Source organism: Canis aureus, chromosome 19 (genome assembly GCF_053574225.1).
Source record: "Canis aureus isolate CA01 chromosome 19, VMU_Caureus_v.1.0, whole genome shotgun sequence".
NCBI lineage: Eukaryota > Metazoa > Chordata > Mammalia > Carnivora > Canidae > Canis > Canis aureus.
In genome coordinates, this window is record NC_135629.1 from 87,833 (window position 1) to 231,224 (window position 143,392).

A 143,392-nucleotide genomic window follows, 5' to 3' on the forward strand; every position below is an offset into this window, starting at 1 on the left:
AATGCACACCTGGACGGTATCTCCAGGTGCAGTAGAGTGGTAATCTGGGAACCTCCTTACTCAGAATACTGCTACCTTCACACTGTCATAAGAATGCAGCTAGTTGAGAGCTGGCTTCTAGGCAAGCTTCCCTGTGAGAGCTGAGGACAGGGCAGAACCCTCCCGCATCCTGCCTGACTCTAGACGTACCTGCTAACCTCCTTATGTTAGTGGCTGGGATGGGTTGTGGGAAAAGCATGTGTAAGCATTGGGCCTGAACTCCCGTGTATCTGAGTTGAATACAGCGATTTCCAACATCCTTCTTCCATAGGAGTGTAGCTAGGTTCCAACTCCCATGTCCGAGTGGGTAGCAGACATCTGCCTCCCATGCATACACACTTCTGAGAGTTGAACTTATGGCCTGTAACCCTACATCCTGCCTGCCGCTACCTTTCGCTTCCAAAAGGCCTAGGCTCGCTGCTTGACGCAAGTGTTGGGAGAGGTAACTGGAATCTCCCGGCACACAAGACGAGTGCCTCCAAGCTCAATCAAGCGATTTCCTAGTAATTCCTGGGGTAGACTGGTGCTACATACTAAGTTCCATACATGAGTATGTAGTTGAACGCCTTGTCCAAAAACATCTTACTTCTGAGAGTTGAGCTCACCCTCAGTTCCTCACAGTTCCACACTGCCTGCAGAGTGAGTTTCTCACGTCTTCACCAGAGACGTTTGCCAGAGGCTTCTGAGACGCAAGTTAACAATGCAGACCTGGAGGGTATCTCCAGGTCCAGTAGAGTGGTAACCTGGGAACCTCCTGTCTCAGAATCCTGCTACCTTCACCCTGCCATAAGAATGCAGCTAGTTGACAGCTGGCTTCAAGGCCTGCTTCCCTGTGAGAGCTAAGGACAGGGCACAACCCTCCCGCATCCTGCTTGACTGTAGAAGGAGCTGCTAACGTCCTCATGTTAGTGGCAGGGAAAGGTTGTGAGAAAAGCATGTGGAATCGTTGTGCCTGAACCCACGTGTATCTGAGTTGAATACAGCGATTTCCAAAGTCCTTCTTCATCAGAGTGTAGCTAGGTTCCCACTCGCATGTCTGAGTGGGTAGCAGACATCTGCCTCCCATGTATACACACTTCTGAGAGTTGAGCTTATGGCCTGTAAGCCTACCTCCTGCCTGCAGCTACCTTTCGCTTCCAAAAGGCCTAGGCTCGCTGCTTCACCGAAGTGTTGGGAGAGGTAACTGGAATCTCCCGGCACACAAGACTAGTGCCACCAAGCTCAATCCAGCGATTTCCCAGTAATTCCTGGGGTAGACTGGTGCTACATACTAAGTTCCATATGTGAGAAGGTAGCTGAACGCCTTCTCCAAAATCATCTTACTGCTGAGAGTTGAGCTCACCCTCAGTCCCTCACAGTTCCACACTGCCTGCAGAGTGAGTTTCCCACGTCTTCACCAGAGACTTTTGCCAGAGGCTTCTGAGACGCAAGTTAACAATGCACACCTGGACGGTATCTCCAGGTGCAGTAGAGTGGTAATCTGGGAACCTCCTTACTCAGAATACTGCTACCTTCACACTGTCATAAGAATGCAGCTAGTTGAGAGCTGGCTTCTAGGCATGCTTCCCTGTGAGAGCTGAGGACAGGGCAGAACCCTCCCGCATCCTGCCTGACTGTAGACGTACCTGCTAACCTCCTTATGTTAGTGGCTGGGATGGGTTGTGGGAAAAGCATGTGTAAGCATTGGGCCTGAACTCCCGTGTATCTGAGTTGAATACAGCGATTTCCAACATCCTTCTTCCATAGGAGTGTAGCTAGGTTCCAACTCCCATGTCCGAGTGGGTAGCAGACATCTGCCTCCTATGCATACACACTTCTGAGAGTTGAGCTTATGGCCTGTAACCCTACATCCTGCCTGCCGCTACCTTTCGCTTCCAAAAGGCCTAGGCTCGCTGCTTGACGCAAGTGTTGGGAGAGGTAACTGGAATCTCCCGGCACACAAGACGAGTGCCTCCAAGCTCAATCAAGCGATTTCCTAGTAATTCCTGGGGTAGACTGGTGCTACATACTAAGTTCCATACGTGAGTATGTAGTTGAACGCCTTGTCCAAAAACATCTTACTTCTGAGAGTTGAGCTCACCCTCAGTCCCTCACAGTTCCACACTGCCTGCAGAGTGAGTTTCGCACGTCTTCACCAGAGACGTTTGCCAGAGGCTTCTGAGACGCAAGTTAACAATGCAGACCTGGAGGGTATCTCCAGGTCCAGTAGAGTGGTAACCTGGGAACCTCCTGTCTCAGAATCCTGCTACCTTCACCCTGCCATAAGAATGCAGCTAGTTGACAGCTGGCTTCAAGGCCTGCTTCCCTGTGAGAGCTAAGGACAGGGCACAACCCTCCCGCATCCTGCTTGACTGTAGAAGGAGCTGCTAACGTCCTCATGTTAGTGGCAGGGAAACGTTGTGAGAAAAGCATGTGGAATCGTTGTGCCTGAACCCACGTGTATCTGAGTTGAATACAGCGATTTCCAAAGTCCTTCTTCATCAGAGTGTAGCTAGGTTCCCACTCGCATGTCTGAGTGGGTAGCAGACATCTGCCTCCCATGTATACACACTTCTGAGAGTTGAGCTTATGGCCTGTAAGCCTACCTCCTGCCTGCAGCTACCTTTCGCTTCCAAAAGGCCTAGGCTCGCTGCTTCACCGAAGTGTTGGGAGAGGTAACTGGAATCTCCCGGCACACAAGACTAGTGCCACCAAGCTCAATCCAGCGATTTCCCAGTAATTCCTGGGGTAGACTGGTGCTACATACTAAGTTCCATATGTGAGAAGGTAGCTGAACGCCTTGTCCAAAATCATCTTACTGCTGAGAGTTGAGCTCACCCTCAGTCCCTCACAGTTCCACACTGCCTGCAGAGTGAGTTTCCCACGTCTTCACCAGAGACTTTTGCCAGAGGCTTCTGAGACGCAAGTTAACAATGCACACCTGGACGGTATCTCCAGGTGCAGTAGAGTGGTAATCTGGGAACCTCCTTACTCAGAATACTGCTACCTTCACACTGTCATAAGAATGCAGCTAGTTGAGAGCTGGCTTCTAGGCATGCTTCCCTGTGAGAGCTGAGGACAGGGCAGAACCCTCCCGCATCCTGCCTGACTCTAGACGTACCTGCTAACCTCCTTATGTTAGTGGCTGGGATAGGTTGTGGGAAAAGCATGTGTAAGCATTGGGCCTGAACTCCCGTGTATCTGAGTTGAATACAGCGATTTCCAACATCCTTCTTCCATAGGAGTGTAGCTAGGTTCCAACTCCCATGTCCGAGTGGGTAGCAGACATCTGCCTCCTATGCATACACACTTCTGAGAGTTGAGCTTATGGCCTGTAACCCTACATCCTGCCTGCCGCTACCTTTCGCTTCCAAAAGGCCTAGGCTCGCTGCTTGACGCAAGTGTTGGGAGAGGTAACTGGAATCTCCCGGCACACAAGACGAGTGCCTCCAAGCTCAATCAAGCGATTTCCTAGTAATTCCTGGGGTAGACTGGTGCTACATACTAAGTTCCATACGTGAGTATGTAGTTGAACGCCTTGTCCAAAAACATCTTACTTCTGAGAGTTGAGCTCACCCTCAGTCCCTCACAGTTCCACACTGCCTGCAGAGTGAGTTTCGCACGTCTTCACCAGAGACGTTTGCCAGAGGCTTCTGAGACGCAAGTTAACAATGCAGACCTGGAGGGTATCTTCAGGTCCAGTAGAGTGGTAACCTGGGAACCTCCTGTCTCAGAATCCTGCTACCTTCACCCTGCCATAAGAATGCAGCTAGTTGACAGCTGGCTTCAAGGCCTGCTTCCCTGTGAGAGCTAAGGACAGGGCACAACCCTCCTGCATCCTGCTTGACTGTAGAAGGAGCTGCTAACGTCCTCATGTTAGTGGCAGGGAAACGTTGTGAGAAAAGCATGTGGAATCGTTGTGCCTGAACCCACGTGTATCTGAGTTGAATACAGCGATTTCCAAAGTCCTTCTTCATCAGAGAGTAGCTAGGTTCCCACTCGCATGTCCGAGTGGGTAGCAGACATCTGCCTCCCATGTATACACACTTCTGAGAGTTGAGCTTATGGCCTGTAAGCCTACCTCCTGCCTGCAGCTACCTTTCGCTTCCAAAAGGCCTAGGCTCGCTGCTTCACCGAAGTGTTGGGAGAGGTAACTGGAATCTCCCGGCACACAAGACTAGTGCCACCAAGCTCAATCCAGCGATTTCCCAGTAATTCCTGGGGTAGACTGGTGCTACATACTAAGTTCCATATGTGAGAAGGTAGCTGAACGCCTTGTCCAAAATCATCTTACTGCTGAGAGTTGAGCTCACCCTCAGTCCCTCACAGTTCCACACTGCCTGCAGAGTGAGTTTCCCACGTCTTCACCAGAGACTTTTGCCAGAGGCTTCTGAGACGCAAGTTAACAATGCACACCTGGACGGTATCTCCAGGTGCAGTAGAGTGGTAATCTGGGAACCTCCTTACTCAGAATACTGCTACCTTCACACTGTCATAAGAATGCAGCTAGTTGAGAGCTGGCTTCTAGGCATGCTTCCCTGTGAGAGCTGAGGACAGGGCAGAACCCTCCCGCATCCTGCCTGACTGTAGACGTACCTGCTAACCTCCTTATGTTAGTTGCTGGGATGGGTTGTGGGAAAAGCATGTGTAAGCAAAGGGCCTGAACTCCCGTGTATCTGAGTTGAATACAGCGATTTCCAACATCCTTCTTCCATAGGAGTGTAGCTAGGTTCCAACTCCCATGTCCGAGTGGGTAGCAGACATCTGCCTCCTATGCATACACACTTCTGAGAGTTGACCTTATGGCCTGTAACCCTACATCCTGCCTGCCGCTACCTTTCGCTTCCAAAAGGCCTAGGCTCGCTGCTTGACGCAAGTTTTCGGAGAGGTAACTGGAATCTCCCGGCACACAAGACGAGTGCCTCCAAGCTCAATCAAGCGATTTCCTAGTAATTCCTGGGGTAGACTGGTGCTACATACTAAGTTCCATACGTGAGTATGTAGTTGAACGCCTTGTCCAAAAACATCTTACTTCTGAGAGTTGAGCTCACCCTCAGTCCCTCACAGTTCTACACTGCCTGCAGAGTGAGTTTCGCACGTCTTCACCAGAGACGTTTGCCAGAGGCTTCTGAGACGCAAGTTAACAATGCAGACCTGGAGGGTATCTCCAGGTCCAGTAGAGTGGTAACCTGGGAACCTCCTGTCTCAGAATCCTGCTACCTTCACCCTGCCATAAGAATGCAGCTAGTTGACAGCTGGCTTCAAGGCCTGCTTCCCTGTGAGAGCTAAGGACAGGGCACAACCCTCCCGCATCCTGCTTGACTGTAGAAGGAGCTGCTAACGTCCTCATGTTAGTGGCAGGGAAAGGTTGTGAGAAAAGCATGTGGAATCGTTGTGCCTGAACCCACGTGTATCTGAGTTGAATACAGCGATTTCCAAAGTCCTTCTTCATCAGAGTGTAGCTAGGTTCCCACTCGCATGTCCGAGTGGGTAGCAGACATCTGCCCCCCCTGCATACCCACTTCTGAGAGTTGAGCTTATGGCCTGTAACCCTACCTCCTGCCTGCAGCTACCTTTCGCTTCCAAAAGGCCTAGGCTCGCTGCTTCACAGAAGTGTTGGGAGAGGTAACTGGAATCTCCCGGCACACAAGACTAGTGCATCCAAGCTCAATCCAGCGATTTCCCAGTAATTCCTGGGGTAGACTGGTGCTACATACTAAGTTCCATATGTGAGAAGGTAGCTGAACGCCTTGTCCAAAATCATCTTACTGCTGAGAGTTGAGCTCACCCTCAGTCCCTCACAGTTCCACACTGCCTGCAGAGTAGGTTTCCCACGTCTTCACCAGAGACTTTTGCCAGAGGCTTCTGAGACGCAAGTTAACAATGCAGACCTGGAGGGTATCTCCAGGTGCAGTAGAGTGGTAATCTGGGAACCTCCTTACTCAGAATACTGCTACCTTCACACTGTCATAAGAATGCAGCTAGTTGAGAGCTGGCTTCTAGGCATGCTTCCCTGTGAGAGCTGAGGACAGGGCAGAACCCTCCCGCACCCTGCCTGACTGTAGACGTACCTGCTAACCTCCTTATGTTAGTGGCTGGGATAGGTTGTGGGAAAAGCATGTGTAAGCATTGGGCCTGAACTCCCGTGTATCTGAGTTGAATACAGCGATTTCCAACATCCTTCTTCAATAGGAGTGTAGCTAGGTTCCAACTCCCATGTCCGAGTGGGTAGCAGACATCTGCCTCCCATGCATACACAATTCTGAGAGTTGACATTATGGCCTGTAACCCTACATCCTGCCTGCTGCTACCTTTCGCTTCCAAAAGGCCTAGGCTCGCTGCTTGACGCAAGTGTTGGGAGAGGTAACTGGAATCTCCCGGCACACAAGCCGAGTGCCTCCAAGCTCAAACAAGCGATTTCCTAGTAATTCCTGGGGTAGACTGGTGCAAGGTACTAAGTTCAATACGTGAGTAGGTAGTTGAACGCCTTGTCCAAAAACATCTTACTTCTGAGAGTTGAGCTCACCCTCAGTCCCTCACAGTTCCACACTGCCTGCAGAGTGAGTTTCGCACGTCTTCACCAGAGACGTTTGCCAGAGGCTTCTGAGACGCAAGTTAACAATGCAGACCTGGAGGGTATCTCCAGGTGCAGTAGAGTGGTAATCTGGGAACCTCCTGTCTCAGAATACTGCTACTTTCACCCTGCCATAAGAATGCAGCTAGTTGACAGCTGGCTTCAAGGCATGCTTCCCTGTGAGAGCTAAGGACAGTGCACAACCCTCCCGCATCCTGCTTGACTGTAGAAGGAGCTGCTAACGTCCTCATGTTAGTGGCAGGGAAAGGTTGAGAGAAAAGCATGTGGAATCGTTGTGCCTGAACCCACGTGTATCTGAGTTGAATACAGCGATTTCCAAAGTCCTTCTTCATCAGAGTGTAGCTAGGTTCCCACTCACATGTCCGAGTGGGTAGCAATCATCTGCCTCCCATGTATACACACTTCTGAGAGTTGAGCTTATGGCCTGTAACCCTACATCCTGACTGCCGCTACCTTTCGCTTCCAAAAGGCCTAGGCTCGCTGCTTGACGCAAGTGTTGGGAGAGGTAACTGGAATCTCCCGGCACACAAGACGAGTGCCTCCAAGCTCAATCAAGCGATTTCCTAGTAATTCCTGGGGTAGACTGGTGCTACGTACTAAGTTCCATACGTGAGTATGTAGTTGAACGCCTTGTCCAAAAACATCTTACTTCTGAGAGTTGAGCTCACCCTCAGTCCCTCACAGTTCCACACTGCCTGCAGAGTGAGTTTCGCACGTCTTCACCAGAGACGTTTGCCAGAGGCTTCTGAGACGCAAGTTAACAATGCAGACCTGGAGGGTATCTCCAGGTCCAGTAGAGTGGTAACCTGGGAACCTCCTGTCTCAGAATCCTGCTACCTTCACCCTGCCATAAGAATGCAGCTAGTTGACAGCTGGCTTCAAGGCCTGCTTCCCTGTGAGAGCTAAGGACAGGGCACAACCCTCCCGCATCCTGCTTGACTGTAGAAGGAGCTGCTAACGTCCTCATGTTAGTGGCAGGGAAAGGTTGTGAGAAAAGCATGTGGAATCGTTGTGCCTGAACCCACGTGTATCTGAGTTGAATACAGCGATTTCCAAAGTCCTTCTTCATCAGAGTGTAGCTAGGTTCCCACTCGCATGTCCGAGTGGGTAGCAGACATCTGCCTCCCATGTATACCCACTTCTGAGAGTTGAGCTTATGGCCTGTAACCCTACCTCCTGACTGCAGCTACCTTTCGCTTCCAAAAGGCCTAGGCTCGCTGCTTCACCGAAGTGTTGGGAGAGGTAACTGGAATCTCCCGGCACACAAGACTAGTGCCTCCAAGCTCAATCCAGCGATTTCCCAGTAATTCCTGGGGTAGACTGGTGCTACATACTAAGTTCCATATGTGAGAAGGTAGCTGAACGCCTTGTCCAAAATCATCTTACTGCTGAGAGTTGAGCTCACCCTCAGTCCCTCACAGTTCCACACTGCCTGCAGAGTAGGTTTCCCACGTCTTCACCAGAGACTTTTGCCAGAGGCTTCTGAGACGCAAGTTAACAATGCAGACCTGGAGGGTATCTCCAGGTGCAGTAGAGTGGTAATCTGGGAACCTCCTTACTCAGAATACTGCTACCTTCACACTGTCATAAGAATGCAGCTAGTTGAGAGCTGGTTTCTAGGCATGCTTCCCTGTGAGAGCTGAGGACAGGGCAGAACCCTCCCGCACCCTGCCTGACTGTAGACGTACCTGCTAACCTCCTTATGTTAGTGGCTGGGATAGGTTGTGGGAAAAGCATGTGTAAGCATTGGGCCTGAACTCCCGTGTATCTGAGTTGAATACAGCGATTTCCAACATCCTTCTTCAATAGGAGTGTAGCTATGTTCCCACTCGCATGTCCGAGTGGGTAGCAGACATCTGCCTCCCATGCATACACACTTCTGAGAGTTGACCTTATGGCCTGTAACCCTACATCCTGCCTGCTGCTACCTTTCGCTTCCAAAAGGCCTAGGCTCGCTGCTTGACGCAAGTGTTGGGAGAGGTAACTGGAATCTCCCGGCACACAAGCCGAGTGCCTCCAAGCTCAATCAAGCGATTTCCTAGTAATTCCTGGGGTAGACTGGTGCTAGGTACTAAGTTCCATACGTCAGTAGGTAGTTGAACGCCTTGTCCAAAAACATCTTACTTCTGAGAGTTGAGCTCACCCTCAGTCCCTCACAGTTCCACACTGTCTGCAGAGTGAGTTTCGCACGTCTTCACCAGAGACGTTTGCCAGAGGCTTCTGAGACGCAAGTTAACAATGCAGACCTGGAGGGTATCTCCAGGTCCAGTAGAGTGGTAACCTGGGAACCTCCTGTCTCAGAATCCTGCTACCTTCACCCTGCCATAAGAATGCAGCTAGTTGACAGCTGGCTTCAAGGCCTGCTTCCCTGTGAGAGCTAAGGACAGGGCACAACCCTCCCGCATCCTGCTTGACTGTAGAAGGAGCTGCTAACCTCCTCATGTTAGTGGCAGGGAAACGTTGTGAGAAAAGCATGTGGAATCGTTGTGCCTGAACCCACGTGTATCTGAGTTGAATACAGCGATTTCCAAAGTCCTTCTTCATCAGAGTGTAGCTAGGTTCCCACTCGCATGTCCGAGTGGGTAGCAGACATCTGCCTCCCATGTATACACACTTCTGAGAGTTGAGCTTATGGCCTGTAAGCCTACCTCCTGCCTGCAGCTACCTTTCGCTTCCAAAAGGCCTAGGCTCGCTGCTTCACCGAAGTGTTGGGAGAGGTAACTGGAATCTCCCGGCACACAAGACTAGTGCCACCAAGCTCAATCCAGCGATTTCCCAGTAATTCCTGGGGTAGACTGGTGCTACATACTAAGTTCCATATGTGAGAAGGTAGCTGAACGCCTTGTCCAAAATCATCTTACTGCTGAGAGTTGAGCTCACCCTCAGTCCCTCACAGTTCCACACTGCCTGCAGGGTGAGTTTCCCACGTCTTCACCAGAGACTTTTGCCAGAGGCTTCTGAGACGCAAGTTAACAATGCACACCTGGACGGTATCTCCAGGTGCAGTAGAGTGGTAATCTGGGAACCTCCTTACTCAGAATACTGCTACCTTCACACTGTCATAAGAATGCAGCTAGTTGAGAGCTGGCTTCTAGGCAAGCTTCCCTGTGAGAGCTGAGGACAGGGCAGAACCCTCCCGCATCCTGCCTGACTGTAGACGTACCTGCTAACCTCCTTATGTTAGTGGCTGGGAAGGGTTGCGGGAAAAGCATGTGTAAGCATTGGGCCTGAACTCCCGTGTATCTGAGTTGAATACAGCGATTTCCAACATCCTTCTTCCATAGGAGTGTAGCTAGGTTCCAACTCCCATGTCCGAGTGGGTAGCAGACATCTGCCTCCCATGCATACACACTTCTGAGAGTTGAGCTTATGGCCTGTAACCCTACATCCTGCCTGCCGCTAACTTTCGCTTCCAAAAGGCCTAGGCTCGCTGCTTGACGCAAGTGTTGGGAGAGGTAACTGGAATCTCCCGGCACACAAGACGAGTGCCTCCAAGCTCAATCAAGCGATTTCCTAGTAATTCCTGGGGTAGACTGGTGCTACATACTAAGTTCCATACGTGAGTATGTAGTTGAACGCCTTGTCCAAAAACATCTTACTTCTGAGAGTTGAGCTCACCCTCAGTCCCTCACAGTTCCACACTGCCTGCAGAGTGAGTTTCGCACGTCTTCACCAGAGACGTTTGCCAGAGGCTTCTGAGACGCAAGTTAACAATGCAGACCTGGAGGGTATCTCCAGGTCCAGTAGAGTGGTAACCTGGGAACCTCCTGTCTCAGAATCCTGCTACCTTCACCCTGCCATAAGAATGCAGCTAGTTGACAGCTGGCTTCAAGGCCTGCTTCCCTGTGAGAGCTAAGGACAGGGCACAACCCTCCCGCATCCTGCTTGACTGTAGAAGGAGCTGCTAACGTCCTCATGTTAGTGGCAGGGAAACGTTGTGAGAAAAGCATGTGGAATCGTTGTGCCTGAACCCACGTGTATCTGAGTTGAATACAGCGATTTCCAAAGTCCTTCTTCATCAGAGTGTAGCTAGGTTCCCACTCGCATGTCCGAGTGGGTAGCAGACATCTGCCTCCCATGTATACACACTTCTGAGAGTTGAGCTTATGGCCTGTAAGCCTACCTCCTGCCTGCAGCTACCTTTCGCTTCCAAAAGGCCTAGGCTCGCTGCTTCACCGAAGTGTTGGGAGAGGTAACTGGAATCTCCCGGCACACAAGACTAGTGCCACCAAGCTCAATCCAGCGATTTCCCAGTAATTCCTGGGGTAGACTGGTGCTACATACTAAGTTCCATATGTGAGAAGGTAGCTGAACGCCTTGTCCAAAATCATCTTACTGCTGAGAGTTGAGCTCACCCTCAGTCCCTCACAGTTCCACACTGCCTGCAGAGTGAGTTTCCCACGTCTTCACCAGAGACTTTTGCCAGAGGCTTCTGAGACGCAAGTTAACAATGCACACCTGGACGGTATCTCCAGGTGCAGTAGAGTGGTAATCTGGGAACCTCCTTACTCAGAATACTGCTACCTTCACACTGTCATAAGAATGCAGCTAGTTGAGAGCTGGCTTCTAGGCAAGCTTCCCTGTGAGAGCTGAGGACAGGGCAGAACCCTCCCGCATCCTGCCTGACTGTAGACGTACCTGCTAACCTCCTTATGTTAGTGGCTGGGATGGGTTGTGGGAAAAGCATGTGTAAGCATTGGGCCTGAACTCCCGTGTATCTGAGTTGAATACAGCGATTTCCAACATCCTTCTTCAATAGGAGTGTAGCTAGGTTCCAACTCCCATGTCCGAGTGGGTAGCAGACATCTGCCTCCCATGCATACACACTTCTGAGAGTTGAGCTTATGGCCTGTACCCTACATCCTGCCTGCCGCTACCTTTCGCTTCCAAAAGGCCTAGGCTCGCTGCTTGACGCAAGTGTTGGGAGAGGTAACTGGAATCTCCCGGCACACAAGACTAGTGCCTCCAAGCTCAATCAAGCGATTTCCTAGTAATTCCTGGGGTAGACTGGTGCTAGGTACTAAGTTCCATACGTGAGTGGGTAGTTGAACGCCTTGTCCAAAAACATCTTACTTCTGAGAGTTGAGCTCACCCTCAGTCCCTCACAGTTCCACACTGCCTGCAGAGTGAGTTTCGCACGTCTTCACCAGAGACGTTTGCCAGAGGCTTCTGAGACGCAAGTTAACAATGCAGACCTGGAGGGTATCTCCAGGTGCAGTAGAGTGGTAATCTGGGAACCTCCTGTCTCAGAATACTGCTACCTTCACCCTGCCATAAGAATGCAGCTAGTTGACAGCTGGCTTCAAGGCATGCTTCCCTGTGAGAGCTAAGGACAGGGCACAACCCTCCCGCATCCTGCTTGACTGTAGAAGGAGCTGCTAACGTCCTCATGTTAGTGGCAGGGAAAGGTTGTGAGAAAAGCATGTGGAATCGTTGTGCCTGAACCCACGTGTATCTGAGTTGAATACAGCGATTTCCAAAGTCCTTCTTCATCAGAGTGTAGCTAGGTTCCCACTCGCATGTCCGAGTGGGTAGCAGACATCTGCCCCCCCTGCATACCCACTTCTGAGAGTTGAGCTTATGGCCTGTAAGCCTACCTCCTGCCTGCAGCTACCTTTCGCTTCCAAAAGGCCTAGGCTCGCTGCTTCACCGAAGTGTTGGGAGAGGTAACTGGAATCTCCCGGCACACAAGACTAGTGCCTCCAAGCTCAATCCAGCGATTTCCCAGTAATTCCTGGGGTAGACTGGTTCTACATACTAAGTTCCATATGTGAGAAGGTAGCTGAACGCCTTGTCCAAAATCATCTTACTGCTGAGAGTTGAGCTCACCCTCAGTCCCTCACAGTTCCACACTGCCTGCAGAGTAGGTTTCCCACGTCTTCACCAGAGACTTTTGCCAGAGGCTTCTGAGACGCAAGTTAAAAATGCAGACCTGGAGGGTATCTCCAGGTGCAGTAGAGTGGTAATCTGGGAACCTCCTTACTCAGAATACTGCTACCTTCACACTGTCATAAGAATGCAGCTAGTTGAGAGCTGGCTTCTAGGCATGCTTCCCTGTGAGAGCTGAGGACAGGGCAGAACCCTCCCGCACCCTGCCTGACTGTAGACGTACCTGCTAACCTCCTTATGTTAGTGGCTGGGATAGGTTGTGGGAAAAGCATGTGTAAGCATTGGGCCTGAACTCCCGAGTATCTGAGTTGAATACAGCGATTTCCAACATCCTTCTTCAATAGGAGTGTAGCTAGGTTCCAACTCCCATGTCCGAGTGGGTAGCAGACATCTGCCTCCCATGCAGTCACACTTCTGAGAGTTGACCTTATGGCCTGTAACCCTACATCCTGCCTGCTGCGAACTTTCGCTTCCAAAAGGCCTTGGCCCGCTGCTTGACGCAAGTGTTGGGAGAGGTAACTGGAATCTCCCGGCACACAAGCCGAGTGCCTCCAAGCTCAATCAAGCGATTTCCTAGTAATTCCTGGGGTAGACTGGTGCTACGTACTAAGTTCTATACGTGAGTAGGTAGTTGAACGCCTTGTCCAAAAACATCTTACTTCTGAGAGTTGAACTCACCCTCAGTCCCTCACAGTTCCACACTGCCTGCAGAGTGAGTTTCGCACGTCTTCACCAGAGACGTTTGCCAGAGGCTTCTGAGACGCAAGTTAACAATGCAGACCTGGAGGGTATCTCCAGGTGCAGTAGAGTGGTAATCTGGGAACCTCCTGTCTCAGAATACTGCTACCTTCACCCTGCCATAAGAATGCAGCTAGTTGACAGCTAGCTTCAAGGCATGCTTCCCTGTGAGAGCTAAGGACAGGGCACAACCCTCCCGCATCCTGCTTGACTGTAGAAGGAGCTGCTAACGTCCTCATGTTAGTGGCAGGGAAATGTTGTGAGAAAAGCATGTGGAATCGTTGTGCCTGAACCCACGTGTATCTGAGTTGAATACAGCGATTTCCAAAGTCCTTCTTCATCAGAGTGTAGCTAGGTTCCCACTCGCATGTCCGAGTGGGTAGCAGACATCTGCCCCCCCTGCATACCCACTTCTGAGAGTTGAGCTTATGGCCTGTAAGCCTACCTCCTGCCTGCAGCTACCTTTCGCTTCCAAAAGGCCTAGGCTCGCTGCTTCACCGAAGTGTTGGGAGAGGTAACTGGAATCTCCCGGCACACAAGACTAGTGCCTCCAAGCTCAATGCAGCGATTTCCCAGTAATTCCTGGGGTAGACTGGTGCTACATACTAAGTTCCATATGTGAGAAGGTAGCTGAACGCCTTGTCCAAAATCATCTTACTGCTGAGAGTTGAGCTCACCCTCAGTCCCTCACAGTTCCACACTGCCTGCAGAGTAGGTTTCCCACGTCTTCACCAGAGACTTTTGCCAGAGGCTTCTGAGACGCAAGTTAACAATGCAGACCTGGAGGGTATCTCCAGGTGCAGTAGAGTGGTAATCTGGGAACCTCCTGTCTCAGAATACTGCTACCTTCACCCTGCCATATGAATGCAGCTAGTTGACAGCTGGCTTCAAGGCATGCTTCCCTGTGAGAGCTAAGGACAGGGCACAACCCTCCCGCATCCTGCTTGACTGTAGAAGGAGCTGCTAACGTCCTCATGTTAGTGGCAGGGAAAGGTTTTGAGAAAAGCATGTGGAATCGTTGTGCCTGAACCCACGTGTATCTGAGTTGAATACAGCGATTTCCAAAGTCCTTCTTCATCAGAGTGTAGCTAGGTTCCCACTCGCATGTCCGAGTGGGTAGCAGACATCTGCCCCCCCTGCATACCCACTTCTGAGAGTTGAGCTTATGGCCTGTAACCCTACCTCCTGCCTGCAGCTACCTTTCGCTTCCAAAAGGCCTAGGCTCGCTGCTTCACCGAAGTGTTGGGAGAGGTAACTGGAATCTCCCGGCACACAAGACTAGTGCCTCCAAGCTCAATGCAGCGATTTCCCAGTAATTCCTGGGGTAGACTGGTGCTACATACTAAGTTCCATATGTGAGAAGGTAGCTGAACGCCTTGTCCAAAATCATCTTACTGCTGAGAGTTGAGCTCACCCTCAGTCCCTCACAGTTCCACACTGCCTGCAGAGTAGGTTTCCCATGTCTTCACCAGAGACTTTTGCCAGAGGCTTCTGAGACGCAAGTTAACAATGCAGACCTGGAGGGTATCTCCAGGTGCAGTAGAGTGGTAATCTGGGAACCTCCTTACTCAGAATACTGCTACCTTCACACTGTCATAAGAATGCAGCTATTGAGAGCTGGCTTCCTGGCATGCATTCCTGTGAGAGCTGAGGACAGGGCAGAACCCTCCCGCACCCTGCCTGACTGTAGACGTACCTGCTAACCTCCTTATGTTAGTGGCTGGGATAGGTTGTGGGAAAAGCATGTGTAAGCATTGGGCCTGAACTCCCGTTTATCTGAGTTGAATACAGCGATTTCCAACATCCTTCTTCCATAGGAGTGTAGCTAGGTTCCAACTCCCATGTCCGAGTGGGTAGCAGACATCTACCTCCCATGCATACACACTTCTGAGAGTTGAGCTTATGGCCTGTAACCCTACATCCTGCCTGCCACTAACTTTCGCTTCCAAAAGGCCTAGGCTCGCTGCTTGACGCAAGTGTTGGGAGAGGTAACTGGAATCTCCCGGCACACAAGACGAGTGCCTCCAAGCTCAATCAAGCGATTTCCTAGTAATTTCTCGGGTAGACTGGTGCTACATACTAAGTTCCATACGTGAGTATGTAGTTGAACGCCTTGTCCAAAAACATCTTACTTCTGAGAGTTGAGCTCACCCTCAGTCCCTCACAGTTCCACACTGCCTGCAGAGTGAGTTTCGCACGTCTTCACCAGAGACGTTTGCCAGAGGCTTCTGAGACGCAAGTTAACAATGCAGACCTGGAGGGTATCTCCAGGTCCAGTAGAGTGGTAACCTGGGAACCTCCTGTCTCAGAATCCTGCTACCTTCACCCTGCCATAAGAATGCAGCTAGTTGACAGCTGGCTTCAAGGCCTGCTTCCCTGTGAGAGCTAAGGACAGGGCACAACCCTCCCGCATCCTGCTTGACTGTAGAAGGAGCTGCTAACCTCCTTATGTTAGTGGCAGGGAAACGTTGTGAGAAAAGCATGTGGAATCGTTGTGCCTGAACCCACGTGTATCTGAGTTGAATACAGCGATTTCCAAAGTCCTTCTTCATCAGAGTGTAGCTAGGTTCCCACTCGCATGTCCGAGTGGGTAGCAGACATCTGCCTCCCATGTATACACACTTCTGAGAGTTGAGCTTATGGCCTGTAAGCCTACCTCCTACCTGCAGCTACCTTTCGCTTCCAAAAGGCCTAGGCTCGCTGCTTCACCGAAGTGTTGGGAGAGGTAACTGGAATCTCCCGGCACACAAGACTAGTGCCACCAAGCTCAATCCAGCGATTTCCCAGTAATTCCTGGGGTAGACTGGTGCTACATACTAAGTTCCATATGTGAGAAGGTAGCTGAACGCCTTGTCCAAAATCATCTTACTGCTGAGAGTTGAGCTCACCCTCAGTCCCTCACAGTTCCACACTGCCTGCAGAGTGAGTTTCCCACGTCTTCACCAGAGACTTTTGCCAGAGGCTTCTGAGACGCAAGTTAACAATGCACACCTGGACGGTATCTCCAGGTGCAGTAGAGTGGTAATCTGGGAACCTCCTTACTCAGAATACTGCTACCTTCACACTGTCATAAGAATGCAGCTAGTTGAGAGCTGGCTTCTAGGCATGCTTCCCTGTGAGAGCTGAGGACAGGGCAGAACCCTCCCGCATCCTGCCTGACTGTAGACGTACCTGCTAACCTCCTTATGTTAGTGGCTGGGATGGGTTGTGGGAAAAGCATGTGTAAGCATTGGGCCTGAACTCCCGTGTATCTGAGTTGAATACAGCGATTTCCAACATCCTTCTTCAATAGGAGTGTAGCTAGGTTCCAACTCCCATGTCCGAGTGGGTAGCAGACATCTGCCTCCCATGCATACACACTTCTGAGAGTTGAGCTTATGGCCTGTACCCTACATCCTGCCTGCCGCTACCTTTCGCTTCCAAAAGGCCTAGGCTCGCTGCTTGACGCAAGTGTTGGGAGATGTAACTGGAATCTCCCGGCACACAAGACTAGTGCCTCCAAGCTCAATCAAGCGATTTCCTAGTAATTCTGGGGTAGACTGGTGCTACGTACTAAGTTCCATACGTGAGTGGGTAGTTGAACGCCTTGTCCAAAAACATCTTACTTCTGAGAGTTGAGCTCACCCTCAGTCCCTCACAGTTCCACACTGCCTGCAGAGTGAGTTTCGCACGTCTTCACCAGAGACGTTTGCCAGAGGCTTCTGAGACGCAAGTTAACAATGCAGACCTGGAGGGTATCTCCAGGTGCAGTAGAGTGGTAATCTGGGAACCTCCTGTCTCAGAATACTGCTACCTTCACCCTGCCATAAGAATGCAGCTAGTTGACAGCTGGCTTCAAGGAATGCTTCCCTGTGAGAGCTAAGGACAGGGCACAACCCTCCCGCATCCTGCTTGACTGTAGAAGGAGCTGCTAACGTCCTCATGTTAGTGGCAGGGAAACGTTGTGAGAAAAGCATGTGGAACCGTTGTGCCTGAACCCACGTGTATCTGAGTTGAATACAGCGATTTCCAAAGTCCTTCTTCATCAGAGTGTAGCTAGGTTCCCACTCGCATGTCCGAGTGGGTAGCAGACATCTGCCCCCCCTGCATACCCACTTCTGAGAGTTGAGCTTATGGCCTGTAAGCCTACCTCCTGCCTGCAGCTACCTTTCGCTTCCAAAAGGCCTAGGCTCGCTGCTTCACCGAAGTGTTGGGAGAGGTAACTGGAATCTCCCGGCACACAAGACTAGTGCCTCCAAGCTCAATCCAGCGATTTCCCAGTAATTCCTGGGGTAGACTGGTTCTACATACTAAGTTCCATATGTGAGAAGGTAGCTGAACGCCTTGTCCAAAATCATCTTACTGCTGAGAGTTGAGCTCACCCTCAGTCCCTCACAGTTCCACACTGCCTGCAGAGTAGGTTTCCCACGTCTTCACCAGAGACTTTTGCCAGAGGCTTCTGAGACGCAAGTTAAAAATGCAGACCTGGAGGGTATCTCCAGGTGCAGTAGAGTGGTAATCTGGGAACCTCCTTACTCAGAATACTGCTACCTTCACACTGTCATAAGAATGCAGCTAGTTGAGAGCTGGCTTCTAGGCATGCTTCCCTGTGAGAGCTGAGGACAGGGCAGAACCCTCCCGCACCCTGCCTGACTGTAGACGTACCTGCTAACCTCCTTATGTTAGTGGCTGGGATAGGTTGTGGGAAAAGCATGTGTAAGCATTGGGCCTGAACTCCCGAGTATCTGAGTTGAATACAGCGATTTCCAACATCCTTCTTCAATAGGAGTGTAGCTAGGTTCCAACTCCCATGTCCGAGTGGGTAGCAGACATCTGCCTCCCATGCATTCACACTTCTGAGAGTTGACCTTATGGCCTGTAACCCTACATCCTGCCTGCTGCGAACTTTCGCTTCCAAAAGGCCTTGGCCCGCTGCTTGACGCAAGTGTTGGGAGAGGTAACTTGAATCTCCCGGACACAAGCCGAGTGCCTCCAAGCTCAATCAAGCGATTTCCTAGTAATTCCTGGGGTAGACTGGTGCTACGTACTAAGTTCTATACGTGAGTAGGTAGTTGAACGCCTTGTCCAAAAACATCTTACTTCTGAGAGTTGAACTCACCCTCAGTCCCTCACAGTTCCACACTGCCTGCAGAGTGAGTTTCGCACGTCTTCACCAGAGACGTTTGCCAGAGGCTTCTGAGACGCAAGTTAACAATGCAGACCTGGAGGGTATCTCCAGGTGCAGTAGAGTGGTAATCTGGGAACCTCCTGTCTCAGAATACTGCTACCTTCACCCTGCCATAAGAATGCAGCTAGTTGACAGCTGGCTTCAAGGCATGCTTCCCTGTGAGAGCTAAGGACAGGGCACAACCCTCCCGCATCCTGCTTGACTGTAGAAGGAGCTGCTAACGTCCTCATGTTAGTGGCAGGGAAACGTTGTGAGAAAAGCATGTGGAATCGTTGTGCCTGAACCCACGTGTATCTGAGTTGAATACAGCGATTTCCAAAGTCCTTCTTCATCAGAGTGTAGCTAGGTTCCCACTCGCATGTCCGAGTGGGTAGCAGACATCTGCCCCCCCTGCATACCCACTTCTGAGAGTTGAGCTTATGGCCTGTAACCCTACCTCCTGACTGCAGCTACCTTTCGCTTCCAAAAGGCCTAGGCTCGCTGCTTCACCGAAGTGTTGGGAGAGGTAACTGGAATCTCCCGGCACACAAGACTAGTGCCTCCAAGCTCAATGCAGCGATTTCCCAGTAATTCCTGGGGTAGACTGGTGCTACATACTAAGTTCCATATGTGAGAAGGTAGCTGAACGCCTTGTCCAAAATCATCTTACTGCTGAGAGTTGAGCTCACCCTCAGTCCCTCACAGTTCCACACTGCCTGCAGAGTGAGTTTCGCACGTCTTCACCAGAGACGTTTGCCAGAGGCTTCTCAGACGCAAGTTAACAATGCAGACCTGGAGGGTATCTCCAGGTGCAGTAGAGTGGTAATCTGGGAACCTCCTGTCTCAGAATACTGCTACCTTCACCCTGCCATAAGAATGCAGCTAGTTGAGAGCTGGCTTCAAGGCATGCTTCCCTGTGAGAGCTAAGGACAGGGCACAACCCTCCCGCATCCTGCTTGACTGTAGAAGGAGCTGCTAACGTCCTCATGTTAGTGGCAGGGAAAGGTTGTGAGAAAAGCATGTGGAATCGTTGTGCCTGAACTCACGTGTATCTGAGGTGAATACAGCGATTTCCAAAGTCCTTCTTCATCAGAGTGTAGCTAGGTTCCCACTCGCATGTCCGAGTGGGTAGCAGACATCTTCCCCCCCCTGCATACCCACTTCTGAGAGTTGAGCTTATGGCCTGTAACCCTACCTCCTGACTGCAGCTACCTTTCGCTTCCAAAAGGCCTAGGCTCGCTGCTTCACCGAAGTGTTGGGAGAGGTAACTGGAATCTCCCGGCACACAAGACTAGTGCCTCCAAGCTCAATCCAGCGATTTCCCAGTAATTCCTGGGGTAGACTGGTGCTACATACTAAGTTCCATATGTGAGAAGGTAGCTGAACGCCTTGTCCAAAATCATCTTACTGCTGAGAGTTGAGCTCACCCTCAGTCCCTCACAGTTCCACACTGCCTGCAGAGTAGGTTTCCCACGTCTTCACCAGAGACTTTTGCCAGAGGCTTCTGAGACGCAAGTTAACAATGCAGACCTGGAGGGTATCTCCAGGTGCAGTAGAGTGGTAATCTGGGAACCTCCTTACTCAGAATACTGCTACCTTCACACTGTCATAAGAATGCAGCTAGTTGAGAGCTGGCTTCTAGGCATGCTTCCCTGTGAGAGCTGAGGACAGGGCAGAACCCTCCCGCACCCTGCCTGACTGTAGACGTACCTGCTAACCTCCTTATGTTAGTGGCTGGGATAGGTTGTGGGAAAAGCATGTGTAAGCATTGGGCCTGAACTCCCGTGTATCTGAGTTGAATACAGCGATTTCCAACATCCTTCTTCAATAGGAGTGTAGCTATGTTCCCACTCGCATGTCCGAGTGGGTAGCAGACATCTGCCTCCCATGCATACACACTTCTGAGAGTTGACCTTATGGCCTGTAACCCTACATCCTGCCTGCTGCTACCTTTCGCTTCCAAAAGGCCTAGGCTCGCTGCTTGACGCAAGTGTTGGGAGAGGTAACTGGAATCTCCCGGCACACAAGCCGAGTGCCTCCAAGCTCAATCAAGCGATTTCCTAGTAATTCCTGGGGTAGACTGGTGCTAGGTACTAAGTTCCATACGTCAGTAGGTAGTTGAACGCCTTGTCCAAAAACATCTTACTTCTGAGAGTTGAGCTCACCCTCAGTCCCTCACAGTTCCACACTGTCTGCAGAGTGAGTTTCGCACGTCTTCACCAGAGACGTTTGCCAGAGGCTTCTGAGACGCAAGTTAACAATGCAGACCTGGAGGGTATCTCCAGGTGCAGTAGAGTGGTAACCTGGGAACCTCCTGTCTCAGAATCCTGCTACCTTCACCCTGCCATAAGAATGCAGCTAGTTGACAGCTGGCTTCAAGGCCTGCTTCCCTGTGAGAGCTAAGGACAGGGCACAACCCTCCCGCATCCTGCTTGACTGTAGAAGGAGCTGCTAACGTCCTCATGTTAGTGGCAGGGAAACGTTGTGAGAAAAGCATGTGGAATCGTTGTGCCTGAACCCACGTGTATCTGAGTTGAATACAGCGATTTCCAAAGTCCTTCTTCATCAGAGTGTAGCTAGGTTCCCACTCGCATGTCCGAGTGGGTAGCAGACATCTGCCTCCCATGTATACACACTTCTGAGAGTTGAGCTTATGGCCTGTAAGCCTACCTCCTGCCTGCAGCTACCTTTCGCTTCCAAAAGGCCTAGGCTCGCTGCTTCACCGAAGTGTTGGGAGAGGTAACTGGAATCTCCCGGCACACAAGACTAGTGCCACCAAGCTCAATCCAGCGATTTCCCAGTAATTCCTGGGGTAGACTGGTGCTACATACTAAGTTCCATATGTGAGAAGGTAGCTGAACGCCTTGTCCAAAATCATCTTACTGCTGAGAGTTGAGCTCACCCTCAGTCCCTCACAGTTCCACACTGCCTGCAGGGTGAGTTTCCCACGTCTTCACCAGAGACTTTTGCCAGAGGCTTCTGAGACGCAAGTTAACAATGCACACCTGGACGGTATCTCCAGGTGCAGTAGAGTGGTAATCTGGGAACCTCCTTACTCAGAATACTGCTACCTTCACACTGTCATAAGAATGCAGCTAGTTGAGAGCTGGCTTCTAGGCAAGCTTCCCTGTGAGAGCTGAGGACAGGGCAGAACCCTCCCGCATCCTGCCTGACTGTAGACGTACCTGCTAACCTCCTTATGTTAGTGGCTGGGATGGGTTGCGGGAAAAGCATGTGTAAGCATTGGGCCTGAACTCCCGTGTATCTGAGTTGAATACAGCGATTTCCAACATCCTTCTTCCATAGGAGTGTAGCTAGGTTCCAACTCCCATGTCCGAGTGGGTAGCAGACATCTGCCTCCCATGCATACACACTTCTGAGAGTTGAGCTTATGGCCTGTAACCCTACATCCTGCCTGCCGCTACCTTTCGCTTCCAAAAGGCCTAGGCTCGCTGCTTGACGCAAGTGTTGGGAGAGGTAACTGGAATCTCCCGGCACACAAGACGAGTGCCTCCAAGCTCAATCAAGCGATTTCCTAGTAATTCCTGGGGTAGACTGGTGCTACATACTAAGTTCCATACGTGAGTATGTAGTTGAACGCCTTGTCCAAAAACATCTTACTTCTGAGAGTTGAGCTCACCCTCAGTCCCTCACAGTTCCACACTGCCTGCAGAGTGATTTTCGCACGTCTTCACCAGAGACGTTTGCCAGAGGCTTCTGAGACGCAAGTTAACAATGCAGACCTGGAGGGTATCTCCAGGTCCAGTAGAGTGGTAACCTGGGAACCTCCTGTCTCAGAATCCTGCTACCTTCACCCTGCCATAAGAATGCAGCTAGTTGACAGCTGGCTTCAAGGCCTGCTTCCCTGTGAGAGCTAAGGACAGGGCACAACCCTCCCGCATCCTGCTTGACTGTAGAAGGAGCTGCTAACGTCCTCATGTTAGTGGCAGGGAAACGTTGTGAGAAAAGCATGTGGAATCGTTGTGCCTGAACCCACGTGTATCTGAGTTGAATACAGCGATTTCCAAAGTCCTTCTTCATCAGAGTGTAGCTAGGTTCCCACTCGCATGTCCGAGTGGGTAGCAGACATCTGCCTCCCATGTATACACACTTCTGAGAGTTGAGCTTATGGCCTGTAAGCCTACCTCCTGCCTGCAGCTACCTTTCGCTTCCAAAAGGCCTAGGCTCGCTGCTTCACCGAAGTGTTGGGAGAGGTAACTGGAATCTCCCGGCACACAAGACTAGTGCCACCAAGCTCAATCCAGCGATTTCCCAGTAATTCCTGGGGTAGACTGGTGCTACATACTAAGTTCCATATGTGAGAAGGTAGCTGAACGCCTTGTCCAAAATCATCTTACTGCTGAGAGTTGAGCTCACCCTCAGTCCCTCACAGTTCCACACTGCCTGCAGAGTGAGTTTCCCACGTCTTCACCAGAGACTTTTGCCAGAGGCTTCTGAGACGCAAGTTAACAATGCACACCTGGACGGTATCTCCAGGTGCAGTAGAGTGGTAATCTGGGAACCTCCTTACTCAGAATACTGCTACCTTCACACTGTCATAAGAATGCAGCTAGTTGAGAGCTGGCTTCTAGGCAAGCTTCCCTGTGAGAGCTGAGGACAGGGCAGAACCCGCCCGCATCCTGCCTGACTGTAGACGTACCTGCTAACCTCCTTATGTTAGTGGCTGGGATGGGTTGTGGGAAAAGCATGTGTAAGCATTGGGCCTGAACTCCCGTGTATCTGAGTTGAATACAGCGATTTCCAACATCCTTCTTCCATAGGAGTGTAGCTAGGTTCCAACTCCCATGTCCGAGTGGGTAGCAGACATCTGCCTCCCATGCATACACACTTCTGAGAGTTGAACTTATGGCCTGTAACCCTACATCCTGCCTGCCGCTACCTTTCGCTTCCAAAAGGCCTAGGCTCGCTGCTTGACGCAAGTGTTGGGAGAGGTAACTGGAATCTCCCGGCACACAAGACGAGTGCCTCCAAGCTCAATCAAGCGATTTCCTAGTAATTCCTGGGGTAGACTGGTGCTACATACTAAGTTCCATACGTGAGTATGTAGTTGAACGCCTTGTCCAAAAACATCTTACTTCTGAGAGTTGAGCTCACCCTCAGTCCCTCACAGTTCCACACTGCCTGCAGAGTGAGTTTCGCACGTCTTCACCAGAGACGTTTGCCAGAGGCTTCTGAGACGCAAGTTAACAATGCAGACCTGGAGGGTATCTCCAGGTCCAGTAGAGTGGTAATCTGGGAACCTCCTGTCTCAGAATCCTGCTACCTTCACCCTGCCATAAGAATGCAGCCTGTTGACAGCTGGCTACAAGGCCTGCTTCCCTGTGAGAGCTAAGGACAGGGCACAACCCTCCCGCATCCTGCTTGACTGTAGAAGGAGCTGCTAACGTCCTCATGTTAGTGGCAGGGAAAGGTTGTGAGAAAAGCATGTGGAATCGTTGTGCCTGAACCCACGTGTATCTGAGTTGAATACAGCGATTTCCAAAGTCCTTCTTCATCAGAGTGTAGCTAGGTTCCCACTCGCATGTCCGAGTGGGTAGCAGACATCTGCACTCCCTGCATACCCACTTCTGAGAGTTGAGCTTATGGCCTGTAAGCCTACCTCCTGCCTGCAGCTACCTTTCGCTTCCAAAAGGCCTAGGCTCGCTGCTTCACCGAAGTGTTGGGAGAGGTAACTGGAATCTCCCGGCACACAAGACTAGTGCCTCCAAGCTCAATGCAGCGATTTCCCAGTAATTCCTGGGGTAGACTGGTGCTACATACTAAGTTCCATATGTGAGAAGGTAGCTGAACGCCTTGTCCAAAATCATCTTACTGCTGAGAGTTGAGCTCACCCTCAGTCCCTCACAGTTCCACACTGCCTGCAGAGTAGGTTTCCCACGTCTTCACCAGAGACTTTTGCCAGAGGCTTCTGAGACGCAAGTTAACAATGCAGACCTGGAGGGTATCTCCAGGTGCAGTAGAGTGGTAATCTGGGAACCTCCTGTCTCAGAATACTGCTACCTTCACCCTGCCATATGAATGCAGCTAGTTGACAGCTGGCTTCAAGGCATGCTTCCCTGTGAGAGCTAAGGACAGGGCACAACCCTCCCGCATCCTGCTTGACTGTAGAAGGAGCTGCTAACGTCCTCATGTTAGTGGCAGGGAAAGGTTGTGAGAAAAGCATGTGGAATCGTTGTGCCTGAACTCACGTGTATCTGAGTTGAATACAGCGATTTCCAAAGTCCTTCTTCATCAGAGTGTAGCTAGGTTCCCACTCGCATGTCCGAGTGGGTAGCAGACATCTGCCCCCCCTGCATACCCACTTCTGAGAGTTGAGCTTATGGCCTGTAACCCTACCTCCTGCCTGCAGCTACCTTACGCTTCCAAAAGGCCTAGGCTCGCTGCTTCACCGAAGTGTTGGGAGAGGTAACTGGAATCTCCCGGCACACAAGACTAGTGCCTCCAAGCTCAATGCAGCGATTTCCCAGTAATTCCTGGGGTAGACTGGTGCTACATACTAAGTTCCATATGTGAGAAGGTAGCTGAACGCCTTGTCCAAAATCATCTTACTGCTGAGAGTTGAGCTCACCCTCAGTCCCTCACAGTTCCACACTGCCTGCAGAGTAGGTTTCCCACGTCTTCACCAGAGACTTTTGCCAGAGGCTTCTGAGACGCAAGTTAACAATGCAGACCTGGAGGGTATCTCCAGGTGCAGTAGAGTGGTAATCTGGGAACCTCCTTACTCAGAATACTGCTACCTTCACACTGTCATAAGAATGCAGCTAGTTGAGAGCTGGCTTCTAGGCATGCTTCCCTGTGAGAGCTGAGGACAGGGCAGAACCCTCCCGCACCCTGCCTGACTGTAGACGTACCTGCTAACCTCCTTATGTTAGTGGCTGGGATAGGTTGTGGGAAAAGCATGTGTAAGCATTGGGCCTGAACTCCCGTGTATCTGAGTTGAATACAGCGATTTCCAACATCCTTCTTCAATAGGAGTGTAGCTATGTTCCCACTCGCATGTCCGAGTGGGTAGCAGACATCTGCCTCCCATGCATACACACTTCTGAGAGTTGACCTTATGGCCTGTAACCCTACATCCTGCCTGCTGCTACCTTTCGCTTCCAAAAGGCCTAGGCTCGCTGCTTGACGCAAGTGTTGGGAGAGGTAACTGGAATCTCCCGGCACACAAGCCGAGTGCCTCCAAGCTCAATCAAGCGATTTCCTAGTAATTCCTGGGGTAGACTGGTGCTAGGTACTAAGTTCCATACGTCAGTAGGTAGTTGAACGCCTTGTCCAAAAACATCTTACTTCTGAGAGTTGAGCTCACCCTCAGTCCCTCACAGTTCCACACTGTCTGCAGAGTGAGTTTCGCACGTCTTCACCAGAGACGTTTGCCAGAGGCTTCTGAGACGCAAGTTAACAATGCAGACCTGGAGGGTATCTCCAGGTGCAGTAGAGTGGTAACCTGGGAACCTCCTGTCTCAGAATCCTGCTACCTTCACCCTGCCATAAGAATGCAGCTAGTTGACAGCTGGCTTCAAGGCCTGCTTCCCTGTGAGAGCTAAGGACAGGGCACAACCCTCCCGCATCCTGCTTGACTGTAGAAGGAGCTGCTAACGTCCTCATGTTAGTGGCAGGGAAACGTTGTGAGAAAAGCATGTGGAATCGTTGTGCCTGAACCCACGTGTATCTGAGTTGAATACAGCGATTTCCAAAGTCCTTCTTCATCAGAGTGTAGCTAGGTTCCCACTCGCATGTCCGAGTGGGTAGCAGACATCTGCCTCCCATGTATACACACTTCTGAGAGTTGAGCTTATGGCCTGTAAGCCTACCTCCTGCCTGCAGCTACCTTTCGCTTCCAAAAGGCCTAGGCTCGCTGCTTCACCGAAGTGTTGGGAGAGGTAACTGGAATCTCCCGGCACACAAGACTAGTGCCACCAAGCTCAATCCAGCGATTTCCCAGTAATTCCTGGGGTAGACTGGTGCTACATACTAAGTTCCATATGTGAGAAGGTAGCTGAACGCCTTGTCCAAAATCATCTTACTGCTGAGAGTTGAGCTCACCCTCAGTCCCTCACAGTTCCACACTGCCTGCAGGGTGAGTTTCCCACGTCTTCACCAGAGACTTTTGCCAGAGGCTTCTGAGACGCAAGTTAACAATGCACACCTGGACGGTATCTCCAGGTGCAGTAGAGTGGTAATCTGGGAACCTCCTTACTCAGAATACTGCTACCTTCACACTGTCATAAGAATGCAGCTAGTTGAGAGCTGGCTTCTAGGCAAGCTTCCCTGTGAGAGCTGAGGACAGGGCAGAACCCTCCCGCATCCTGCCTGACTGTAGACGTACCTGCTAACCTCCTTATGTTAGTGGCTGGGATGGGTTGCGGGAAAAGCATGTGTAAGCATTGGGCCTGAACTCCCGTGTATCTGAGTTGAATACAGCGATTTCCAACATCCTTCTTCCATAGGAGTGTAGCTAGGTTCCAACTCCCATGTCCGAGTGGGTAGCAGACATCTGCCTCCCATGCATACACACTTCTGAGAGTTGAGCTTATGGCCTGTAACCCTACATCCTGCCTGCCGCTACCTTTCGCTTCCAAAAGGCCTAGGCTCGCTGCTTGACGCAAGTGTTGGGAGAGGTAACTGGAATCTCCCGGCACACAAGACGAGTGCCTCCAAGCTCAATCAAGCGATTTCCTAGTAATTCCTGGGGTAGACTGGTGCTACATACTAAGTTCCATACGTGAGTATGTAGTTGAACGCCTTGTCCAAAAACATCTTACTTCTGAGAGTTGAGCTCACCCTCAGTCCCTCACAGTTCCACACTGCCTGCAGAGTGAGTTTCGCACGTCTTCACCAGAGACGTTTGCCAGAGGCTTCTGAGACGCAAGTTAACAATGCAGACCTGGAGGGTATCTCCAGGTCCAGTAGAGTGGTAACCTGGGAACCTCCTGTCTCAGAATCCTGCTACCTTCACCCTGCCATAAGAATGCAGCTAGTTGACAGCTGGCTTCAAGGCCTGCTTCCCTGTGAGAGCTAAGGACAGGGCACAACCCTCCCGCATCCTGCTTGACTGTAGAAGGAGCTGCTAACGTCCTCATGTTAGTGGCAGGGAAACGTTGTGAGAAAAGCATGTGGAATCGTTGTGCCTGAACCCACGTGTATCTGAGTTGAATACAGCGATTTCCAAAGTCCTTCTTCATCAGAGTGTAGCTAGGTTCCCACTCGCATGTCCGAGTGGGTAGCAGACATCTGCCTCCCATGTATACACACTTCTGAGAGTTGAGCTTATGGCCTGTAAGCCTACCTCCTGCCTGCAGCTACCTTTCGCTTCCAAAAGGCCTAGGCTCGCTGCTTCACCGAAGTGTTGGGAGAGGTAACTGGAATCTCCCGGCACACAAGACTAGTGCCACCAAGCTCAATCCAGCGATTTCCCAGTAATTCCTGGGGTAGACTGGTGCTACATACTAAGTTCCATATGTGAGAAGGTAGCTGAACGCCTTGTCCAAAATCATCTTACTGCTGAGAGTTGAGCTCACCCTCAGTCCCTCACAGTTCCACACTGCCTGCAGAGTGAGTTTCCCACGTCTTCACCAGAGACTTTTGCCAGAGGCTTCTGAGACGCAAGTTAACAATGCACACCTGGACGGTATCTCCAGGTGCAGTAGAGTGGTAATCTGGGAACCTCCTTACTCAGAATACTGCTACCTTCACACTGTCATAAGAATGCAGCTAGTTGAGAGCTGGCTTCTAGGCAAGCTTCCCTGTGAGAGCTGAGGACAGGGCAGAACCCGCCCGCATCCTGCCTGACTGTAGACGTACCTGCTAACCTCCTTATGTTAGTGGCTGGGATGGGTTGTGGGAAAAGCATGTGTAAGCATTGGGCCTGAACTCCCGTGTATCTGAGTTGAATACAGCGATTTCCAACATCCTTCTTCCATAGGAGTGTAGCTAGGTTCCAACTCCCATGTCCGAGTGGGTAGCAGACATCTGCCTCCCATGCATACACACTTCTGAGAGTTGAACTTATGGCCTGTAACCCTACATCCTGCCTGCCGCTACCTTTCGCTTCCAAAAGGCCTAGGCTCGCTGCTTGACGCAAGTGTTGGGAGAGGTAACTGGAATCTCCCGGCACACAAGACGAGTGCCTCCAAGCTCAATCAAGCGATTTCCTAGTAATTCCTGGGGTAGACTGGTGCTACATACTAAGTTCCATACGTGAGTATGTAGTTGAACGCCTTGTCCAAAAACATCTTACTTCTGAGAGTTGAGCTCACCCTCAGTCCCTCACAGTTCCACACTGCCTGCAGAGTGAGTTTCGCACGTCTTCACCAGAGACGTTTGCCAGAGGCTTCTGAGACGCAAGTTAACAATGCAGACCTGGAGGGTATCTCCAGGTCCAGTAGAGTGGTAACCTGGGAACCTCCTGTCTCAGAATCCTGCTACCTTCACCCTGCCATAAGAATGCAGCCTGTTGACAGCTGGCTTCAAGGCCTGCTTCCCTGTGAGAGCTAAGGACAGGGCACAACCCTCCCGCATCCTGCTTGACTGTAGAAGGAGCTGCTAACGTCCTCATGTTAGTGGCAGGGAAAGGTTGTGAGAAAAGCATGTGGAATCGTTGTGCCTGAACCCACGTGTATCTGAGTTGAATACAGCGATTTCCAAAGTCCTTCTTCATCAGAGTGTAGCTAGGTTCCCACTCGCATGTCCGAGTGGGTAGCAGACATCTGCCCCCCCTGCATACCCACTTCTGAGAGTTGAGCTTATGGCCTGTAACCCTACCTCCTGCCTGCAGCTACCTTTCGCTTCCAAAAGGCCTAGGCTCGCTGCTTCACCGAAGTGTTGGGAGAGGTAACTGGAATCTCCCGGCACACAAGACTAGTGCCTCCAAGCTCAATGCAGCGATTTCCCAGTAATTCCTGGGGTAGACTGGTGCTACATACTAAGTTCCATATGTGAGAAGGTAGCTGAACGCCTTGTCCAAAATCATCTTACTGCTGAGAGTTGAGCTCACCCTCAGTCCCTCACAGTTCCACACTGCCTGCAGAGTAGGTTTCCCACGTCTTCACCAGAGACTTTTGCCAGAGGCTTCTGAGACGCAAGTTAACAATGCAGACCTGGAGGGTATCTCCAGGTGCAGTAGAGTGGTAATCTGGGAACCTCCTGTCTCAGAATACTGCTACCTTCACCCTGCCATATGAATGCAGCTAGTTGACAGCTGGCTTCAAGGCATGCTTCCCTGTGAGAGCTAAGGACAGGGCACAACCCTCCCGCATCCTGCTTGACTGTAGAAGGAGCTGCTAACGTCCTCATGTTAGTGGCAGGGAAACGTTGTGAGAAAAGCATGTGGAATCGTTGTGCCTGAACTCACGTGTATCTGAGTTGAATACAGCGATTTCCAAAGTCCTTCTTCATCAGAGTGTAGCTAGGTTCCCACTCGCATGTCCGAGTGGGTAGCAGACATCTGCCCCCCCTGCATACCCACTTCTGAGAGTTGAGCTTATGGCCTGTAACCCTACCTCCTGCCTGCAGCTACCTTTCGCTTCCAAAAGGCCTAGGCTCGCTGCTTCACCGAAGTGTTGGGAGAGGTAACTGGAATCTCCCGGCACACAAGACTAGTGCCACCAAGCTCAATACAGCGATTTCCCAGTAATTCCTGGGGTAGACTGGTGCTACATACTAAGTTCCATATGTGAGAAGGTAGCTGAACGCCTTGTCCAAAATCATCTTACTGCTGAGAGTTGAGCTCACCCTCAGTCCCTCACAGTTCCACACTGCCTGCAGAGTGAGTTTCCCACGTCTTCACCAGAGACTTTTGCCAGAGGCTTCTGAGACGCAAGTTAACAATGCACACCTGGACGGTATCTCCAGGTGCAGTAGAGTGGTAATCTGGGAACCTCCTTACTCAGAATACTGCTACCTTCACACTGTCATAAGAATGCAGCTAGTTGAGAGCTGGCTTCTAGGCATGCTTCCCTGTGAGAGCTGAGGACAGGGCAGAACCCTCCCGCATCCTGCCTGACTGTAGACGTACCTGCTAACCTCCTTATGTTAGTGGCTGGGATGGGTTGTGGGAAAAGCATGTGTAAGCAAAGGGCCTGAACTCCCGTGTATCTGAGTTGAATACTTCGATTTCCAACATCCTTCTTCCATAGGAGTGTAGCTAGGTTCCAACTCCCATGTCCGAGTGGGTAGCAGACATCTGCCTCCTATGCATACACACTTCTGAGAGTTGAGCTTATGGCCTGTAACCCTACATCCTGCCTGCCGCTACCTTTCGCTTCCAAAAGGCCTAGGCTCGCTGCTTGACGCAAGTGTTGGGAGAGGTAACTGGAATCTCCCGGCACACAAGACGAGTGCCTCCAAGCTCAATCAAGCGATTTCCTAGTAATTCCTGGGGTAGACTGGTGCTACATACTAAGTTCCATACGTGAGTATGTAGTTGAACGCCTTGTCCAAAAACATCTTACTTCTGAGAGTTGAGCTCACCCTCAGTCCCTCACAGTTCCACACTGCCTGCAGAGTGAGTTTCGCACGTCTTCACCAGAGACGTTTGCCAGAGGCTTCTGAGACGCAAGTTAACAATGCAGACCTGGAGGGTATCTCCAGGTCCAGTAGAGTGGTAACCTGGGAACCTCCTGTCTCAGAATCCTGCTACCTTCACCCTGCCATAAGAATGCAGCTAGTTGACAGCTGGCTTCAAGGCCTGCTTCCCTGTGAGAGCTAAGGACAGGGCACAACCCTCCCGCATCCTGCTTGACTGTAGAAGGAGCTGCTAACGTCCTCATGTTAGTGGCAGGGAAACGTTGTGAGAAAAGCATGTGGAATCGTTGTGCCTGAACCCACGTGTATCTGAGTTGAATACAGCGATTTCCAAAGTCCTTCTTCATCAGAGTGTAGCTAGGTTCCCACTCGCATGTCCGAGTGGGTAGCAGACATCTGCCTCCCATGTATACACAGTTCTGAGAGTTGAGCTTATGGCCTGTAAGCCTACCTCCTGCCTGCAGCTACCTTTCGCTTCCAAAAGGCCTAGGCTCGCTGCTTCACCGAAGTGTTGGGAGAGGTAACTGGAATCTCCCGGCACACAAGACTAGTGCCACCAAGCTCAATCCAGCGATTTCCCAGTAATTCCTGGGGTAGACTGGTGCTACATACTAAGTTCCATATGTGAGAAGGTAGCTGAACGCCTTGTCCAAAATCATCTTACTGCTGAGAGTTGAGCTCACCCTCAGTCCCTCACAGTTCCACACTGCCTGCAGGGTGAGTTTCCCACGTCTTCACCAGAGACTTTTGCCAGAGGCTTCTGAGACGCAAGTTAACAATGCACACCTGGACGGTATCTCCAGGTGCAGTAGAGTGGTAATCTGGGAACCTCCTTACTCAGAATACTGCTACCTTCACACTGTCATAAGAATGCAGCTAGTTGAGAGCTGGCTTCTAGGCAAGCTTCCCTGTGAGAGCTGAGGACAGGGCAGAACCCTCCCGCATCCTGCCTGACTCTAGACGTACCTGCTAACCTCCTTATGTTAGTGGCTGGGATGGGTTGCGGGAAAAGCATGTGTAAGCATTGGGCCTGAACTCCCGTGTATCTGAGTTGAATACAGCGATTTCCAACATCCTTCTTCCATAGGAGTGTAGCTAGGTTCCAACTCCCATGTCCGAGTGGGTAGCAGACATCTGCCTCCCATGCATACACACTTCTGAGAGTTGAGCTTATGGCCTGTACCCTACATCCTGCCTGCCGCTACCTTTCGCTTCCAAAAGGCCTAGGCTCGCTGCTTGACGCAAGTGTTGGGAGAGGTACCTGGAATCTCCCGGCACACAAGACTAGTGCCTCCAAGCTCAATCAAGCGATTTCTTAGTAATTCCTGGGGTAGACTGGTGCTACGTACTAAGTTCCATACGTGAGTGGGTAGTTGAACGCCTTGTCCAAAAACATCTTACTTCTGAGAGTTGAGCTCACCCTCAGTCCCTCACAGTTCCACACTGCCTGCAGAGTGAGTTTCGCACGTCTTCACCAGAGACGTTTGCCAGAGGCTTCTGAGACGCAAGTTAACAATGCAGACCTGGAGGGTATCTCCAGGTGCAGTAGAGTGGTAATCTGGGAACCTCCTGTCTCAGAATACTGCTACCTTCACCCTGCCATAAGAATGCAGCTAGTTGACAGCTGGCTTCAAGGCATGCTTCCCTGTGAGAGCTAAGGACAGGGCACAACCCTCCCGCATCCTGCTTGACTGTAGAAGGAGCTGCTAACGTCCTCATGTTAGTGGCAGGGAAACGTTGTGAGAAAAGCATGTGGAATCGTTGTGCCTGAACCCACGTGTATCTGAGTTGAATACAGCGATTTCCAAAGTCCTTCTTCATCAGAGTGTAGCTAGGTTCCCACTCGCATGTCCGAGTGGGTAGCAGACATCTGCCCCCCCTGCATACCCACTTCTGAGAGTTGAGCTTATGGCCTGTAACCCTACCTCCTGACTGCAGCTACCTTTCGCTTCCAAAAGGCCTAGGCTCGCTGCTTCACCGAAGTGTTGGGAGAGGTAACTGGAATCTCCCGGCACACAAGACTAGTGCCTCCAAGCTCAATGCAGCGATTTCCCAGTAATTCCTGGGGTAGACTGGTGCTACATACTAAGTTCCATATGTGAGAAGGTAGCTGAACGCCTTGTCCAAAATCATCTTACTGCTGAGAGTTGAGCTCACCCTCAGTCCCTCACAGTTCCACACTGCCTGCAGAGTGAGTTTCGCACGTCTTCACCAGAGACGTTTGCCAGAGGCTTCTCAGACGCAAGTTAACAATGCAGACCTGGAGGGTATCTCCAGGTGCAGTAGAGTGGTAATCTGGGAACCTCCTGTCTCAGAATACTGCTACCTTCACCCTGCCATAAGAATGCAGCTAGTTGAGAGCTGGCTTCAAGGCATGCTTCCCTGTGAGAGCTAAGGACAGGGCACAACCCTCCCGCATCCTGCTTGACTGTAGAAGGAGCTGCTAACGTCCTCATGTTAGTGGCAGGGAAAGGTTGTGAGAAAAGCATGTGGAATCGTTGTGCCTGAACCCACGTGTATCTGAGTTGAATACAGCGATTTCCAAAGTCCTTCTTCATCAGAGTGTAGCTAGGTTCCCACTCGCATGTCCGAGTGGGTAGCAGACATCTGCCTCCCATGTATACACACTTCTGAGAGTTGAGCTTATGGCCTGTAAGCCTACCTCCTGCCTGCAGCTACCTTTCGCTTCCAAAAGGCCTAGGCTCGCTGCTTCACCGAAGTGTTGGGAGAGGTAACTGGAATCTCCCGGCACACAAGACTAGTGCCACCAAGCTCAATCCAGCGATTTCCCAGTAATTCCTGGGGTAGACTGGTGCTACATACTAAGTTCCATATGTGAGAAGGTAGCTGAACGCCTTGTCCAAAATCATCTTACTGCTGAGAGTTGAGCTCACCCTCAGTCCCTCACAGTTCCACACTGCCTGCAGGGTGAGTTTCCCACGTCTTCACCAGAGACTTTTGCCAGAGGCTTCTGAGACGCAAGTTAACAATGCACACCTGGACGGTATCTCCAGGTGCAGTAGAGTGGTAATCTGGGAACCTCCTTACTCAGAATACTGCTACCTTCACACTGTCATAAGAATGCAGCTAGTTGAGAGCTGGCTTCTAGGCAAGCTTCCCTGTGAGAGCTGAGGACAGGGCAGAACCCTCCCGCATCCTGCCTGACTCTAGACGTACCTGCTAACCTCCTTATGTTAGTGGCTGGGATGGGTTGCGGGAAAAGCATGTGTAAGCATTGGGCCTGAACTCCCGTGTATCTGAGTTGAATACAGCGATTTCCAACATCCTTCTTCCATAGGAGTGTAGCTAGGTTCCAACTCCCATGTCCGAGTGGGTAGCAGACATCTGCCTCCCATGCATACACACTTCTGAGAGTTGAGCTTATGGCCTGTAACCCTACATCCTGCCTGCCGCTACCTTTCGCTTCCAAAAGGCCTAGGCTCGCTGCTTGACGCAAGTGTTGGGAGAGGTAACTGGAATCTCCCGGCACACAAGACGAGTGCCTCCAAGCTCAATCAAGCGATTTCCTAGTAATTCCTGGGGTAGACTGGTGCTACATACTAAGTTCCATACGTGAGTATGTAGTTGAACGCCTTGTCCAAAAACATCTTACTTCTGAGAGTTGAGCTCACCCTCAGTCCCTCACAGTTCCACACTGCCTGCAGAGTGAGTTTCGCACGTCTTCACCAGAGACGTTTGCCAGAGGCTTCTGAGACGCAAGTTAACAATGCAGACCTGGAGGGTATCTCCAGGTCCAGTAGAGTGGTAACCTGGGAACCTCCTGTCTCAGAATCCTGCTACCTTCACCCTGCCATAAGAATGCAGCTAGTTGACAGCTGGCTTCAAGGCCTGCTTCCCTGTGAGAGCTAAGGACAGGGCACAACCCTCCCGCATCCTGCTTGACTGTAGAAGGAGCTGCTAACGTCCTCATGTTAGTGGCAGGGAAACGTTGTGAGAAAAGCATGTGGAATCGTTGTGCCTGAACCCACGTGTATCTGAGTTGAATACAGCGATTTCCAAAGTCCTTCTTCATCAGAGTGTAGCTAGGTTCCCACTCGCATGTCCGAGTGGGTAGCAGACATCTGCCTCCCATGTATACACAGTTCTGAGAGTTGAGCTTATGGCCTGTAAGCCTACCTCCTGCCTGCAGCTACCTTTCGCTTCCAAAAGGCCTAGGCTCGCTGCTTCACCGAAGTGTTGGGAGAGGTAACTGGAATCTCCCGGCACACAAGACTAGTGCCACCAAGCTCAATCCAGCGATTTCCCAGTAATTCCTGGGGTAGACTGGTGCTACATACTAAGTTCCATATGTGAGAAGGTAGCTGAACGCCTTGTCCAAAATCATCTTACTGCTGAGAGTTGAGCTCACCCTCAGTCCCTCACAGTTCCACACTGCCTGCAGAGTGAGTTTCCCACGTCTTCACCAGAGACTTTTGCCAGAGGCTTCTGAGACGCAAGTTAACAATGCACACCTGGACGGTATCTCCAGGTGCAGTAGAGTGGTAATCTGGGAACCTCCTTACTCAGAATACTGCTACCTTCACACTGTCATAAGAATGCAGCTAGTTGAGAGCTGGCTTCTAGGCAAGCTTCCCTGTGAGAGCTGAGGACAGGGCAGAACCCGCCCGCATCCTGCCTGACTGTAGACGTACCTGCTAACCTCCTTATGTTAGTGGCTGGGATGGGTTGTGGGAAAAGCATGTGTAAGCATTGGGCCTGAACTCCCGTGTATCTGAGTTGAATACAGCGATTTCCAACATCCTTCTTCCATAGGAGTGTAGCTAGGTTCCAACTCCCATGTCCGAGTGGGTAGCAGACATCTGCCTCCCATGCATACACACTTCTGAGAGTTGAACTTATGGCCTGTAACCCTACATCCTGCCTGCCGCTACCTTTCGCTTCCAAAAGGCCTAGGCTCGCTGCTTGACGCAAGTGTTGGGAGAGGTAACTGGAATCTCCCGGCACACAAGACGAGTGCCTCCAAGCTCAATCAAGCGATTTCCTAGTAATTCCTGGGGTAGACTGGTGCTACATACTAAGTTCCATACGTGAGTATGTAGTTGAACGCCTTGTCCAAAAACATCTTACTTCTGAGAGTTGAGCTCACCCTCAGTCCCTCACAGTTCCACACTGCCTGCAGAGTGAGTTTCGCACGTCTTCACCAGAGACGTTTGCCAGAGGCTTCTGAGACGCAAGTTAACAATGCAGACCTGGAGGGTATCTCCAGGTCCAGTAGAGTGGTAACCTGGGAACCTCCTGTCTCAGAATCCTGCTACCTTCACCCTGCCATAAGAATGCAGCCTGTTGACAGCTGGCTTCAAGGCCTGCTTCCCTGTGAGAGCTAAGGACAGGGCACAACCCTCCCGCATCCTGCTTGACTGTAGAAGGAGCTGCTAACGTCCTCATGTTAGTGGCAGGGAAAGGTTGTGAGAAAAGCATGTGGAATCGTTGTGCCTGAACCCACGTGTATCTGAGTTGAATACAGCGATTTCCAAAGTCCTTCTTCATCAGAGTGTAGCTAGGTTCCCACTCGCATGTCCGAGTGGGTAGCAGACATCTGCCCCCCCTGCATACCCACTTCTGAGAGTTGAGCTTATGGCCTGTAACCCTACCTCCTGCCTGCAGCTACCTTTCGCTTCCAAAAGGCCTAGGCTCGCTGCTTCACCGAAGTGTTGGGAGAGGTAACTGGAATCTCCCGGCACACAAGACTAGTGCCTCCAAGCTCAATGCAGCGATTTCCCAGTAATTCCTGGGGTAGACTGGTGCTACATACTAAGTTCCATATGTGAGAAGGTAGCTGAACGCCTTGTCCAAAATCATCTTACTGCTGAGAGTTGAGCTCACCCTCAGTCCCTCACAGTTCCACACTGCCTGCAGAGTAGGTTTCCCACGTCTTCACCAGAGACTTTTGCCAGAGGCTTCTGAGACGCAAGTTAACAATGCAGACCTGGAGGGTATCTCCAGGTGCAGTAGAGTGGTAATCTGGGAACCTCCTGTCTCAGAATACTGCTACCTTCACCCTGCCATATGAATGCAGCTAGTTGACAGCTGGCTTCAAGGCATGCTTCCCTGTGAGAGCTAAGGACAGGGCACAACCCTCCCGCATCCTGCTTGACTGTAGAAGGAGCTGCTAACGTCCTCATGTTAGTGGCAGGGAAACGTTGTGAGAAAAGCATGTGGAATCGTTGTGCCTGAACCCACGTGTATCTGAGTTGAATACAGCGATTTCCAAAGTCCTTCTTCATCAGAGTGTAGCTAGGTTCCCACTCGCATGTCCGAGTGGGTAGCAGACATCTGCCCCCCCTGCATACCCACTTCTGAGAGTTGAGCTTATGGCCTGTAACCCTACCTCCTGCCTGCAGCTACCTTACGCTTCCAAAAGGCCTAGGCTCGCTGCTTCACCGAAGTGTTGGGAGAGGTAATTGGAATCTCCCGGCACACAAGACTAGTGCCTCCAAGCTCAATGCAGCGATTTCCCAGTAATTCCTGGGGTAGACTGGTGCTACATACTAAGTTCCATATGTGAGAAGGTAGCTGAACGCCTTGTCCAAAATCATCTTACTGCTGAGAGTTGAGCTCACCCTCAGTCCCTCACAGTTCCACACTGCCTGCAGAGTAGGTTTCCCACGTCTTCACCAGAGACTTTTGCCAGAGGCTTCTGAGACGCAAGTTAACAATGCAGACCTGGAGGGTATCTCCAGGTGCAGTAGAGTGGTAATCTGGGAACCTCCTTACTCAGAATACTGCTACCTTCACACTGTCATAAGAATGCAGCTAGTTGAGAGCTGGTTTCCTGGCATGCATTCCTGTGAGAGCTGAGGACAGGGCAGAACCCTCCCGCACCCTGCCTGACTGTAGACGTACCTGCTAACCTCCTTATGTTAGTGGCTGGGATAGGTTGTGGGAAAAGCATGTGTAAGCATTGGGCCTGAACTCCCGTGTATCTGAGTTGAATACAGCGATTTCCAACATCCTTCTTCAATAGGAGTGTAGCTATGTTCCCACTCGCATGTCCGAGTGGGTAGCAGACATCTGCCTCCCATGCATACACACTTCTGAGAGTTGACCTTATGGCCTGTAACCCTACATCCTGCCTGCTGCTACCTTTCGCTTCCAAAAGGCCTAGGCTCGCTGCTTGACGCAAGTGTTGGGAGAGGTAACTGGAATCTCCCGGCACACAAGCCGAGTGCCTCCAAGCTCAATCAAGCGATTTCCTAGTAATTCCTGGGGTAGACTGGTGCTAGGTACTAAGTTCCATACGTCAGTAGGTAGTTGAACGCCTTGTCCAAAAACATCTTACTTCTGAGAGTTGAGCTCACCCTCAGTCCCTCACAGTTCCACACTGTCTGCAGAGTGAGTTTCGCACGTCTTCACCAGAGACGTTTGCCAGAGGCTTCTGAGACGCAAGTTAACAATGCAGACCTGGAGGGTATCTCCAGGTGCAGTAGAGTGGTAACCTGGGAACCTCCTGTCTCAGAATCCTGCTACCTTCACCCTGCCATAAGAATGCAGCTAGTTGACAGCTGGCTTCAAGGCCTGCTTCCCTGTGAGAGCTAAGGACAGGGCACAACCCTCCCGCATCCTGCTTGACTGTAGAAGGAGCTGCTAACGTCCTCATGTTAGTGGCAGGGAAACGTTGTGAGAAAAGCATGTGGAATCGTTGTGCCTGAACCCACGTGTATCTGAGTTGAATACAGCGATTTCCAAAGTCCTTCTTCATCAGAGTGTAGCTAGGTTCCCACTCGCATGTCCGAGTGGGTAGCAGACATCTGCCTCCCATGTATACACACTTCTGAGAGTTGAGCTTATGGCCTGTAAGCCTACCTCCTGCCTGCAGCTACCTTTCGCTTCCAAAAGGCCTAGGCTCGCTGCTTCACCGAAGTGTTGGGAGAGGTAACTGGAATCTCCCGGCACACAAGACTAGTGCCACCAAGCTCAATCCAGCGATTTCCCAGTAATTCCTGGGGTAGACTGGTGCTACATACTAAGTTCCATATGTGAGAAGGTAGCTGAACGCCTTGTCCAAAATCATCTTACTGCTGAGAGTTGAGCTCACCCTCAGTCCCTCACAGTTCCACACTGCCTGCAGGGTGAGTTTCCCACGTCTTCACCAGAGACTTTTGCCAGAGGCTTCTGAGACGCAAGTTAACAATGCACACCTGGACGGTATCTCCAGGTGCAGTAGAGTGGTAATCTGGGAACCTCCTTACTCAGAATACTGCTACCTTCACACTGTCATAAGAATGCAGCTAGTTGAGAGCTGGCTTCTAGGCAAGCTTCCCTGTGAGAGCTGAGGACAGGGCAGAACCCTCCCGCATCCTGCCTGACTGTAGACGTACCTGCTAACCTCCTTATGTTAGTGGCTGGGATGGGTTGCGGGAAAAGCATGTGTAAGCATTGGGCCTGAACTCCCGTGTATCTGAGTTGAATACAGCGATTTCCAACATCCTTCTTCCATAGGAGTGTAGCTAGGTTCCAACTCCCATGTCCGAGTGGGTAGCAGACATCTGCCTCCCATGCATACACACTTCTGAGAGTTGAGCTTATGGCCTGTAACCCTACATCCTGCCTGCCGCTACCTTTCGCTTCCAAAAGGCCTAGGCTCGCTGCTTGACGCAAGTGTTGGGAGAGGTAACTGGAATCTCCCGGCACACAAGACGAGTGCCTCCAAGCTCAATCAAGCGATTTCCTAGTAATTCCTGGGGTAGACGGGTGCTACATACTAAGTTCCATACGTGAGTATGTAGTTGAACGCCTTGTCCAAAAACATCTTACTTCTGAGAGTTGAGCTCACCCTCAGTCCCTCACAGTTCCACACTGCCTGCAGAGTGAGTTTCGCACGTCTTCACCAGAGACGTTTGCCAGAGGCTTCTGAGACGCAAGTTAACAATGCAGACCTGGAGGGTATCTCCAGGTCCAGTAGAGTGGTAACCTGGGAACCTCCTGTCTCAGAATCCTGCTACCTTCACCCTGCCATAAGAATGCAGCTAGTTGACAGCTGGCTTCAAGGCCTGCTTCCCTGTGAGAGCTAAGGACAGGGCACAACCCTCCGGCATCCTGCTTGACTGTAGAAGGAGCTGCTAACGTCCTCATGTTAGTGGCAGGGAAACGTTGTGAGAAAAGCATGTGGAATCGTTGTGCCTGAACCCACGTGTATCTGAGTTGAATACAGCGATTTCCAAAGTCCTTCTTCATCAGAGTGTAGCTAGGTTCCCACTCGCATGTCCGAGTGGGTAGCAGACATCTGCCTCCCATGTATACACACTTCTGAGAGTTGAGCTTATGGCCTGTAAGCCTACCTCCTGCCTGCAGCTACCTTTCGCTTCCAAAAGGCCTAGGCTCGCTGCTTCACCGAAGTGTTGGGAGAGGTAACTGGAATCTCCCGGCACACAAGACTAGTGCCACCAAGCTCAATCCAGCGATTTCCCAGTAATTCCTGGGGTAGACTGGTGCTACATACTAAGTTCCATATGTGAGAAGGTAGCTGAACGCCTTGTCCAAAATCATCTTACTGCTGAGAGTTGAGCTCACCCTCAGTCCCTCACAGTTCCACACTGCCTGCAGAGTGAGTTTCCCACGTCTTCACCAGAGACTTTTGCCAGAGGCTTCTGAGACGCAAGTTAACAATGCACACCTGGACGGTATCTCCAGGTGCAGTAGAGTGGTAATCTGGGAACCTCCTTACTCAGAATACTGCTACCTTCACACTGTCATAAGAATGCAGCTAGTTGAGAGCTGGCTTCTAGGCAAGCTTCCCTGTGAGAGCTGAGGACAGGGCAGAACCCGCCCGCATCCTGCCTGACTGTAGACGTACCTGCTAACCTCCTTATGTTAGTGGCTGGGATGGGTTGTGGGAAAAGCATGTGTAAGCATTGGGCCTGAACTCCCGTGTATCTGAGTTGAATACAGCGATTTCCAACATCCTTCTTCCATAGGAGTGTAGCTAGGTTCCAACTCCCATGTCCGAGTGGGTAGCAGACATCTGCCTCCCATGCATACACACTTCTGAGAGTTGAACTTATGGCCTGTAACCCTACATCCTGCCTGCCGCTACCTTTCGCTTCCAAAAGGCCTAGGCTCGCTGCTTGACGCAAGTGTTGGGAGAGGTAACTGGAATCTCCCGGCACACAAGACGAGTGCCTCCAAGCTCAATCAAGCGATTTCCTAGTAATTCCTGGGGTAGACTGGTGCTACATACTAAGTTCCATACGTGAGTATGTAGTTGAACGCCTTGTCCAAAAACATCTTACTTCTGAGAGTTGAGCTCACCCTCAGTCCCTCACAGTTCCACACTGCCTGCAGAGTGAGTTTCGCACGTCTTCACCAGAGACGTTTGCCAGAGGCTTCTGAGACGCAAGTTAACAATGCAGACCTGGAGGGTATCTCCAGGTCCAGTAGAGTGGTAACCTGGGAACCTCCTGTCTCAGAATCCTGCTACCTTCACCCTGCCATAAGAATGCAGCCTGTTGACAGCTGGCTTCAAGGCCTGCTTCCCTGTGAGAGCTAAGGACAGGGCACAACCCTCCCGCATCCTGCTTGACTGTAGAAGGAGCTGCTAACGTCCTCATGTTAGTGGCAGGGAAAGGTTGTGAGAAAAGCATGTGGAATCGTTGTGCCTGAACCCACGTGTATCTGAGTTGAATACAGCGATTTCCAAAGTCCTTCTTCATCAGAGTGTAGCTAGGTTCCCACTCGCATGTCCGAGTGGGTAGCAGACATCTGCCTCCCATGTATACACACTTCTGAGAGTTGAGCTTATGGCCTGTAAGCCTACCTCCTGCCTGCAGCTACCTTTCGCTTCCAAAAGGCCTAGGCTCGCTGCTTCACCGAAGTGTTGGGAGAGGTAACTGGAATCTCCCGGCACACAAGACTAGTGCCACCAAGCTCAATCCAGCGATTTCCCAGTAATTCCTGGGGTAGACTGGTGCTACATACTAAGTTCCATATGTGAGAAGGTAGCTGAACGCCTTGTCCAAAATCATCTTACTGCTGAGAGTTGAGCTCACCCTCAGTCCCTCACAGTTCCACACTGCCTGCAGGGTGAGTTTCCCACGTCTTCACCAGAGACTTTTGCCAGAGGCTTCTGAGACGCAAGTTAACAATGCACACCTGGACGGTATCTCCAGGTGCAGTAGAGTGGTAATCTGGGAACCTCCTTACTCAGAATACTGCTACCTTCACACTGTCATAAGAATGCAGCTAGTTGAGAGCTGGCTTCTAGGCAAGCTTCCCTGTGAGAGCTGAGGACAGGGCAGAACCCTCCCGCATCCTGCCTGACTCTAGACGTACCTGCTAACCTCCTTATGTTAGTGGCTGGGATGGGTTGCGGGAAAAGCATGTGTAAGCATTGGGCCTGAACTCCCGTGTATCTGAGTTGAATACAGCGATTTCCAACATCCTTCTTCCATAGGAGTGTAGCTAGGTTCCAACTCCCATGTCCGAGTGGGTAGCAGACATCTGCCTCCCATGCATACACACTTCTGAGAGTTGAGCTTATGGCCTGTAACCCTACATCCTGCCTGCCGCTACCTTTCGCTTCCAAAAGGCCTAGGCTCGCTGCTTGACGCAAGTGTTGGGAGAGGTAACTGGAATCTCCCGGCACACAAGACGAGTGCCTCCAAGCTCAATCAAGCGATTTCCTAGTAATTCCTGGGGTAGACTGGTGCTACATACTAAGTTCCATACGTGAGTATGTAGTTGAACGCCTTGTCCAAAAACATCTTACTTCTGAGAGTTGAGCTCACCCTCAGTCCCTCACAGTTCCACACTGCCTGCAGAGTGAGTTTCGCACGTCTTCACCAGAGACGTTTGCCAGAGGCTTCTGAGACGCAAGTTAACAATGCAGACCTGGAGGGTATCTCCAGGTCCAGTAGAGTGGTAACCTGGGAACCTCCTGTCTCAGAATCCTGCTACCTTCACCCTGCCATAAGAATGCAGCTAGTTGACAGCTGGCTTCAAGGCCTGCTTCCCTGTGAGAGCTAAGGACAGGGCACAACCCTCCCGCATCCTGCTTGACTGTAGAAGGAGCTGCTAACGTCCTCATGTTAGTGGCAGGGAAACGTTGTGAGAAAAGCATGTGGAATCGTTGTGCCTGAACCCACGTGTATCTGAGTTGAATACAGCGATTTCCAAAGTCCTTCTTCATCAGAGTGTAGCTAGGTTCCCACTCGCATGTCCGAGTGGGTAGCAGACATCTGCCTCCCATGTATACACACTTCTGAGAGTTGAGCTTATGGCCTGTAAGCCTACCTCCTGCCTGCAGCTACCTTTCGCTTCCAAAAGGCCTAGGCTCGCTGCTTCACCGAAGTGTTGGGAGAGGTAACTGGAATCTCCCGGCACACAAGACTAGTGCCACCAAGCTCAATACAGCGATTTCCCAGTAATTCCTGGGGTAGACTGGTGCTACATACTAAGTTCCATATGTGAGAAGGTAGCTGAACGCCTTGTCCAAAATCATCTTACTGCTGAGAGTTGAGCTCACCCTCAGTCCCTCACAGTTCCACACTGCCTGCAGAGTGAGTTTCCCACGTCTTCACCAGAGACTTTTGCCAGAGGCTTCTGAGACGCAAGTTAACAATGCACACCTGGACGGTATCTCCAGGTGCAGTAGAGTGGTAATCTGGGAACCTCCTTACTCAGAATACTGCTACCTTCACACTGTCATAAGAATGCAGCTAGTTGAGAGCTGGCTTCTAGGCATGCTTCCCTGTGAGAGCTGAGGACAGGGCAGAACCCTCCCGCATCCTGCCTGACTGTAGACGTACCTGCTAACCTCCTTATGTTAGTGGCTGGGATGGGTTGTGGGAAAAGCATGTGTAAGCAAAGGGCCTGAACTCCCGTGTATCTGAGTTGAATACTTCGATTTCCAACATCCTTCTTCCATAGGAGTGTAGCTAGGTTCCAACTCCCATGTCCGAGTGGGTAGCAGACATCTGCCTCCTATGCATACACACTTCTGAGAGTTGAGCTTATGGCCTGTAACCCTACATCCTGCCTGCCGCTACCTTTCGCTTCCAAAAGGCCTAGGCTCGCTGCTTGACGCAAGTGTTGGGAGAGGTAACTGGAATCTCCCGGCACACAAGACGAGTGCCTCCAAGCTCAATCAAGCGATTTCCTAGTAATTCCTGGGGTAGACTGGTGCTACATACTAAGTTCCATACGTGAGTATGTAGTTGAACGCCTTGTCCAAAAACATCTTACTTCTGAGAGTTGAGCTCACCCTCAGTCCCTCACAGTTCCACACTGCCTGCAGAGTGAGTTTCGCACGTCTTCACCAGAGACGTTTGCCAGAGGCTTCTGAGACGCAAGTTAACAATGCAGACCTGGAGGGTATCTCCAGGTCCAGTAGAGTGGTAACCTGGGAACCTCCTGTCTCAGAATCCTGCTACCTTCACCCTGCCATAAGAATGCAGCTAGTTGACAGCTGGCTTCAAGGCCTGCTTCCCTGTGAGAGCTAAGGACAGGGCACAACCCTCCCGCATCCTGCTTGACTGTAGAAGGAGCTGCTAACGTCCTCATGTTAGTGGCAGGGAAACGTTGTGAGAAAAGCATGTGGAATCGTTGTGCCTGAACCCACGTGTATCTGAGTTGAATACAGCGATTTCCAAAGTCCTTCTTCATCAGAGTGTAGCTAGGTTCCCACTCGCATGTCCGAGTGGGTAGCAGACATCTGCCTCCCATGTATACACAGTTCTGAGAGTTGAGCTTATGGCCTGTAAGCCTACCTCCTGCCTGCAGCTAAATTTCGCTTCCAAAAGGCCTAGGCTCGCTGCTTCACCGAAGTGTTGGGAGAGGTAACTGGAATCTCCCGGCACACAAGACTAGTGCCACCAAGCTCAATCCAGCGATTTCCCAGTAATTCCTGGGGTAGACTGGTGCTACATACTAAGTTCCATATGTGAGAAGGTAGCTGAACGCCTTGTCCAAAATCATCTTACTGCTGAGAGTTGAGCTCACCCTCAGTCCCTCACAGTTCCACACTGCCTGCAGAGTGAGTTTCCCACGTCTTCACCAGAGACTTTTGCCAGAGGCTTCTGAAACGCAAGTTAACAATGCATACCTGGAGGGTATCTCCAGGTGCAGTAGAGTGGTAATCTTGGAACCTCCTTACTCAGAATACTGCTGTCTTCACACTGTCATAAGAATGCAGCTAGTTGAGAGCTGGCTTCTAGGCATGCTTCCCTGTGAGAGCTGAGGACAGGGCAGAACCCTCCCGCACCCTGCCTGACTGTAGACGTACCTGCTAACCTCCTTATGTTAGTGGTGGGATAGGTTGTGGGAAAAGCATGTGTAAGCATTGGGCCTGAACTCCCGTGTATCTGAGTTGAATACAGCGATTTCCAACATCCTTCTTCAATAGGAGTGTAGCTAGGTTCCAACTCCCATGTCCGAGTGGGTAGCAGACATCAGCCTCCCATGCATACACACTTCTGAGAGTTGAGCTTATGGCCTGTAACCCTACATCCTGCCTGCCGCTACCTTTCGCTTCCAAAAGGCCTAGGCTCGCTGCTTGACGCAAGTGTTGGGAGAGGTAACTGGAATCTCCCGGCACACAAGACGAGTGCCTCCAAGCTCAATCAAGCGATTTCCTAGTAATTCCTGGGGTAGACTGGTGCTACATACTAAGTCCCATACGTGAGTATGTAGTTGAACGCCTTGTCCAAAAACATCTTACTTCTGAGAGTTGAGCTCACCCTCAGTCCCTCACAGTTCCACACTGCCTGCAGAGTGAGTTTCCCACGTCTTCACCAGAGACGTTTGCCAGAGGCTTCTGAGACGCAAGTTAACAATGGAGACCTGGAGGGTATCTCCAGGTGCAGTAGAGTGGTAATCTGGGAACCTCCTTACTCAGAATACTGCTACCTTCACACTGTCATAAGAATGCAGCTAGTTGAGAGCTGGCTTCTAGGCATGCTTCCCTGTGAGAGCTGAGGACAGGGCAGAACCCTCCCGCACCCTGCCTGACTGTAGACGTACCTGCTAACCTCCTTATGTTAGTGGCTGGGATAGGTTGTGGGAAAAGCATGTGTAAGCATTGGGCCTGAACTGCCGTGTATCTGAGTTGAATACAGCGATTTCCAACATCCTTCTTCAATAGGAGTGTAGCTAGGTTCCAACTCCCATGTCCGAGTGGGTAGCAGACATCTGCCTCCCATGCATACACACTTCTGAGAGTTGACCTTATGGCCTGTAACCCTACATCCTGCCTGCCGCTACCTTTCGCTTCCAAAAGGCCTAGGCTCGCTGCTTGACGCAAGTGTTGGGAGAGGTAACTGGAATCTACCGGCACACAAGCCGAGTGCCTCCAAGCTCAAACAAGCGATTTCCTAGTAATTCCTGGGGTAGACTGGTGCAAGGTACTAAGTTCCATACGTGAGTAGGTAGTTGAACGCCTTGTCCAAAAACATCTTACTTCTGAGAGTTGAGCTCACCCTCAGTCCCTCACAGTTCCACACTGCCTGCAGAGTGAGTTTCGCACGTCTTCACCAGAGACGTTTGCCAGAGGCTTCTGAGACGCAAGTTAACAATGCAGACCTGGAGGGTATCTCCAGGTGCAGTAGAGTGGTAATCTGGGAACCTCCTGTCTCAGAATACTGCTACCTTCACCCTGCCATAAGAATGCAGCTAGTTGACAGCTGGCTTCAAGGCATGCTTCCCTGTGAGAGCTAAGGACAGGGCACAACCCTCCCGCATCCTGCTTGACTGTAGAAGGAGCTGCTAACGTCCTAATGTTAGTGGCAGGGAAAGTTTGAGAGAAAAGCATGTGGAATCGTTGTGCCTGAACCCACGTGTATCTGAGTTGAATACAGCGATTTCCAAAGTCCTTCTTCATCAGAGTGTAGCTAGGTTCCCACTCACATGTCCGAGTGGGTAGCAGACATCTGCCTCCCATGTATACACACTTCTGAGAGTTGAGCTTATGGCCTGTAAGCCTACATCCTTACTGCCGCTACCTTTCGCTTCCAAAAGGCCTAGGCTCGCTGCTTGACGCAAGTGTTGGGAGAGGTAACTGGAATCTCCCGGCACACAAGACGAGTGCCTCCAAGCTCAATCAAGCGATTTCCTAGTAATTCCTGGGGTAGACTGGTGCTACATACTAAGTTCCATACGTGAGTATGTAGTTGAACGCCTTGTCCAAAAACATCTTACTTCTGAGAGTTGAGCTCACCCTCAGTCCCTCACAGTTCCACACTGCCTGCAGAGTGAGTTTCGCACGTCTTCACCAGAGACGTTTGCCAGAGGCTTCTGAGACGCAAGTTAACAATGCAGACCTGGAGGGTATCTCCAGGTCCAGTAGAGTGGTAACCTGGGAACCTCCTGTCTCAGAATCCTGCTACCTTCACCCTGCCATAAGAATGCAGCTAGTTGACAGCTGGCTTCAAGGCCTGCTTCCCTGTGAGAGCTAAGGACAGGGCACAACCCTCCCGCATCCTGCTTGACTGTAGAAGGAGCTGCTAACGTCCTCATGTTAGTGGCAGGGAAAGGTTGTGAGAAAAGCATGTGGAATCGTTGTGCCTGAACCCACGTGTATCTGAGGTGAATACAGCGATTTCCAAAGTCCTTCTTCATCAGAGTGTAGCTAGGTTCCCACTCGCATGTCCGAGTGGGTAGCAGACATCTGCCTCCCATGTATACACACTTCTGAGAGTTGAGCTTATGGCCTGTAAGCCTACCTCCTGCCTGCAGCTACCTTTCGCTTCCAAAAGGCCTAGGCTCGCTGCTTCACCGAAGTGTTGGGAGAGGTAACTGGAATCTCCCGGCACACAAGACTAGTGCCACCAAGCTCAATCCAGCGATTTCCCAGTAATTCCTGGGGTAGACTGGTGCTACATACTAAGTTCCATATGTGAGAAGGTAGCTGAACGCCTTGTCCAAAATCATCTTACTGCTGAGAGTTGAGCTCACCCTCAGTCCCTCACAGTTCCACACTGCCTGCAGGGTGAGTTTCCCACGTCTTCACCAGAGACTTTTGCCAGAGGCTTCTGAGACGCAAGTTAACAATGCACACCTGGACGGTATCTCCAGGTGCAGTAGAGTGGTAATCTGGGAACCTCCTTACTCAGAATACTGCTACCTTCACACTGTCATAAGAATGCAGCTAGTTGAGAGCTGGCTTCTAGGCAAGCTTCCCTGTGAGAGCTGAGGACAGGGCAGAACCCTCCCGCATCCTGCCTGACTCTAGACGTACCTGCTAACCTCCTTATGTTAGTGGCTGGGATGGGTTGCGGGAAAAGCATGTGTAAGCATTGGGCCTGAACTCCCGTGTATCTGAGTTGAATACAGCGATTTCCAACATCCTTCTTCCATAGGAGTGTAGCTAGGTTCCAACTCCCATGTCCGAGTGGGTAGCAGACATCTGCCTCCCATGCATACACACTTCTGAGAGTTGAGCTTATGGCCTGTACCCTACATCCTGCCTGCCGCTACCTTTCGCTTCCAAAAGGCCTAGGCTCGCTGCTTGACGCAAGTGTTGGGAGAGGTACCTGGAATCTCCCGGCACACAAGACTAGTGCCTCCAAGCTCAATCAAGCGATTTCTTAGTAATTCCTGGGGTAGACTGGTGCTACGTACTAAGTTCCATACGTGAGTGGGTAGTTGAACGCCTTGTCCAAAAACATCTTACTTCTGAGAGTTGAGCTCACCCTCAGTCCCTCACAGTTCCACACTGCCTGCAGAGTGAGTTTCGCACGTCTTCACCAGAGACGTTTGCCAGAGGCTTCTGAGACGCAAGTTAACAATGCAGACCTGGAGGGTATCTCCAGGTGCAGTAGAGTGGTAATCTGGGAACCTCCTGTCTCAGAATACTGCTACCTTCACCCTGCCATAAGAATGCAGCTAGTTGACAGCTGGCTTCAAGGCATGCTTCCCTGTGAGAGCTAAGGACAAGGCACAACCCTCCCGCATCCTGCTTGACTGTAGAAGGAGCTGCTAACGTCCTCATGTTAGTGGCAGGGAAACGTTGTGAGAAAAGCATGTGGAATCGTTGTGCCTGAACCCACGTGTATCTGAGTTGAATACAGCGATTTCCAAAGTCCTTCTTCATCAGAGTGTAGCTAGGTTCCCACTCGCATGTCCGAGTGGGTAGCAGACATCTGCCCCCCCTGCATACCCACTTCTGAGAGTTGAGCTTATGGCCTGTAACCCTACCTCCTGACTGCAGCTACCTTTCGCTTCCAAAAGGCCTAGGCTCGCTGCTTCACCGAAGTGTTGGGAGAGGTAACTGGAATCTCCCGGCACACAAGACTAGTGCCTCCAAGCTCAATGCAGCGATTTCCCAGTAATTCCTGGGGTAGACTGGTGCTACATACTAAGTTCCATATGTGAGAAGGTAGCTGAACGCCTTGTCCAAAATCATCTTACTGCTGAGAGTTGAGCTCACCCTCAGTCCCTCACAGTTCCACACTGCCTGCAGAGTGAGTTTCGCACGTCTTCACCAGAGACGTTTGCCAGAGGCTTCTCAGACGCAAGTTAACAATGCAGACCTGGAGGGTATCTCCAGGTGCAGTAGAGTGGTAATCTGGGAACCTCCTGTCTCAGAATACTGCTACCTTCACCCTGCCATAAGAATGCAGCTAGTTGAGAGCTGGCTTCAAGGCATGCTTCCCTGTGAGAGCTAAGGACAGGGCACAACCCTCCCGCATCCTGCTTGACTGTAGAAGGAGCTGCTAACGTCCTCATGTTAGTGGCAGGGAAAGGTTGTGAGAAAAGCATGTGGAATCGTTGTGCCTGAACCCACGTGTATCTGAGTTGAATACAGCGATTTCCAAAGTCCTTCTTCATCAGAGTGTAGCTAGGTTCCCACTCGCATGTCCGAGTGGGTAGCAGACATCTGCCTCCCATGTATACACACTTCTGAGAGTTGAGCTTATGGCCTGTAAGCCTACCTCCTGCCTGCAGCTACCTTTCGCTTCCAAAAGGCCTAGGCTCGCTGCTTCACCGAAGTGTTGGGAGAGGTAACTGGAATCTCCCGGCACACAAGACTAGTGCCACCAAGCTCAATCCAGCGATTTCCCAGTAATTCCTGGGGTAGACTGGTGCTACATACTAAGTTCCATATGTGAGAAGGTAGCTGAACGCCTTGTCCAAAATCATCTTACTGCTGAGAGTTGAGCTCACCCTCAGTCCCTCACAGTTCCACACTGCCTGCAGGGTGAGTTTCCCACGTCTTCACCAGAGACTTTTGCCAGAGGCTTCTGAGACGCAAGTTAACAATGCACACCTGGACGGTATCTCCAGGTGCAGTAGAGTGGTAATCTGGGAACCTCCTTACTCAGAATACTGCTACCTTCACACTGTCATAAGAATGCAGCTAGTTGAGAGCTGGCTTCTAGGCAAGCTTCCCTGTGAGAGCTGAGGACAGGGCAGAACCCTCCCGCATCCTGCCTGACTGTAGACGTACCTGCTAACCTCCTTATGTTAGTGGCTGGGATGGGTTGCGGGAAAAGCATGTGTAAGCATTGGGCCTGAACTCCCGTGTATCTGAGTTGAATACAGCGATTTCCAACATCCTTCTTCCATAGGAGTGTAGCTAGGTTCCAACTCCCATGTCCGAGTGGGTAGCAGACATCTGCCTCCCATGCATACACACTTCTGAGAGTTGAGCTTATGGCCTGTAACCCTACATCCTGCCTGCCGCTACCTTTCGCTTCCAAAAGGCCTAGGCTCGCTGCTTGACGCAAGTGTTGGGAGAGGTAACTGGAATCTCCCGGCACACAAGACGAGTGCCTCCAAGCTCAATCAAGCGATTTCCTAGTAATTCCTGGGGTAGACTGGTGCTACATACTAAGTTCCATACGTGAGTATGTAGTTGAACGCCTTGTCCAAAAACATCTTACTTCTGAGAGTTGAGCTCACCCTCAGTCCCTCACAGTTCCACACTGCCTGCAGAGTGAGTTTCGCACGTCTTCACCAGAGACGTTTGCCAGAGGCTTCTGAGACGCAAGTTAACAATGCAGACCTGGAGGGTATCTCCAGGTCCAGTAGAGTGGTAACCTGGGAACCTCCTGTCTCAGAATCCTGCTACCTTCACCCTGCCATAAGAATGCAGCTAGTTGACAGCTGGCTTCAAGGCCTGCTTCCCTGTGAGAGCTAAGGACAGGGCACAACCCTCCCGCATCCTGCTTGACTGTAGAAGGAGCTGCTAACGTCCTCATGTTAGTGGCAGGGAAACGTTGTGAGAAAAGCATGTGGAATCGTTGTGCCTGAACCCACGTGTATCTGAGTTGAATACAGCGATTTCCAAAGTCCTTCTTCATCAGAGTGTAGCTAGGTTCCCACTCGCATGTCCGAGTGGGTAGCAGACATCTGCCTCCCATGTATACACACTTCTGAGAGTTGAGCTTATGGCCTGTAAGCCTACCTCCTGCCTGCAGCTACCTTTCGCTTCCAAAAGGCCTAGGCTCGCTGCTTCACCGAAGTGTTGGGAGAGGTAACTGGAATCTCCCGGCACACAAGACTAGTGCCACCAAGCTCAATCCAGCGATTTCCCAGTAATTCCTGGGGTAGACTGGTGCTACATACTAAGTTCCATATGTGAGAAGGTAGCTGAACGCCTTGTCCAAAATCATCTTACTGCTGAGAGTTGAGCTCACCCTCAGTCCCTCACAGTTCCACACTGCCTGCAGAGTGAGTTTCCCACGTCTTCACCAGAGACTTTTGCCAGAGGCTTCTGAGACGCAAGTTAACAATGCACACCTGGACGGTATCTCCAGGTGCAGTAGAGTGGTAATCTGGGAACCTCCTTACTCAGAATACTGCTACCTTCACACTGTCATAAGAATGCAGCTAGTTGAGAGCTGGCTTCTAGGCAAGCTTCCCTGTGAGAGCTGAGGACAGGGCAGAACCCGCCCGCATCCTGCCTGACTGTAGACGTACCTGCTAACCTCCTTATGTTAGTGGCTGGGATGGGTTGTGGGAAAAGCATGTGTAAGCATTGGGCCTGAACTCCCGTGTATCTGAGTTGAATACAGCGATTTCCAACATCCTTCTTCCATAGGAGTGTAGCTAGGTTCCAACTCCCATGTCCGAGTGGGTAGCAGACATCTGCCTCCCATGCATACACACTTCTGAGAGTTGAACTTATGGCCTGTAACCCTACATCCTGCCTGCCGCTACCTTTCGCTTCCAAAAGGCCTAGGCTCGCTGCTTGACGCAAGTGTTGGGAGAGGTAACTGGAATCTCCCGGCACACAAGACGAGTGCCTCCAAGCTCAATCAAGCGATTTCCTAGTAATTCCTGGGGTAGACTGGTGCTACATACTAAGTTCCATACGTGAGTATGTAGTTGAACGCCTTGTCCAAAAACATCTTACTTCTGAGAGTTGAGCTCACCCTCAGTCCCTCACAGTTCCACACTGCCTGCAGAGTGAGTTTCGCACGTCTTCACCAGAGACGTTTGCCAGAGGCTTCTGAGACGCAAGTTAACAATGCAGACCTGGAGGGTATCTCCAGGTCCAGTAGAGTGGTAACCTGGGAACCTCCTGTCTCAGAATCCTGCTACCTTCACCCTGCCATAAGAATGCAGCCTGTTGACAGCTGGCTTCAAGGCCTGCTTCCCTGTGAGAGCTAAGGACAGGGCACAACCCTCCCGCATCCTGCTTGACTGTAGAAGGAGCTGCTAACGTCCTCATGTTAGTGGCAGGGAAAGGTTGTGAGAAAAGCATGTGGAATCGTTGTGCCTGAACCCACGTGTATCTGAGTTGAATACAGCGATTTCCAAAGTCCTTCTTCATCAGAGTGTAGCTAGGTTCCCACTCGCATGTCCGAGTGGGTAGCAGACATCTGCCTCCCATGTATACACACTTCTGAGAGTTGAGCTTATGGCCTGTAAGCCTACCTCCTGCCTGCAGCTACCTTTCGCTTCCAAAAGGCCTAGGCTCGCTGCTTCACCGAAGTGTTGGGAGAGGTAACTGGAATCTCCCGGCACACAAGACTAGTGCCACCAAGCTCAATCCAGCGATTTCCCAGTAATTCCTGGGGTAGACTGGTGCTACATACTAAGTTCCATATGTGAGAAGGTAGCTGAACGCCTTGTCCAAAATCATCTTACTGCTGAGAGTTGAGCTCACCCTCAGTCCCTCACAGTTCCACACTGCCTGCAGGGTGAGTTTCCCACGTCTTCACCAGAGACTTTTGCCAGAGGCTTCTGAGACGCAAGTTAACAATGCACACCTGGACGGTATCTCCAGGTGCAGTAGAGTGGTAATCTGGGAACCTCCTTACTCAGAATACTGCTACCTTCACACTGTCATAAGAATGCAGCTAGTTGAGAGCTGGCTTCTAGGCAAGCTTCCCTGTGAGAGCTGAGGACAGGGCAGAACCCTCCCGCATCCTGCCTGACTCTAGACGTACCTGCTAACCTCCTTATGTTAGTGGCTGGGATGGGTTGCGGGAAAAGCATGTGTAAGCATTGGGCCTGAACTCCCGTGTATCTGAGTTGAATACAGCGATTTCCAACATCCTTCTTCCATAGGAGTGTAGCTAGGTTCCAACTCCCATGTCCGAGTGGGTAGCAGACATCTGCCTCCCATGCATACACACTTCTGAGAGTTGAGCTTATGGCCTGTAACCCTACATCCTGCCTGCCGCTACCTTTCGCTTCCAAAAGGCCTAGGCTCGCTGCTTGACGCAAGTGTTGGGAGAGGTAACTGGAATCTCCCGGCACACAAGACGAGTGCCTCCAAGCTCAATCAAGCGATTTCCTAGTAATTCCTGGGGTAGACTGGTGCTACATACTAAGTTCCATACGTGAGTATGTAGTTGAACGCCTTGTCCAAAAACATCTTACTTCTGAGAGTTGAGCTCACCCTCAGTCCCTCACAGTTCCACACTGCCTGCAGAGTGAGTTTCGCACGTCTTCACCAGAGACGTTTGCCAGAGGCTTCTGAGACGCAAGTTAACAATGCAGACCTGGAGGGTATCTCCAGGTCCAGTAGAGTGGTAACCTGGGAACCTCCTGTCTCAGAATCCTGCTACCTTCACCCTGCCATAAGAATGCAGCTAGTTGACAGCTGGCTTCAAGGCCTGCTTCCCTGTGAGAGCTAAGGACAGGGCACAACCCTCCCGCATCCTGCTTGACTGTAGAAGGAGCTGCTAACGTCCTCATGTTAGTGGCAGGGAAACGTTGTGAGAAAAGCATGTGGAATCGTTGTGCCTGAACCCACGTGTATCTGAGTTGAATACAGCGATTTCCAAAGTCCTTCTTCATCAGAGTGTAGCTAGGTTCCCACTCGCATGTCCGAGTGGGTAGCAGACATCTGCCTCCCATGTATACACACTTCTGAGAGTTGAGCTTATGGCCTGTAAGCCTACCTCCTGCCTGCAGCTACCTTTCGCTTCCAAAAGGCCTAGGCTCGCTGCTTCACCGAAGTGTTGGGAGAGGTAACTGGAATCTCCCGGCACACAAGACTAGTGCCACCAAGCTCAATACAGCGATTTCCCAGTAATTCCTGGGGTAGACTGGTGCTACATACTAAGTTCCATATGTGAGAAGGTAGCTGAACGCCTTGTCCAAAATCATCTTACTGCTGAGAGTTGAGCTCACCCTCAGTCCCTCACAGTTCCACACTGCCTGCAGAGTGAGTTTCCCACGTCTTCACCAGAGACTTTTGCCAGAGGCTTCTGAAACGCAAGTTAACAATGCATACCTGGAGGGTATCTCCAGGTGCAGTAGAGTGGTAATCTTGGAACCTCCTTACTCAGAATACTGCTGTCTTCACACTGTCATAAGAATGCAGCTAGTTGAGAGCTGGCTTCTAGGCATGCTTCCCTGTGAGAGCTGAGGACAGGGCAGAACCCTCTCGCACCCTGCCTGACTGTAGACGTACCTGCTAACCTCCTTATGTTAGTGGTGGGATAGGTTGTGGGAAAAGCATGTGTAAGCATTGGGCCTGAACTCCCGTGTATCTGAGTTGAATACAGCGATTTCCAACATCCTTCTTCCATAGGAGTGTAGCTAGGTTCCAACTCCCATGTCCGAGTGGGTAGCAGACATCTGCCTCCTATGCATACACACTTCTGAGAGTTGAGCTTATGGCCTGTAACCCTACATCCTGCCTGCCGCTACCTTTCGCTTCCAAAAGGCCTAGGCTCGCTGCTTGACGCAAGTGTTGGGAGAGGTAACTGGAATCTCCCGGCACACAAGACGAGTGCCTCCAAGCTCAATCAAGCGATTTCCTAGTAATTCCTGGGGTGGACTGGTGCTACATACTAAGTTCCATACGTGAGTATGTAGTTGAACGCCTTGTCCAAAAACATCTTACTTCTGAGAGTTGAGCTCACCCTCAGTCCCTCACAGTTCCACACTGCCTGCAGAGTGAGTTTCGCACGTCTTCACCAGAGACGTTTGCCAGAGGCTTCTGAGACGCAAGTTAACAATGCAGACCTGGAGGGTATCTCCAGGTCCAGTAGAGTGGTAACCTGGGAACCTCCTGTCTCAGAATCCTGCTACCTTCACCCTGCCATAAGAATGCAGCTAGTTGACAGCTGGCTTCAAGGCCTGCTTCCCTGTGAGAGCTAAGGACAGGGCACAACCCTCCCGCATCCTGCTTGACTGTAGAAGGAGCTGCTAACGTCCTCATGTTAGTGGCAGGGAAACGTTGTGAGAAAAGCATGTGGAATCGTTGTGCCTGAACCCACGTGTATCTGAGTTGAATACAGCGATTTCCAAAGTCCTTCTTCATCAGAGTGTAGCTAGGTTCCCACTCGCATGTCCGAGTGGGTAGCAGACATCTGCCTCCCATGTATACACACTTCTGAGAGTTGAGCTTATGGCCTGTAAGCCTACCTCCTGCCTGCAGCTACCTTTCGCTTCCAAAAGGCCTAGGCTCGCTGCTTCACCGAAGTGTTGGGAGAGGTAACTGGAATCTCCCGGCACACAAGACTAGTGCCACCAAGCTCAATACAGCGATTTCCCAGTAATTCCTGGGGTAGACTGGTGCTACATACTAAGTTCCATATGTGAGAAGGTAGCTGAACGCCTTGTCCAAAATCATCTTACTGCTGAGAGTTGAGCTCACCCTCAGTCCCTCACAGTTCCACACTGCCTGCAGAGTGAGTTTCCCACGTCTTCACCAGAGACTTTTGCCAGAGGCTTCTGAGACGCAAGTTAACAATGCACACCTGGACGGTATCTCCAGGTGCAGTAGAGTGGTAATCTGGGAACCTCCTTACTCAGAATACTGCTACCTTCACACTGTCATAAGAATGCAGCTAGTTGAGAGCTGGCTTCTAGGCATGCTTCCCTGTGAGAGCTGAGGACAGGGCAGAACCCTCCCGCATCCTGCCTGACTGTAGACGTACCTGCTAACCTCCTTATGTTAGTGGCTGGGATGGGTTGTGGGAAAAGCATGTGTAAGCAAAGGGCCTGAACTCCCGTGTATCTGAGTTGAATACTTCGATTTCCAACATCCTTCTTCCATAGGAGTGTAGCTAGGTTCCAACTCCCATGTCCGAGTGGGTAGCAGACATCTGCCTCCTATGCATACACACTTCTGAGAGTTGAGCTTATGGCCTGTAACCCTACATCCTGCCTGCCGCTACCTTTCGCTTCCAAAAGGCCTAGGCTCGCTGCTTGACGCAAGTGTTGGGAGAGGTAACTGGAATCTCCCGGCACACAAGACGAGTGCCTCCAAGCTCAATCAAGCGATTTCCTAGTAATTCCTGGGGTAGACTTGTGCTACATACTAAGTTCCATACGTGAGTATGTAGTTGAACGCCTTGTCCAAAAATATCTTACTTCTGAGAGTTGAGCTCACCCTCAGTCCCTCACAGTTCCACACTGCCTGCAGAGTGAGTTTCGCACGTCTTCACCAGAGACGTTTGCCAGAGGCTTCTGAGACGCAAGTTAACAATGCAGACCTGGAGGGTATCTCCAGGTCCAGTAGAGTGGTAACCTGGGAACCTCCTGTCTCAGAATCCTGCTACCTTCACCCTGCCATAAGAATGCAGCTAGTTGACAGCTGGCTTCAAGGCCTGCTTCCCTGTGAGAGCTAAGGACAGGGCACAACCCTCCCGCATCCTGCTTGACTGTAGAAGGAGCTGCTAACGTCCTCATGTTAGTGGCAGGGAAACGTTGTGAGAAAAGCATGTGGAATCGTTGTGCCTGAACCCACGTGTATCTGAGTTGAATACAGCGATTTCCAAAGTCCTTCTTCATCAGAGTGTAGCTAGGTTCCCACTCGCATGTCCGAGTGGGTAGCAGACATCTGCCTCCCATGTATACACAGTTCTGAGAGTTGAGCTTATGGCCTGTAAGCCTACCTCCTGCCTGCAGCTAAATTTCGCTTCCAAAAGGCCTAGGCTCGCTGCTTCACCGAAGTGTTGGGAGAGGTAACTGGAATCTCCCGGCACACAAGACTAGTGCCACCAAGCTCAATCCAGCGATTTCCCAGTAATTCCTGGGGTAGACTGGTGCTACATACTAAGTTCCATATGTGAGAAGGTAGCTGAACGCCTTGTCCAAAATCATCTTACTGCTGAGAGTTGAGCTCACCCTCAGTCCCTCACAGTTCCACACTGCCTGCAGAGTGAGTTTCCCACGTCTTCACCAGAGACTTTTGCCAGAGGCTTCTGAAACGCAAGTTAACAATGCATACCTGGAGGGTATCTCCAGGTGCAGTAGAGTGGTAATCTTGGAACCTCCTTACTCAGAATACTGCTGTCTTCACACTGTCATAAGAATGCAGCTAGTTGAGAGCTGGCTTCTAGGCATGCTTCCCTGTGAGAGCTGAGGACAGGGCAGAACCCTCCCGCACCCTGCCTGACTGTAGACGTACCTGCTAACCTCCTTATGTTAGTGGTGGGATAGGTTGTGGGAAAAGCATGTGTAAGCATTGGGCCTGAACTCCCGTGTATCTGAGTTGAATACAGCGATTTCCAACATCCTTCTTCAATAGGAGTGTAGCTAGGTTCCAACTCCCATGTCCGAGTGGGTAGCAGACATCAGCCTCCCATGCATACACACTTCTGAGAGTTGAGCTTATGGCCTGTAACCCTACATCCTGCCTGCCGCTACCTTTCGCTTCCAAAAGGCCTAGGCTCGCTGCTTGACGCAAGTGTTGGGAGAGGTAACTGGAATCTCCCGGCACACAAGACGAGTGCCTCCAAGCTCAATCAAGCGATTTCCTAGTAATTCCTGGGGTAGACTGGTGCTACATACTAAGTCCCATACGTGAGTATGTAGTTGAACGCCTTGTCCAAAAACATCTTACTTCTGAGAGTTGAGCTCACCCTCAGTCCCTCACAGTTCCACACTGCCTGCAGAGTGAGTTTCGCACGTCTTCACCAGAGACGTTTGCCAGAGGCTTCTGAGACGCAAGTTAACAATGGAGACCTGGAGGGTATCTCCAGGTGCAGTAGAGTGGTAATCTGGGAACCTCCTTACTCAGAATACTGCTACCTTCACACTGTCATAAGAATGCAGCTAGTTGAGAGCTGGCTTCTAGGCATGCTTCCCTGTGAGAGCTGAGGACAGGGCAGAACCCTCCCGCACCCTGCCTGACTGTAGACGTACCTGCTAACCTCCTTATGTTAGTGGCTGGGATAGGTTGTGGGAAAAGCATGTGTAAGCATTGGGCCTGAACTGCCGTGTATCTGAGTTGAATACAGCGATTTCCAACATCCTTCTTCAATAGGAGTGTAGCTAGGTTCCAACTCCCATGTCCGAGTGGGTAGCAGACATCTGCCTCCCATGCATACACACTTCTGAGAGTTGACCTTATGGCCTGTAACCCTACATCCTGCCTGCCGCTACCTTTCGCTTCCAAAAGGCCTAGGCTCGCTGCTTGACGCAAGTGTTGGGAGAGGTAACTGGAATCTACCGGCACACAAGCCGAGTGCCTCCAAGCTCAAACAAGCGATTTCCTAGTAATTCCTGGGGTAGACTGGTGCAAGGTACTAAGTTCCATACGTGAGTAGGTAGTTGAACGCCTTGTCCAAAAACATCTTACTTCTGAGAGTTGAGCTCACCCTCAGTCCCTCACAGTTCCACACTGCCTGCAGAGTGAGTTTCGCACGTCTTCACCAGAGACGTTTGCCAGAGGCTTCTGAGACGCAAGTTAACAATGCAGACCTGGAGGGTATCTCCAGGTGCAGTAGAGTGGTAATCTGGGAACCTCCTGTCTCAGAATACTGCTACCTTCACCCTGCCATAAGAATGCAGCTAGTTGACAGCTGGCTTCAAGGCATGCTTCCCTGTGAGAGCTAAGGACAGGGCACAACCCTCCCGCATCCTGCTTGACTGTAGAAGGAGCTGCTAACGTCCTAATGTTAGTGGCAGGGAAAGTTTGAGAGAAAAGCATGTGGAATCGTTGTGCCTGAACCCACGTGTATCTGAGTTGAATACAGCGATTTCCAAAGTCCTTCTTCATCAGAGTGTAGCTACGTTCCCACTCCATGTCCGAGTGGGTAGCAGACATCTGCCTCCCATGTATACACACTTCTGAGAGTTGAGCTTATGGCCTGTAAGCCTACATCCTTACTGCCGCTACCTTTCGCTTCCAAAAGGCCTAGGCTCGCTGCTTGACGCAAGTGTTGGGAGAGGTAACTGGAATCTCCCGGCACACAAGACGAGTGCCTCCAAGCTCAATCAAGCGATTTCCTAGTAATTCCTGGGGTAGACTGGTGCTACATACTAAGTTCCATACGTGAGTATGTAGTTGAACGCCTTGTCCAAAAACATCTTACTTCTGAGAGTTGAGCTCACCCTCAGTCCCTCACAGTTCCACACTGCCTGCAGAGTGAGTTTCGCACGTCTTCACCAGAGACGTTTGCCAGAGGCTTCTGAGACGCAAGTTAACAATGCAGACCTGGAGGGTATCTCCAGGTCCAGTAGAGTGGTAACCTGGGAACCTCCTGTCTCAGAATCCTGCTACCTTCACCCTGCCATAAGAATGCAGCTAGTTGACAGCTGGCTTCAAGGCCTGCTTCCCTGTGAGAGCTAAGGACAGGGCACAACCCTCCCGCATCCTGCTTGACTGTAGAAGGAGCTGCTAACGTCCTCATGTTAGTGGCAGGGAAAGGTTGTGAGAAAAGCATGTGGAATCGTTGTGCCTGAACCCACGTGTATCTGAGTTGAATACAGCGATTTCCAAAGTCCTTCTTCATCAGAGTGTAGCTAGGTTCCCACTCGCATGTCCGAGTGGGTAGCAGACATCTGCCTCCCATGTATACACACTTCTGAGAGTTGAGCTTATGGCCTGTAAGCCTACCTCCTGCCTGCAGCTACCTTTCGCTTCCAAAAGGCCTAGGCTCGCTGCTTCACCGAAGTGTTGGGAGAGGTAACTGGAATCTCCCGGCACACAAGACTAGTGCCACCAAGCTCAATCCAGCGATTTCCCAGTAATTCCTGGGGTAGACTGGTGCTACATACTAAGTTCCATATGTGAGAAGGTAGCTGAACGCCTTGTCCAAAATCATCTTACTGCTGAGAGTTGAGCTCACCCTCAGTCCCTCACAGTTCCACACTGCCTGCAGGGTGAGTTTCCCAAGTCTTCACCAGAGACTTTTGCCAGAGGCTTCTGAGATGCAAGTTAACAATGCACACCTGGAGGGTATCTCCAGGTGCAGTAGAGTGGTAATCTGGGAACCTCCTTACTCAGAATACTGCTACCTTCACACTGTCATAAGAATGCAGCTAGTTGAGAGCTGGCTTCTAGGCAAGCTTCCCTGTGAGAGCTGAGGACAGGGCAGAACCCTCCCGCATCCTGCCTGACTCTAGACGTACCTGCTAACCTCCTTATGTTAGTGGCTGGGATGGGTTGCGGGAAAAGCATGTGTAAGCATTGGGCCTGAACTCCCGTGTATCTGAGTTGAATACAGCGATTTCCAACATCCTTCTTCCATAGGAGTGTAGCTAGGTTCCAACTCCCATGTCCGAGTGGGTAGCAGACATCTGCCTCCCATGCATACACACTTCTGAGAGTTGAGCTTATGGCCTTTACCCTACATCCTGCCTGCCGCTACCTTTCGCTTCCAAAAGGCCTAGGCTCGCTGCTTGACGCAAGTGTTGGGAGAGGTACCTGGAATCTCCCGGCACACAAGACTAGTGCCTCCAAGCTCAATCAAGCGATTTCTTAGTAATTCCTGGGGTAGACTGGTGCTACGTACTAAGTTCCATACGTGAGTGGGTAGTTGAACGCCTTGTCCAAAAACATCTTACTTCTGAGAGTTGAGCTCACCCTCAGTCCCTCACAGTTCCACACTGCCTGCAGAGTGAGTTTCGCACGTCTTCACCAGAGACGTTTGCCAGAGGCTTCTGAGACGCAAGTTAACAATGCAGACCTGGAGGGTATCTCCAGGTGCAGTAGAGTGGTAATCTGGGAACCTCCTGTCTCAGAATACTGCTACCTTCACCCTGCCATAAGAATGCAGCTAGTTGACAGCTGGCTTCAAGGCATGCTTCCCTGTGAGAGCTAAGGACAGGGCACAACCCTCCCGCATCCTGCTTGACTGTAGAAGGAGCTGCTAACGTCCTCATGTTAGTGGCAGGGAAACGTTGTGAGAAAAGCATGTGGAATCGTTGTGCCTGAACCCACGTGTATCTGAGTTGAATACAGCGATTTCCAAAGTCCTTCTTCATCAGAGTGTAGCTAGGTTCCCACTCGCATGTCCGAGTGGGTAGCAGACATCTGCCCCCCCTGCATACCCACTTCTGAGAGTTGAGCTTATGGCCTGTAACCCTACCTCCTGACTGCAGCTACCTTTCGCTTCCAAAAGGCCTAGGCTCGCTGCTTCACCGAAGTGTTGGGAGAGGTAACTGGAATCTCCCGGCACACAAGACTAGTGCCTCCAAGCTCAATGCAGCGATTTCCCAGTAATTCCTGGGGTAGACTGGTGCTACATACTAAGTTCCATATGTGAGAAGGTAGCTGAACGCCTTGTCCAAAATCATCTTACTGCTGAGAGTTGAGCTCACCCTCAGTCCCTCACAGTTCCACACTGCCTGCAGAGTGAGTTTCGCACGTCTTCACCAGAGACGTTTGCCAGAGGCTTCTCAGACGCAAGTTAACAATGCAGACCTGGAGGGTATCTCCAGGTGCAGTAGAGTGGTAATCTGGGAACCTCCTGTCTCAGAATACTGCTACCTTCACCCTGCCATAAGAATGCAGCTAGTTGAGAGCTGGCTTCAAGGCATGCTTCCCTGTGAGAGCTAAGGACAGGGCACAACCCTCCCGCATCCTGCTTGACTGTAGAAGGAGCTGCTAACGTCCTCATGTTAGTGGCAGGGAAAGGTTGTGAGAAAAGCATGTGGAATCGTTGTGCCTGAACCCACGTGTATCTGAGGTGAATACAGCGATTTCCAAAGTCCTTCTTCATCAGAGTGTAGCTAGGTTCCCACTCGCATGTCCGAGTGGGTAGCAGACATCTTCCCCCCCCTGCATACCCACTTCTGAGAGTTGAGCTTATGGCCTGTAACCCTACCTCCTGACTGCAGCTACCTTTCGCTTCCAAAAGGCCTAGGCTCGCTGCTTCACCGAAGTGTTGGGAGAGGTAACTGGAATCTCCCGGCACACAAGACTAGTGCCTCCAAGCTCAATCCAGCGATTTCCCAGTAATTCCTGGGGTAGACTGGTGCTACATACTAAGTTCCATATGTGAGAAGGTAGCTGAACGCCTTGTCCAAAATCATCTTACTGCTGAGAGTTGAGCTCACCCTCAGTCCCTCACAGTTCCACACTGCCTGCAGAGTAGGTTTCCCACGTCTTCACCAGAGACTTTTGCCAGAGGCTTCTGAGACGCAAGTTAACAATGCAGACCTGGAGGGTATCTCCAGGTGCAGTAGAGTGGTAATCTGGGAACCTCCTTACTCAGAATACTGCTACCTTCACACTGTCATAAGAATGCAGCTAGTTGAGAGCTGGCTTCTAGGCATGCTTCCCTGTGAGAGCTGAGGACAGGGCAGAACCCTCCCGCACCCTGCCTGACTGTAGACGTACCTGCTAACCTCCTTATGTTAGTGGCTGGGATAGGTTGTGGGAAAAGCATGTGTAAGCATTGGGCCTGAACTCCCGTGTATCTGAGTTGAATACAGCGATTTCCAACATCCTTCTTCAATAGGAGTGTAGCTATGTTCCCACTCGCATGTCCGAGTGGGTAGCAGACATCTGCCTCCCATGCATACACACTTCTGAGAGTTGACCTTATGGCCTGTAACCCTACATCCTGCCTGCTGCTACCTTTCGCTTCCAAAAGGCCTAGGCTCGCTGCTTGACGCAAGTGTTGGGAGAGGTAACTGGAATCTCCCGGCACACAAGCCGAGTGCCTCCAAGCTCAATCAAGCGATTTCCTAGTAATTCCTGGGGTAGACTGGTGCTAGGTACTAAGTTCCATACGTCAGTAGGTAGTTGAACGCCTTGTCCAAAAACATCTTACTTCTGAGAGTTGAGCTCACCCTCAGTCCCTCACAGTTCCACACTGTCTGCAGAGTGAGTTTCGCACGTCTTCACCAGAGACGTTTGCCAGAGGCTTCTGAGACGCAAGTTAACAATGCAGACCTGGAGGGTATCTCCAGGTGCAGTAGAGTGGTAACCTGGGAACCTCCTGTCTCAGAATCCTGCTACCTTCACCCTGCCATAAGAATGCAGCTAGTTGACAGCTGGCTTCAAGGCCTGCTTCCCTGTGAGAGCTAAGGACAGGGCACAACCCTCCCGCATCCTGCTTGACTGTAGAAGGAGCTGCTAACGTCCTCATGTTAGTGGCAGGGAAAGGTTGTGAGAAAAGCATGTGGAATCGTTGTGCCTGAACCCACGTGTATCTGAGTTGAATACAGCGATTTCCAAAGTCCTTCTTCATCAGAGTGTAGCTAGGTTCCCACTCGCATGTCCGAGTGGGTAGCAGACATCTGCCTCCCATGTATACACACTTCTGAGAGTTGAGCTTATGGCCTGTAAGCCTACCTCCTGCCTGCAGCTACCTTTCGCTTCCAAAAGGCCTAGGCTCGCTGCTTCACCGAAGTGTTGGGAGAGGTAACTGGAATCTCCCGGCACACAAGACTAGTGCCACCAAGCTCAATCCAGCGATTTCCCAGTAATTCCTGGGGTAGACTGGTGCTACATACTAAGTTCCATATGTGAGAAGGTAGCTGAACGCCTTGTCCAAAATCATCTTACTGCTGAGAGTTGAGCTCACCCTCAGTCCCTCACAGTTCCACACTGCCTGCAGGGTGAGTTTCCCACGTCTTCACCAGAGACTTTTGCCAGAGGCTTCTGAGACGCAAGTTAACAATGCACACCTGGACTGTATCTCCAGGTGCAGTAGAGTGGTAATCTGGGAACCTCCTTACTCAGAATACTGCTACCTTCACACTGTCATAAGAATGCAGCTAGTTGAGAGCTGGCTTCTAGGCAAGCTTCCCTGTGAGAGCTGAGGACAGGGCAGAACCCTCCCGCATCCTGCCTGACTGTAGACGTACCTGCTAACCTCCTTATGTTAGTGGCTGGGATGGGTTGCGGGAAAAGCATGTGTAAGCATTGGGCCTGAACTCCCGTGTATCTGAGTTGAATACAGCGATTTCCAACATCCTTCTTCCATAGGAGTGTAGCTAGGTTCCAACTCCCATGTCCGAGTGGGTAGCAGACATCTGCCTCCCATGCATACACACTTCTGAGAGTTGAGCTTATGGCCTGTAACCCTACATCCTGCCTGCCGCTACCTTTCGCTTCCAAAAGGCCTAGGCTCGCTGCTTGACGCAAGTGTTGGGAGAGGTAACTGGAATCTCCCGGCACACAAGACGAGTGCCTCCAAGCTCAATCAAGCGATTTCCTAGTAATTCCTGGGGTAGACTGGTGCTACATACTAAGTTCCATACGTGAGTATGTAGTTGAACGCCTTGTCCAAAAACATCTTACTTCTGAGAGTTGAGCTCACCCTCAGTCCCTCACAGTTCCACACTGCCTGCAGAGTGAGTTTCGCACGTCTTCACCAGAGACGTTTGCCAGAGGCTTCTGAGACGCAAGTTAACAATGCAGACCTGGAGGGTATCTCCAGGTCCAGTAGAGTGGTAACCTGGGAACCTCCTGTCTCAGAATCCTGCTACCTTCACCCTGCCATAAGAATGCAGCTAGTTGACAGCTGGCTTCAAGGCCTGCTTCCCTGTGAGAGCTAAGGACAGGGCACAACCCTCCCGCATCCTGCTTGACTGTAGAAGGAGCTGCTAACGTCCTCATGTTAGTGGCAGGGAAACGTTGTGAGAAAAGCATGTGGAATCGTTGTGCCTGAACCCACGTGTATCTGAGTTGAATACAGCGATTTCCAAAGTCCTTCTTCATCAGAGTGTGGCTAGGTTCCCACTCGCATGTCCGAGTGGGTAGCAGACATCTGCCTCCCATGTATACACACTTCTGAGAGTTGAGCTTATGGCCTGTAAGCCTACCTCCTGCCTGCAGCTACCTTTCGCTTCCAAAAGGCCTAGGCTCGCTGCTTCACCGAAGTGTTGGGAGAGGTAACTGGAATCTCCCGGCACACAAGACTAGTGCCACCAAGCTCAATCCAGCGATTTCCCAGTAATTCCTGGGGTAGACTGGTGCTACATACTAAGTTCCATATGTGAGAAGGTAGCTGAACGCCTTGTCCAAAATCATCTTACTGCTGAGAGTTGAGCTCACCCTCAGTCCCTCACAGTTCCACACTGCCTGCAGGGTGAGTTTCCCACGTCTTCACCAGAGACTTTTGCCAGAGGCTTCTGAGACGCAAGTTAACAATGCAGACCTGGAGGGTATCTCCAGGTGCAGTAGAGTGGTAATCTGGGAACCTCCTTACTCAGAATACTGCTACCTTCACACTGTCATAAGAATGCAGCTAGTTGAGAGCTGGCTTCTAGGCAAGCTTCCCTGTGAGAGCTGAGGACAGGGCAGAACCCTCCCGCATCCTGCCTGACTCTAGACGTACCTGCTAACCTCCTTATGTTAGTGGCTGGGATGGGTTGCGGGAAAAGCATGTGTAAGCATTGGGCCTGAACTCCCGTGTATCTGAGTTGAATACAGCGATTTCCAACATCCTTCTTCCATAGGAGTGTAGCTAGGTTCCAACTCCCATGTCCGAGTGGGTAGCAGACATCTGCCTCCCATGCATACACACTTCTGAGAGTTGAACTTATGGCCTGTAACCCTACATCCTGCCTGCCGCTACCTTTCGCTTCCAAAAGGCCTAGGCTCGCTGCTTGACGCAAGTGTTGGGAGAGGTAACTGGAATCTCCCGGCACACAAGACGAGTGCCTCCAAGCTCAATCAAGCGATTTCCTAGTAATTCCTGGGGTAGACTGGTGCTACATACTAAGTTCCATACGTGAGTATGTAGTTGAACGCCTTGTCCAAAAACATCTTACTTCTGAGAGTTGAGCTCACCCTCAGTCCCTCACAGTTCCACACTGCCTGCAGAGTGAGTTTCGCACGTCTTCACCAGAGACGTTTGCCAGAGGCTTCTGAGACGCAAGTTAACAATGCAGACCTGGAGGGTATCTCCAGGTCCAGTAGAGTGGTAACCTGGGAACCTCCTGTCTCAGAATCCTGCTACCTTCACCCTGCCATAAGAATGCAGCCTGTTGACAGCTGGCTTCAAGGCCTGCTTCCCTGTGAGAGCTAAGGACAGGGCACAACCCTCCCGCATCCTGCTTGACTGTAGAAGGAGCTGCTAACGTCCTCATGTTAGTGGCAGGGAAAGGTTGTGAGAAAAGCATGTGGAATCGTTGTGCCTGAACCCACGTGTATCTGAGTTGAATACAGCGATTTCCAAAGTCCTTCTTCATCAGAGTGTAGCTAGGTTCCCACTCGCATGTCCGAGTGGGTAGCAGACATCTGCCTCCCATGTATACACACTTCTGAGAGTTGAGCTTATGGCCTGTAAGCCTACCTCCTGCCTGCAGCTACCTTTCGCTTCCAAAAGGCCTAGGCTCGCTGCTTCACCGAAGTGTTGGGAGAGGTAACTGGAATCTCCCGGCACACAAGACTAGTGCCACCAAGCTCAATCCAGCGATTTCCCAGTAATTCCTGGGGTAGACTGGTGCTACATACTAAGTTCCATATGTGAGAAGGTAGCTGAACGCCTTGTCCAAAATCATCTTACTGCTGAGAGTTGAGCTCACCCTCAGTCCCTCACAGTTCCACACTGCCTGCAGGGTGAGTTTCCCACGTCTTCACCAGAGACTTTTGCCAGAGGCTTCTGAGACGCAAGTTAACAATGCAGACCTGGAGGGTATCTCCAGGTGCAGTAGAGTGGTAATCTGGGAACCTCCTTACTCAGAATACTGCTACCTTCACACTGTCATAAGAATGCAGCTAGTTGAGAGCTGGCTTCTAGGCAAGCTTCCCTGTGAGAGCTGAGGACAGGGCAGAACCCTCCCGCATCCTGCCTGACTCTAGACGTACCTGCTAACCTCCTTATGTTAGTGGCTGGGATGGGTTGCGGGAAAAGCATGTGTAAGCATTGGGCCTGAACTCCCGTGTATCTGAGTTGAATACAGCGATTTCCAACATCCTTCTTCCATAGGAGTGTAGCTAGGTTCCAACTCCCATGTCCGAGTGGGTAGCAGACATCTGCCTCCCATGCATACACACTTCTGAGAGTTGAGCTTATGGCCTGTAACCCTACATCCTGCCTGCCGCTACCTTTCGCTTCCAAAAGGCCTAGGCTCGCTGCTTGACGCAAGTGTTGGGAGAGGTAACTGGAATCTCCCGGCACACAAGACGAGTGCCTCCAAGCTCAATCAAGCGATTTCCTAGTAATTCCTGGGGTAGACTGGTGCTACATACTAAGTTCCATACGTGAGTATGTAGTTGAACGCCTTGTCCAAAAACATCTTACTTCTGAGAGTTGAGCTCACCCTCAGTCCCTCACAGTTCCACACTGCCTGCAGAGTGAGTTTCGCACGTCTTCACCAGAGACGTTTGCCAGAGGCTTCTGAGACGCAAGTTAACAATGCAGACCTGGAGGGTATCTCCAGGTCCAGTAGAGTGGTAACCTGGGAACCTCCTGTCTCAGAATCCTGCTACCTTCACCCTGCCATAAGAATGCAGCTAGTTGACAGCTGGCTTCAAGGCCTGCTTCCCTGTGAGAGCTAAGGACAGGGCACAACCCTCCCGCATCCTGCTTGACTGTAGAAGGAGCTGCTAACGTCCTCATGTTAGTGGCAGGGAAACGTTGTGAGAAAAGCATGTGGAATCGTTGTGCCTGAACCCACGTGTATCTGAGTTGAATACAGAGATTTCCAAAGTCCTTCTTCATCAGAGTGTAGCTAGGTTCCCACTCGCATGTCTGAGTGGGTAGCAGACATCTGCCTCCCATGTATACACAGTTCTGAGAGTTGTGCTTATGGCCTGTAAGCCTACCTCCTGCCTGCAGCTACCTTTCGCTTCCAAAAGGCCTAGGCTCGCTGCTTCACCGAAGTGTTGGGAGAGGTAACTGGAATCTCCCGGCACACAAGACTAGTGCCACCAAGCTCAATCCAGCGATTTCCCAGTAATTCCTGGGGTAGACTGGTGCTACATACTAAGTTCCATATGTGAGAAGGTAGCTGAACGCCTTGTCCAAAATCATCTTACTGCTGAGAGTTGAGCTCACCCTCAGTCCCTCACAGTTCCACACTGCCTGCAGAGTGAGTTTCCCACGTCTTCACCAGAGACTTTTGCCAGAGGCTTCTGAGACGCAAGTTAACAATGCACACCTGGACGGTATCTCCAGGTGCAGTAGAGTGGTAATCTGGGAACCTCCTTACTCAGAATACTGCTACCTTCACACTGTCATAAGAATGCAGCTAGTTGAGAGCTGGCTTCTAGGCATGCTTCCCTGTGAGAGCTGAGGACAGGGCAGAACCCTCCCGCATCCTGCCTGACTGTAGACGTACCTGCTAACCTCCTTATGTTAGTGGCTGGGATGGGTTGTGGGAAAAGCATGTGTAAGCAAAGGGCCTGAACTCCCGTGTATCTGAGTTGAATACAGCGATTTCCAACATCCTTCTTCCATAGGAGTGTAGCTAGGTTCCAACTCCCATGTCCGAGTGGGTAGCAGACATCTGCCTCCCATGCATACACACTTCTGAGAGTTGAGCTTATGGCCTGTAACCCTACATCCTGCCTGCCGCTACCTTTCGCTTCCAAAAGGCCTAGGCTCGCTGCTTGACGCAAGTGTTGGGAGAGGTAACTGGAATCTCCCGGCACACAAGACGAGTGCCTCCAAGCTCAATCAAGCGATTTCCTAGTAATTCCTGGGGTAGACTGGTGCTACATACTAAGTTCCATACGTGAGTATGTAGTTGAACGCCTTGTCCAAAAACATCTTACTTCTGAGAGTTGAGCTCACCCTCAGTCCCTCAGAGTTCTACACTGCCTGCAGAGTGAGTTTCGCACGTCTTCACCAGAGACGTTTGCCAGAGGCTTCTGAGACGCAAGTTAACAATGCAGACCTGGAGGGTATCTCCAGGTCCAGTAGAGTGGTAACCTGGGAACCTCCTGTCTCAGAATCCTGCTACCTTCACCCTGCCATAAGAATGCAGCTAGTTGACAGCTGGCTTCAAGGCCTGCTTCCCTGTGAGAGCTAAGGACAGGGCACAACCCTCCCGCATCCTGCTTGACTGTAGAAGGAGCTGCTAACGTCCTCATGTTAGTGGCAGGGAAACGTTGTGAGAAAAGCATGTGGAATCGTTGTGCCTGAACCCACGTGTATCTGAGTTGAATACAGCGATTTCCAAAGTCCTTCTTCATCAGAGTGTAGCTAGGTTCCCACTCGCATGTCCGAGTGGGTAGCAGACATCTGCCTCCCATGTATACACAGTTCTGAGAGTTGAGCTTATGGCCTGTAAGCCTACCTCCTGCCTGCAGCTAAATTTCGCTTCCAAAAGGCCTAGGCTCGCTGCTTCACCGAAGTGTTGGGAGAGGTAACTGGAATCTCCCGGCACACAAGACTAGTGCCACCAAGCTCAATCCAGCGATTTCCCAGTAATTCCTGGGGTAGACTGGTGCTACATACTAAGTTCCATATGTGAGAAGGTAGCTGAACGCCTTGTCCAAAATCATCTTACTGCTGAGAGTTGAGCTCACCCTCAGTCCCTCACAGTTCCACACTGCCTGCAGAGTGAGTTTCCCACGTCTTCACCAGAGACTTTTGCCAGAGGCTTCTGAAACGCAAGTTAACAATGCATACCTGGAGGGTATCTCCAGGTGCAGTAGAGTGGTAATCTTGGAACCTCCTTACTCAGAATACTGCTGTCTTCACACTGTCATAAGAATGCAGCTAGTTGAGAGCTGGCTTCTAGGCATGCTTCCCTGTGAGAGCTGAGGACAGGGCAGAACCCTCCCGCACCCTGCCTGACTGTAGACGTACCTGCTAACCTCCTTATGTTAGTGGCTGGGATGGGTTGTGGGAAAAGCATGTGTAAGCAAAGGGCCTGAACTCCCGTGTATCTGAGTTGAATACTTCGATTTCCAACATCGTTCTTCCATAGGAGTGTAGCTAGGTTCCAACTCCCATGTCCGAGTGGGTAGCAGACATCTGCCTCCCATGCATACACACTTCTGAGAGTTGAGCTTATGGCCTGTAACCCTACATCCTGCCTGCCGCTACCTTTCGCTTCCAAAAGGCCTAGGCTCGCTGCTTGACGCAAGTGTTGGGAGAGGTAACTGGAATCTCCCGGCACACAAGACGAGTGCCTCCAAGCTCAATCAAGCGATTTCCTAGTAATTCCTGGGGTAGACTGGTGCTACATACTAAGTTCCATACGTGAGTATGTAGTTGAACGCCTTGTCCAAAAACATCTTACTTCTGAGAGTTGAGCTCACCCTCAGTCCCTCACAGTTCTACACTGCCTGCAGAGTGAGTTTCGCACGTCTTCACCAGAGACGTTTGCCAGAGGCTTCTGAGACGCAAGTTAACAATGCAGACCTGGAGGGTATCTCCAGGTCCAGTAGAGTGGTAACCTGGGAACCTCCTGTCTCAGAATCCTGCTACCTTCACCCTGCCATAAGAATGCAGCTAGTTGACAGCTGGCTTCAAGGCCTGCTTCCCTGTGAGAGCTAAGGACAGGGCACAACCCTCCCGCATCCTGCTTGACTGTAGAAGGAGCTGCTAACGTCCTCATGTTAGTGGCAGGGAAAGGTTGTGAGAAAAGCATGTGGAATCGTTGTGCCTGAACCCACGTGTATCTGAGTTGAATACAGCGATTTCCAAAGTCCTTCTTCATCAGAGTGTAGCTAGGTTCCCACTCGCATGTCCGAGTGGGTAGCAGACATCTGCCTCCCATGTATACACAGTTCTGAGAGTTGAGCTTATGGCCTGTAAGCCTACCTCCTGCCTGCAGCTAAATTTCGCTTCCAAAAGGCCTAGGCTCGCTGCTTCACCGAAGTGTTGGGAGAGGTAACTGGAATCTCCCGGCACACAAGACTAGTGCCACCAAGCTCAATCCAGCGATTTCCCAGTAATTCCTGGGGTAGACTGGTGCTACATACTAAGTTCCATATGTGAGAAGGTAGCTGAACGCCTTGTCCAAAATCATCTTACTGCTGAGAGTTGAGCTCACCCTCAGTCCCTCACAGTTCCACACTGCCTGCAGAGTGAGTTTCCCACGTCTTCACCAGAGACTTTTGCCAGAGGCTTCTGAAACGCAAGTTAACAATGCATACCTGGACGGTATCTCCAGGTGCAGTAGAGTGGTAATCTTGGAACCTCCTTACTCAGAATACTGCTGTCTTCACACTGTCATAAGAATGCAGCTAGTTGAGAGCTGGCTTCTAGGCATGCTTCCCTGTGAGAGCTGAGGACAGGGCAGAACCCTCCCGCACCCTGCCTGACTGTAGACGTACCTGCTAACCTCCTTATGTTAGTGGTGGGATAGGTTGTGGGAAAAGCATGTGTAAGCATTGGGCCTGAACTCCCGTGTATCTGAGTTGAATACAGCGATTTCCAACATCCTTCTTCAATAGGAGTGTAGCTAGGTTCCAACTCCCATGTCCGAGTGGGTAGCAGACATCTGCCTCCCATGCATACACACTTCTGAGAGTTGAGCTTATGGCCTGTACCCTACATCCTGCCTGCCGCTACCTTTCGCTTCCAAAAGGCCTAGGCTCGCTGCTTGACGCAAGTGTTGGGAGAGGTAACTGGAATCTCCCGGCACACAAGACTAGTGCCTCCAAGCTCAATCCAGCGATTTCCTAGTAATTCCTGGGGTAGACTGGTGCTACGTACTAAGAACCATACGTGAGTGGGTAGTTGAACGCCTTGTCCAAAAACATCTTACTTCTGAGAGTTGAGCTCACCCTCAGTCCCTCACAGTTCCACACTGCCTGCAGAGTGAGTTTCGCACGTCTTCACCAGAGACGTTTGCCAGAGGCTTCTGAGACGCAAGTTAACAATGCAGACCTGGAGGGTATCTCCAGGTGCAGTAGAGTGGTAATCTGGGAACCTCCTGTCTCAGAATACTGCTACCTTCACCCTGCCATAAGAATGCAGCTAGTTGACAGCTGGCTTCAAGGCATGCTTCCCTGTGAGAGCTAAGGACAGGGCACAACCCTCCCGCATCCTACTTGACTGTAGAAGGAGCTGCTAACGTCCTCATGTTAGTGGCAGGGAAACGTTGTGAGAAAAGCATGTGGAATCGTTGTGCCTGAACCCACGTGTATCTGAGTTGAATACAGCGATTTCCAAAGTCCTTCTTCATCAGAGTGTAGCTAGCTTCCCACTCGCATGTCTGAGTGGGTAGCAGACATCTGCCTCCCATGTATACACACTTCTGAGAGTTGAGCTTATGGCCTGTAAGCCTACCTCCTGCCTGCAGCTACCTTTCGCTTCCAAAAGGCCTAGGCTCGCTGCTTCACCGAAGTGTTGGGAGAGGTAACTGGAATCTCCCGGCACACAAGACTAGTGCCACCAAGCTCAATCCAGCGATTTCCCAGTAATTCCTGGGGTAGACTGGTGCTACATACTAAGTTCCATATGTGAGAAGGTAGCTGAACGCCTTGTCCAAAATCATCTTACTGCTGAGAGTTGAGCTCACCCTCAGTCCCTCACAGTTCCACACTGCCTGCAGAGTGAGTTTCCCACGTCTTCACCAGAGACTTTTGCCAGAGGCTTCTGAAACGCAAGTTAACAATGCATACCTGGAGGGTATCTCCAGGTGCAGTAGAGTGGTAATCTTGGAACCTCCTTACTCAGAATACTGCTGCCTTCACACTGTCATAAGAATGCAGCTAGTTGAGAGCTGGCTTCTAGGCATGCTTCCCTGTGAGAGCTGAGGACAGGGCAGAACCCTCCCGCACCCTGCCTGACTGTAGACGTACCTGCTAACCTCCTTATGTTAGTGGCTGGGATAGGTTGTGGGAAAAGCATGTGTAAGCATTGGGCCTGAACTCCCGTGTATCTGAGTTGAATACAGCGATTTCCAACATCCTTCTTCCATAGGAGTGTAGCTAGGTTCCAACTCCCATGTCCGAGTGGGTAGCAGACATCTGCCTCCCATGCATACACACTTCTGAGAGTTGAGCTTATGGCCTGTAACCCTACATCCTGCCTGCCGCTACCTTTCGCTTCCAAAAGGCCTAGGCTCGCTGCTTGACGCAAGTGTTGGGAGAGGTAACTGGAATCTCCCGGCACACAAGACGAGTGCCTCCAAGCTCAATCAAGCGATTTCCTAGTAATTCCTGGGGTAGACTGGTGCTACATACTAAGTCCCATACGTGAGTATGTAGTTGAACGCCTTGTCCAAAAACATCTTACTTCTGAGAGTTGAGCTCACCCTCAGTCCCTCACAGTTCCACACTGCCTGCAGAGTGAGTTTCGCACGTCTTCACCAGAGACGTTTGCCAGAGGCTTCTGAGACGCAAGTTAACAATGGAGACCTGGAGGGTATCTCCAGGTGCAGTAGAGTGGTAATCTGGGAACCTCCTTACTCAGAATACTGCTACCTTCACACTGTCATAAGAATGCAGCTAGTTGAGAGCTGGCTTCTAGGCATGCTTCCCTGTGAGAGCTGAGGACAGGGCAGAACCCTCCCGCACCCTGCCTGACTGTAGACGTACCTGCTAACCTCCTTATGTTAGTGGCTGGGATAGGTTGTGGGAAAAGCATGTGTAAGCATTGGGCCTGAACTCCCGTGTATCTGAGTTGAATACAGCGATTTCCAACATCCTTCTTCAATAGGAGTGTAGCTAGGTTCCAACTCCCATGTCCGAGTGGGTAGCAGACATCTGCCTCCCATGCATACACACTTCTGAGAGTTGACCTTATGGCCTGTAACCCTACATCCTGCCTGCCGCTACCTTTCGCTTCCAAAAGGCCTAGGCTCGCTGCTTGACGCAAGTGTTGGGAGAGGTAACTGGAATCTACCGGCACACAAGCCGAGTGCCTCCAAGCTCAAACAAGCGATTTCCTAGTAATTCCTGGGGTAGACTGGTGCAAGGTACTAAGTTCCATACGTGAGTAGGTAGTTGAACGCCTTGTCCAAAAACATCTTACTTCTGAGAGTTGAGCTCACCCTCAGTCCCTCACAGTTCCACACTGCCTGCAGAGTGAGTTTCGCACGTCTTCACCAGAGACGTTTGCCAGAGGCTTCTGAGACGCAAGTTAACAATGCAGACCTGGAGGGTATCTCCAGGTGCAGTAGAGTGGTAATCTGGGAACCTCCTGTCTCAGAATACTGCTACCTTCACCCTGCCATAAGAATGCAGCTAGTTGACAGCTGGCTTCAAGGCATGCTTCCCTGTGAGAGCTAAGGACAGGGCACAACCCTCCCGCATCCTGCTTGACTGTAGAAGGAGCTGCTAACGTCCTAATGTTAGTGGCAGGGAAAGGTTGAGAGAAAAGCATGTGGAATCGTTGTGCCTGAACCCACGTGTATCTGAGTTGAATACAGCGATTTCCAAAGTCCTTCTTCATCAGAGTGTAGCTAGGTTCCCACTCACATGTCCGAGTGGGTAGCAGACATCTGCCTCCCATGTATACACACTTCTGAGAGTTGAGCTTATGGCCTGTAAGCCTACATCCTTACTGCCGCTACCTTTCGCTTCCAAAAGGCCTAGGCTCGCTGCTTGACGCAAGTGTTGGGAGAGGTAACTGGAATCTCCCGGCACACAAGACGAGTGCCTCCAAGCTCAATCAAGCGATTTCCTAGTAATTCCTGGGGTAGACTGGTGCTACATACTAAGTTCCATACGTGAGTATGTAGTTGAACGCCTTGTCCAAAAACATCTTACTTCTGAGAGTTGAGCTCACCCTCAGTCCCTCACAGTTCCACACTGCCTGCAGAGTGAGTTTCGCACGTCTTCACCAGAGACGTTTGCCAGAGGCTTCTGAGACGCAAGTTAACAATGCAGACCTGGAGGGTATCTCCAGGTCCAGTAGAGTGGTAACCTGGGAACCTCCTGTCTCAGAATCCTGCTACCTTCACCCTGCCATAAGAATGCAGCTAGTTGACAGCTGGCTTCAAGGCCTGCTTCCCTGTGAGAGCTAAGGACAGGGCACAACCCTCCCGCATCCTGCTTGACTGTAGAAGGAGCTGCTAACGTCCTCATGTTAGTGGCAGGGAAACGTTGTGAGAAAAGCATGTGGAATCGTTGTGCCTGAACCCACGTGTATCTGAGTTGAATACAGCGATTTCCAAAGTCCTTCTTCATCAGAGTGTAGCTAGGTTCCCACTCGCATGTCCGAGTGGGTAGCAGACATCTGCCTCCCATGTATACACAGTTCTGAGAGTTGAGCTTATGGCCTGTAAGCCTACCTCCTGCCTGCAGCTACCTTTCGCTTCCAAAAGGCCTAGGCTCGCTGCTTCACCGAAGTGTTGGGAGAGGTAACTGGAATCTCCCGGCACACAAGACTAGTGCCACCAAGCTCAATCCAGCGATTTCCCAGTAATTCCTGGGGTAGACTGGTGCTACATACTAAGTTCCATATGTGAGAAGGTAGCTGAACGCCTTGTCCAAAATCATCTTACTGCTGAGAGTTGAGCTCACCCTCAGTCCCTCACAGTTCCACACTGCCTGCAGGGTGAGTTTCCCACGTCTTCACCAGAGACTTTTGCCAGAGGCTTCTGAGACGCAAGTTAACAATGCACACCTGGACGGTATCTCCAGGTGCAGTAGAGTGGTAATCTGGGAACCTCCTTACTCAGAATACTGCTACCTTCACACTGTCATAAGAATGCAGCTAGTTGAGAGCTGGCTTCTAGGCAAGCTTCCCTGTGAGAGCTGAGGACAGGGCAGAACCCTCCCGCATCCTGCCTGACTCTAGACGTACCTGCTAACCTCCTTATGTTAGTGGCTGGGATGGGTTGCGGGAAAAGCATGTGTAAGCATTGGGCCTGAACTCCCGTGTATCTGAGTTGAATACAGCGATTTCCAACATCCTTCTTCCATAGGAGTGTAGCTAGGTTCCAACTCCCATGTCCGAGTGGGTAGCAGACATCTGCCTCCCATGCATACACACTTCTGAGAGTTGAGCTTATGGCCTGTAACCCTACATCCTGCCTGCCGCTACCTTTCGCTTCCAAAAGGCCTAGGCTCGCTGCTTGACGCAAGTGTTGGGAGAGGTAACTGGAATCTCCCGGCACACAAGACGAGTGCCTCCAAGCTCAATCAAGCGATTTCCTAGTAATTCCTGGGGTAGACTGGTGCTACATACTAAGTTCCATACGTGAGTATGTAGTTGAACGCCTTGTCCAAAAACATCTTACTTCTGAGAGTTGAGCTCACCCTCAGTCCCTCACAGTTCCACACTGCCTGCAGAGTGAGTTTCGCACGTCTTCACCAGAGACGTTTGCCAGAGGCTTCTGAGACGCAAGTTAACAATGCAGACCTGGAGGGTATCTCCAGGTGCAGTAGAGTGGTAATCTGGGAACCTCCTTACTCAGAATACTGCTACCTTCACACTGTCATAAGAATGCAGCTAGTTGAGAGCTGGCTTCTAGGCATGCTTCCCTGTGAGAGCTGAGGACAGGGCAGAACCCTCCCGCACCCTGCCTGACTGTAGACGTACCTGCTAACCTCCTTATGTTAGTGGCTGGGATAGGTTGTGGGAAAAGCATGTGTAAGCATTGGGCCTGAACTCCCGTGTATCTGAGTTGAATACAGCGATTTCCAACATCCTTCTTCAATAGGAGTGTAGCTAGGTTCCAACTCCCATGTCCGAGTGGGTAGCAGACATCTGCCTCCCATGCATACACACTTCTGAGAGTTGACCTTATGGCCTGAAACCCTACATCCTGCCTGCTGCTACCTTTCGCTTCCAAAAGGCCTAGGCTCGCTGCTTGACGCAAGTGTTGGGAGAGGTAACTGGAATCTACCGGCACACAAGCCGAGTGCCTCCAAGCTCAATCAAGCGATTTCCTAGTAATTCCTGGGGTAGACTGGTGCTAGGTACTAAGTTCCATACGTGAGTAGGTAGTTGAACGCCTTGTCCAAAAACATCTTACTTCTGAGAGTTGAGCTCACCCTCAGTCCCTCACAGTTCCACACTGCCTGCAGAGTGAGTTTCGCACGTCTTCACCAGAGACGTTTGCCAGAGGCTTCTGAGACGCAAGTTAACAATGCAGACATGGAGGGTATCTCCAGGTGCAGTAGAGTGGTAATCTGGGAACCTCCTGTCTCAGAATACTGCTACCTTCACCCTGCCATAAGAATGCAGCTAGTTGACAGCTGGCTTCAAGGCATGCTTCCCTGTGAGAGCTAAAGACAGGGCACAACCCTCCCGCATCCTGCTTGACTGTAGAAGGAGCTGCTAACGTCCTCATGTTAGTGGCAGGGAAAGGTTGTGAGAAAAGCATGTGGAATCGTTGTGCCTGAACCCACGTGTATCTGAGTTGAATACAGCGATTTCCAAAGTCCTTCTTCATCAGAGTGTAGCTAGGTTCCCACTCGCATGTCCGAGTGGGTAGCAGACATCTGCCCCCCTGCATACCCACTTCTGAGAGTTGAGCTTATGGCCTGTAACCCTACCTCCTGACTGCAGCTACCTTTCGCTTCCAAAAGGCCTAGGCTCGCTGCTTCACCGAAGTGTTGGGAGAGGTAACTGGAATCTCCCGGCACACAAGACTAGTGCCTCCAAGCTCAATGCAGCGATTTCCCAGTAATTCCTGGGGTAGACTGGTGCTACATACTAAGTTCCATATGTGAGAAGGTAGCTGAACGCCTTGTCCAAAATCATCTTACTGCTGAGAGTTGAGCTCACCCTCAGTCCCTCACAGTTCCACACTGCCTGCAGGGTGAGTTTCCCACGTCTTCACCAGAGACTTTTGCCAGAGGATTCTGAGACGCAAGTTAACAATGCACACCTGGACGGTATCTCCAGGTGCAGTAGAGTGGTAATCTGGGAACCTCCTTACTCAGAATACTGCTACCTTCACACTGTCATAAGAATGCAGCTAGTTGAGAGCTGGCTTCTAGGCAAGCTTCCCTGTGAGAGCTAAGGACAGGGCACAACCCTCCCGCATCCTGCTTGACTGTAGAAGGAGCTGCTAACGTCCTCATGTTAGTGGCAGGGAAAGGTTGTGAGAAAAGCATGTGGAATCGTTGTGCCTGAACTCACGTGTATCTGAGGTGAATACAGTGATTTCCAAAGTCCTTCTTCATCAGAGTGTAGCTAGGTTCCCACTCGCATGTCCGAGTGGGTAGCAGACATCTGCCCCCCCTGCATACCCACTTCTGAGAGTTGAGCTTATGGCCTGTAACCCTACCTCCTGACTGCAGCTACCTTTCGCTTCCAAAAGGCCTAGTCTCGCTGCTTCACCGAAGTGTTGGGAGAGGTAACTGGAATCTCCCGGCACACAAGACTAGTGCCTCCAAGCTCAATCCAGCGATTTCCCAGTAATTCCTGGGGTAGACTGGTGCTACATACTAAGTTCCATATGTGAGAAGGTAGCTGAACGCCTTGTCCAAAATCATCTTACTGCTGAGAGTTGAGCTCACCCTCAGTCCCTCACAGTTCCACACTGCCTGCAGAGTGAGTTTCCCACGTCTTCACCAGAGACTTTTGCCAGAGGCTTCTGAAACGCAAGTTAACAATGCATACCTGGAGGGTATCTCCAGGTGCAGTAGAGTGGTAATCTTGGAACCTCCTTACTCAGAATACTGCTGTCTTCACACTGTCATAAGAATGCAGCTAGTTGAGAGCTGGCTTCTAGGCATGCTTCCCTGTGAGAGCTGAGGACAGGGCAGAACCCTCCCGCACCCTGCCTGACTGTAGACGTACCTGCTAACCTCCTTATGTTAGTGGCTGGGATGGGTTGTGGGAAAAGCATGTGTAAGCAAAGGGCCTGAACTCCCGTGTATCTGAGTTGAATACTTCGATTTCCAACATCGTTCTTCCATAGGAGTGTAGCTAGGTTCCAACTCCCATGTCCGAGTGGGTAGCAGACATCTGCCTCCCATGCATACACACTTCTGAGAGTTGAGCTTATGGCCTGTAACCCTACATCCTGCCTGCCGCTACCTTTCGCTTCCAAAAGGCCTAGGCTCGCTGCTTGACGCAAGTGTTGGGAGAGGTAACTGGAATCTCCCGGCACACAAGACGAGTGCCTCCAAGCTCAATCAAGCGATTTCCTAGTAATTCCTGGGGTAGACTGGTGCTACATACTAAGTTCCATACGTGAGTATGTAGTTGAACGCCTTGTCCAAAAACATCTTACTTCTGAGAGTTGAGCTCACCCTCAGTCCCTCACAGTTCTACACTGCCTGCAGAGTGAGTTTCGCACGTCTTCACCAGAGACGTTTGCCAGAGGCTTCTGAGACGCAAGTTAACAATGCAGACCTGGAGGGTATCTCCAGGTCCAGTAGAGTGGTAACCTGGGAACCTCCTGTCTCAGAATCCTGCTACCTTCACCCTGCCATAAGAATGCAGCTAGTTGACAGCTGGCTTCAAGGCCTGCTTCCCTGTGAGAGCTAAGGACAGGGCACAACCCTCCCGCATCCTGCTTGACTGTAGAAGGAGCTGCTAACGTCCTCATGTTAGTGGCAGGGAAAGGTTGTGAGAAAAGCATGTGGAATCGTTGTGCCTGAACCCACGTGTATCTGAGTTGAATACAGCGATTTCCAAAGTCCTTCTTCATCAGAGTGTAGCTAGGTTCCCACTCGCATGTCCGAGTGGGTAGCAGACATCTGCCTCCCATGTATACACAGTTCTGAGAGTTGAGCTTATGGCCTGTAAGCCTACCTCCTGCCTGCAGCTAAATTTCGCTTCCAAAAGGCCTAGGCTCGCTGCTTCACCGAAGTGTTGGGAGAGGTAACTGGAATCTCCCGGCACACAAGACTAGTGCCACCAAGCTCAATCCAGCGATTTCCCAGTAATTCCTGGGGTAGACTGGTGCTACATACTAAGTTCCATATGTGAGAAGGTAGCTGAACGCCTTGTCCAAAATCATCTTACTGCTGAGAGTTGAGCTCACCCTCAGTCCCTCACAGTTCCACACTGCCTGCAGAGTGAGTTTCCCACGTCTTCACCAGAGACTTTTGCCAGAGGCTTCTGAAACGCAAGTTAACAATGCATACCTGGACGGTATCTCCAGGTGCAGTAGAGTGGTAATCTTGGAACCTCCTTACTCAGAATACTGCTGTCTTCACACTGTCATAAGAATGCAGCTAGTTGAGAGCTGGCTTCTAGGCATGCTTCCCTGTGAGAGCTGAGGACAGGGCAGAACCCTCCCGCACCCTGCCTGACTGTAGACGTACCTGCTAACCTCCTTATGTTAGTGGTGGGATAGGTTGTGGGAAAAGCATGTGTAAGCATTGGGCCTGAACTCCCGTGTATCTGAGTTGAATACAGCGATTTCCAACATCCTTCTTCAATAGGAGTGTAGCTAGGTTCCAACTCCCATGTCCGAGTGGGTAGCAGACATCTGCCTCCCATGCATACACACTTCTGAGAGTTGAGCTTATGGCCTGTACCCTACATCCTGCCTGCCGCTACCTTTCGCTTCCAAAAGGCCTAGGCTCGCTGCTTGACGCAAGTGTTGGGAGAGGTAACTGGAATCTCCCGGCACACAAGACTAGTGCCTCCAAGCTCAATCCAGCGATTTCCTAGTAATTCCTGGGGTAGACTGGTGCTACGTACTAAGAACCATACGTGAGTGGGTAGTTGAACGCCTTGTCCAAAAACATCTTACTTCTGAGAGTTGAGCTCACCCTCAGTCCCTCACAGTTCCACACTGCCTGCAGAGTGAGTTTCGCACGTCTTCACCAGAGACGTTTGCCAGAGGCTTCTGAGACGCAAGTTAACAATGCAGACCTGGAGGGTATCTCCAGGTGCAGTAGAGTGGTAATCTGGGAACCTCCTGTCTCAGAATACTGCTACCTTCACCCTGCCATAAGAATGCAGCTAGTTGACAGCTGGCTTCAAGGCATGCTTCCCTGTGAGAGCTAAGGACAGGGCACAACCCTCCCGCATCCTACTTGACTGTAGAAGGAGCTGCTAACGTCCTCATGTTAGTGGCAGGGAAACGTTGTGAGAAAAGCATGTGGAATCGTTGTGCCTGAACCCACGTGTATCTGAGTTGAATACAGCGATTTCCAAAGTCCTTCTTCATCAGAGTGTAGCTAGCTTCCCACTCGCATGTCTGAGTGGGTAGCAGACATCTGCCTCCCATGTATACACACTTCTGAGAGTTGAGCTTATGGCCTGTAAGCCTACCTCCTGCCTGCAGCTACCTTTCGCTTCCAAAAGGCCTAGGCTCGCTGCTTCACCGAAGTGTTGGGAGAGGTAACTGGAATCTCCCGGCACACAAGACTAGTGCCACCAAGCTCAATCCAGCGATTTCCCAGTAATTCCTGGGGTAGACTGGTGCTACATACTAAGTTCCATATGTGAGAAGGTAGCTGAACGCCTTGTCCAAAATCATCTTACTGCTGAGAGTTGAGCTCACCCTCAGTCCCTCACAGTTCCACACTGCCTGCAGAGTGAGTTTCCCACGTCTTCACCAGAGACTTTTGCCAGAGGCTTCTGAAACGCAAGTTAACAATGCATACCTGGAGGGTATCTCCAGGTGCAGTAGAGTGGTAATCTTGGAACCTCCTTACTCAGAATACTGCTGCCTTCACACTGTCATAAGAATGCAGCTAGTTGAGAGCTGGCTTCTAGGCATGCTTCCCTGTGAGAGCTGAGGACAGGGCAGAACCCTCCCGCACCCTGCCTGACTGTAGACGTACCTGCTAACCTCCTTATGTTAGTGGCTGGGATAGGTTGTGGGAAAAGCATGTGTAAGCATTGGGCCTGAACTCCCGTGTATCTGAGTTGAATACAGCGATTTCCAACATCCTTCTTCCATAGGAGTGTAGCTAGGTTCCAACTCCCATGTCCGAGTGGGTAGCAGACATCTGCCTCCCATGCATACACACTTCTGAGAGTTGAGCTTATGGCCTGTAACCCTACATCCTGCCTGCCGCTACCTTTCGCTTCCAAAAGGCCTAGGCTCGCTGCTTGACGCAAGTGTTGGGAGAGGTAACTGGAATCTCCCGGCACACAAGACGAGTGCCTCCAAGCTCAATCAAGCGATTTCCTAGTAATTCCTGGGGTAGACTGGTGCTACATACTAAGTCCCATACGTGAGTATGTAGTTGAACGCCTTGTCCAAAAACATCTTACTTCTGAGAGTTGAGCTCACCCTCAGTCCCTCACAGTTCCACACTGCCTGCAGAGTGAGTTTCGCACGTCTTCACCAGAGACGTTTGCCAGAGGCTTCTGAGACGCAAGTTAACAATGGAGACCTGGAGGGTATCTCCAGGTGCAGTAGAGTGGTAATCTGGGAACCTCCTTACTCAGAATACTGCTACCTTCACACTGTCATAAGAATGCAGCTAGTTGAGAGCTGGCTTCTAGGCATGCTTCCCTGTGAGAGCTGAGGACAGGGCAGAACCCTCCCGCACCCTGCCTGACTGTAGACGTACCTGCTAACCTCCTTATGTTAGTGGCTGGGATAGGTTGTGGGAAAAGCATGTGTAAGCATTGGGCCTGAACTCCCGTGTATCTGAGTTGAATACAGCGATTTCCAACATCCTTCTTCAATAGGAGTGTAGCTAGGTTCCAACTCCCATGTCCGAGTGGGTAGCAGACATCTGCCTCCCATGCATACACACTTCTGAGAGTTGACCTTATGGCCTGTAACCCTACATCCTGCCTGCCGCTACCTTTCGCTTCCAAAAGGCCTAGGCTCGCTGCTTGACGCAAGTGTTGGGAGAGGTAACTGGAATCTACCGGCACACAAGCCGAGTGCCTCCAAGCTCAAACAAGCGATTTCCTAGTAATTCCTGGGGTAGACTGGTGCAAGGTACTAAGTTCCATACGTGAGTAGGTAGTTGAACGCCTTGTCCAAAAACATCTTACTTCTGAGAGTTGAGCTCACCCTCAGTCCCTCACAGTTCCACACTGCCTGCAGAGTGAGTTTCGCACGTCTTCACCAGAGACGTTTGCCAGAGGCTTCTGAGACGCAAGTTAACAATGCAGACCTGGAGGGTATCTCCAGGTGCAGTAGAGTGGTAATCTGGGAACCTCCTGTCTCAGAATACTGCTACCTTCACCCTGCCATAAGAATGCAGCTAGTTGACAGCTGGCTTCAAGGCATGCTTCCCTGTGAGAGCTAAGGACAGGGCACAACCCTCCCGCATCCTGCTTGACTGTAGAAGGAGCTGCTAACGTCCTAATGTTAGTGGCAGGGAAAGGTTGAGAGAAAAGCATGTGGAATCGTTGTGCCTGAACCCACGTGTATCTGAGTTGAATACAGCGATTTCCAAAGTCCTTCTTCATCAGAGTGTAGCTAGGTTCCCACTCACATGTCCGAGTGGGTAGCAGACATCTGCCTCCCATGTATACACACTTCTGAGAGTTGAGCTTATGGCCTGTAAGCCTACATCCTTACTGCCGCTACCTTTCGCTTCCAAAAGGCCTAGGCTCGCTGCTTGACGCAAGTGTTGGGAGAGGTAACTGGAATCTCCCGGCACACAAGACGAGTGCCTCCAAGCTCAATCAAGCGATTTCCTAGTAATTCCTGGGGTAGACTGGTGCTACATACTAAGTTCCATACGTGAGTATGTAGTTGAACGCCTTGTCCAAAAACATCTTACTTCTGAGAGTTGAGCTCACCCTCAGTCCCTCACAGTTCCACACTGCCTGCAGAGTGAGTTTCGCACGTCTTCACCAGAGACGTTTGCCAGAGGCTTCTGAGACGCAAGTTAACAATGCAGACCTGGAGGGTATCTCCAGGTCCAGTAGAGTGGTAACCTGGGAACCTCCTGTCTCAGAATCCTGCTACCTTCACCCTGCCATAAGAATGCAGCTAGTTGACAGCTGGCTTCAAGGCCTGCTTCCCTGTGAGAGCTAAGGACAGGGCACAACCCTCCCGCATCCTGCTTGACTGTAGAAGGAGCTGCTAACGTCCTCATGTTAGTGGCAGGGAAACGTTGTGAGAAAAGCATGTGGAATCGTTGTGCCTGAACCCACGTGTATCTGAGTTGAATACAGCGATTTCCAAAGTCCTTCTTCATCAGAGTGTAGCTAGGTTCCCACTCGCATGTCCGAGTGGGTAGCAGACATCTGCCTCCCATGTATACACAGTTCTGAGAGTTGAGCTTATGGCCTGTAAGCCTACCTCCTGCCTGCAGCTACCTTTCGCTTCCAAAAGGCCTAGGCTCGCTGCTTCACCGAAGTGTTGGGAGAGGTAACTGGAATCTCCCGGCACACAAGACTAGTGCCACCAAGCTCAATCCAGCGATTTCCCAGTAATTCCTGGGGTAGACTGGTGCTACATACTAAGTTCCATATGTGAGAAGGTAGCTGAACGCCTTGTCCAAAATCATCTTACTGCTGAGAGTTGAGCTCACCCTCAGTCCCTCACAGTTCCACACTGCCTGCAGGGTGAGTTTCCCACGTCTTCACCAGAGACTTTTGCCAGAGGCTTCTGAGACGCAAGTTAACAATGCACACCTGGACGGTATCTCCAGGTGCAGTAGAGTGGTAATCTGGGAACCTCCTTACTCAGAATACTGCTACCTTCACACTGTCATAAGAATGCAGCTAGTTGAGAGCTGGCTTCTAGGCAAGCTTCCCTGTGAGAGCTGAGGACAGGGCAGAACCCTCCCGCATCCTGCCTGACTCTAGACGTACCTGCTAACCTCCTTATGTTAGTGGCTGGGATGGGTTGCGGGAAAAGCATGTGTAAGCATTGGGCCTGAACTCCCGTGTATCTGAGTTGAATACAGCGATTTCCAACATCCTTCTTCCATAGGAGTGTAGCTAGGTTCCAACTCCCATGTCCGAGTGGGTAGCAGACATCTGCCTCCCATGCATACACACTTCTGAGAGTTGAGCTTATGGCCTGTAACCCTACATCCTGCCTGCCGCTACCTTTCGCTTCCAAAAGGCCTAGGCTCGCTGCTTGACGCAAGTGTTGGGAGAGGTAACTGGAATCTCCCGGCACACAAGACGAGTGCCTCCAAGCTCAATCAAGCGATTTCCTAGTAATTCCTGGGGTAGACTGGTGCTACATACTAAGTTCCATACGTGAGTATGTAGTTGAACGCCTTGTCCAAAAACATCTTACTTCTGAGAGTTGAGCTCACCCTCAGTCCCTCACAGTTCCACACTGCCTGCAGAGTGAGTTTCGCACGTCTTCACCAGAGACGTTTGCCAGAGGCTTCTGAGACGCAAGTTAACAATGCAGACCTGGAGGGTATCTCCAGGTGCAGTAGAGTGGTAATCTGGGAACCTCCTTACTCAGAATACTGCTACCTTCACACTGTCATAAGAATGCAGCTAGTTGAGAGCTGGCTTCTAGGCATGCTTCCCTGTGAGAGCTGAGGACAGGGCAGAACCCTCCCGCACCCTGCCTGACTGTAGACGTACCTGCTAACCTCCTTATGTTAGTGGCTGGGATAGGTTGTGGGAAAAGCATGTGTAAGCATTGGGCCTGAACTCCCGTGTATCTGAGTTGAATACAGCGATTTCCAACATCCTTCTTCAATAGGAGTGTAGCTAGGTTCCAACTCCCATGTCCGAGTGGGTAGCAGACATCTGCCTCCCATGCATACACACTTCTGAGAGTTGACCTTATGGCCTGAAACCCTACATCCTGCCTGCTGCTACCTTTCGCTTCCAAAAGGCCTAGGCTCGCTGCTTGACGCAAGTGTTGGGAGAGGTAACTGGAATCTACCGGCACACAAGCCGAGTGCCTCCAAGCTCAATCAAGCGATTTCCTAGTAATTCCTGGGGTAGACTGGTGCTAGGTACTAAGTTCCATACGTGAGTAGGTAGTTGAACGCCTTGTCCAAAAACATCTTACTTCTGAGAGTTGAGCTCACCCTCAGTCCCTCACAGTTCCACACTGCCTGCAGAGTGAGTTTCGCACGTCTTCACCAGAGACGTTTGCCAGAGGCTTCTGAGACGCAAGTTAACAATGCAGACATGGAGGGTATCTCCAGGTGCAGTAGAGTGGTAATCTGGGAACCTCCTGTCTCAGAATACTGCTACCTTCACCCTGCCATAAGAATGCAGCTAGTTGACAGCTGGCTTCAAGGCATGCTTCCCTGTGAGAGCTAAAGACAGGGCACAACCCTCCCGCATCCTGCTTGACTGTAGAAGGAGCTGCTAACGTCCTCATGTTAGTGGCAGGGAAAGGTTGTGAGAAAAGCATGTGGAATCGTTGTGCCTGAACCCACGTGTATCTGAGTTGAATACAGCGATTTCCAAAGTCCTTCTTCATCAGAGTGTAGCTAGGTTCCCACTCGCATGTCCGAGTGGGTAGCAGACATCTGCCCCCCTGCATACCCACTTCTGAGAGTTGAGCTTATGGCCTGTAACCCTACCTCCTGACTGCAGCTACCTTTCGCTTCCAAAAGGCCTAGGCTCGCTGCTTCACCGAAGTGTTGGGAGAGGTAACTGGAATCTCCCGGCACACAAGACTAGTGCCTCCAAGCTCAATGCAGCGATTTCCCAGTAATTCCTGGGGTAGACTGGTGCTACATACTAAGTTCCATATGTGAGAAGGTAGCTGAACGCCTTGTCCAAAATCATCTTACTGCTGAGAGTTGAGCTCACCCTCAGTCCCTCACAGTTCCACACTGCCTGCAGGGTGAGTTTCCCACGTCTTCACCAGAGACTTTTGCCAGAGGATTCTGAGACGCAAGTTAACAATGCACACCTGGACGGTATCTCCAGGTGCAGTAGAGTGGTAATCTGGGAACCTCCTTACTCAGAATACTGCTACCTTCACACTGTCATAAGAATGCAGCTAGTTGAGAGCTGGCTTCTAGGCAAGCTTCCCTGTGAGAGCTAAGGACAGGGCACAACCCTCCCGCATCCTGCTTGACTGTAGAAGGAGCTGCTAACGTCCTCATGTTAGTGGCAGGGAAAGGTTGTGAGAAAAGCATGTGGAATCGTTGTGCCTGAACTCACGTGTATCTGAGGTGAATACAGTGATTTCCAAAGTCCTTCTTCATCAGAGTGTAGCTAGGTTCCCACTCGCATGTCCGAGTGGGTAGCAGACATCTGCCCCCCCTGCATACCCACTTCTGAGAGTTGAGCTTATGGCCTGTAACCCTACCTCCTGACTGCAGCTACCTTTCGCTTCCAAAAGGCCTAGTCTCGCTGCTTCACCGAAGTGTTGGGAGAGGTAACTGGAATCTCCCGGCACACAAGACTAGTGCCTCCAAGCTCAATCCAGCGATTTCCCAGTAATTCCTGGGGTAGACTGGTGCTACATACTAAGTTCCATATGTGAGAAGGTAGCTGAACGCCTTGTCCAAAATCATCTTACTGCTGAGAGTTGAGCTCACCCTCAGTCCCTCACAGTTCCACACTGCCTGCAGAGTAGGTTTCCCACGTCTTCACCAGAGACTTTTGCCAGAGGCTTCTGAGACGCAAGTTAACAATGCAGACCTGGAGGGTATCTCCAGGTGCAGTAGAGTGGTAATCTGGGAACCTCCTTACTCAGAATACTGCTACCTTCACACTGTCATAAGAATGCAGCTAGTTGAGAGCTGGCTTCTAGGCATGCTTCCCTGTGAGAGCTGAGGACAGGGCAGAACCCTCCCGCACCCTGCCTGACTGTAGACGTACCTGCTAACCTCCTTATGTTAGTGGCTGGGATAGGTTGTGGGAAAAGCATGTGTAAGCATTGGGCCTGAACTCCCGTGTATCTGAGTTGAATACAGCGATTTCCAACATCCTTCTTCAATAGGAGTGTAGCTATGTTCCCACTCGCATGTCCGAGTGGGTAGCAGACATCTGCCTCCCATGCATACACACTTCTGAGAGTTGACCTTATGGCCTGTAACCCTACATCCTGCCTGCTGCTACCTTTCGCTTCCAAAAGGCCTAGGCTCGCTGCTTGACGCAAGTGTTGGGAGAGGTAACTGGAATCTCCCGGCACACAAGCCGAGTGCCTCCAAGCTCAATCAAGCGATTTCCTAGTAATTCCTGGGGTAGACTGGTGCTAGGTACTAAGTTCCATACGTGAGTAGGTAGTTGAACGCCTTGTCCAAAAACATCTTACTTCTGAGAGTTGAGCTCACCCTCAGTCCCTCACAGTTCCACACTGCCTGCAGAGTAGGTTTCCCACGTCTTCACCAGAGACGTTTGCCAGAGGCTTCTGAGACGCAAGTTAACAATGCAGACCTGGAGGGTATCTCCAGGTGCAGTAGAGTGGTAATCTGGGAACCTCCTGTCTCAGAATACTGCTACCTTCACCCTGCCATAAGAATGCAGCTAGTTGACAGCTGGCTTCAAGGCATGCTTCCCTGTGAGAGCTAAGGACAGGGCACAACCCTCCCGCATCCTGCTTGACTGTAGAAGGAGCTGCTAACGTCCTCATGTTAGTGGCAGGGAAAGGTTGTGAGAAAAGCATGTGGAATCGTTGTGCCTGAACCCACGTGTATCTGAGTTGAATACAGCGATTTCCAAAGTCCTTCTTCATCAGAGTGTAGCTAGGTTCCCACTCGCATGTCCGAGTGGGTAGCAGACATCTGCCTCCCATGCATACCCACTTCTGAGAGTTGAGCTTATGGAATGTAACCCTACCTCCTGCCTGCAGCTACCTTTCGCTTCCAAAAGGCCTAGGCTCGCTGCTTCACCGAAGTGTTGGGAGAGGTAACTGGAATCTCCCGGCACACAAGACTAGTGCCTCCAAGCTCAATCCAGCGATTTCCCAGTAATTCCTGGGGTAGACTGGTGCTACATACTAAGTTCCATATGTGTGAAGGTAGCTGAACGCCTTGTCCAAAATCATCTTACTGCTGAGAGTTGAGCTCACCCTCAGTCCCTCACAGTTCCACACTGCCTGCAGAGTAGGTTTCCCACGTCTTCACCAGAGACTTTTGCCAGAGGCTTCTGAGACGCAAGTTAACAATGCAGACCTGGAGGGTATCTCCAGGTGCAGTAGAGTGGTAATCTGGGAACTTCCTTACTCAGAATACTGCTACCTTCACACTGTCATAAGAATGCAGCTAGTTGAGAGCTGGCTTCCTGGCATGCTTCCCTGTGAGAGCTGAGGACAGGGCAGAACCCTCCCGCACCCTGCCTGACTGTAGACGTACCTGCTAACCTCCTTATGTTAGTGGCAGGGAAAGGTTGTGAGAAAAGCATGTGGAATCGTTGTGCCTGAACCCACGTGTATCTGAGTTGAATACAGCGATTTCCAAAGTCCTTCTTCATCAGAGTGTAGCTAGGTTCCCACTCGCATGTCCGAGTGGGTAGCAGACATCTGCCTCCCATGTATACACACTTCTGAGAGTTGAGCTTATGGCCTGTAAGCCTACCTCCTGCCTGCAGCTACCTTTCGCTTCCAAAAGGCCTAGGCTCGCTGCTTCACCGAAGTGTTGGGAGAGGTAACTGGAATCTCCCGGCACACAAGACTAGTGCCACCAAGCTCAATCCAGCGATTTCCCAGTAATTCCTGGGGTAGACTGGTGCTACATACTAAGTTCCATATGTGAGAAGGTAGCTGAACGCCTTGTCCAAAATCATCTTACTGCTGAGAGTTGAGCTCACCCTCAGTCCCTCACAGTTCCACACTGCCTGCAGGGTGAGTTTCCCACGTCTTCACCAGAGACTTTTGCCAGAGGCTTCTGAGACGCAAGTTAACAATGCACACCTGGACGGTATCTCCAGGTGCAGTAGAGTGGTAATCTGGGAACCTCCTTACTCAGAATACTGCTACCTTCACACTGTCATAAGAATGCAGCTAGTTGAGAGCTGGCTTCTAGGCAAGCTTCCCTGTGAGAGCTGAGGACAGGGCAGAACCCTCCCGCATCCTGCCTGACTCTAGACGTACCTGCTAACCTCCTTATGTTAGTGGCTGGGATGGGTTGCGGGAAAAGCATGTGTAAGCATTGGGCCTGAACTCCCGTGTATCTGAGTTGAATACAGCGATTTCCAACATCCTTCTTCCATAGGAGTGTAGCTAGGTTCCAACTCCCATGTCCGAGTGGGTAGCAGACATCTGCCTCCCATGCATACACACTTCTGAGAGTTGAGCTTATGGCCTGTAACCCTACATCCTGCCTGCCGCTACCTTTCGCTTCCAAAAGGCCTAGGCTCGCTGCTTGACGCAAGTGTTGGGAGAGGTAACTGGAATCTCCCGGCACACAAGACGAGTGCCTCCAAGCTCAATCAAGCGATTTCCTAGTAATTCCTGGGGTAGACTGGTGCTACATACTAAGTCCCATACGTGAGTATGTAGTTGAACGCCTTGTCCAAAAACATCTTACTTCTGAGAGTTGAGCTCACCCTCAGTCCCTCACAGTTCCACACTGCCTGCAGAGTGAGTATCGCACGTCTTCACCAGAGACGTTTGCCAGAGGCTTCTGAGACGCAAGTTAACAATGGAGACCTGGAGGGTATCTCCAGGTGCAGTAGAGTGGTAATCTGGGAACCTCCTTACTCAGAATACTGCTACCTTCACACTGTCATAAGAATGCAGCTAGTTGAGAGCTGGCTTCTAGGCATGCTTCCCTGTGAGAGCTGAGGACAGGGCAGAACCCTCCCGCACCCTGCCTGACTGTAGACGTACCTGCTAACCTCCTTATGTTAGTGGCTGGGATAGGTTGTGGGAAAAGCATGTGTAAGCATTGGGCCTGAACTCCCGTGTATCTGAGTTGAATACAGCGATTTCCAACATCCTTCTTCAATAGGAGTGTAGCTAGGTTCCAACTCCCATGTCCGAGTGGGTAGCAGACATCTGCCTCCCATGCATACACACTTCTGAGAGTTGACCTTATGGCCTGTAACTCTACATCCTGCCTGCCGCTACCTTTCGCTTCCAAAAGGCCTAGGCTCGCTGCTTGACGCAAGTGTTGGGAGAGGTAACTGGAATCTCCCGGCACACAAGACGAGTGCCTCCAAGCTCAATCAAGCGATTTCCTAGTAATTCCTGGGGTAGACTGGTGCTACATACTAAGTTCCATACGTGAGTATGTAGTTGAACGCCTTGTCCAAAAACATCTTACTTCTGAGAGTTGAGCTCACCCTCAGTCCCTCACAGTTCCACACTGCCTGCAGAGTGAGTTTCGCACGTCTTCACCAGAGACGTTTGCCAGAGGCTTCTGAGACGCAAGTTAACAATGCAGACCTGGAGGGTATCTCCAGGTCCAGTAGAGTGGTAACCTGGGAACCTCCTGTCTCAGAATCCTGCTACCTTCACCCTGCCATAAGAATGCAGCCTGTTGACAGCTGGCTTCAAGGCCTGCTTCCCTGTGAGAGCTAAGGACAGGGCACAACCCTCCCGCATCCTGCTTGACTGTAGAAGGAGCTGCTAACGTCCTCATGTTAGTGGCAGGGAAAGGTTGTGAGAAAAGCATGTGGAATCGTTGTGCCTGAACCCACGTGTATCTGAGTTGAATACAGCGATTTCCAAAGTCCTTCTTCATCAGAGTGTAGCTAGGTTCCCACTCGCATGTCCGAGTGGGTAGCAGACATCTGCCCCCCCTGCATACCCACTTCTGAGAGTTGAGCTTATGGCCTGTAACCCTACCTCCTGCCTGCAGCTACCTTTCGCTTCCAAAAGGCCTAGGCTCGCTGCTTCACCGAAGTGTTGGGAGAGGTAACTGGAATCTCCCGGCACACAAGACTAGTGCCTCCAAGCTCAATGCAGCGATTTCCCAGTAATTCCTGGGGTAGACTGGTGCTACATACTAAGTTCCATATGTGAGAAGGTAGCTGAACGCCTTGTCCAAAATCATCTTACTGCTGAGAGTTGAGCTCACCCTCAGTCCCTCACAGTTCCACACTGCCTGCAGAGTAGGTTTCCCACGTCTTCACCAGAGACTTTTGCCAGAGGCTTCTGAGACGCAAGTTAACAATGCAGACCTGGAGGGTATCTCCAGGTGCAGTAGAGTGGTAATCTGGGAACCTCCTGTCTCAGAATACTGCTACCTTCACCCTGCCATATGAATGCAGCTAGTTGACAGCTGGCTTCAAGGCATGCTTCCCTGTGAGAGCTAAGGACAGGGCACAACCCTCCCGCATCCTGCTTGACTGTAGAAGGAGCTGCTAACGTCCTCATGTTAGTGGCAGGGAAAGGTTGTGAGAAAAGCATGTGGAATCGTTGTGCCTGAACTCACGTGTATCTGAGTTGAATACAGCGATTTCCAAAGTCCTTCTTCATCAGAGTGTAGCTAGGTTCCCACTCGCATGTCCGAGTGGGTAGCAGACATCTGCCCCCCCTGCATACCCACTTCTGAGAGTTGAGCTTATGGCCTGTAACCCTACCTCCTGCCTGCAGCTACCTTACGCTTCCAAAAGGCCTAGGCTCGCTGCTTCACCGAAGTGTTGGGAGAGGTAACTGGAATCTCCCGGCACACAAGACTAGTGCCTCCAAGCTCAATGCAGCGATTTCCCAGTAATTCCTGGGGTAGACTGGTGCTACATACTAAGTTCCATATGTGAGAAGGTAGCTGAACGCCTTGTCCAAAATCATCTTACTGCTGAGAGTTGAGCTCACCCTCAGTCCCTCACAGTTCCACACTGCCTGCAGAGTAGGTTTCCCACGTCTTCACCAGAGACTTTTGCCAGAGGCTTCTGAGACGCAAGTTAACAATGCAGACCTGGAGGGTATCTCCAGGTGCAGTAGAGTGGTAATCTGGGAACCTCCTTACTCAGAATACTGCTACCTTCACACTGTCATAAGAATGCAGCTAGTTGAGAGCTGGCTTCTAGGCATGCTTCCCTGTGAGAGCTGAGGACAGGGCAGAACCCTCCCGCACCCTGCCTGACTGTAGACGTACCTGCTAACCTCCTTATGTTAGTGGCTGGGATAGGTTGTGGGAAAAGCATGTGTAAGCATTGGGCCTGAACTCCCGTGTATCTGAGTTGAATACAGCGATTTCCAACATCCTTCTTCAATAGGAGTGTAGCTATGTTCCCACTCGCATGTCCGAGTGGGTAGCAGACATCTGCCTCCCATGCATACACACTTCTGAGAGTTGACCTTATGGCCTGTAACCCTACATCCTGCCTGCTGCTACCTTTCGCTTCCAAAAGGCCTAGGCTCGCTGCTTGACGCAAGTGTTGGGAGAGGTAACTGGAATCTCCCGGCACACAAGCCGAGTGCCTCCAAGCTCAATCAAGCGATTTCCTAGTAATTCCTGGGGTAGACTGGTGCTAGGTACTAAGTTCCATACGTCAGTAGGTAGTTGAACGCCTTGTCCAAAAACATCTTACTTCTGAGAGTTGAGCTCACCCTCAGTCCCTCACAGTTCCACACTGTCTGCAGAGTGAGTTTCGCACGTCTTCACCAGAGACGTTTGCCAGAGGCTTCTGAGACGCAAGTTAACAATGCAGACCTGGAGGGTATCTCCAGGTGCAGTAGAGTGGTAACCTGGGAACCTCCTGTCTCAGAATCCTGCTACCTTCACCCTGCCATAAGAATGCAGCTAGTTGACAGCTGGCTTCAAGGCCTGCTTCCCTGTGAGAGCTAAGGACAGGGCACAACCCTCCCGCATCCTGCTTGACTGTAGAAGGAGCTGCTAACGTCCTCATGTTAGTGGCAGGGAAACGTTGTGAGAAAAGCATGTGGAATCGTTGTGCCTGAACCCACGTGTATCTGAGTTGAATACAGCGATTTCCAAAGTCCTTCTTCATCAGAGTGTAGCTAGGTTCCCACTCGCATGTCCGAGTGGGTAGCAGACATCTGCCTCCCATGTATACACACTTCTGAGAGTTGAGCTTATGGCCTGTAAGCCTACCTCCTGCCTGCAGCTACCTTTCGCTTCCAAAAGGCCTAGGCTCGCTGCTTCACCGAAGTGTTGGGAGAGGTAACTGGAATCTCCCGGCACACAAGACTAGTGCCACCAAGCTCAATCCAGCGATTTCCCAGTAATTCCTGGGGTAGACTGGTGCTACATACTAAGTTCCATATGTGAGAAGGTAGCTGAACGCCTTGTCCAAAATCATCTTACTGCTGAGAGTTGAGCTCACCCTCAGTCCCTCACAGTTCCACACTGCCTGCAGGGTGAGTTTCCCACGTCTTCACCAGAGACTTTTGCCAGAGGCTTCTGAGACGCAAGTTAACAATGCACACCTGGACGGTATCTCCAGGTGCAGTAGAGTGGTAATCTGGGAACCTCCTTACTCAGAATACTGCTACCTTCACACTGTCATAAGAATGCAGCTAGTTGAGAGCTGGCTTCTAGGCAAGCTTCCCTGTGAGAGCTGAGGACAGGGCAGAACCCTCCCGCATCCTGCCTGACTCTAGACGTACCTGCTAACCTCCTTATGTTAGTGGCTGGGATGGGTTGCGGGAAAAGCATGTGTAAGCATTGGGCCTGAACTCCCGTGTATCTGAGTTGAATACAGCGATTTCCAACATCCTTCTTCCATAGGAGTGTAGCTAGGTTCCAACTCCCATGTCCGAGTGGGTAGCAGACATCTGCCTCCCATGCATACACACTTCTGAGAGTTGAGCTTATGGCCTGTAACCCTACATCCTGCCTGCCGCTACCTTTCGCTTCCAAAAGGCCTAGGCTCGCTGCTTGACGCAAGTGTTGGGAGAGGTAACTGGAATCTCCCGGCACACAAGAAGAGTGCCTCCAAGCTCAATCAAGCGATTTCCTAGTAATTCCTGGGGTAGACTGGTGCTACATACTAAGTTCCATACGTGAGTATGTAGTTGAACGCCTTGTCCAAAAACATCTTACTTCTGAGAGTTGAGCTCACCCTCAGTCCCTCACAGTTCCACACTGCCTGCAGAGTGAGTTTCGCACGTCTTCACCAGAGACGTTTGCCACAGGCTTCTGAGACGCAAGTTAACAATGCAGACCTGGAGGGTATCTCCAGGTCCAGTAGAGTGGTAACCTGGGAACCTCCTGTCTCAGAATGCTGCTACCTTCACCCTGCCATAAGAATGCAGCTAGTTGACAGCTGGCTTCAAGGCCTGCTTCCCTGTGAGAGCTAAGGACAGGGCACAACCCTCCCGCATCCTGCTTGACTGTAGAAGGAGCTGCTAACGTCCTCATGTTAGTGGCAGGGAAACGTTGTGAGAAAAGCATGTGGAATCGTTGTGCCTGAACCCACGTGTATCTGAGTTGAATACAGCGATTTCCAAAGTCCTTCTTCATCAGAGTGTAGCTAGGTTCCCACTCGCATGTCCGAGTGGGTAGCAGACATCTGCCTCCCATGTATACACACTTCTGAGAGTTGAGCTTATGGCCTGTAAGCCTACCTCCTGCCTGCAGCTACCTTTCGCTTCCAAAAGGCCTAGGCTCGCTGCTTCACCGAAGTGTTGGGAGAGGTAACTGGAATCTCCCGGCACACAAGACTAGTGCCACCAAGCTCAATCCAGCGATTTCCCAGTAATTCCTGGGGTAGACTGGTGCTACATACTAAGTTCCATATGTGAGAAGGTAGCTGAACGCCTTGTCCAAAATCATCTTACTGCTGAGAGTTGAGCTCACCCTCAGTCCCTCACAGTTCCACACTGCCTGCAGAGTGAGTTTCCCACGTCTTCACCAGAGACTTTTGCCAGAGGCTTCTGAGACGCAAGTTAACAATGCACACCTGGACGGTATCTCCAGGTGCAGTAGAGTGGTAATCTGGGAACCTCCTTACTCAGAATACTGCTACCTTCACACTGTCATAAGAATGCAGCTAGTTGAGAGCTGGCTTCTAGGCAAGCTTCCCTGTGAGAGCTGAGGACAGGGCAGAACCCGCCCGCATCCTGCCTGACTGTAGACGTACCTGCTAACCTCCTTATGTTAGTGGCTGGGATGGGTTGTGGGAAAAGCATGTGTAAGCATTGGGCCTGAACTCCCGTGTATCTGAGTTGAATACAGCGATTTCCAACATCCTTCTTCCATAGGAGTGTAGCTAGGTTCCAACTCCCATGTCCGAGTGGGTAGCAGACATCTGCCTCCCATGCATACACACTTCTGAGAGTTGAACTTATGGCCTGTAACCCTACATCCTGCCTGCCGCTACCTTTCGCTTCCAAAAGGCCTAGGCTCGCTGCTTGACGCAAGTGTTGGGAGAGGTAACTGGAATCTCCCGGCACACAAGACGAGTGCCTCCAAGCTCAATCAAGCGATTTCCTAGTAATTCCTGGGGTAGACTGGTGCTACATACTAAGTTCCATACGTGAGTATGTAGTTGAACGCCTTGTCCAAAAACATCTTACTTCTGAGAGTTGAGCTCACCCTCAGTCCCTCACAGTTCCACACTGCCTGCAGAGTGAGTTTCGCACGTCTTCACCAGAGACGTTTGCCAGAGGCTTCTGAGACGCAAGTTAACAATGCAGACCTGGAGGGTATCTCCAGGTCCAGTAGAGTGGTAACCTGGGAACCTCCTGTCTCAGAATCCTGCTACCTTCACCCTGCCATAAGAATGCAGCCTGTTGACAGCTGGCTTCAAGGCCTGCTTCCCTGTGAGAGCTAAGGACAGGGCACAACCCTCCCGCATCCTGCTTGACTGTAGAAGGAGCTGCTAACGTCCTCATGTTAGTGGCAGGGAAAGGTTGTGAGAAAAGCATGTGGAATCGTTGTGCCTGAACCCACGTGTATCTGAGTTGAATACAGCGATTTCCAAAGTCCTTCTTCATCAGAGTGTAGCTAGGTTCCCACTCGCATGTCCGAGTGGGTAGCAGACATCTGCCTCCCATGTATACACACTTCTGAGAGTTGAGCTTATGGCCTGTAAGCCTACATCCTGCCTGCAGCTACCTTTCGCTTCCAAAAGGCCTAGGCTCGCTGCTTCACCGAAGTGTTGGGAGAGGTAACTGGAATCTCCCGGCACACAAGACTAGTGCCACCAAGCTCAATCCAGCGATTTCCCAGTAATTCCTGGGGTAGACTGGTGCTACATACTAAGTTCCATATGTGAGAAGGTAGCTGAACGCCTTGTCCAAAATCATCTTACTGCTGAGAGTTGAGCTCACCCTCAGTCCCTCACAGTTCCACACTGCCTGCAGGGTGAGTTTCCCACGTCTTCACCAGAGACTTTTGCCAGAGGCTTCTGAGACGCAAGTTAACAATGCACACCTGGACGGTATCTCCAGGTGCAGTAGAGTGGTAATCTGGGAACCTCCTTACTCAGAATACTGCTACCTTCACACTGTCATAAGAATGCAGCTAGTTGAGAGCTGGCTTCTAGGCAAGCTTCCCTGTGAGAGCTGAGGACAGGGCAGAACCCTCCCGCATCCTGCCTGACTCTAGACGTACCTGCTAACCTCCTTATGTTAGTGGCTGGGATGGGTTGCGGGAAAAGCATGTGTAAGCATTGGGCCTGAACTCCCGTGTATCTGAGTTGAATACAGCGATTTCCAACATCCTTCTTCCATAGGAGTGTAGCTAGGTTCCAACTCCCATGTCCGAGTGGGTAGCAGACATCTGCCTCCCATGCATACACACTTCTGAGAGTTGAGCTTATGGCCTGTAACCCTACATCCTGCCTGCCGCTACCTTTCGCTTCCAAAAGGCCTAGGCTCGCTGCTTGACGCAAGTGTTGGGAGAGGTAACTGGAATCTCCCGGCACACAAGACGAGTGCCTCCAAGCTCAATCAAGCGATTTCCTAGTAATTCCTGGGGTAGACTGGTGCTACATACTAAGTTCCATACGTGAGTATGTAGTTGAACGCCTTGTCCAAAAACATCTTACTTCTGAGAGTTGAGCTCACCCTCAGTCCCTCACAGTTCCACACTGCCTGCAGAGTGAGTTTCGCACGTCTTCACCAGAGACGTTTGCCAGAGGCTTCTGAGACGCAAGTTAACAATGCAGACCTGGAGGGTATCTCCAGGTCCAGTAGAGTGGTAACCTGGGAACCTCCTGTCTCAGAATCCTGCTACCTTCACCCTGCCATAAGAATGCAGCCAGTTGACAGCTGGCTTCAAGGCCTGCTTCCCTGTGAGAGCTAAGGACAGGGCACAACCCTCCCGCATCCTGCTTGACTGTAGAAGGAGCTGCTAACGTCCTCATGTTAGTGGCAGGGAAACGTTGTGAGAAAAGCATGTGGAATCGTTGTGCCTGAACCCACGTGTATCTGAGTTGAATACAGCGATTTCCAAAGTCCTTCTTCATCAGAGTGTAGCTAGGTTCCCACTCGCATGTCCGAGTGGGTAGCAGACATCTGCCTCCCATGTATACACACTTCTGAGAGTTGAGCTTATGGCCTGTAAGCCTACCTCCTGCCTGCAGCTACCTTTCGCTTCCAAAAGGCCTAGGCTCGCTGCTTCACCGAAGTGTTGGGAGAGGTAACTGGAATCTCCCGGCACACAAGACTAGTGCCACCAAGCTCAATCCAGCGATTTCCCAGTAATTCCTGGGGTAGACTGGTGCTACATACTAAGTTCCATATGTGAGAAGGTAGCTGAACGCCTTGTCCAAAATCATCTTACTGCTGAGAGTTGAGCTCACCCTCAGTCCCTCACAGTTCCACACTGCCTGCAGAGTGAGTTTCCCACGTCTTCACCAGAGACTTTTGCCAGTGGCTTCTGAGACGCAAGTTAACAATGCACACCTGGACGGTATCTCCAGGTGCAGTAGAGTGGTAATCTGGGAACCTCCTTACTCAGAATACTGCTACCTTCACACTGTCATAAGAATGCAGCTAGTTGAGAGCTGGCTTCTAGGCAAGCTTCCCTGTGAGAGCTGAGGACAGGGCAGAACCCGCCCGCATCCTGCCTGACTGTAGACGTACCTGCTAACCTCCTTATGTTAGTGGCTGGGATGGGTTGTGGGAAAAGCATGTGTAAGCATTGGGCCTGAACTCCCGTGTATCTGAGTTGAATACAGCGATTTCCAACATCCTTCTTCCATAGGAGTGTAGCTAGGTTCCAACTCCCATGTCCGAGTGGGTAGCAGACATCTGCCTCCCATGCATACACACTTCTGAGAGTTGAACTTATGGCCTGTAACCCTACATCCTGCCTGCCGCTACCTTTCGCTTCCAAAAGGCCTAGGCTCGCTGCTTGACGCAAGTGTTTGGAGAGGTAACTGGAATCTCCCGGCACACAAGACGAGTGCCTCCAAGCTCAATCAAGCGATTTCCTAGTAATTCCTGGGGTGGACTGGTGCTACATACTAAGTTCCATACGTGAGTATGTAGTTGAACGCCTTGTCCAAAAACATCTTACTTCTGAGAGTTGAGCTCACCCTCAGTCCCTCACAGTTCCACACTGCCTGCAGAGTGAGTTTCGCACGTCTTCACCAGAGACGTTTGCCAGAGGCTTCTGAGACGCAAGTTAACAATGCAGACCTGGAGGGTATCTCCAGGTCCAGTAGAGTGGTAACCTGGGAACCTCCTGTCTCAGAATCCTGCTACCTTCACCCTGCCATAAGAATGCAGCTAGTTGACAGCTGGCTTCAAGGCCTGCTTCCCTGTGAGAGCTAAGGACAGGGCACAACCCTCCCGCATCCTGCTTGACTGTAGAAGGAGCTGCTAACCTCCTCATGTTAGTGGCAGGGAAACGTTGTGAGAAAAGCATGTGGAATCGTTGTGCCTGAACCCACGTGTATCTGAGTTGAATACAGAGATTTCCAAAGTCCTTCTTCATCAGAGTGTAGCTAGGTTCCCACTCGCATGTCCGAGTGGGTAGCAGACATCTGCCTCCCATGTATACACACTTCTGAGAGTTGAGCTTATGGCCTGTAAGCCTACCTCCTGCCTGCAGCTACCTTTCGCTTCCAAAAGGCCTAGGCTCGCTGCTTCACCGAAGTGTTGGGAGAGGTAACTGGAATCTCCCGGCACACAAGACTAGTGCCACCAAGCTCAATCCAGCGATTTCCCAGTAATTCCTGGGGTAGACTGGTGCTACATACTAAGTTCCATATGTGAGAAGGTAGCTGAACGCCTTGTCCAAAATCATCTTACTGCTGAGAGTTGAGCTCACCCTCAGTCCCTCACAGTTCCACACTGCCTGCAGAGTGAGTTTCCCACGTCTTCACCAGAGACTTTTGCCAGAGGCTTCTGAGACGCAAGTTAACAATGCACACCTGGACGGTATCTCCAGGTGCAGTAGAGTGGTAATCTGGGAACCTCCTTACTCAGAATACTGCTACCTTCACACTGTCATAAGAATGCAGCTAGTTGAGAGCTGGCTTCTAGGCATGCTTCCCTGTGAGAGCTGAGGACAGGGCAGAACCCTCCCGCATCCTGCCTGACTGTAGACGTACCTGCTAACCTCCTTATGTTAGTGGCTGGGATGGGTTGTGGGAAAAGCATGTGTAAGCAAAGGGCCTGAACTCCCGTGTATCTGAGTTGAATACAGCGATTTCCAACATCCTTCTTCCATAGGAGTGTAGCTAGGTTCCAACTCCCATGTCCGAGTGGGTAGCAGACATCTGCCTCCTATGCATACACACTTCTGAGAGTTGAGCTTATGGCCTGTAACCCTACATCCTGCCTGCCGCTACCTTTCGCTTCCAAAAGGCCTAGGCTCGCTGCTTGACGCAAGTGTTGGGAGAGGTAACTGGAATCTCCCGGCACACAAGACGAGTGCCTCCAAGCTCAATCAAGCGATTTCCTAGTAATTCCTGGGGTAGACTGGTGCTACATACTAAGTTCCATACGTGAGTATGTAGTTGAACGCCTTGTCCAAAAACATCTTACTTCTGAGAGTTGAGCTCACCCTCAGTCCCTCACAGTTCTACACTGCCTGCAGAGTTTGTTTCGCACGTCTTCACCAGAGACGTTTGCCAGAGGCTTCTGAGACGCAAGTTAACAATGCAGACCTGGAGGGTATCTCCAGGTCCAGTAGAGTGGTAACCTGGGAACCTCCTGTCTCAGAATCCTGCTACCTTCACCCTGCCATAAGAATGCAGCTAGTTGACAGCTGGCTTCAAGGCCTGCTTCCCTGTGAGAGCTAAGGACAGGGCACAACACTCCCGCATCCTGCTTGACTGTAGAAGGAGCTGCTAACGTCCTCATGTTAGTGGCAGGGAAACGCTGTGAGAAAAGCATGTGGAATCGTTGTGCCTGAACCCACGTGTATCTGAGTTGAATACAGCGATTTCCAAAGTCCTTCTTCATCAGAGTGTAGCTAGGTTCCCACTCGCATGTCCGAGTGGGTAGCAGACATCTGCCTCCCATGTATACACACTTCTGAGAGTTGAGCTTATGGCCTGTAAGCCTACCTCCTGCCTGCAGCTAAATTTCGCTTCCAAAAGGCCTAGGCTCGCTGCTTCACCGAAGTGTTGGGAGAGGTAACTGGAATCTCCCGGCACACAAGACTAGTGCCACCAAGCTCAATCCAGCGATTTCCCAGTAATTCCTGGGGTAGACTGGTGCTACATACTAAGTTCCATATGTGAGAAGGTAGCTGAACGCCTTGTCCAAAATCATCTTACTGCTGAGAGTTGAGCTCACCCTCAGTCCCTCACAGTTCCACACTGCCTGCAGAGTGAGTTTCCCACGTCTTCAGCAGAGACTTTTGCCAGAGGCTTCTGAAACGCAAGTTAACAATGCATACCTGGAGGGTATCTCCAGGTGCAGTAGAGTGGTAATCTTGGAACCTCCTTACTCAGAATACTGCTGTCTTCACACTGTCATAAGAATGCAGCTAGTTGAGAGCTGGCTTCTAGGCATGCTTCCCTGTGAGAGCTGAGGACAGGGCAGAACCCTCTCGCACCCTGCCTGACTGTAGACGTACCTGCTAACCTCCTTATGTTAGTGGTGGGATAGGTTGTGGGAAAAGCATGTGTAAGCATTGGGCCTGAACTCCCGTGTATCTGAGTTGAATACAGCGATTTCCAACATCCTTCTTCCATAGGAGTGTAGCTAGGTTCCAACTCCCATGTCCGAGTGGGTAGCAGACATCTGCCTCCTATGCATACACACTTCTGAGAGTTGAGCTTATGGCCTGTAACCCTACATCCTGCCTGCCGCTACCTTTCGCTTCCAAAAGGCCTAGGCTCGCTGCTTGACGCAAGTGTTGGGAGAGGTAACTGGAATCTCCCGGCACACAAGACGAGTGCCTCCAAGCTCAATCAAGCGATTTCCTAGTAATTCCTGGGGTGGACTGGTGCTACATACTAAGTTCCATACGTGAGTATGTAGTTGAACGCCTTGTCCAAAAACATCTTACTTCTGAGAGTTGAGCTCACCCTCAGTCCCTCACAGTTCCACACTGCCTGCAGAGTGAGTTTCGCACGTCTTCACCAGAGACGTTTGCCAGAGGCTTCTGAGACGCAAGTTAACAATGCAGACCTGGAGGGTATCTCCAGGTCCAGTAGAGTGGTAACCTGGGAACCTCCTGTCTCAGAATCCTGCTACCTTCACCCTGCCATAAGAATGCAGCTAGTTGACAGCTGGCTTCAAGGCCTGCTTCCCTGTGAGAGCTAAGGACAGGGCACAACCCTCCCGCATCCTGCTTGACTGTAGAAGGAGCTGCTAACGTCCTCATGTTAGTGGCAGGGAAAGGTTGTGAGAAAAGCATGTGGAATCGTTGTGCCTGAACCCACGTGTATCTGAGTTGAATACAGCGATTTCCAAAGTCCTTCTTCATCAGAGTGTAGCTAGGTTCCCACTCGCATGTCCGAGTGGGTAGCAGACATCTGCCTCCCATGTATACACACTTCTGAGAGTTGAGCTTATGGCCTGTAAGCCTACCTCCTGCCTGCAGCTACCTTTCGCTTCCAAAAGGCCTAGGCTCGCTGCTTCACCGAAGTGTTGGGAGAGGTAACTGGAATCTCCCGGCACACAAGACTAGTGCCACCAAGCTCAATCCAGCGATTTCCCAGTAATTCCTGGGGTAGACTGGTGCTACATACTAAGTTCCATATGTGAGAAGGTAGCTGAACGCCTTGTCCAAAATCATCTTACTGCTGAGAGTTGAGCTCACCCTCAGTCCCTCACAGTTCCACACTGCCTGCAGGGTGAGTTTCCCACGTCTTCACCAGAGACTTTTGCCAGAGGCTTCTGAGACGCAAGTTAACAATGCACACCTGGACGGTATCTCCAGGTGCAGTAGAGTGGTAATCTGGGAACCTCCTTACTCAGAATACTGCTACCTTCACACTGTCATAAGAATGCAGCTAGTTGAGAGCTGGCTTCTAGGCAAGCTTCCCTGTGAGAGCTGAGGACAGGGCAGAACCCTCCCGCATCCTGCCTGACTCTAGACGTACCTGCTAACCTCCTTATGTTAGTGGCTTGGATGGGTTGCGGGAAAAGCATGTGTAAGCATTGGGCCTGAACTCCCGTGTATCTGAGTTGAATACAGCGATTTCCAACATCCTTCTTCCATAGGAGTGTAGCTAGGTTCCAACTCCCATGTCCGAGTGGGTAGCAGACATCTGCCTCCCATGCATACACACTTCTGAGAGTTGAGCTTATGGCCTGTAACCCTACATCCTGCCTGCCGCTACCTTTCGCTTCCAAAAGGCCTAGGCTCGCTGCTTGACGCAAGTGTTGGGAGAGGTAACTGGAATCTCCCGGCACACAAGACGAGTGCCTCCAAGCTCAATCAAGCGATTTCCTAGTAATTCCTGGGGTAGACTGGTGCTACATACTAAGTTCCATATGTGAGTATGTAGTTGAACGCCTTGTCCAAAAACATCTTACTTCTGAGAGTTGAGCTCACCCTCAGTCCCTCACAGTTCCACACTGCCTGCAGAGTGAGTTTCGCACGTCTTCACCAGAGACGTTTGCCAGAGGCTTCTGAGACCCAAGTTAACAATGCAGACCTGGAGGGTATCTCCAGGTGCAGTAGAGTGGTAATCTGGGAACCTCCTTACTCAGAATACTGCTACCTTCACACTGTCATAAGAATGCAGCTAGTTGACAGCTGGCTTCAAGGCATGCTTCCCTGTGAGAGCTAAGGACAGGGCACAACCCTCCCGCATCCTGCTTGACTGTAGAAGGAGCTGCTAACGTCCTCATGTTAGTGGCAGGGAAAGGTTGTGAGAAAAGCATGTGGAATCGTTGTGCCTGAACTCACGTGTATCTGAGTTGAATACAGCGATTTCCAAAGTCCTTCTTCATCAGAGTGTAGCTAGGTTCCCACTCGCATGTCCGAGTGGGTAGCAGACATCTGCCCCCCCTGCATACCCACTTCTGAGAGTTGAGCTTATGGCCTGTAACCCTACCTCCTGCCTGCAGCTACCTTTCGCTTCCAAAAGGCCTAGGCTCGCTGCTTCACCGAAGTGTTGGGAGAGGTAACTGGAATCTCCCGGCACACAAGACTAGTGCCTCCAAGCTCAATCCAGCGATTTCCCAGTAATTCCTGGGGTAGACTGGTGCTACATACTAAGTTCCATATGTGAGAAGGTAGCTGAACGCCTTGTCCAAAATCATCTTACTGCTGAGAGTTGAGCTCACCCTCAGTCCCTCACAGTTCCACACTGCCTGCAGAGTAGGTTTCCCATGTCTTCACCAGAGACTTTTGCCAGAGGCTTCTGAGACGCAAGTTAACAATGCAGACCTGGAGGGTATCTCCAGGTGCAGTAGAGTGGTAATCTGGGAACCTCCTTACTCAGAATACTGCTACCTTCACACTGTCATAAGAATGCAGCTAGTTGAGAGCTGGCTTCCTGGCATGCATTCCTGTGAGAGCTGAGGACAGGGCAGAACCCTCCCGCACCCTGCCTGACTGTAGACGTACCTGCTAACCTCCTTATGTTAGTGGCTGGGATAGGTTGTGGGAAAAGCATGTGTAAGCATTGGGCCTGAACTCCCGTGTATCTGAGTTGAATACAGCGATTTCCAACATCCTTCTTCAATAGGAGTGTAGCTAGGTTCCAACTCCCATGTCCGAGTGGGTAGCAGACATCTGCCTCCCATGCATACACACTTCTGAGAGTTGAGCTTATGGCCTGTACCCTACATCCTGCCTGCCGCTACCTTTCGCTTCCAAAAGGCCTAGGCTCGCTGCTTGACGCAAGTGTTGGGAGAGGTACCTGGAATCTCCCGGCACACAAGACTAGTGCCTCCAAGCTCAATGCAGCGATTTCCCAGTAATTCCTGGGGTAGACTGGTGCTACATACTAAGTTCCATATGTGAGAAGGTAGCTGAACGCCTTGTCCAAAATCATCTTACTGCTGAGAGTTGAGCTCACCCTCAGTCCCTCACAGTTCCACACTGCCTGCAGAGTGAGTTTCGCACGTCTTCACCAGAGACGTTTGCCAGAGGCTTCTCAGACGCAAGTTAACAATGCAGACCTGGAGGGTATCTCCAGGTGCAGTAGAGTGGTAATCTGGGAACCTCCTGTCTCAGAATACTGCTACCTTCACCCTGCCATAAGAATGCAGCTAGTTGAGAGCTGGCTTCAAGGCATGCTTCCCTGTGAGAGCTAAGGACAGGGCACAACCCTCCCGCATCCTGCTTGACTGTAGAAGGAGCTGCTAACGTCCTCATGTTAGTGGCAGGGAAAGGTTGTGAGAAAAGCATGTGGAATCGTTGTGCCTGAACCCACGTGTATCTGAGGTGAATACAGCGATTTCCAAAGTCCTTCTTCATCAGAGTGTAGCTAGGTTCCCACTCGCATGTCCGAGTGGGTAGCAGACATCTGCCCCCCCTGCATACCCACTTCTGAGAGTTGAGCTTATGGCCTGTAACCCTACCTCCTGACTGCAGCTACCTTTCGCTTCCAAAAGGCCTAGGCTCGCTGCTTCACCGAAGTGTTGGGAGAGGTAACTGGAATCTCCCGGCACACAAGACTAGTGCCTCCAAGCTCAATCCAGCGATTTCCCAGTAATTCCTGGGGTAGACTGGTGCTACATACTAAGTTCCATATGTGAGAAGGTAGCTGAACGCCTTGTCCAAAATCATCTTACTGCTGAGAGTTGAGCTCACCCTCAGTCCCTCACAGTTCCACACTGCCTGCAGAGTAGGTTTCCCACGTCTTCACCAGAGACTTTTGCCAGAGGCTTCTGAGACGCAAGTTAACAATGCAGACCTGGAGGGTATCTCCAGGTGCAGTAGAGTGGTAATCTGGGAACCTCCTTACTCAGAATACTGCTACCTTCACACTGTCATAAGAATGCAGCTAGTTGAGAGCTGGCTTCTAGGCATGCTTCCCTGTGAGAGCTGAGGACAGGGCAGAACCCTCCCGCACCCTGCCTGACTGTAGACGTACCTGCTAACCTCCTTATGTTAGTGGCTGGGATAGGTTGTGGGAAAAGCATGTGTAAGCATTGGGCCTGAACTCCCGTGTATCTGAGTTGAATACAGCGATTTCCAACATCCTTCTTCAATAGGAGTGTAGCTATGTTCCCACTCGCATGTCCGAGTGGGTAGCAGACATCTGCCTCCCATGCATACACACTTCTGAGAGTTGACCTTATGGCCTGTAACCCTACATCCTGCCTGCTGCTACCTTTCGCTTCCAAAAGGCCTAGGCTCGCTGCTTGACGCAAGTGTTGGGAGAGGTAACTGGAATCTCCCGGCACACAAGCCGAGTGCCTCCAAGCTCAATCAAGCGATTTCCTAGTAATTCCTGGGGTAGACTGGTGCTAGGTACTAAGTTCCATACGTCAGTAGGTAGTTGAACGCCTTGTCCAAAAACATCTTACTTCTGAGAGTTGAGCTCACCCTCAGTCCCTCACAGTTCCACACTGTCTGCAGAGTGAGTTTCGCACGTCTTCACCAGAGACGTTTGCCAGAGGCTTCTGAGACGCAAGTTAACAATGCAGACCTGGAGGGTATCTCCAGGTGCAGTAGAGTGGTAACCTGGGAACCTCCTGTCTCAGAATCCTGCTACCTTCACCCTGCCATAAGAATGCAGCTAGTTGACAGCTGGCTTCAAGGCCTGCTTCCCTGTGAGAGCTAAGGACAGGGCACAACCCTCCCGCATCCTGCTTGACTGTAGAAGGAGCTGCTAACGTCCTCATGTTAGTGGCAGGGAAACGTTGTGAGAAAAGCATGTGGAATCGTTGTGCCTGAACCCACGTGTATCTGAGTTGAATACAGCGATTTCCAAAGTCCTTCTTCATCAGAGTGTAGCTAGGTTCCCACTCGCATGTCCGAGTGGGTAGCAGACATCTGCCTCCCATGTATACACACTTCTGAGAGTTGAGCTTATGGCCTGTAAGCCTACCTCCTGCCTGCAGCTACCTTTCGCTTCCAAAAGGCCTAGGCTCGCTGCTTCACCGAAGTGTTGGGAGAGGTAACTGGAATCTCCCGGCACACAAGACTAGTGCCACCAAGCTCAATCCAGCGATTTCCCAGTAATTCCTGGGGTAGACTGGTGCTACATACTAAGTTCCATATGTGAGAAGGTAGCTGAACGCCTTGTCCAAAATCATCTTACTGCTGAGAGTTGAGCTCACCCTCAGTCCCTCACAGTTCCACACTGCCTGCAGGGTGAGTTTCCCACGTCTTCACCAGAGACTTTTGCCAGAGGCTTCTGAGACGCAAGTTAACAATGCACACCTGGACGGTATCTCCAGGTGCAGTAGAGTGGTAATCTGGGAACCTCCTTACTCAGAATACTGCTACCTTCACACTGTCATAAGAATGCAGCTAGTTGAGAGCTGGCTTCTAGGCAAGCTTCCCTGTGAGAGCTGAGGACAGGGCAGAACCCTCTCGCACCCTGCCTGACTGTAGACGTACCTGCTAACCTCCTTATGTTAGTGGTGGGATAGGTTGTGGGAAAAGCATGTGTAAGCATTGGGCCTGAACTCCCGTGTATCTGAGTTGAATACAGCGATTTCCAACATCCTTCTTCCATAGGAGTGTAGCTAGGTTCCAACTCCCATGTCCGAGTGGGTAGCAGACATCTGCCTCCTATGCATACACACTTCTGAGAGTTGAGCTTATGGCCTGTAACCCTACATCCTGCCTGCCGCTACCTTTCGCTTCCAAAAGGCCTAGGCTCGCTGCTTGACGCAAGTGTTGGGAGAGGTAACTGGAATCTCCCGGCACACAAGACGAGTGCCTCCAAGCTCAATCAAGCGATTTCCTAGTAATTCCTGGGGTGGACTGGTGCTACATACTAAGTTCCATACGTGAGTATGTAGTTGAACGCCTTGTCCAAAAACATCTTACTTCTGAGAGTTGAGCTCACCCTCAGTCCCTCACAGTTCCACACTGCCTGCAGAGTGAGTTTCGCACGTCTTCACCAGAGACGTTTGCCAGAGGCTTCTGAGACGCAAGTTAACAATGCAGACCTGGAGGGTATCTCCAGGTCCAGTAGAGTGGTAACCTGGGAACCTCCTGTCTCAGAATCCTGCTACCTTCACCCTGCCATAAGAATGCAGCTAGTTGACAGCTGGCTTCAAGGCCTGCTTCCCTGTGAGAGCTAAGGACAGGGCACAACCCTCCCGCATCCTGCTTGACTGTAGAAGGAGCTGCTAACGTCCTCATGTTAGTGGCAGGGAAAGGTTGTGAGAAAAGCATGTGGAATCGTTGTGCCTGAACCCACGTGTATCTGAGTTGAATACAGCGATTTCCAAAGTCCTTCTTCATCAGAGTGTAGCTAGGTTCCCACTCGCATGTCCGAGTGGGTAGCAGACATCTGCCTCCCATGTATACACACTTCTGAGAGTTGAGCTTATGGCCTGTAAGCCTACCTCCTGCCTGCAGCTACCTTTCGCTTCCAAAAGGCCTAGGCTCGCTGCTTCACCGAAGTGTTGGGAGAGGTAACTGGAATCTCCCGGCACACAAGACTAGTGCCACCAAGCTCAATCCAGCGATTTCCCAGTAATTCCTGGGGTAGACTGGTGCTACATACTAAGTTCCATATGTGAGAAGGTAGCTGAACGCCTTGTCCAAAATCATCTTACTGCTGAGAGTTGAGCTCACCCTCAGTCCCTCACAGTTCCACACTGCCTGCAGGGTGAGTTTCCCACGTCTTCACCAGAGACTTTTGCCAGAGGCTTCTGAGACGCAAGTTAACAATGCACACCTGGACGGTATCTCCAGGTGCAGTAGAGTGGTAATCTGGGAACCTCCTTACTCAGAATACTGCTACCTTCACACTGTCATAAGAATGCAGCTAGTTGAGAGCTGGCTTCTAGGCAAGCTTCCCTGTGAGAGCTGAGGACAGGGCAGAACCCTCCCGCATCCTGCCTGACTCTAGACGTACCTGCTAACCTCCTTATGTTAGTGGCTTGGATGGGTTGCGGGAAAAGCATGTGTAAGCATTGGGCCTGAACTCCCGTGTATCTGAGTTGAATACAGCGATTTCCAACATCCTTCTTCCATAGGAGTGTAGCTAGGTTCCAACTCCCATGTCCGAGTGGGTAGCAGACATCTGCCTCCCATGCATACACACTTCTGAGAGTTGAGCTTATGGCCTGTAACCCTACATCCTGCCTGCCGCTACCTTTCGCTTCCAAAAGGCCTAGGCTCGCTGCTTGACGCAAGTGTTGGGAGAGGTAACTGGAATCTCCCGGCACACAAGACGAGTGCCTCCAAGCTCAATCAAGCGATTTCCTAGTAATTCCTGGGGTAGACTGGTGCTACATACTAAGTTCCATATGTGAGTATGTAGTTGAACGCCTTGTCCAAAAACATCTTACTTCTGAGAGTTGAGCTCACCCTCAGTCCCTCACAGTTCCACACTGCCTGCAGAGTGAGTTTCGCACGTCTTCACCAGAGACGTTTGCCAGAGGCTTCTGAGACCCAAGTTAACAATGCAGACCTGGAGGGTATCTCCAGGTGCAGTAGAGTGGTAATCTGGGAACCTCCTTACTCAGAATACTGCTACCTTCACACTGTCATAAGAATGCAGCTAGTTGACAGCTGGCTTCAAGGCATGCTTCCCTGTGAGAGCTAAGGACAGGGCACAACCCTCCCGCATCCTGCTTGACTGTAGAAGGAGCTGCTAACGTCCTCATGTTAGTGGCAGGGAAAGGTTGTGAGAAAAGCATGTGGAATCGTTGTGCCTGAACTCACGTGTATCTGAGTTGAATACAGCGATTTCCAAAGTCCTTCTTCATCAGAGTGTAGCTAGGTTCCCACTCGCATGTCCGAGTGGGTAGCAGACATCTGCCCCCCCTGCATACCCACTTCTGAGAGTTGAGCTTATGGCCTGTAACCCTACCTCCTGCCTGCAGCTACCTTTCGCTTCCAAAAGGCCTAGGCTCGCTGCTTCACCGAAGTGTTGGGAGAGGTAACTGGAATCTCCCGGCACACAAGACTAGTGCCTCCAAGCTCAATCCAGCGATTTCCCAGTAATTCCTGGGGTAGACTGGTGCTACATACTAAGTTCCATATGTGAGAAGGTAGCTGAACGCCTTGTCCAAAATCATCTTACTGCTGAGAGTTGAGCTCACCCTCAGTCCCTCACAGTTCCACACTGCCTGCAGAGTAGGTTTCCCATGTCTTCACCAGAGACTTTTGCCAGAGGCTTCTGAGACGCAAGTTAACAATGCAGACCTGGAGGGTATCTCCAGGTGCAGTAGAGTGGTAATCTGGGAACCTCCTTACTCAGAATACTGCTACCTTCACACTGTCATAAGAATGCAGCTAGTTGAGAGCTGGCTTCCTGGCATGCATTCCTGTGAGAGCTGAGGACAGGGCAGAACCCTCCCGCACCCTGCCTGACTGTAGACGTACCTGCTAACCTCCTTATGTTAGTGGCTGGGATAGGTTGTGGGAAAAGCATGTGTAAGCATTGGGCCTGAACTCCCGTGTATCTGAGTTGAATACAGCGATTTCCAACATCCTTCTTCAATAGGAGTGTAGCTAGGTTCCAACTCCCATGTCCGAGTGGGTAGCAGACATCTGCCTCCCATGCATACACACTTCTGAGAGTTGAGCTTATGGCCTGTACCCTACATCCTGCCTGCCGCTACCTTTCGCTTCCAAAAGGCCTAGGCTCGCTGCTTGACGCAAGTGTTGGGAGAGGTACCTGGAATCTCCCGGCACACAAGACTAGTGCCTCCAAGCTCAATGCAGCGATTTCCCAGTAATTCCTGGGGTAGACTGGTGCTACATACTAAGTTCCATATGTGAGAAGGTAGCTGAACGCCTTGTCCAAAATCATCTTACTGCTGAGAGTTGAGCTCACCCTCAGTCCCTCACAGTTCCACACTGCCTGCAGAGTGAGTTTCGCACGTCTTCACCAGAGACGTTTGCCAGAGGCTTCTCAGACGCAAGTTAACAATGCAGACCTGGAGGGTATCTCCAGGTGCAGTAGAGTGGTAATCTGGGAACCTCCTGTCTCAGAATACTGCTACCTTCACCCTGCCATAAGAATGCAGCTAGTTGAGAGCTGGCTTCAAGGCATGCTTCCCTGTGAGAGCTAAGGACAGGGCACAACCCTCCCGCATCCTGCTTGACTGTAGAAGGAGCTGCTAACGTCCTCATGTTAGTGGCAGGGAAAGGTTGTGAGAAAAGCATGTGGAATCGTTGTGCCTGAACCCACGTGTATCTGAGGTGAATACAGCGATTTCCAAAGTCCTTCTTCATCAGAGTGTAGCTAGGTTCCCACTCGCATGTCCGAGTGGGTAGCAGACATCTGCCCCCCCTGCATACCCACTTCTGAGAGTTGAGCTTATGGCCTGTAACCCTACCTCCTGACTGCAGCTACCTTTCGCTTCCAAAAGGCCTAGGCTCGCTGCTTCACCGAAGTGTTGGGAGAGGTAACTGGAATCTCCCGGCACACAAGACTAGTGCCTCCAAGCTCAATCCAGCGATTTCCCAGTAATTCCTGGGGTAGACTGGTGCTACATACTAAGTTCCATATGTGAGAAGGTAGCTGAACGCCTTGTCCAAAATCATCTTACTGCTGAGAGTTGAGCTCACCCTCAGTCCCTCACAGTTCCACACTGCCTGCAGAGTAGGTTTCCCACGTCTTCACCAGAGACTTTTGCCAGAGGCTTCTGAGACGCAAGTTAACAATGCAGACCTGGAGGGTATCTCCAGGTGCAGTAGAGTGGTAATCTGGGAACCTCCTTACTCAGAATACTGCTACCTTCACACTGTCATAAGAATGCAGCTAGTTGAGAGCTGGCTTCTAGGCATGCTTCCCTGTGAGAGCTGAGGACAGGGCAGAACCCTCCCGCACCCTGCCTGACTGTAGACGTACCTGCTAACCTCCTTATGTTAGTGGCTGGGATAGGTTGTGGGAAAAGCATGTGTAAGCATTGGGCCTGAACTCCCGTGTATCTGAGTTGAATACAGCGATTTCCAACATCCTTCTTCAATAGGAGTGTAGCTATGTTCCCACTCGCATGTCCGAGTGGGTAGCAGACATCTGCCTCCCATGCATACACACTTCTGAGAGTTGACCTTATGGCCTGTAACCCTACATCCTGCCTGCTGCTACCTTTCGCTTCCAAAAGGCCTAGGCTCGCTGCTTGACGCAAGTGTTGGGAGAGGTAACTGGAATCTCCCGGCACACAAGCCGAGTGCCTCCAAGCTCAATCAAGCGATTTCCTAGTAATTCCTGGGGTAGACTGGTGCTAGGTACTAAGTTCCATACGTCAGTAGGTAGTTGAACGCCTTGTCCAAAAACATCTTACTTCTGAGAGTTGAGCTCACCCTCAGTCCCTCACAGTTCCACACTGTCTGCAGAGTGAGTTTCGCACGTCTTCACCAGAGACGTTTGCCAGAGGCTTCTGAGACGCAAGTTAACAATGCAGACCTGGAGGGTATCTCCAGGTGCAGTAGAGTGGTAACCTGGGAACCTCCTGTCTCAGAATCCTGCTACCTTCACCCTGCCATAAGAATGCAGCTAGTTGACAGCTGGCTTCAAGGCCTGCTTCCCTGTGAGAGCTAAGGACAGGGCACAACCCTCCCGCATCCTGCTTGACTGTAGAAGGAGCTGCTAACGTCCTCATGTTAGTGGCAGGGAAACGTTGTGAGAAAAGCATGTGGAATCGTTGTGCCTGAACCCACGTGTATCTGAGTTGAATACAGCGATTTCCAAAGTCCTTCTTCATCAGAGTGTAGCTAGGTTCCCACTCGCATGTCCGAGTGGGTAGCAGACATCTGCCTCCCATGTATACACACTTCTGAGAGTTGAGCTTATGGCCTGTAAGCCTACCTCCTGCCTGCAGCTACCTTTCGCTTCCAAAAGGCCTAGGCTCGCTGCTTCACCGAAGTGTTGGGAGAGGTAACTGGAATCTCCCGGCACACAAGACTAGTGCCACCAAGCTCAATCCAGCGATTTCCCAGTAATTCCTGGGGTAGACTGGTGCTACATACTAAGTTCCATATGTGAGAAGGTAGCTGAACGCCTTGTCCAAAATCATCTTACTGCTGAGAGTTGAGCTCACCCTCAGTCCCTCACAGTTCCACACTGCCTGCAGGGTGAGTTTCCCACGTCTTCACCAGAGACTTTTGCCAGAGGCTTCTGAGACGCAAGTTAACAATGCACACCTGGACGGTATCTCCAGGTGCAGTAGAGTGGTAATCTGGGAACCTCCTTACTCAGAATACTGCTACCTTCACACTGTCATAAGAATGCAGCTAGTTGAGAGCTGGCTTCTAGGCAAGCTTCCCTGTGAGAGCTGAGGACAGGGCAGAACCCGCCCGCATCCTGCCTGACTGTAGACGTACCTGCTAACCTCCTTATGTTAGTGGCTGGGATGGGTTGTGGGAAAAGCATGTGTAAGCATTGGGCCTGAACTCCCGTGTATCTGAGTTTAATACAGCGATTTCCAACATCCTTCTTCCATAGGAGTGTAGCTAGGTTCCAACTCCCATGTCCGAGTGGGTAGCAGACATCTGCCTCCCATGCATACACACTTCTGAGAGTTGAACTTATGGCCTGTAACCCTACTTCCTGCCTGCCGCTACCTTTCGCTTCCAAAAGGCCTAGGCTCGCTGCTTGACGCAAGTGTTGGGAGAGGTAACTGGAATCTCCCGGCACACAAGACGAGTGCCTCCAAGCTCAATCAAGCGATTTCCTAGTAATTCCTGGGGTAGACTGGTGCTACATACTAAGTTCCATACGTGAGTATGTAGTTGAACGCCTTGTCCAAAAACATCTTACTTCTGAGAGTTGAGCTCACCCTCAGTCCCTCACAGTTCCACACTGCCTGCAGAGTGAGTTTCGCACGTCTTCACCAGAGACGTTTGCCAGAGGCTTCTGAGACGCAAGTTAACAATGCAGACCTGGAGGGTATCTCCAGGTCCAGTAGAGTGGTAACCTGGGAACCTCCTGTCTCAGAATCCTGCTACCTTCACCCTGCCATAAGAATGCAGCCTGTTGACAGCTGGCTTCAAGGCCTGCTTCCCTGTGAGAGCTAAGGACAGGGCACAACCCTCCCGCATCCTGCTTGACTGTAGAAGGAGCTGCTAACGTCCTCATGTTAGTGGCAGGGAAAGGTTGTGAGAAAAGCATGTGGAATCGTTGTGCCTGAACCCACGTGTATCTGAGTTGAATACAGCGATTTCCAAAGTCCTTCTTCATCAGAGTGTAGCTAGGTTCCCACTCGCATGTCCGAGTGGGTAGCAGACATCTGCCTCCCATGTATACACACTTCTGAGAGTTGAGCTTATGGCCTGTAAGCCTACCTCCTGCCTGCAGCTACCTTTCGCTTCCAAAAGGCCTAGGCTCGCTGCTTCACCGAAGTGTTGGGAGAGGTAACTGGAATCTCCCGGCACACAAGACTAGTGCCACCAAGCTCAATCCAGCGATTTCCCAGTAATTCCTGGGGTAGACTGGTGCTACATACTAAGTTCCATATGTGAGAAGGTAGCTGAACGCCTTGTCCAAAATCATCTTACTGCTGAGAGTTGAGCTCACCCTCAGTCCCTCACAGTTCCACACTGCCTGCAGGGTGGGTTTCCCACGTCTTCACCAGAGACTTTTGCCAGAGGCTTCTGAGACGCAAGTTAACAATGCACACCTGGACGGTATCTCCAGGTGCAGTAGAGTGGTAATCTGGGAACCTCCTTACTCAGAATACTGCTACCTTCACACTGTCATAAGAATGCAGCTAGTTGAGAGCTGGCTTCTAGGCAAGCTTCCCTGTGAGAGCTGAGGACAGGGCAGAACCCTCCCGCATCCTGCCTGACTCTAGACGTACCTGCTAACCTCCTTATGTTAGTGGCTGGGATGGGTTGCTGGAAAAGCATGTGTAAGCATTGGGCCTGAACTCCCGTGTATCTGAGTTGAATACAGCGATTTCCAACATCCTTCTTCCATAGGAGTGTAGCTAGGTTCCAACTCCCATGTCCGAGTGGGTAGCAGACATCTGCCTCCCATGCATACACACTTCTGAGAGTTGAGCTTATGGCCTGTAACCCTACATCCTGCCTGCCGCTACCTTTCGCTTCCAAAAGGCCTAGGCTCGCTGCTTGACGCAAGTGTTGGGAGAGGTAACTGGAATCTCCCGGCACACAAGACGAGTGCCTCCAAGCTCAATCAAGCGATTTCCTAGTAATTCCTGGGGTAGACTGGTGCTACATACTAAGTTCCATACGTGAGTATGTAGTTGAACGCCTTGTCCAAAAACATCTTACTTCTGAGAGTTGAGCTCACCCTCAGTCCCTCACAGTTCTACACTGCCTGCAGAGTTTGTTTCGCACGTCTTCACCAGAGACGTTTGCCAGAGGCTTCTGAGACGCAAGTTAACAATGCAGACCTGGAGGGTATCTCCAGGTCCAGTAGAGTGGTAACCTGGGAACCTCCTGTCTCAGAATCCTGCTACCTTCACCCTGCCATAAGAATGCAGCTAGTTGACAGCTGGCTTCAAGGCCTGCTTCCCTGTGAGAGCTAAGGACAGGGCACAACACTCCCGCATCCTGCTTGACTGTAGAAGGAGCTGCTAACGTCCTCATGTTAGTGGCAGGGAAACGCTGTGAGAAAAGCATGTGGAATCGTTGTGCCTGAACCCACGTGTATCTGAGTTGAATACAGCGATTTCCAAAGTCCTTCTTCATCAGAGTGTAGCTAGGTTCCCACTCGCATGTCCGAGTGGGTAGCAGACATCTGCCTCCCATGTATACACACTTCTGAGAGTTGAGCTTATGGCCTGTAAGCCTACCTCCTGCCTGCAGCTAAATTTCGCTTCCAAAAGGCCTAGGCTCGCTGCTTCACCGAAGTGTTGGGAGAGGTAACTGGAATCTCCCGGCACACAAGACTAGTGCCACCAAGCTCAATCCAGCGATTTCCCAGTAATTCCTGGGGTAGACTGGTGCTACATACTAAGTTCCATATGTGAGAAGGTAGCTGAACGCCTTGTCCAAAATCATCTTACTGCTGAGAGTTGAGCTCACCCTCAGTCCCTCACAGTTCCACACTGCCTGCAGAGTGAGTTTCCCACGTCTTCAGCAGAGACTTTTGCCAGAGGCTTCTGAAACGCAAGTTAACAATGCATACCTGGAGGGTATCTCCAGGTGCAGTAGAGTGGTAATCTTGGAACCTCCTTACTCAGAATACTGCTGTCTTCACACTGTCATAAGAATGCAGCTAGTTGAGAGCTGGCTTCTAGGCATGCTTCCCTGTGAGAGCTGAGGACAGGGCAGAACCCTCTCGCACCCTGCCTGACTGTAGACGTACCTGCTAACCTCCTTATGTTAGTGGTGGGATAGGTTGTGGGAAAAGCATGTGTAAGCATTGGGCCTGAACTCCCGTGTATCTGAGTTGAATACAGCGATTTCCAACATCCTTCTTCCATAGGAGTGTAGCTAGGTTCCAACTCCCATGTCCGAGTGGGTAGCAGACATCTGCCTCCTATGCATACACACTTCTGAGAGTTGAGCTTATGGCCTGTAACCCTACATCCTGCCTGCCGCTACCTTTCGCTTCCAAAAGGCCTAGGCTCGCTGCTTGACGCAAGTGTTGGGAGAGGTAACTGGAATCTCCCGGCACACAAGACGAGTGCCTCCAAGCTCAATCAAGCGATTTCCTAGTAATTCCTGGGGTGGACTGGTGCTACATACTAAGTTCCATACGTGAGTATGTAGTTGAACGCCTTGTCCAAAAACATCTTACTTCTGAGAGTTGAGCTCACCCTCAGTCCCTCACAGTTCCACACTGCCTGCAGAGTGAGTTTCGCACGTCTTCACCAGAGACGTTTGCCAGAGGCTTCTGAGACGCAAGTTAACAATGCAGACCTGGAGGGTATCTCCAGGTCCAGTAGAGTGGTAACCTGGGAACCTCCTGTCTCAGAATCCTGCTACCTTCACCCTGCCATAAGAATGCAGCTAGTTGACAGCTGGCTTCAAGGCCTGCTTCCCTGTGAGAGCTAAGGACAGGGCACAACCCTCCCGCATCCTGCTTGACTGTAGAAGGAGCTGCTAACGTCCTCATGTTAGTGGCAGGGAAAGGTTGTGAGAAAAGCATGTGGAATCGTTGTGCCTGAACCCACGTGTATCTGAGTTGAATACAGCGATTTCCAAAGTCCTTCTTCATCAGAGTGTAGCTAGGTTCCCACTCGCATGTCCGAGTGGGTAGCAGACATCTGCCTCCCATGTATACACACTTCTGAGAGTTGAGCTTATGGCCTGTAAGCCTACCTCCTGCCTGCAGCTACCTTTCGCTTCCAAAAGGCCTAGGCTCGCTGCTTCACCGAAGTGTTGGGAGAGGTAACTGGAATCTCCCGGCACACAAGACTAGTGCCACCAAGCTCAATCCAGCGATTTCCCAGTAATTCCTGGGGTAGACTGGTGCTACATACTAAGTTCCATATGTGAGAAGGTAGCTGAACGCCTTGTCCAAAATCATCTTACTGCTGAGAGTTGAGCTCACCCTCAGTCCCTCACAGTTCCACACTGCCTGCAGGGTGAGTTTCCCACGTCTTCACCAGAGACTTTTGCCAGAGGCTTCTGAGACGCAAGTTAACAATGCACACCTGGACGGTATCTCCAGGTGCAGTAGAGTGGTAATCTGGGAACCTCCTTACTCAGAATACTGCTACCTTCACACTGTCATAAGAATGCAGCTAGTTGAGAGCTGGCTTCTAGGCAAGCTTCCCTGTGAGAGCTGAGGACAGGGCAGAACCCTCCCGCATCCTGCCTGACTCTAGACGTACCTGCTAACCTCCTTATGTTAGTGGCTGGGATGGGTTGCGGGAAAAGCATGTGTAAGCATTGGGCCTGAACTCCCGTGTATCTGAGTTGAATACAGCGATTTCCAACATCCTTCTTCCATAGGAGTGTAGCTAGGTTCCAACTCCCATGTCCGAGTGGGTAGCAGACATCTGCCTCCCATGCATACACACTTCTGAGAGTTGAGCTTATGGCCTGTAACCCTACATCCTGCCTGCCGCTACCTTTCGCTTCCAAAAGGCCTAGGCTCGCTGCTTGACGCAAGTGTTGGGAGAGGTAACTGGAATCTCCCGGCACACAAGACGAGTGCCTCCAAGCTCAATCAAGCGATTTCCTAGTAATTCCTGGGGTAGACTGGTGCTACATACTAAGTTCCATATGTGAGTATGTAGTTGAACGCCTTGTCCAAAAACATCTTACTTCTGAGAGTTGAGCTCACCCTCAGTCCCTCACAGTTCCACACTGCCTGCAGAGTGAGTTTCGCACGTCTTCACCAGAGACGTTTGCCAGAGGCTTCTGAGACGCAAGTTAACAATGCAGACCTGGAGGGTATCTCCAGGTGCAGTAGAGTGGTAATCTGGGAACCTCCTTACTCAGAATACTGCTACCTTCACACTGTCATAAGAATGCAGCTAGTTGACAGCTGGCTTCAAGGCATGCTTCCCTGTGAGAGCTAAGGACAGGGCACAACCCTCCCGCATCCTGCTTGACTGTAGAAGGAGCTGCTAACGTCCTCATGTTAGTGGCAGGGAAAGGTTGTGAGAAAAGCATGTGGAATCGTTGTGCCTGAACTCACGTGTATCTGAGTTGAATACAGCGATTTCCAAAGTCCTTCTTCATCAGAGTGTAGCTAGGTTCCCACTCGCATGTCCGAGTGGGTAGCAGACATCTGCCCCCCCTGCATACCCACTTCTGAGAGTTGAGCTTATGGCCTGTAACCCTACCTCCTGCCTGCAGCTACCTTTCGCTTCCAAAAGGCCTAGGCTCGCTGCTTCACCGAAGTGTTGGGAGAGGTAACTGGAATCTCCCGGCACACAAGACTAGTGCCTCCAAGCTCAATCCAGCGATTTCCCAGTAATTCCTGGGGTAGACTGGTGCTACATACTAAGTTCCATATGTGAGAAGGTAGCTGAACGCCTTGTCCAAAATCATCTTACTGCTGAGAGTTGAGCTCACCCTCAGTCCCTCACAGTTCCACACTGCCTGCAGAGTAGGTTTCCCATGTCTTCACCAGAGACTTTTGCCAGAGGCTTCTGAGACGCAAGTTAACAATGCAGACCTGGAGGGTATCTCCAGGTGCAGTAGAGTGGTAATCTGGGAACCTCCTTACTCAGAATACTGCTACCTTCACACTGTCATAAGAATGCAGCTAGTTGAGAGCTGGCTTCCTGGCATGCATTCCTGTGAGAGCTGAGGACAGGGCAGAACCCTCCCGCACCCTGCCTGACTGTAGACGTACCTGCTAACCTCCTTATGTTAGTGGCTGGGATAGGTTGTGGGAAAAGCATGTGTAAGCATTGGGCCTGAACTCCCGTGTATCTGAGTTGAATACAGCGATTTCCAACATCCTTCTTCAATAGGAGTGTAGCTAGGTTCCAACTCCCATGTCCGAGTGGGTAGCAGACATCTGCCTCCCATGCATACACACTTCTGAGAGTTGAGCTTATGGCCTGTACCCTACATCCTGCCTGCCGCTACCTTTCGCTTCCAAAAGGCCTAGGCTCGCTGCTTGACGCAAGTGTTGGGAGAGGTACCTGGAATCTCCCGGCACACAAGACTAGTGCCTCCAAGCTCAATGCAGCGATTTCCCAGTAATTCCTGGGGTAGACTGGTGCTACATACTAAGTTCCATATGTGAGAAGGTAGCTGAACGCCTTGTCCAAAATCATCTTACTGCTGAGAGTTGAGCTCACCCTCAGTCCCTCACAGTTCCACACTGCCTGCAGAGTGAGTTTCGCACGTCTTCACCAGAGACGTTTGCCAGAGGCTTCTCAGACGCAAGTTAACAATGCAGACCTGGAGGGTATCTCCAGGTGCAGTAGAGTGGTAATCTGGGAACCTCCTGTCTCAGAATACTGCTACCTTCACCCTGCCATAAGAATGCAGCTAGTTGAGAGCTGGCTTCAAGGCATGCTTCCCTGTGAGAGCTAAGGACAGGGCACAACCCTCCCGCATCCTGCTTGACTGTAGAAGGAGCTGCTAACGTCCTCATGTTAGTGGCAGGGAAAGGTTGTGAGAAAAGCATGTGGAATCGTTGTGCCTGAACCCACGTGTATCTGAGTTGAATACAGCGATTTCCAAAGTCCTTCTTCATCAGAGTGTAGCTAGGTTCCCACTCGCATGTCCGAGTGGGTAGCAGACATCTGCCTCCCATGTATACACACTTCTGAGAGTTGAGCTTATGGCCTGTAAGCCTACCTCCTGCCTGCAGCTACCTTTCGCTTCCAAAAGGCCTAGGCTCGCTGCTTCACCGAAGTGTTGGGAGAGGTAACTGGAATCTCCCGGCACACAAGACTAGTGCCACCAAGCTCAATCCAGCGATTTCCCAGTAATTCCTGGGGTAGACTGGTGCTACATACTAAGTTCCATATGTGAGAAGGTAGCTGAACGCCTTGTCCAAAATCATCTTACTGCTGAGAGTTGAGCTCACCCTCAGTCCCTCACAGTTCCACACTGCCTGCAGGGTGAGTTTCCCACGTCTTCACCAGAGACTTTTGCCAGAGGCTTCTGAGACGCAAGTTAACAATGCACACCTGGACGGTATCTCCAGGTGCAGTAGAGTGGTAATCTGGGAACCTCCTTACTCAGAATACTGCTACCTTCACACTGTCATAAGAATGCAGCTAGTTGAGAGCTGGCTTCTAGGCAAGCTTCCCTGTGAGAGCTGAGGACAGGGCAGAACCCGCCCGCATCCTGCCTGACTGTAGACGTACCTGCTAACCTCCTTATGTTAGTGGCTGGGATGGGTTGTGGGAAAAGCATGTGTAAGCATTGGGCCTGAACTCCCGTGTATCTGAGTTTAATACAGCGATTTCCAACATCCTTCTTCCATAGGAGTGTAGCTAGGTTCCAACTCCCATGTCCGAGTGGGTAGCAGACATCTGCCTCCCATGCATACACACTTCTGAGAGTTGAACTTATGGCCTGTAACCCTACTTCCTGCCTGCCGCTACCTTTCGCTTCCAAAAGGCCTAGGCTCGCTGCTTGACGCAAGTGTTGGGAGAGGTAACTGGAATCTCCCGGCACACAAGACGAGTGCCTCCAAGCTCAATCAAGCGATTTCCTAGTAATTCCTGGGGTAGACTGGTGCTACATACTAAGTTCCATACGTGAGTATGTAGTTGAACGCCTTGTCCAAAAACATCTTACTTCTGAGAGTTGAGCTCACCCTCAGTCCCTCACAGTTCCACACTGCCTGCAGAGTGAGTTTCGCACGTCTTCACCAGAGACGTTTGCCAGAGGCTTCTGAGACGCAAGTTAACAATGCAGACCTGGAGGGTATCTCCAGGTCCAGTAGAGTGGTAACCTGGGAACCTCCTGTCTCAGAATCCTGCTACCTTCACCCTGCCATAAGAATGCAGCCTGTTGACAGCTGGCTTCAAGGCCTGCTTCCCTGTGAGAGCTAAGGACAGGGCACAACCCTCCCGCATCCTGCTTGACTGTAGAAGGAGCTGCTAACGTCCTCATGTTAGTGGCAGGGAAAGGTTGTGAGAAAAGCATGTGGAATCGTTGTGCCTGAACCCACGTGTATCTGAGTTGAATACAGCGATTTCCAAAGTCCTTCTTCATCAGAGTGTAGCTAGGTTCCCACTCGCATGTCCGAGTGGGTAGCAGACATCTGCCTCCCATGTATACACACTTCTGAGAGTTGAGCTTATGGCCTGTAAGCCTACCTCCTGCCTGCAGCTACCTTTCGCTTCCAAAAGGCCTAGGCTCGCTGCTTCACCGAAGTGTTGGGAGAGGTAACTGGAATCTCCCGGCACACAAGACTAGTGCCACCAAGCTCAATCCAGCGATTTCCCAGTAATTCCTGGGGTAGACTGGTGCTACATACTAAGTTCCATATGTGAGAAGGTAGCTGAACGCCTTGTCCAAAATCATCTTACTGCTGAGAGTTGAGCTCACCCTCAGTCCCTCACAGTTCCACACTGCCTGCAGGGTGGGTTTCCCACGTCTTCACCAGAGACTTTTGCCAGAGGCTTCTGAGACGCAAGTTAACAATGCACACCTGGACGGTATCTCCAGGTGCAGTAGAGTGGTAATCTGGGAACCTCCTTACTCAGAATACTGCTACCTTCACACTGTCATAAGAATGCAGCTAGTTGAGAGCTGGCTTCTAGGCAAGCTTCCCTGTGAGAGCTGAGGACAGGGCAGAACCCTCCCGCATCCTGCCTGACTCTAGACGTACCTGCTAACCTCCTTATGTTAGTGGCTGGGATGGGTTGCTGGAAAAGCATGTGTAAGCATTGGGCCTGAACTCCCGTGTATCTGAGTTGAATACAGCGATTTCCAACATCCTTCTTCCATAGGAGTGTAGCTAGGTTCCAACTCCCATGTCCGAGTGGGTAGCAGACATCTGCCTCCCATGCATACACACTTCTGAGAGTTGAGCTTATGGCCTGTAACCCTACATCCTGCCTGCCGCTACCTTTCGCTTCCAAAAGGCCTAGGCTCGCTGCTTGACGCAAGTGTTGGGAGAGGTAACTGGAATCTCCCGGCACACAAGACGAGTGCCTCCAAGCTCAATCAAGCGATTTCCTAGTAATTCCTGGGGTAGACTGGTGCTACATACTAAGTTCCATACGTGAGTATGTAGTTGAACGCCTTGTCCAAAAACATCTTACTTCTGAGAGTTGAGCTCACCCTCAGTCCCTCACAGTTCTACACTGCCTGCAGAGTTTGTTTCGCACGTCTTCACCAGAGACGTTTGCCAGAGGCTTCTGAGACGCAAGTTAACAATGCAGACCTGGAGGGTATCTCCAGGTCCAGTAGAGTGGTAACCTGGGAACCTCCTGTCTCAGAATCCTGCTACCTTCACCCTGCCATAAGAATGCAGCTAGTTGACAGCTGGCTTCAAGGCCTGCTTCCCTGTGAGAGCTAAGGACAGGGCACAACACTCCCGCATCCTGCTTGACTGTAGAAGGAGCTGCTAACGTCCTCATGTTAGTGGCAGGGAAACGCTGTGAGAAAAGCATGTGGAATCGTTGTGCCTGAACCCACGTGTATCTGAGTTGAATACAGCGATTTCCAAAGTCCTTCTTCATCAGAGTGTAGCTAGGTTCCCACTCGCATGTCCGAGTGGGTAGCAGACATCTGCCTCCCATGTATACACACTTCTGAGAGTTGAGCTTATGGCCTGTAAGCCTACCTCCTGCCTGCAGCTAAATTTCGCTTCCAAAAGGCCTAGGCTCGCTGCTTCACCGAAGTGTTGGGAGAGGTAACTGGAATCTCCCGGCACACAAGACTAGTGCCACCAAGCTCAATCCAGCGATTTCCCAGTAATTCCTGGGGTAGACTGGTGCTACATACTAAGTTCCATATGTGAGAAGGTAGCTGAACGCCTTGTCCAAAATCATCTTACTGCTGAGAGTTGAGCTCACCCTCAGTCCCTCACAGTTCCACACTGCCTGCAGAGTGAGTTTCCCACGTCTTCAGCAGAGACTTTTGCCAGAGGCTTCTGAAACGCAAGTTAACAATGCATACCTGGAGGGTATCTCCAGGTGCAGTAGAGTGGTAATCTTGGAACCTCCTTACTCAGAATACTGCTGTCTTCACACTGTCATAAGAATGCAGCTAGTTGAGAGCTGGCTTCTAGGCATGCTTCCCTGTGAGAGCTGAGGACAGGGCAGAACCCTCTCGCACCCTGCCTGACTGTAGACGTACCTGCTAACCTCCTTATGTTAGTGGTGGGATAGGTTGTGGGAAAAGCATGTGTAAGCATTGGGCCTGAACTCCCGTGTATCTGAGTTGAATACAGCGATTTCCAACATCCTTCTTCCATAGGAGTGTAGCTAGGTTCCAACTCCCATGTCCGAGTGGGTAGCAGACATCTGCCTCCTATGCATACACACTTCTGAGAGTTGAGCTTATGGCCTGTAACCCTACATCCTGCCTGCCGCTACCTTTCGCTTCCAAAAGGCCTAGGCTCGCTGCTTGACGCAAGTGTTGGGAGAGGTAACTGGAATCTCCCGGCACACAAGACGAGTGCCTCCAAGCTCAATCAAGCGATTTCCTAGTAATTCCTGGGGTGGACTGGTGCTACATACTAAGTTCCATACGTGAGTATGTAGTTGAACGCCTTGTCCAAAAACATCTTACTTCTGAGAGTTGAGCTCACCCTCAGTCCCTCACAGTTCCACACTGCCTGCAGAGTGAGTTTCGCACGTCTTCACCAGAGACGTTTGCCAGAGGCTTCTGAGACGCAAGTTAACAATGCAGACCTGGAGGGTATCTCCAGGTCCAGTAGAGTGGTAACCTGGGAACCTCCTGTCTCAGAATCCTGCTACCTTCACCCTGCCATAAGAATGCAGCTAGTTGACAGCTGGCTTCAAGGCCTGCTTCCCTGTGAGAGCTAAGGACAGGGCACAACCCTCCCGCATCCTGCTTGACTGTAGAAGGAGCTGCTAACGTCCTCATGTTAGTGGCAGGGAAAGGTTGTGAGAAAAGCATGTGGAATCGTTGTGCCTGAACCCACGTGTATCTGAGTTGAATACAGCGATTTCCAAAGTCCTTCTTCATCAGAGTGTAGCTAGGTTCCCACTCGCATGTCCGAGTGGGTAGCAGACATCTGCCTCCCATGTATACACACTTCTGAGAGTTGAGCTTATGGCCTGTAAGCCTACCTCCTGCCTGCAGCTACCTTTCGCTTCCAAAAGGCCTAGGCTCGCTGCTTCACCGAAGTGTTGGGAGAGGTAACTGGAATCTCCCGGCACACAAGACTAGTGCCACCAAGCTCAATCCAGCGATTTCCCAGTAATTCCTGGGGTAGACTGGTGCTACATACTAAGTTCCATATGTGAGAAGGTAGCTGAACGCCTTGTCCAAAATCATCTTACTGCTGAGAGTTGAGCTCACCCTCAGTCCCTCACAGTTCCACACTGCCTGCAGGGTGAGTTTCCCACGTCTTCACCAGAGACTTTTGCCAGAGGCTTCTGAGACGCAAGTTAACAATGCACACCTGGACGGTATCTCCAGGTGCAGTAGAGTGGTAATCTGGGAACCTCCTTACTCAGAATACTGCTACCTTCACACTGTCATAAGAATGCAGCTAGTTGAGAGCTGGCTTCTAGGCAAGCTTCCCTGTGAGAGCTGAGGACAGGGCAGAACCCTCCCGCATCCTGCCTGACTCTAGACGTACCTGCTAACCTCCTTATGTTAGTGGCTGGGATGGGTTGCGGGAAAAGCATGTGTAAGCATTGGGCCTGAACTCCCGTGTATCTGAGTTGAATACAGCGATTTCCAACATCCTTCTTCCATAGGAGTGTAGCTAGGTTCCAACTCCCATGTCCGAGTGGGTAGCAGACATCTGCCTCCCATGCATACACACTTCTGAGAGTTGAGCTTATGGCCTGTAACCCTACATCCTGCCTGCCGCTACCTTTCGCTTCCAAAAGGCCTAGGCTCGCTGCTTGACGCAAGTGTTGGGAGAGGTAACTGGAATCTCCCGGCACACAAGACGAGTGCCTCCAAGCTCAATCAAGCGATTTCCTAGTAATTCCTGGGGTAGACTGGTGCTACATACTAAGTTCCATATGTGAGTATGTAGTTGAACGCCTTGTCCAAAAACATCTTACTTCTGAGAGTTGAGCTCACCCTCAGTCCCTCACAGTTCCACACTGCCTGCAGAGTGAGTTTCGCACGTCTTCACCAGAGACGTTTGCCAGAGGCTTCTGAGACGCAAGTTAACAATGCAGACCTGGAGGGTATCTCCAGGTGCAGTAGAGTGGTAATCTGGGAACCTCCTTACTCAGAATACTGCTACCTTCACACTGTCATAAGAATGCAGCTAGTTGACAGCTGGCTTCAAGGCATGCTTCCCTGTGAGAGCTAAGGACAGGGCACAACCCTCCCGCATCCTGCTTGACTGTAGAAGGAGCTGCTAACGTCCTCATGTTAGTGGCAGGGAAAGGTTGTGAGAAAAGCATGTGGAATCGTTGTGCCTGAACTCACGTGTATCTGAGTTGAATACAGCGATTTCCAAAGTCCTTCTTCATCAGAGTGTAGCTAGGTTCCCACTCGCATGTCCGAGTGGGTAGCAGACATCTGCCCCCCCTGCATACCCACTTCTGAGAGTTGAGCTTATGGCCTGTAACCCTACCTCCTGCCTGCAGCTACCTTTCGCTTCCAAAAGGCCTAGGCTCGCTGCTTCACCGAAGTGTTGGGAGAGGTAACTGGAATCTCCCGGCACACAAGACTAGTGCCTCCAAGCTCAATCCAGCGATTTCCCAGTAATTCCTGGGGTAGACTGGTGCTACATACTAAGTTCCATATGTGAGAAGGTAGCTGAACGCCTTGTCCAAAATCATCTTACTGCTGAGAGTTGAGCTCACCCTCAGTCCCTCACAGTTCCACACTGCCTGCAGAGTAGGTTTCCCATGTCTTCACCAGAGACTTTTGCCAGAGGCTTCTGAGACGCAAGTTAACAATGCAGACCTGGAGGGTATCTCCAGGTGCAGTAGAGTGGTAATCTGGGAACCTCCTTACTCAGAATACTGCTACCTTCACACTGTCATAAGAATGCAGCTAGTTGAGAGCTGGCTTCCTGGCATGCATTCCTGTGAGAGCTGAGGACAGGGCAGAACCCTCCCGCACCCTGCCTGACTGTAGACGTACCTGCTAACCTCCTTATGTTAGTGGCTGGGATAGGTTGTGGGAAAAGCATGTGTAAGCATTGGGCCTGAACTCCCGTGTATCTGAGTTGAATACAGCGATTTCCAACATCCTTCTTCAATAGGAGTGTAGCTAGGTTCCAACTCCCATGTCCGAGTGGGTAGCAGACATCTGCCTCCCATGCATACACACTTCTGAGAGTTGAGCTTATGGCCTGTACCCTACATCCTGCCTGCCGCTACCTTTCGCTTCCAAAAGGCCTAGGCTCGCTGCTTGACGCAAGTGTTGGGAGAGGTACCTGGAATCTCCCGGCACACAAGACTAGTGCCTCCAAGCTCAATGCAGCGATTTCCCAGTAATTCCTGGGGTAGACTGGTGCTACATACTAAGTTCCATATGTGAGAAGGTAGCTGAACGCCTTGTCCAAAATCATCTTACTGCTGAGAGTTGAGCTCACCCTCAGTCCCTCACAGTTCCACACTGCCTGCAGAGTGAGTTTCGCACGTCTTCACCAGAGACGTTTGCCAGAGGCTTCTCAGACGCAAGTTAACAATGCAGACCTGGAGGGTATCTCCAGGTGCAGTAGAGTGGTAATCTGGGAACCTCCTGTCTCAGAATACTGCTACCTTCACCCTGCCATAAGAATGCAGCTAGTTGAGAGCTGCCTTCAAGGCATGCTTCCCTGTGAGAGCTAAGGACAGGGCACAACCCTCCCGCATCCTGCTTGACTGTAGAAGGAGCTGCTAACGTCCTCATGTTAGTGGCAGGGAAAGGTTGTGAGAAAAGCATGTGGAATCGTTGTGCCTGAACCCACGTGTATCTGAGGTGAATACAGCGATTTCCAAAGTCCTTCTTCATCAGAGTGTAGCTAGGTTCCCACTCGCATGTCCGAGTGGGTAGCAGACATCTGCCCCCCCTGCATACCCACTTCTGAGAGTTGAGCTTATGGCCTGTAACCCTACCTCCTGACTGCAGCTACCTTTCGCTTCCAAAAGGCCTAGGCTCGCTGCTTCACCGAAGTGTTGGGAGAGGTAACTGGAATCTCCCGGCACACAAGACTAGTGCCTCCAAGCTCAATCCAGCGATTTCCCAGTAATTCCTGGGGTAGACTGGTGCTACATACTAAGTTCCATATGTGAGAAGGTAGCTGAACGCCTTGTCCAAAATCATCTTACTGCTGAGAGTTGAGCTCACCCTCAGTCCCTCACAGTTCCACACTGCCTGCAGAGTAGGTTTCCCACGTCTTCACCAGAGACTTTTGCCAGAGGCTTCTGAGACGCAAGTTAACAATGCAGACCTGGAGGGTATCTCCAGGTGCAGTAGAGTGGTAATCTGGGAACCTCCTTACTCAGAATACTGCTACCTTCACACTGTCATAAGAATGCAGCTAGTTGAGAGCTGGCTTCTAGGCATGCTTCCCTGTGAGAGCTGAGGACAGGGCAGAACCCTCCCGCACCCTGCCTGACTGTAGACGTACCTGCTAACCTCCTTATGTTAGTGGCTGGGATAGGTTGTGGGAAAAGCATGTGTAAGCATTGGGCCTGAACTCCCGTGTATCTGAGTTGAATACAGCGATTTCCAACATCCTTCTTCAATAGGAGTGTAGCTATGTTCCCACTCGCATGTCCGAGTGGGTAGCAGACATCTGCCTCCCATGCATACACACTTCTGAGAGTTGACCTTATGGCCTGTAACCCTACATCCTGCCTGCTGCTACCTTTCGCTTCCAAAAGGCCTAGGCTCGCTGCTTGACGCAAGTGTTGGGAGAGGTAACTGGAATCTCCCGGCACACAAGCCGAGTGCCTCCAAGCTCAATCAAGCGATTTCCTAGTAATTCCTGGGGTAGACTGGTGCTAGGTACTAAGTTCCATACGTCAGTAGGTAGTTGAACGCCTTGTCCAAAAACATCTTACTTCTGAGAGTTGAGCTCACCCTCAGTCCCTCACAGTTCCACACTGTCTGCAGAGTGAGTTTCGCACGTCTTCACCAGAGACGTTTGCCAGAGGCTTCTGAGACGCAAGTTAACAATGCAGACCTGGAGGGTATCTCCAGGTGCAGTAGAGTGGTAACCTGGGAACCTCCTGTCTCAGAATCCTGCTACCTTCACCCTGCCATAAGAATGCAGCTAGTTGACAGCTGGCTTCAAGGCCTGCTTCCCTGTGAGAGCTAAGGACAGGGCACAACCCTCCCGCATCCTGCTTGACTGTAGAAGGAGCTGCTAACGTCCTCATGTTAGTGGCAGGGAAACGTTGTGAGAAAAGCCATGTGGAATCGTTGTGCCTGAACCCACGTGTATCTGAGTTGAATACAGCGATTTCCAAAGTCCTTCTTCATCAGAGTGTAGCTAGGTTCCCACTCGCATGTCCGAGTGGGTAGCAGACATCTGCCTCCCATGTATACACACTTCTGAGAGTTGAGCTTATGGCCTGTAAGCCTACCTCCTGCCTGCAGCTACCTTTCGCTTCCAAAAGGCCTAGGCTCGCTGCTTCACCGAAGTGTTGGGAGAGGTAACTGGAATCTCCCGGCACACAAGACTAGTGCCACCAAGCTCAATCCAGCGATTTCCCAGTAATTCCTGGGTAGACTGGTGCTACATACTAAGTTCCATATGTGAGAAGGTAGCTGAACGCCTTGTCCAAAATCATCTTACTGCTGAGAGTTGAGCTCACCCTCAGTCCCTCACAGTTCCACACTGCCTGCAGGGTGAGTTTCCCACGTCTTCACCAGAGACTTTTGCCAGAGGCTTCTGAGACGCAAGTTAACAATGCACACCTGGACGGTATCTCCAGGTGCAGTAGAGTGGTAATCTGGGAACCTCCTTACTCAGAATACTGCTACCTTCACACTGTCATAAGAATGCAGCTAGTTGAGAGCTGGCTTCTAGGCAAGCTTCCCTGTGAGAGCTGAGGACAGGGCAGAACCCGCCCGCATCCTGCCTGACTGTAGACGTACCTGCTAACCTCCTTATGTTAGTGGCTGGGATGGGTTGTGGGAAAAGCATGTGTAAGCATTGGGCCTGAACTCCCGTGTATCTGAGTTTAATACAGCGATTTCCAACATCCTTCTTCCATAGGAGTGTAGCTAGGTTCCAACTCCCATGTCCGAGTGGGTAGCAGACATCTGCCTCCCATGCATACACACTTCTGAGAGTTGAACTTATGGCCTGTAACCCTACTTCCTGCCTGCCGCTACCTTTCGCTTCCAAAAGGCCTAGGCTCGCTGCTTGACGCAAGTGTTGGGAGAGGTAACTGGAATCTCCCGGCACACAAGACGAGTGCCTCCAAGCTCAATCAAGCGATTTCCTAGTAATTCCTGGGGTAGACTGGTGCTACATACTAAGTTCCATACGTGAGTATGTAGTTGAACGCCTTGTCCAAAAACATCTTACTTCTGAGAGTTGAGCTCACCCTCAGTCCCTCACAGTTCCACACTGCCTGCAGAGTGAGTTTCGCACGTCTTCACCAGAGACGTTTGCCAGAGGCTTCTGAGACGCAAGTTAACAATGCAGACCTGGAGGGTATCTCCAGGTCCAGTAGAGTGGTAACCTGGGAACCTCCTGTCTCAGAATCCTGCTACCTTCACCCTGCCATAAGAATGCAGCCTGTTGACAGCTGGCTTCAAGGCCTGCTTCCCTGTGAGAGCTAAGGACAGGGCACAACCCTCCCGCATCCTGCTTGACTGTAGAAGGAGCTGCTAACGTCCTCATGTTAGTGGCAGGGAAAGGTTGTGAGAAAAGCATGTGGAATCGTTGTGCCTGAACCCACGTGTATCTGAGTTGAATACAGCGATTTCCAAAGTCCTTCTTCATCAGAGTGTAGCTAGGTTCCCACTCGCATGTCCGAGTGGGTAGCAGACATCTGCCTCCCATGTATACACACTTCTGAGAGTTGAGCTTATGGCCTGTAAGCCTACCTCCTGCCTGCAGCTACCTTTCGCTTCCAAAAGGCCTAGGCTCGCTGCTTCACCGAAGTGTTGGGAGAGGTAACTGGAATCTCCCGGCACACAAGACTAGTGCCACCAAGCTCAATCCAGCGATTTCCCAGTAATTCCTGGGGTAGACTGGTGCTACATACTAAGTTCCATATGTGAGAAGGTAGCTGAACGCCTTGTCCAAAATCATCTTACTGCTGAGAGTTGAGCTCACCCTCAGTCCCTCACAGTTCCACACTGCCTGCAGGGTGGGTTTCCCACGTCTTCACCAGAGACTTTTGCCAGAGGCTTCTGAGACGCAAGTTAACAATGCACACCTGGACGGTATCTCCAGGTGCAGTAGAGTGGTAATCTGGGAACCTCCTTACTCAGAATACTGCTACCTTCACACAGTCATAAGAATGCAGCTAGTTGAGAGCTGGCTTCTAGGCAAGCTTCCCTGTGAGAGCTGAGGACAGGGCAGAACCCTCCCGCATCCTGCCTGACTCTAGACGTACCTGCTAACCTCCTTATGTTAGTGGCTGGGATGGGTTGCTGGAAAAGCATGTGTAAGCATTGGGCCTGAACTCCCGTGTATCTGAGTTGAATACAGCGATTTCCAACATCCTTCTTCCATAGGAGTGTAGCTAGGTTCCAACTCCCATGTCCGAGTGGGTAGCAGACATCTGCCTCCCATGCATACACACTTCTGAGAGTTGAGCTTATGGCCTGTAACCCTACATCCTGCCTGCCGCTACCTTTCGCTTCCAAAAGGCCTAGGCTCGCTGCTTGACGCAAGTGTTGGGAGAGGTAACTGGAATCTCCCGGCACACAAGACGAGTGCCTCCAAGCTCAATCAAGCGATTTCCTAGTAATTCCTGGGGTAGACTGGTGCTACATACTAAGTTCCATACGTGAGTATGTAGTTGAACGCCTTGTCCAAAAACATCTTACTTCTGAGAGTTGAGCTCACCCTCAGTCCCTCACAGTTCCACACTGCCTGCAGAGTGAGTTTCGCACGTCTTCACCAGAGACGTTTGCCAGAGGCTTCTGAGACGCAAGTTAACAATGCAGACCTGGAGGGTATCTCCAGGTCCAGTAGAGTGGTAACCTGGGAACCTCCTGTCTCAGAATCCTGCTACCTTCACCCTGCCATAAGAATGCAGCTAGTTGACAGCTGGCTTCAAGGCCTGCTTCCCTGTGAGAGCTAAGGACAGGGCACAACCCTCCCGCATCCTGCTTGACTGTAGAAGGAGCTGCTAACGTCCTCATGTTAGTGGCAGGGAAACGTTGTGAGAAAAGCATGTGGAATCGTTGTGCCTGAACCCACGTGTATCTGAGTTGAATACAGCGATTTCCAAAGTCCTTCTTCATCAGAGTGTAGCTAGGTTCCCACTCGCATGTCCGAGTGGGTAGCAGACATCTGCCTCCCATGTATACACACTTCTGAGAGTTGAGCTTATGGCCTGTAAGCCTACCTCCTGCCTGCAGCTACCTTTCGCTTCCAAAAGGCCTAGGCTCGCTGCTTCACCGAAGTGTTGGGAGAGGTAACTGGAATCTCCCGGCACACAAGACTAGTGCCACCAAGCTCAATGCAGCGATTTCCCAGTAATTCCTGGGGTAGACTGGTGCTACATACTAAGTTCCATATGTGAGAAGGTAGCTGAACGCCTTGTCCAAAATCATCTTACTGCTGAGAGTTGAGCTCACCCTCAGTCCCTCACAGTTCCACACTGCCTGCAGAGTGAGTTTCCCACGTCTTCACCAGAGACTTTTGCCAGAGGCTTCTGAGACGCAAGTTAACAATGCACACCTGGACGGTATCTCCAGGTGCAGTAGAGTGGTAATCTGGGAACCTCCTTACTCAGAATACTGCTACCTTCACACTGTCATAAGAATGCAGCTAGTTGAGAGCTGGCTTCTAGGCAAGCTTCCCTGTGAGAGCTGAGGACAGGGCAGAACCCGCCCGCATCCTGCCTGACTGTAGACGTACCTGCTAACCTCCTTATGTTAGTGGCTGGGATGGGTTGTGGGAAAAGCATGTGTAAGCATTGGGCCTGAACTCCCGTGTATCTGAGTTGAATACAGCAATTTCCAACATCCTTCTTCCATAGGAGTGTAGCTAGGTTCCAACTCCCATGTCCGAGTGGGTAGCAGACATCTGCCTCCCATGCATACACACTTCTGAGAGTTGAACTTATGGCCTGTAACCCTACATCCTGCCTGCCGCTACCTTTCGCTTCCAAAAGGCCTAGGCTCGCTGCTTGACGCAAGTGTTTGGAGAGGTAACTGGAATCTCCCGGCACACAAGACGAGTGCCTCCAAGCTCAATCAAGCGATTTCCTAGTAATTCCTGGGGTGGACTGGTGCTACATACTAAGTTCCATACGTGAGTATGTAGTTGAACGCCTTGTCCAAAAACATCTTACTTCTGAGAGTTGAGCTCACCCTCAGTCCCTCACAGTTCCACACTGCCTGCAGAGTGAGTTTCGCACGTCTTCACCAGAGACGTTTGCCAGAGGCTTCTGAGACGCAAGTTAACAATGCAGACCTGGAGGGTATCTCCAGGTCCAGTAGAGTGGTAACCTGGGAACCTCCTGTCTCAGAATCCTGCTACCTTCACCCTGCCATAAGAATGCAGCTAGTTGACAGCTGGCTTCAAGGCCTGCTTCCCTGTGAGAGCTAAGGACAGGGCACAACCCTCCCGCATCCTGCTTGACTGTAGAAGGAGCTGCTAACGTCCTCATGTTAGTGGCAGGGAAACGTTGTGAGAAAAGCATGTGGAATCGTTGTGCCTGAACCCACGTGTATCTGAGTTGAATACAGAGATTTCCAAAGTCCTTCTTCATCAGAGTGTAGCTAGGTTCCCACTCGCATGTCTGAGTGGGTAGCAGACATCTGCCTCCCATGTATACACACTTCTGAGAGTTGTGCTTATGGCCTGTAAGCCTACCTCCTGCCTGCAGCTACCTTTCGCTTCCAAAAGGCCTAGGCTCGCTGCTTCACCGAAGTGTTGGGAGAGGTAACTGGAATCTCCCGGCACAGAAGACTAGTGCCACCAAGCTCAATCCAGCGATTTCCCAGTAATTCCTGGGGTAGACTGGTGCTACATACTAAGTTCCATATGTGAGAAGGTAGCTGAACGCCTTGTCCAAAATCATCTTACTGCTGAGAGTTGAGCTCACCCTCAGTCCCTCACAGTTCCACACTGCCTGCAGAGTGAGTTTCCCACGTCTTCACCAGAGACTTTTGCCAGAGGCTTCTGAGACGCAAGTTAACAATGCACACCTGGACGGTATCTCCAGGTGCAGTAGAGTGGTAATCTGGGAACCTCCTTACTCAGAATACTGCTACCTTCACACTGTCATAACAATGCAGCTAGTTGAGAGCTGGCTTCTAGGCATGCTTCCCTGTGAGAGCTGAGGACAGGGCAGAACCCTCCCGCATCCTGCCTGACTGTAGACGTACCTGCTAACCTCCTTATGTTAGTGGCTGGGATGGGTTGTGGGAAAAGCATGTGTAAGCAAAGGGCCTGAACTCCCGTGTATCTGAGTTGAATACAGCGATTTCCAACATCCTTCTTCCATAGGAGTGTAGCTAGGTTCCAACTCCCATGTCCGAGTGGGTAGCAGACATCTGCCTCCTATGCATACACACTTCTGAGAGTTGAGCTTATGGCCTGTAACCCTACATCCTGCCTGCCGCTACCTTTCGCTTCCAAAAGGCCTAGGCTCGCTGCTTGACGCAAGTGTTGGGAGAGGTAACTGGAATCTCCCGGCACACAAGACGAGTGCCTCCAAGCTCAATCAAGCGATTTCCTAGTAATTCCTGGGGTAGACTGGTGCTACATACTAAGTTCCATACGTGAGTATGTAGTTGAACGCCTTGTCCAAAAACATCTTACTTCTGAGAGTTGAGCTCACCCTCAGTCCCTCACAGTTCTACACTGCCTGCAGAGTGAGTTTCGCACGTCTTCACCAGAGACGTTTGCCAGAGGCTTCTGAGACGCAAGTTAACAATGCAGACCTGGAGGGTATCTCCAGGTCCAGTAGAGTGGTAACCTGGGAACCTCCTGTCTCAGAATCCTGCTACCTTCACCCTGCCATAAGAATGCAGCTAGTTGACAGCTGGCTTCAAGGCCTGCTTCCCTGTGAGAGCTAAGGACAGGGCACAACCCTCCCGCATCCTGCTTGACTGTAGAAGGAGCTGCTAACGTCCTCATGTTAGTGGCAGGGAAAGGTTGTGAGAAAAGCATGTGGAATCGTTGTGCCTGAACCCACGTGTATCTGAGTTGAATACAGCGATTTCCAAAGTCCATCTTCATCAGAGTGTAGCTAGGTTCCCACTCGCATGTCCGAGTGGGTAGCAGACATCTGCCTCCCATGTATACACAGTTCTGAGAGTTGAGCTTATGGCCTGTAAGCCTACCTCCTGCCTGCAGCTAAATTTCGCTTCCAAAAGGCCTAGGCTCGCTGCTTCACCGAAGTGTTGGGAGAGGTAACTGGAATCTCCCGGCACACAAGACTAGTGCCACCAAGCTCAATCCAGCGATTTCCCAGTAATTCCTGGGGTAGACTGGTGCTACATACTAAGTTCCATATGTGAGAAGGTAGCTGAACGCCTTGTCCAAAATCATCTTACTGCTGAGAGTTGAGCTCACCCTCAGTCCCTCACAGTTCCACACTGCCTGCAGAGTGAGTTTCCCACGTCTTCACCAGAGACTTTTGCCAGAGGCTTCTGAAACGCAAGTTAACAATGCATACCTGGAGGGTATCTCCAGGTGCAGTAGAGTGGTAATCTTGGAACCTCCTTACTCAGAATACTGCTGTCTTCACACTGTCATAAGAATGCAGCTAGTTGAGAGCTGGCTTCTAGGCATGCTTCCCTGTGAGAGCTGAGGACAGGGCAGAACCCTCCCGCACCCTGCCTGACTGTAGACGTACCTGCTAACCTCCTTATGTTAGTGGTGGGATAGGTTGTGGGAAAAGCATGTGTAAGCATTGGGCCTGAACTCCCGTGTATCTGAGTTGAATACAGCGATTTCCAACATCCTTCTTCAATAGGAGTGTAGCTAGGTTCCAACTCCCATGTCCGAGTGGGTAGCAGACATCTGCCTCCCATGCATACACACTTCTGAGAGTTGAGCTTATGGCCTGTACCCTACATCCTGCCTGCCGCTACCTTTCGCTTCCAAAAGGCCTAGGCTCGCTGCTTGACGCAAGTGTTGGGAGAGGTAACTGGAATCTCCCGGCACACAAGACTAGTGCCTCCAAGCTCAATCCAGCGATTTCCTAGTAATTCCTGGGGTAGACTGGTGCTACGTACTAAGAACCATACGTGAGTGGGTAGTTGAACGCCTTGTCCAAAAACATCTTACTTCTGAGAGTTGAGCTCACCCTCAGTCCCTCACAGTTCCACACTGCCTGCAGAGTGAGTTTCGCACGTCTTCACCAGAGACGTTTGCCAGAGGCTTCTGAGACGCAAGTTAACAATGCAGACCTGGAGGGTATCTCCAGGTGCAGTAGAGTGGTAATCTGGGAACCTCCTGTCTCAGAATACTGCTACCTTCACCCTGCCATAAGAATGCAGCTAGTTGACAGCTGGCTTCAAGGCATGCTTCCCTGTGAGAGCTAAGGACAGGGCACAACCCTCCCGCATCCTACTTGACTGTAGAAGGAGCTGCTAACGTCCTCATGTTAGTGGCAGGGAAACGTTGTGAGAAAAGCATGTGGAATCGTTGTGCCTGAACCCACGTGTATCTGAGTTGAATACAGCGATTTCCAAAGTCCTTCTTCATCAGAGTGTAGCTAGGTTCCCACTCGCATGTCTGAGTGGGTAGCAGACATCTGCCTCCCATGTATACACACTTCTGAGAGTTGAGCTTATGGCCTGTAAGCCTACCTCCTGCCTGCAGCTACCTTTCGCTTCCAAAAGGCCTAGGCTCGCTGCTTCACCGAAGTGTTGGGAGAGGTAACTGGAATCTCCCGGCACACAAGACTAGTGCCACCAAGCTCAATCCAGCGATTTCCCAGTAATTCCTGGGGTAGACTGGTGCTACATACTAAGTTCCATATGTGAGAAGGTAGCTGAACGCCTTGTCCAAAATCATCTTACTGCTGAGAGTTGAGCTCACCCTCAGTCCCTCACAGTTCCACACTGCCTGCAGAGTGAGTTTCCCACGTCTTCACCAGAGACTTTTGCCAGAGGCTTCTGAGACGCAAGTTAACAATGCATACCTGGAGGGTATCTCCAGGTGCAGTAGAGTGGTAATCTTGGAACCTCCTTACTCAGAATACTGCTGCCTTCACACTGTCATAAGAATGCAGCTAGTTGAGAGCTGGCTTCTAGGCATGCTTCCCTGTGAGAGCTGAGGACAGGGCAGAACCCTCCCGCACCCTGCCTGACTGTAGACGTACCTGCTAACCTCCTTATGTTAGTGGCTGGGATAGGTTGTGGGAAAAGCATGTGTAAGCATTGGGCCTGAACTCCCGTGTATCTGAGTTGAATACAGCGATTTCCAACATCCTTCTTCAATAGGAGTGTAGCTAGGTTCCAACTCCCATGTCCGAGTGGGTAGCAGACATCTGCCTCCCATGCATACACACTTCTGAGAGTTGACCTTATGGCCTGTAACCCTACATCCTGCCTGCTGCTACCTTTCGCTTCCAAAAGGCCTAGGCTCGCTGCTTGACGCAAGTGTTGGGAGAGGTAACTGGAATCTACCGGCACACAAGCCGAGTGCCACCAAGCTCAAACAAGCGATTTCCTAGTAATTCCTGGGGTAGACTGGTGCAAGGTACTAAGTTCCATACGTGAGTAGGTAGTTGAACGCCTTGTCCAAAAACATCTTACTTCTGAGAGTTGAGCTCACCCTCAGTCCCTCACAGTTCCACACTGCCTGCAGAGTGAGTTTCGCACGTCTTCACCAGAGACGTTTGCCAGAGGCTTCTGAGACGCAAGTTAACAATGCAGACCTGGAGGGTATCTCCAGGTGCAGTAGAGTGGTAACCTGGGAACCTCCTGTCTCAGAATCCTGCTACCTTCACCCTGCCATAAGAATGCAGCTAGTTGACAGCTGGCTTCAAGGCCTGCTTCCCTGTGAGAGCTAAGGACAGGGCACAACCCTCCCGCATCCTGCTTGACTGTAGAAGGAGCTGCTAACGTCCTCATGTTAGTGGCAGGGAAACGTTGTGAGAAAAGCATGTGGAATCGTTGTGCCTGAACCCACGTGTATCTGAGTTGAATACAGCGATTTCCAAAGTCCTTCTTCATCAGAGTGTAGCTAGGTTCCCACTCGCATGTCCGAGTGGGTAGCAGACATCTGCCTCCCATGTATACACACTTCTGAGAGTTGAGCTTATGGCCTGTAAGCCTACCTCCTGCCTGCAGCTACCTTTCGCTTCCAAAAGGCCTAGGCTCGCTGCTTCACCGAAGTGTTGGGAGAGGTAACTGGAATCTCCCGGCACACAAGACTAGTGCCACCAAGCTCAATCCAGCGATTTCCCAGTAATTCCTGGGGTAGACTGGTGCTACATACTAAGTTCCATATGTGAGAAGGTAGCTGAACGCCTTGTCCAAAATCATCTTACTGCTGAGAGTTGAGCTCACCCTCAGTCCCTCACAGTTCCACACTGCCTGCAGGGTGAGTTTCCCACGTCTTCACCAGAGACTTTTGCCAGAGGCTTCTGAGACGCAAGTTAACAATGCACACCTGGACGGTATCTCCAGGTGCAGTAGAGTGGTAATCTGGGAACCTCCTTACTCAGAATACTGCTACCTTCACACTGTCATAAGAATGCAGCTAGTTGAGAGCTGGCTTCTAGGCAAGCTTCCCTGTGAGAGCTGAGGACAGGGCAGAACCCTCCCGCATCCTGCCTGACTCTAGACGAACCTGCTAACCTCCTTATGTTAGTGGCTGGGATGGGTTGCGGGAAAAGCATGTGTAAGCATTGGGCCTGAACTCCCGTGTATCTGAGTTGAATACAGCGATTTCCAACATCCTTCTTCCATAGGAGTGTAGCTAGGTTCCAACTCCCATGTCCGAGTGGGTAGCAGACATCTGCCTCCCATGCATACACACTTCTGAGAGTTGAGCTTATGGCCTGTAACCCTACATCCTGCCTGCCGCTACCTTTCGCTTCCAAAAGGCCTAGGCTCGCTGCTTGACGCAAGTGTTGGGAGAGGTAACTGGAATCTCCCGGCACACAAGACGAGTGCCTCCAAGCTCAATCAAGCGATTTCCTAGTAATTCCTGGGGTAGACTGGTGCTACATACTAAGTCCCATACGTGAGTATGTAGTTGAACGCCTTGTCCAAAAACATCTTACTTCTGAGAGTTGAGCTCACCCTCAGTCCCTCACAGTTCCACACTGCCTGCAGAGTGAGTTTCGCACGTCTTCACCAGAGACGTTTGCCAGAGGCTTCTGAGACGCAAGTTAACAATGGAGACCTGGAGGGTATCTCCAGGTGCAGTAGAGTGGTAATCTGGGAACCTCCTTACTCAGAATACTGCTACCTTCACACTGTCATAAGAATGCAGCTAGTTGAGAGCTGGCTTCTAGGCATGCTTCCCTGTGAGAGCTGAAGACAGGGCAGAACCCTCCCGCACCCTGCCTGACTGTAGACGTACCTGCTAACCTCCTTATGTTAGTGGCTGGGATAGGTTGTGGGAAAAGCATGTGTAAGCATTGGGCCTGAACTCCCGTGTATCTGAGTTGAATACAGCGATTTCCAACATCCTTCTTCAATAGGAGTGTAGCTAGGTTCCAACTCCCATGTCCGAGTGGGTAGCAGACATCTGCCTCCCATGCATACACACTTCTGAGAGTTGACCTTATGGCCTGTAACCCTACATCCTGCCTGCCGCTACCTTTCGCTTCCAAAAGGCCTAGGCTCGCTGCTTGACGCAAGTGTTGGGAGAGGTAACTGGAATCTACCGGCACACAAGCCGAGTGCCTCCAAGCTCAAACAAGCGATTTCCTAGTAATTCCTGGGGTAGACTGGTGCAAGGTACTAAGTTCCATACGTGAGTAGGTAGTTGAACGCCTTGTCCAAAAACATCTTACTTCTGAGAGTTGAGCTCACCCTCAGTCCCTCACAGTTCCACACTGCCTGCAGAGTGAGTTTCGCACGTCTTCACCAGAGACGTTTGCCAGAGGCTTCTGAGACGCAAGTTAACAATGCAGACCTGGAGGGTATCTCCAGGTGCAGTAGAGTGGTAATCTGGGAACCTCCTGTCTCAGAATACTGCTACCTTCACCCTGCCATAAGAATGCAGCTAGTTGACAGCTGGCTTCAAGGCATGCTTCCCTGTGAGAGCTAAGGACAGGGCACAACCCTCCCGCATCCTGCTTGACTGTAGAAGGAGCTGCTAACGTCCTAATGTTAGTGGCAGGGAAAGGTTGAGAGAAAAGCATGTGGAATCGTTGTGCCTGAACCCACGTGTATCTGAGTTGAATACAGCGATTTCCAAAGTCCTTCTTCATCAGAGTGTAGCTAGGTTCCCACTCACATGTCCGAGTGGGTAGCAGACATCTGCCTCCCATGTATACACACTTCTGAGAGTTGAGCTTATGGCCTGTAAGCCTACATCCTTACTGCCGCTACCTTTCGCTTCCAAAAGGCCTAGGCTCGCTGCTTGACGCAAGTGTTGGGAGAGGTAACTGGAATCTCCCGGCACACAAGACGAGTGCCTCCAAGCTCAATCAAGCGATTTCCTAGTAATTCCTGGGGTAGACTGGTGCTACATACTAAGTTCCATACGTGAGTATGTAGTTGAACGCCTTGTCCAAAAACATCTTACTTCTGAGAGTTGAGCTCACCCTCAGTCCCTCACAGTTCCACACTGCCTGCAGAGTGAGTTTCGCACGTCTTCACCAGAGACGTTTGCCAGAGGCTTCTGAGACGCAAGTTAACAATGCAGACCTGGAGGGTATCTCCAGGTCCAGTAGAGTGGTAATGTGGGAACCTCCTGTCTCAGAATCCTGCTACCTTCACCCTGCCATAAGAATGCAGCTAGTTGACAGCTGGCTTCAAGGCCTGCTTCCCTGTGAGAGCTAAGGACAGGGCACAACCCTCCCGCATCCTGCTTGACTGTAGAAGGAGCTGCTAACGTCCTCATGTTAGTGGCAGGGAAAGGTTGTGAGAAAAGCATGTGGAATCGTTGTGCCTGAACCCACGTGTATCTGAGTTGAATACAGCGATTTCCAAAGTCCTTCTTCATCAGAGTGTAGCTAGGTTCCCACTCGCATGTCCGAGTGGGTAGCAGACATCTGCCTCCCATGTATACACACTTCTGAGAGTTGAGCTTATGGCCTGTAAGCCTACCTCCTGCCTGCAGCTACCTTTCGCTTCCAAAAGGCCTAGGCTCGCTGCTTCACCGAAGTGTTGGGAGAGGTAACTGGAATCTCCCGGCACACAAGACTAGTGCCACCAAGCTCAATCCAGCGATTTCCCAGTAATTCCTGGGGTAGACTGGTGCTACATACTAAGTTCCATATGTGAGAAGGTAGCTGAACGCCTTGTCCAAAATCATCTTACTGCTGAGAGTTGAGCTCACCCTCAGTCCCTCACAGTTCCACACTGCCTGCAGGGTGAGTTTCCCACGTCTTCACCAGAGACTTTTGCCAGAGGCTTCTGAGACGCAAGTTAACAATGCACACCTGGACGGTATCTCCAGGTGCAGTAGAGTGGTAATCTGGGAACCTCCTTACTCAGAATACTGCTACCTTCACACTGTCATAAGAATGCAGCTAGTTGAGAGCTGGCTTCTAGGCAAGCTTCCCTGTGAGAGCTGAGGACAGGGCAGAACCCTCCCGCATCCTGCCTGACTCTAGACGTACCTGCTAACCTCCTTATGTTAGTGGCTGGGATGGGTTGCGGGAAAAGCATGTGTAAGCATTGGGCCTGAACTCCCGTGTATCTGAGTTGAATACAGCGATTTCCAACATCCTTCTTCCATAGGAGTGTAGCTAGGTTCCAACTCCCATGTCCGAGTGGGTAGCAGACATCTGCCCCCCTGCATACCCACTTCTGAGAGTTGAGCTTATGGCCTATAACCCTACCTCCTGACTGCAGCTACCTTTCGCTTCCAAAAGGCCTAGGCTCGCTGCTTCACCGAAGTGTTGGGAGAGGTAACTGGAATCTCCCGGCACACAAGACTAGTGCCTCCAAGCTCAATGCAGCGATTTCCCAGTAATTCCTGGGGTAGACTGGTGCTACATACTAAGTTCCATATGTGAGAAGGTAGCTGAACGCCTTGTCCAAAATCATCTTACTGCTGAGAGTTGAGCTCACCCTCAGTCCCTCACAGTTCCACACTGCCTGCAGGGTGAGTTTCCCACGTCTTCACCAGAGACTTTTGCCAGAGGATTCTGAGACGCAAGTTAACAATGCACACCTGGACGGTATCTCCAGGTGCAGTAGAGTGGTAATCTGGGAACCTCCTTACTCAGAATACTGCTACCTTCACACTGTCATAAGAATGCAGCTAGTTGAGAGCTGGCTTCTAGGCAAGCTTCCCTGTGAGAGCTAAGGACAGGGCACAACCCTCCCGCATCCTGCTTGACTGTAGAAGGAGCTGCTAACGTCCTCATGTTAGTGGCAGGGAAAGGTTGTGAGAAAAGCATGTGGAATCGTTGTGCCTGAACTCACGTGTATCTGAGGTGAATACAGCGATTTCCAAAGTCCTTCTTCATCAGAGTGTAGCTAGGTTCCCACTCGCATGTCCGAGTGGGTAGCAGACATCTGCCCCCCCTGCATACCCACTTCTGAGAGTTGAGCTTATGGCCTGTAACCCTACCTCCTGACTGCAGCTACCTTTCGCTTCCAAAAGGCCTAGTCTCGCTGCTTCACCGAAGTGTTGGGAGAGGTAACTGGAATCTCCCGGCACACAAGACTAGTGCCTCCAAGCTCAATCCAGCGATTTCCCAGTAATTCCTGGGGTAGACTGGTGCTACATACTAAGTTCCATATGTGAGAAGGTAGCTGAACGCCTTGTCCAAAATCATCTTACTGCTGAGAGTTGAGCTCACCCTCAGTCCCTCACAGTTCCACACTGCCTGCAGAGTAGGTTTCCCACGTCTTCACCAGAGACTTTTGCCAGAGGCTTCTGAGACGCAAGTTAACAATGCAGACCTGGAGGGTATCTCCAGGTGCAGTAGAGTGGTAATCTGGGAACCTCCTTACTCAGAATACTGCTACCTTCACACTGTCATAAGAATGCAGCTAGTTGAGAGCTGGCTTCTAGGCATGATTCCCTGTGAGAGCTGAGGACAGGGCAGAACCCTCCCGCACCCTGCCTGACTGTAGACGTACCTGCTAACCTCCTTATGTTAGTGGCTGGGATAGGTTGTGGGAAAAGCATGTGTAAGCATTGGGCCTGAACTCCCGTGTATCTGAGTTGAATACAGCGATTTCCAACATCCTTCTTCAATAGGAGTGTAGCTATGTTCCCACTCGCATGTCCGAGTGGGTA